At 43.2% G+C, this 144,179-nt stretch overlaps 2 protein-coding genes across 2 annotated transcripts; both read right to left on the reverse strand.

The window, feature by feature from the left end:
* Window positions 1-24,773: 24,773 nt before the first annotated feature.
* On the reverse strand, window positions 24,774-120,460 carry tafa4b (TAFA chemokine like family member 4b; the record flags this gene model as incomplete). Its single annotated transcript, XM_080727944.1, has 7 exons — window positions 24,774-24,800; window positions 24,892-25,020; window positions 33,734-33,918; window positions 49,217-49,274; window positions 62,259-62,383; window positions 105,833-105,988; window positions 120,346-120,460. 7 exons carry the CDS (start codon window positions 120,458-120,460, stop codon window positions 24,774-24,776), a joined length of 795 nt encoding a protein of 264 aa, XP_080584070.1.
* On the reverse strand, window positions 96,703-98,331 carry LOC308286314 (putative aminopeptidase W07G4.4; the record flags this gene model as incomplete). Its single annotated transcript, XM_080727314.1, has 1 exon — window positions 96,703-98,331. The coding sequence occupies one exon, from the start codon at window positions 98,329-98,331 to the stop codon at window positions 96,703-96,705; it is 1,629 nt and encodes a 542-aa protein (XP_080583440.1).
* Window positions 120,461-144,179: the final 23,719 nt, after the last annotated feature.

Here is a 144,179-nt window from a genome sequence, read left to right on the forward strand (position 1 = left end):
CGCTTCAGTTGGTGCCAGGGCCAACAATGACCAACAATGCAGACAAACCATAGAATATAGCTTGTAGTCCTATTATTTTTTGTATAAAATAATATTTGTATTATTATTATTAAGTATTATTGCAACTGTCACAAAAAAACACATTTTTGGACACTGCTCCTACAGATGTTGGCCTAATATCACGTAAAGCGCTACACAGTATCTCTAAAGTCATGTCATCAACATGGATCTGTCCCATTTCCCATATTCTCTCCTGATTGGCTACCATTGCCTTCTAAAGTTTGTGTATGCGAAACCACAGTAATCTTCCACTCCCTGCTTCTTACCAAGCATGCCAGATTTTCAAGTCATGTCAAGGCAGCCCAAAACTAATATTGCATTCAACAATGTCATGAGTTCTCGTATGAATGATAACCACAGAAACTAGATCGTTTTCCCTTTTGTAGCGAACACACCGAAGCAGCCTCCAAACAAGAATGAAAAAAAAAAAAAAAAAAAAAACGATTAGGGTGAAATGGCTGCAAAGACGCATGAGCGAGTTTCACTATATTATTCACACAGACACACACACACACACGCACGCACGCACGCACACACACCAAAACAAATAAGTAAATCACACTATGAAATTGGAAAGTAGGAGAGGCCAAGCTGGTAAGAATACCAGTTTCCGAGTGTGAAGGATGTACAATATGTGTTGCACGTGGGGCATTGTGGCTGAGTTGTTTTGTGCCCTGCCAGTTATAATAGAGTCGTTGACTGTCCTGCTGACAGTGTACCTCACTAGCCAGCCTGGCTCGCCGGGGGAATATTTACCTTTGGTTGGTGGAGACAGATCCGCAACATCAGTCAAGCATAGCCATAGGTCTAACATTTATCCTGGGCAAACACTGTCTGGAGCCTGACTTGTACTGTATGACTTGTACTGTATGTCGTCGCACGACAGTGTCGCGTGTTGATAACAGCCGATCTACAAGCTCACGCGTGCGTCGTGGGCGCAACGTGATGGGGTTTGTAGATCAGCATGTTTCCGGTGCATGACACCACCGTACGACGGAGCATCAATTGTATAGGCATGAGGTGTATCTAGTGGATGAAAAAGCAATATATATTGTCGTTGTCGGGTGGAAACCTCGTATCTCCAAGTTTCAAATTTGTACTTTCTTTCGCAAAGTAAAGCCCTGCTTCATTATATAAGGCCGTCGCACACAAGTAGTGAAAACAGCAGATCTACAAGCACACAACGCCCCGCGATGCGAGGCGTTGTGTGCTTGTAGATACGCTGTTTTCACTAGTTTAAATCATTTTTAAAAGGATAAACGCAAAACAAACGGATTTGGACATACAAGGCTTTCACCCGACAACGACCTGTCTGACGGAGAGACTGGGATCTAATCCCGACTCAGTCTGTTGCCCCCGATTGCACCTGAAGATAATACGCAGGACGTGCCTGCAGACACACAATGAAAAGTCAGCTGAACTGCAGGGCCACACTTTGCTTACTGCAGTGGAGAGCCACGCTGTGCTCCTACATGAGCTGAAATAGCAATACAAGCATTAATACGCAGCTCAAATGTCGCAGTATTTGTCCACAAGTAGAGGCTCCAAATGCAAACTCCACAGAGAGAGAGAGAGAGAGAGAGAGGGTGTAAAGGCTCAACAAACAAACAGTCCTCTACAAGTCTCCCAAATTGCTTATTTATTCTGCAGGCATAGTAGATAGATAGATACCTTTATTATCCCAAGGGGGGAAATCAGTTGCCCAGAGGCAGCACAGCAGTATAAGGTTATTTACAAAGTTACAGAGTACAGTAAGAGCAAGGTACGTCAAGAAAGGGAACGAATAATACCGTGTATATATATATATACATAAAGTGTCCTAAGGCACAATTATCAATATGTACTATATTGATAGTGCCCCAAAATCAAAGTGACCATAACAGTCAATGCTAGTTAGTGCAACAAGTATCTCACCATCATGTCAAACACAGCAAAAATACTCAAAGCTACTAACACAACCTAATAGTGCAGAGTGTCCAAAGGTCAGTGCGATATAAAAACAACTAGAAAAAGAAAGAAACAAGAGAGGGTGACGCAGCAAGACGCACAAGAGCACCCTCCCTGGAAGGTCCTTAAAGGTCAGAGTCAGTGCAACTAAAGTTCCAGTAAGAAAGGCTACCGTCGTCCTAGGTTAGGAAGGTAGTCCTCTTCAATTGACCGTTGTGTGTCTCGTTGTACAGCTTGAGAGCAGCCGGTACAAAAGACTTTCCTAGTCTCTCGCATCTCCGTCCTGGGTAGGCAAAACGGTCATTTCCTATCTTACTCCAGTAACTGAAGATCTCAAGATGGAGGGGGTGAGAGGAGTTCTTTAAGATGGAGTCTAGCTTCTTAGCCGTTCGCAGTTGAATAGTAGGTTATACTGCCAACATGTAAAAAATGTTTATAAAAATGCATCACAATACTGCTTTAGTTTCTCCGATGATTCATTCAGGTGAATATTTGGCGACAATAGAAGAACATTTAGCAAAAATAGCAGATCTACAAGCTCAGAATGTATCACAAAGCTACTTGCCGTGGGCTTGTTGCTATTTTCACTATTTGATGTACAATGAATGAAGTATATACTGTAGGGATTAAATGGTTAAAAATCCCTACCTACCTACTTTCATATAGTAAATATAATAGAGAAATTATAAAGTACACAAATGAAAGTGGCCGGGGGTCAACTTGTCCCTTACTGGCCTTGCATTGTGGAAATGTTTAGTTTTTTTATAGATTTTTTACACCATTATAATGTTCTCGTTTTGATCATTAGACCCAATCACTGAATATCGGTAGGCCTACGTCTCCAGCTTCACGATATGAATGATACTGATTTACTACGAGACTGTGGCATTTTATGAGTTCAGTAGTTTACAATCTAGGCATTTAGCAGACGTTCTTAATTCAGCGCAACTGTGGTTCTCAAAACCTTTATTTTGACCATCATAAACATCATAACATAACTACGGCCATATACCCTACCCTGATTGGTCGAGGACTGGCTGGCCACCTCTAAAAACCAAATCTAGCTATGCTCGTAACACGGGCCATGGTGGAAGTCCTTATATATGGACAGCACACATTCTAGTGAGGAGAATGAATGGAAAATGTACCAATTATATTTTTATTTGAATGAAATACAATCACTGAATATACCTTTAAGCGGTTAAACCAACATCAGTTCATCCCAAACATTATGTTCCCACGGAGCCTCAGCGACCGCCAAGGACTCCTTACATCACAAACACACAGCTCTTTCCCCCCCCCCCTTCCCTCTGAGGATTTACCCAAGGACATGTCTTCCTGCATGTTGACATGTGTCTCGGCCGTGGAGAGCAGAGCAGACAGCCTGAGCTCTTGGGACTTGGAAGCATTTACTGTGCGGTCGGCTCTTCCATCGCAGACAGGTAAAGGTGTGCGTCAGTAATGATAAGCAAGGGCGTCACAAGGGGTAGGAAAGTGGGACTGAGTTACTAGGGCCCACGGTGGTGGAGGGGCCTTAGTTATTTTATACTTTAGCTATCGAAAAATAGCAGATATACAAGCTCACAGCGCGGCACCGAGTGCCGCGCTGCGAGCTTGTAGATCTGCTATTTTTGAAAAGTCGTGAAAATGCGTGCAAATCTTTGAATGTATGTATTTGTTGAGTGAACATTTGTAACTAAAATTTTGCCTCTGGGGGGGTCCCTGGAACTCGATATTTTGAGATGGGGTTCCGTGGCCAAATACATATCATTTTGGGGGTCCTTCACATGAAAAGGTTTGAGCTCCACTGACATAGAAACATAGGTTTTTCAAAAAAACCTCAGAAGGAGTTGAAATATTCAAAGATTTTCATGATTTTTGAAAAATAGCAGAGCTCGGTGCTGTGCTGTGAGCTTGTATATCTGCTATTTTTCAATAGTTAAAGCACAGGGGCCCCACAGTGAATCCTTGTACCCAGGGCCCAGAATTTGGTCTGACGCCCCTGATGATAAGAAGCACATACAGTAGCTGATGACCTCCCCTGTGGACACTTGATGCTATTGCATCACCTAATGAGCAGTAATAGTTCCCCTGACCAACGGCCAGCAGTTTCCAGGGTGCACTGCAAACTGCCATGCTTATACAACAGTCAATTAACACATCGGATGCCCACGTGGATGCTATTGTCTTAATTTGCTGGTGCCCATGGCAACGCGTCATTTTACCTACCGGCGAGAGTACTGGCGAGAAAAGTAATCCGAGTAAATGTAATCCGAGTATGTCCTGTTTATTTCGCGAAAATCTTTTCTTTCAGTCAGGACCGTTTTTTATCATTTCTAAGCCACAGTGTTTGTGTTACGGCATGTAGAATAGGCTGCCGTTTTGAGAAAAAAATGAAAAAAGGAAGAGAATCCGGAGAAAACAGCATTTTTGTGCAGCCGCTAAACAGGAAGTCAACGAGACACACAGCACGTCCGGGTGACGTAATTGCACGCTGCATGTTGGGAAATGGAGTTTGTTTCATCACCGCGGTAGCCAAGTGCAGTAGCTACAGTACAGCATAGTTTACTGTACAACGCGTCAAACGCGTTGTGGGCCTCCAGCGACATCAAAGAAATTGACTTGTAGACACCACGTGGGCATCCCCGATGTGTTAAGAACCTGGTCGCTTTGAGGTTTAGATTCCAAGCTGGATAATGGAATGGCAGAATTCATGTGTGTTACCAACTATAAAGATAATTAACATTACAGATACGGCTACAACTCCTAACTACTATAATGAACTCATTACCGTGTACATCCAATGGGGGATACATATAATATGATACTTACTGTACTAAGACCACTTATAGTGAAGATGCTAAAGGCATAGGGTATATGTTTTAACGTATTTATGTTTTAGTTTATATTTCCAAAACATCAGCATGGTAATATGTACTACCACGCTGATGTTTTGGATCAGTGGGTCAAACACACAAATGGAAATTAGTCAAGTCAAGTCAATTTGTTCTACTGTATATAGCAGGGGTCTTCAAAGTTGTACAGGCCGAGGACCCCTTAGCTGAGATGAAGCAGACAAGCACTATTGGATCCATGTTAAATGTGTCTTTTCAGACATTTCACAACCTATACCCCGGTACTTGGTCTGTTCTTTTTTCCTCATACACACCAAACCTCTTCACAGAAAATAGCTGACGTGTCTGTGACGTTGTGAGCTTATAGATCGTCTATTTTCGGCTAATGTTCCAGACAGAATCCTGATATACAGTATCTTAACTCTTAGGTCATCTGTTAATTAACACAATGTTTGGCAACAGTAAGTAGCCTAAAATAAATCATAAGATAAAAAAATATATAGTAATTACAACTTAACTCTTCCCACGCTTTGAACGTTAACGTTCGCCCCATTTTTTACAGAACCTCGATGCCAATACGGCGCTCGTTCGGTTCGTTCGTCTGATGACTGTAAGCTGATGAGGGGTCGCGCGGCCGTCTACTGTAAACACATTTTCCGCGGTGATGGTGTAAAAAATCCATTATGCGTTAGATCAACGGAGAACAATTCACTTCCTTGTTGATTTCCTCCGGCTGTAAGGCTCTGTGGCCAGTGACTGGTCTTCTTCTTCTTCAACACATAACAGGCAAATTCACATTCATTCTCGCATGACGCCGCCCTCTGCTGCCTGGCAGACCAAAGTGCACTATTGCACAACCAAAAAAAATAAAAATAAATAAATAAATGTCTGTCTGTCTATCTACTATAACGTCGCAAAGGTAAGCCGCTTTTTGATGGCGCCAGACCCAATAAATAAATAAATAATCTGGCAGTAGGAGAGTTAATATGACATACTGCTCAGCTTTGAACCAAGAGCTCAGCCAATAGGCCTAAATGAAAATAAAAAAAAAAAAAAATAAGAACATTTCTATTCAGTTTGAGTTATCTATTTTGTTCTTCATTACCTCATTTTCACCGCATTTTAAGGTCTGTATTAATCACAGAGATTAATTGAATGATCAAAAAAGTTAATTGACATATTAATCTAATCATTAGTTTGCAGCCATACTTTGTTGTCTCCTAGGACTTCAGGACAAAAAATAAATAAAGTTAATGAACCCTTTAATTAATTGAATGGAAATACCTTCGCTGCAAAACAAAGGCAATATAATTCACTGGGCTGTTTGGAGTAAACAAGGCTGTTATCAACCCCGAATGGTTCATGGTCCATTCAGACATCCTGTTCATTTCACACATCCAATAATAATTTAACTCTCAAATACCTGGAACGCGCCCGAGTCGCGTTAGATTTGAACCACTTTAACCATTATTTTATGCTTTAACTACTGAAAAACAGCAGATATACAAGCTCACAGCGCGGCACCGAGTGCCGCGCTGCGAGCTTGTAGATCTGCTATTTTTGAAAAATCGTGAAAATGAGTGGAAGTCTTTGAATATCTTTGACCCGATCTTTGACCCGACTACTAAATCCTTCCTCTAGTCTAAATCAGTGGTTCTCAAACTTTTTCAGGTCAAGGACCCCCAAAATTACAGGTATTTAGCCACGGACCCCCATCTCAAAATAATGTTGTTCCAGGGACCCCCCAGAAGCAAATATTTGAGTTACAAATGTTCGCTTTTAAATAGATATATTCAAAGACTTGCAAAGAAAAATCATGATTTTTCAAAAATAGCAGATCTACAAGCTCGCAGCGCGGCACTTGGTAAGTGCAGCGCTGTGAGCTTGTATATCTGCTATTTTTCAATTGTTAAAGCAGTCAATAATCCTAGGCCCTAAATGGGTTAAATTAACTTGGTATAATAATGTGGTGCAATAACAAATTAGGCGTTTAGCAGACACTCTTATCCAGAGCGACTTACAAGTGCACGATCAGAGAGAATGGCATGAACCCTCGTCAACAACAAAGGGCAGGGTAAATGGTGCTGTAAGTTGAGTACAAAGAAAAACAATGGAGTGCCGCAAAGTAAAGTTAACAGGTCAAAACTAGCATGTGTCTAAATAACATGCTACTGTCTAAATCAGGGGTCTTCGACGTTTTCAGACCAAGGACCCTTAGTTGAGAGAGAGAGAGATGAAGCAGGAACCCCACAACGTTTTCATAGATTCCATATAGTTTCATCGTTTGACAGCACAATCATCTGTGTATTTTGGATTCATGTCAATTTGTGTTTTCAGATATTTAACCACTTGAACTGTCAATACTTAATAAAGTTGACCTTGCTTTCACTCGGTACTCGGTCTGCTCTTTTCCCCCCTCTACAAAACCTCTTTGCCGAAGATAGCAGCTTGATAGAGCTTGTAGATCTGCTATTTTTGGCTACAGTTCTCCGAATATGGACACTAGGGTTCAAGTTGTTAATATAAAAAGGACTGGAAGATTTGGAGGACCCCCTGTAGTAACTCTGGGGACCCCCTAGGGGTCCAGGACCCCCTGACCCTTGGTCTAAATTACATTCTTAGCATTATTTTGTGCAATTTTTTACAATGTTGAGGTTATTTTACTTGAGTATTCTCCATTCTTGATACTTTCACACTTCACTACATCTCAGATGGCAAATATTGTACTTTTTACTCAACTTAACAATTATTTGACAGCTTTATTGTCCCTTTGCAGATTGAGATTAATGTATACGAAAACATACATTAACTGATACATTGCGATGAGGTTGGCATTGGCACCTTTCTGGTGCCAATGCCCTTGTTCTTTTATTCTCAAATGAAATCTGAATGTAGGATTTTGAATGCCAGACATTGCTACTCAGCACCCCTGTGGCTCCGCTGACACACAGGGCCAGGGTTGCAGAGGGTTCAAAGTCATCTATCGTAGAGAGCTTGGCAAGATGTTACAAGCCAGATCACAGATGGACATGCTGTCACGACAGAGGCTCTCTCCTGTGTGAGGGGATGAATGATGTATCCTGTGTGCATGGATTCACAACAAGTGTGCGGTCACAGCAGGGACGTGCTGCTGGCCATTGGGAAAAGCGGGACAACTCCCGAACGGCCGGTTCATTCCCGGCCGGTCCAGGCCGGCCATTAAGAAAAAATAAAATAAAATAAAATGTCTGCCTTTGTTCCACTTTGGGGGCTGGGCGGCCAACAAAGTAAATCGTCACTGTCGGGCAGAAACCTTGTATCTCCAAGTTTCAAATTTGTAAATTTTTTCGCAAAGCAAAGCCCTCGCACAAAAGTAGTGAAAACAGCAGATCTACAAGCACACAACGCCTCGCGGTGCGAGGCGTTGTGTGCTTGTAGATCGGCTGTTTTCACTAGTTTAAATCATTTTTAAAATGATAAATACAAAACAAACGGTTTTGGACATACAAGGTTTCCACCCGACAACGACGAAATATAACTCATGTAATTGGCCCACTAATCTTTGAGTAGCAGCAGCAGCAGCAGCGCTATAGAGAGAGATCTCTCTATAGCGCGCAATGAGGGCCTCTCCAACTCTTTTTCCCGTGCTGAATCAGGGGCCCAGCATGTCCCTGGGTCACGCCCAGCTCAGAGCAGTGGTGGAAGAAGTACTCGCATTTTCTACTTGAAGTAAAAGAATCAATATTGCATTGTAGAAGAAGTACTCTGTTACAAGAAGAAGTCCAGAATTCAAAATGTACTTGAGTAAAAGTACAAAAGTATTGGCATCAAAATGTACTTAAAGTACAAAAAGTAAAAGTTCAAAATGTTTCAAAATAGCATACGTAGATTCTAAGATTGGATATTTTCAAACAGCCATGGTATAAAGTAGGGCTAAAGTGGTTTATGTATGTTTTAACATATTCTAATGTATATCAGCAAAGTAACTAGTAACTATAGTTTTCAAATAAATATAGTGGAGTAAAAGTACAATATTTGGATCCCAGATGTAGTGGATCAAGTGGTTAATATAAAAAAGGAGAAAAAAAAACGTTCTTTCACACAAAGATTTGGAGGACTCTGATGACCCCCTAGGGATCCGGGACCCCCTGTTGAAGACCCCTGTATTAGAGTGTCCAGGGGGGTGCATTTGTATCGTACATCAGGGCTGAACGGATGTACTTGTACCCCAAGCCGCCTCACGTAACAGTAAGAGGAGTTAGGCCGGCTTTACACTGCAGTCAAATCCAGCCCAAATCCGATTTGGTTCTCAAATCTGATCTTTTGGCCCGACTTTTCACACTGCATTCGCAAGTGACACAGATCTGATCTGTGCGTTCTGACTGATTTTAACAGCGTCAGCCAAAAGCTGCCCTTCGTCTACATATCTGCTTTGGTTACCGTGGTAACAACGTCGGCATCATGACGTCACGTCACAACGTTGACGCTAGTTGATCACATGTTCAGGAAATGCGACATAACAGACAAGCAACAACAAAAACCTTTTCTCTCCTTTTCTTCTTTCTTGTGTTTCGCTCTTCTCTCTGGTTGTATCTATTTAGCTCACGTGTTTTCTCTCTCCTCTCTTGTTTTTCTCATGTGCTCAGCGTGCTATGCGCTGTAATCAAATAGTAAATAATCGCGCTCTGTAATGACGTCGGGGCTCCGCGCTCGGGTTGCGCAGCACAAGTGACGCTTGGCCAGTTTGATGTGGCTTGCATGTGACCTGCATATAACTCTATGGGGTGGATGTGGTTGCTGCTTTCAGACTGAGTCAGATGTCCTCAGATCCGATATGGATCGGATTTGAAACTACCTCTGGATGTGGTTTTTCAAAATCGGATTTCATGTGACATGAATGTGACCTGTCTGGATTTAGACTATTTAAAAAAAATCGGATTCCACTTTTGAAGTGACTCAGATCTGATTCAGGCTAGATTTCAGTGGCAGTGTAAAGCCGGCCTTAAGGCTCCTGCCCTATGGGCCAAATGGCTCGGCAAGGCTTACATATAGGGAGTCTAAAGAGGTGAGTTTTCAGACTGCGGCAAGGAATGGGCAGTGAGTCTGCAGACCTGATCCTGTATACATTTTATCACAACAAAGGCCCGCGCAGTGTGAAGGACGACTTCCCTAATTGCCTGAATGGTGGCTCTTCCGAATTAAGCCGTTTTTTTTCCTGTTTTAATAGAAAGCCTCCCACTGTAATGATATCGTTTTCCCCCCGCGCAGAGACAAGTTCTCCAGCGCCGTCGTCTCCCATTACAGCAGCGCTGATTGTATCAACTCAGTAATAACCTATTAGCCAGTGATTGTGTTCTCAACGCTCGCCTTTGTTGCATTAAGTGCATTAATTATTGCCAATGTAATTATCGGGCCATTGTTCCTTTGTGATTATAGACTGTCGCTAATGGATGTTTTAAGAACCCGTCTCCCGCCGCGACCTCCTCCAAAAAGCCAATTGATTCCTTTGTCTTCCACTAAACTCTTTATCTGAAACCCTCGATGTTGTTGGGGACACCACAAACATTCTCATCCCCCCCTCCACCCCCCCCCCCCCCCCCACTCCCCTTCCACCCAGCCTGTGGAGCTGTGTGGTGACAACAGCCTCCATTATCTTGTCGCCACACAGCTCACGTCTCTCTCGCTCGCACATTGGTTGATCCCAGTAATCCAAGCCAGGCTGCCTCCCATCAGGCCGCAGCAGCGTGACAGCCAGTCTTGTCTAACCGCTCCCTCACAGTGGTTCACCGCCCACACCACAAAGGTTAATTGAGGATGTTCCCACTCAGCGGATAGACAAGAGGTCGGGGAGAGTACGGAGCAGCGATATGGCGTTCTGCGGGCTTCTTTAATTTAATAACGTTTGTTATCATTAATCTGCTGTCTGCGTGTTGAAATGCCCTCGGGATTGCGGGTCTGATCCCGGGGCTGAGCCACCTGTTGATATCGTCGTTGTCGGGTGGAAACCTTGTATGTCCAAAACCGTTAGTTTTGTATTTATCATTTTAAAAATGATCTAAACTAGTGAAAACAGCCGATCTACAAGCACACAACGCCTCGCACCGCGAGGCGTTGTGTGCTTGTAGATCGGCTGTTTTCACTACTTTTGAGCGAAGGCCTTGTGTGATGAAGCAGTGCTTTACTTTGAAACTTGGAGATACGAGGTTTCTGCCCGACATTGATGATATACAGGGCTTTCTGGGAAGGAAGACAGTCTAATCTTAGCAGGGTAATAGCCCGCTGAGCACCCTTCAACCACTTGAACCCCGGCATAGTCTTGGCTTGTCATAATAACAGGAGATGTGGGGAAAATATCTGATTTTAAAGGCTGCAAACTTGCACAGTAGATCGGCTATTTTTTGCAAAGACATCTGGTGCAGAGGGGTAGACTGCAGTCGATGAAGTAAATAGGTTTTAAGTGGTTAACTGTCTGGTTTCACTGAAGTCTTTCTCTATGTGTGTGCAGCTCTCAGTTAATGAGTCCTGCTGCAGTCGGTTAGAGACATGAAGCAGATGCTTAATTCTCGATTTCTCCTTTCCTCCGCGGATTGGCTGACTTTGGAACGCTGCTTCCAAACTGAAGTGACAGTTGGTGTATGGGTCTTTCGGTAAGGTGTTTAATATAAGGTCATGACTCCTGAACCGGATCTGGGAGTTTGATGTCATGCAATCTCATAGGCTATAACCACTATTCCAGATCCTTTAGCTTGCACTGTCAGGGGGTCCCCCCAGCTTGCACAGTCAGGGGGTCCCCCAGCAAAATTACTTATCACAATCCTTTTAACCACTTTAACCATAATGTTATACTTTGGATAGTTTTTTTCCCAATGGCCGTGTCCCTCCCGAATAAGGACCTCTCTACCACCCCCCGTTGTTCTTGTTAGTTAGTTTTTATTCTACTGATTTTTAAAGACTCTAATGATGTTTTACGTATATCATAGCTTTTATTATGGGTTATATCATGTCTTGAGTGTCTTGTGTTAAGTGTGTTTTTATCTGTGCTGTAACACCACAACAAATTCCTGTGTGTCCTTGTCCTGTGTGCATTTGGCAATAAAGTGTTTCTGATTTCTGATTTCGGATATTAAAAAATAGCAGATATACAAGCAGATGGGGGTCCACAGGGCAAATACACATCAATTTTGGGCGTCCTTGACACAAAAAGGTTTGAGAACCACTGCACTAAGGTGTCTCTCCCACTCCCACCCCCAAGATGACCCCTGAGCACACGCACATGCACACACACACACACACACACACACACACACACACACACACACACACACACACACACACGCACACGCACACGCACACGCACACACGCATGCACACACACACGCACGTGCACACGGTGGGCTTGGGCACTGCTATAGCCCTGGAGCAGGGGTCTTCAACAGGGGGTCCGGGACCCCTAGAGGGGCCTCAGAGTTACTACAGGGGGTCCTCCAAATCTTTGTGTGATAGAAACTTGTTTCCCCCCCCCCCCCTTTTTTATATTAACCATTTGATCCCTTTATAGCGTCCATGTTCGGAGAACTTTAGCCAAAAATAGCAGATCTACGAGCTTGTAGATTGGCTATTTTTGGCAAAGAGCTTTGGTGTAGAGGGGGAAAAGAGCAGACTAAGTACAGAGTGAAAGGTCAAGTTTATTAATTAATGACGGTTCAAGTGGTTAAATGTCTGAAAACACACATTAACATGAATCCAAAATACACTGACGATTGTGCCGTCAAACAATGAACCTATATGGAATCTATGAACAGATCGTTGGGGTCCCTGCTTCATCTCTCTCTCAACTAAGGGGTTCCTTGGCCTGAAAACGTTGAAGACCCCTGCGGCCTGGAGGGTTGAGGAGGAGGACAGCCCCCCGTGCCCTTGGCCATGTAGCTCCTAAAGACACTCACAGGTCAGCGTGGTGGGAGGACCAGAAGGCCCACAGATGGAGCCCCGCTCCGCTCCGGCCCAGAGCTGTCACATCAGCCAGCAGCCTGCGCTGACCTCTGCAACGCTATCGCCCCGGAGGAGGGCTTCACAGTCACTCTCTGAACACACACATAAATAGCCATATCGTCGTTGTCGGGTGGAAACCTTGTATGTCCAAAAGCGTTCGTTTTGTGTTTATCGTTTAAAAAATGAACTAAACTAGTGAAAACAGCCGATCTACAAGCACACAACGCCTCGCGGTGCGAGGCGTTGTGTGCTTGTAGATCTGCTGTTTTCACTAGTTTTGTGCGACGGCCTTGTATGATGAAGCAGGGCTTTACTTAGCGAAAAAACGTATAAATTTGAAACTTGGAGATACAAGGTTTCTGCCCGACAGTGACGATATGCAACTCAAACATAATATACTGTACATACATACACAAGGGCACACCGGGACACACGCACACACACGCACACACACACACACACACACACACACACAAACACACACACATGCACACGCGTGCGCGCGCACGCACACACACACACACACACACACACACACACACACACACACACACACACACACACACACACGCATATCGATTACATACATTTTGACGATCTACAAGCTCACAATGACCGTTGTGGGCTTGTAGATCAGCTATTTTCAAAAACAAATTTATACATTTGAAAACATGAAATGGGAGACTCTGCATAATGACTACTTTTACTTTTGGTACTTTAGGTACATCTTGATGCCAATTTTATTCAAGACTGTGGAAACCTTGTATCTCCAAGTTTCAAATGTGTACGTTCTTTCGCAAAGTAAAGCCCTGCTTCATCGTACAAGGCCGTCGCACAAAAGTAGTGAAAACAGCAGATCTACAAGCACACAACGCCTCGCACCACTAGTTTTGTTGAATTTTAAATGATAAATACAAAACGAACGCGAATGGTTTTGGACATACAAGGTTTTCACCCGACAACGACCACATCCATTCCTAATGCATGCTGGGTGGGTTAACAGGGGTCTTGCATGGCAGTCAGCAGTACAGGGTATAAGCAGAGGTCTGCTGAGCATGGCTGTCAGGAGTGACCCCCAGGCAGCCTGGCATGGTGGGAGAGAGAGAGAGAGAGAGCAGGTGGTCAGGGGTCTGGAGACCACCATTAAAGATGCTCTCTCTCTCTCTCTCTCTCTCTCTCTCTCTCTCTCTCTCTCTCTCTCTCTCTCGCTCTCTCTCTCTCTCTCTCTCTCTCAGGGACGTGCTGGCCATTGGGAAAAGCGGGACAACTCCCGAACGGCCGGTTCATTCCCGTTCAAATAAAATGTCGGCCTTCGTTCCATTTTGGGGGCTGGGCGGCCAACAAAGTAAATCTTCACTGTCGGGCAGAAACCTTGTATCTCCAAGTTTCAAATTTGTACATTTTTTCGCAAAGCAAAGCCCTGCTTCATCATACAAGGCCGTCGCACAAAAGTAGTGAAAACAGCAGATCTACAAGCACACAACGCCTCGCGGTGCGTGCTTGTATAGATCGGCTGTTTTCACTAGTTTAAATCATTTTTAAAATGATAAATACAAAACAAACGGTTTTGGACATACACGGTTTCCACCCGACAACGACGAGAAATATAACTCATGTAATTGGCCCACTGGCTTGTCACTTGTCATGATCTGAAATGGTAAATCTTTGAGTAGCAGCAGCGCTATAGAGACATCTCTCTCTCTATAGCGCGCAATGAGGGCCTCTCCAACTCTTTTTCCCGGGCTGAATCAGGGGCCCAGCACGTCCCTGCTCTCTCTCTCTCAGAATGTCATGGCCAAGGGTCTCAGCCAAGAGGAATACATTTGGCCTTGAAGATCGGCGGCTGGTGCAAGAGATAAGACGTATTCATTAACCGCACATGAGTGTAATTAATTATGCATGACCGACGACGCAAAGCGAGGTGTTTAAGGTCATCTTTTCGTGACGTCAAGACTCTGAGGATAAATAAACAGAAGACATATGGTAATTGTTCCCACCAGGGAAGGAATTTCATGAAGGCCGTGGCCGCCGTTGCCCCTCAGTTTGGCCTTGTGCCCCTCAAACCAGTGGCATGACCGGAGGCCACAGTGGCCTTAATGCCCCAGCTGACTGTACCACTTTCTCCTCTGTCTCTATCTGGTCAATATGTAGACAGTATAGACACCAGTGTCTCTTTTCACGTATAGACACCAGTGTCTCTTTCTTTTCACGTAGACACCAGTGTCTCTTTCTTTTCACATAGATACCAGTGTCTTTTGTTGAGATTCTGAAATCTTAACTTGAAACCAATCCAGGGACTTTGATTGGCGCAGGGCTGAGCATGGATCAGATTGTAAATACCATCATGTATCTATTTCACGGCAGATTAGGTTATCATCCCTAACCCTTAAATCCAACAAATTCTTTCAATGGACTAAAATTGTGTTTTATTTGATGTCCTTCCTGCCTTGGCATTTGGCCTTTGTGCCCTCAAAAATGGACAACACCAAAGGCCAAAAGGCCAAGTGGCCTTGCCCCTATGATGAAATTTCAGGCCTGATTGAAGACTTTATTAGAAGTTTGCATAGAAAAAAGTACAGTTTCATGACGGTACAGTTCACTGGTGCAAGGTCAACTAAAAGGGGATCCTAGAAAAGACTAAGCTTATTTCCATAGGAAACCATTGAAGTATCTCATATAACAATGAATGACAGACGGATAGAACACAGTACTTTGCAGTAGATATAGTAAAAAAAAAGAATCCCACAGTATATGTGATTTCCTCATATTAAAACAAAGGGATTGAGGATCAAAATCTGTGACTTTTGCCTTTAACACCGTAAACAGCTTATAATAACTTATAATAACCAATATTGTGGCCAGACAACGTCAACAAAGATAATGCTTAAAAGATAAACATAATTATGTGGGGAGGGGGGAATAAAGTAAGATAGTTCTGTGCACACTGCACAAGACATTTGGCACAGATTGTGCCAGTAGTGGTTTGTGAGATAAGCTCCAGACACAGAAAGTTGTTTCAAACTAGCCGCTGGTAAATCAGCGGCTGGCCTTTATTTATCCATCTGTTTCCGCGAGAATTTACTGTAGCATTATGTGTGGGACACTTCCGGTTAACAGCAGACATACAAGCTCACGTCGCGTCACAGATGCAACCGTTGTGAGCTTGTAGATCTTCCTCGGTTGCGAGGCCGGAAACTGCCGCACTTCTGCGCAATGCACGATGGGACGTGGGAAAGTTGTGGATACTTTTACAGAGACAGACAGGAAACAGAGAGAGAGAGAGAGATGGGTAGAGATGTGCAGCAAAGATTGTCGGGTCGGGACTAGGGTTGCAGCGGTTACTTTACTTGCACACCGATAACACCGTTAAATAAAAAGAAAACGCATTCGCTGCTCTCATGCCCCGAGGAGCGCAGTAGAGATGTGACGTTCGCCAACGATTCCGCTCTTTTGAACAGCTCTTTTAAATGAACGATGGGATTCGGTTCTCATTCGCGGGTGGCCGGGAGCTGTTCCTTGTGTGGGAGTGTCGAGAACAGATCCAGAATCAACGGATCATCCACGGGGCGAGGCACAGCCCACTCGCAGGGCACGTTCCAGGAAACTAGTTGTGGCTTTATAATGTCACAGCGCACAGTAGGCGGAAAAACAACGATTAGCCAAACAACAAACGCAGGGCTGTTGTAACACTAACAGTGTTGTTGCTTTTTTACAAAGCTGAATTTTTAATATGGTCGGATCGTTGTTGTTGTTGTTGTAGCTTGAGGTAGCATTGGCTGCTACTGAGTGCTCACAAGACGAGAAGACACGCAATGGTGGTTGAAACGGTGTTACCGATAACCGTGGTGTTGACACAGACTATATTTTCAGTGTTAAGAATCTCATACCGTTGCAACCCTAGTCGGGACTCGAACCCATGATTCTCTGTCAGGCATTGTACTGTACCTATGCCATCGGTCTGGGCCCGGTATAGCTTTGAGAAATCTTAACTCATGGTGCACAGGCACATGGCAATTAAAAAGGAAAAATAAGAAGAGGAGAGGAGAGGAGAGGAGAGGAGAGGAGAGGAGAGGAGAGGAGAGGAGAGGAGAGGACATGACATATTGGCCAAGAGGAATACAGTGTAGTGGGCCTAACACCCATCAACGTCACCCAGCCAGCCAAGTGAACCAATGCAACAGTCATTCTGTCAAAACCTTCAACAGCTGCCTGTCAAGAACATATACAGTATATATAGATTCACATCTGCCTTCAATTCTATAGCCAAAAACAGTGCTACTGTATACCTGTGTGTGCTGGGCTCATGGCCAGCGTCTCACACATCCCCACACATCTCGTTCAGATATAGCGTCAATCTGCTTATCGTCGTTGTCGGGTGGAAACCATGTATGTCCAAGACCGTTCGTTTTGTATTTATCATTTTAAAAATGAACAAAACTAGTGAAAACAGCAGATCTACAAGCACACAACGCCTCGCACCGCGAGGCGTTGTGTGCTTGTAGATCGGCTGTTTTCACTACTTTTGTGCGACAGCCTTGAATGATGAAGCAGGGCTTTGCTTGTGAAAAAACATACAAACTTGAAACTTGGAAATACAAGGTTTCTGCCCGACAGCGACGTTATGCTGCTGTTGTTCACACATAGCCACCATCATGGCAGCACACACACACGCACACGCACACACACACACACACACACACACACACACACACACACACACACACACACGCACACGCACACGCACAAAAAACAGCTGTCAAAACAACAGAAGTGCATTCTCTTGCATGATAGCACTAATCACGTTTGCATTACTTTGCGCACACACTCCTTGGATGGCAACTCACAATAACCTCCAGCCCTGATTTCTCACATGGCCCTCTTCTAGCGCCACCATGAGGTAAATTTTTGATAATGCTTAATAATGCGTTCCCAGTCTAAATGGGTTAAACCCCCTCCCCCTATGAAGAACGTTCATGGGGGGCACGCAGTGAATCCTTGTACCCAGGGCACCAGAATTTGGTTGTGACACCCCAGCTCCTGGCTTATATCAATCTTGCTCGATTTTTTATCGTATCCAACATTGCAGTCTTGTAAACAAACACACAAAGTCATTCACAGCTAAAAAGACCACAGAAGAATGTTTCTGAAAACATTTGAAGTGAGAAATCGACAATGCCATAACCGAATATTGATTTCCCGTTTTTTTCCCCCGACCCTGTTGCACTGGGACTTTCTGGGTAACACAACAACGTCTGGGTCTAATCACCCTGTCTGGGTTTATTTCTCCATAATGACCTGCATCCATTGCATAACATAATCAATTTGCATTTAGTGAAGCAGTTTTTGTAAATAAGCCAACTACACTGTGAAAATTCCTTAACCGGTCTAAATAGTGGCTACTGTAACATGACATTGTCTGCTCCCAACTATGGGCATTATTGGCTACTCGCCAGAGGGAGGCAACACAATGCGTTGTGAGCTTGTAGATCGGCTATAATTATGGCCATAATTGTACAATGAACTGAATAAAGGGTTTAATTGAACTGGGGCTTATAGTGCGAGGCAACTGAAATTGGTGCCTGCGTTGTTTGCTTTAGACGTGATTTTCCTAATTTCATGGGGGGGGGGGGACTGATTATGAATTGATCTGAGGGCCAATTAGGATGTGAATGATGTTTACTGAATGTTGAGTACAGCATGGCTAGTGCGTGTGGAAGACTGAGCCGTGTAATTTTCTTGTGAGATAATTTGAACGCTGATAATTTGAGTGGTAATTTGAGGATGAGATGTTGAGCGTGTGTACTAAAAGCATGCACTAAAGCTGGAGAAGGTACTGTGTAGAGGCTATGAGTACATAGCTCTCAACGCGAGGCGTTGAGAGCTTGTAGATCTGCTATTTTTGGCAAATACGTGTGGTGTAGAGGTTAAAAAAAGAGCAGACCAAGTACAGAGTGAAAGGTCAATTGAACTAAAAACACAAATCCAACACAGACTGATGACAGTGCTGTCAAACTAGTCTATGAGTCTATCTATGAAATCGATGAAAGTCTGCATCACACATTTATACAACATGTAGAGGGGGTCCCTGCTTCATCTCTCTCTCAGCTAAGTGGTCTTTGGCCTGACAAAGTTGAAGACCCCTGTGCTAGGTTGATATACTTCATGTGATCCTGTGTAACTATGTGGTACAGGGGATAGATTGTGTCTCATCTCATCTCACGTATGGTTGAAGACCACTTGGCCATTCATTGTTGGTCCAGTAAAGGCCCATTCCCACTGGGCCAGATAAAAGATAAAAAAAATCTCTTTCTCCAGATAAAAAAAATCTCTTTCTCCATTCAAGTGGATGGTAAGATACAGATAAAAATATCTGTAATATATATGTAATAATATACAGTAATATCTGTAATAATATATCTATCTGTCACAGATATATATATATATATTTTGTATCTGTGACAGATTTTTTTTTTTATCTGTATCTTACCATCCACTTGAAAGAGAAAGAGATTTTCTTATCTCCGGACAGTATTTCTACATTGCAGTATTGATACTTTTACTCAAGTAAAAACGACTACTTTTTCTACCCCTGGTGCAGACTAGGCAGTTTGAACATGTCTTGTTTGTTTCTCTCCTCCAGCAGTGTGCCTGAGCACTGCTTTGTGCTCGGTGGCTGCCATTAAGGTGAGAGGCTTTTACACTCCGCTTGGATTGCTCAGCGCTGTGTTAAACTAAAGGTGCATGGCTTGATTTTGCCCCGTAGTGCCCTTTTTACTTTGCTCTGTTGACTTTACATCGTTGGTGCCAAGAGTAGTGGGTTGAAGTGTGTGATTCAGGAACTGCCTTCTCTAAGCCTGCAGCAACAGGGATAGAAAATCTTCTAAATGTTGCCTGTTACTACAAAGCATATAATTTACATCCCTCGATTTTGTAACCTATTTTTCACCCCGTGCCGATAGCCTAAACTGTAATCCTGGGCTCTGCTCTCCCTCTGCCAACCTGGGGAGAGACCCGAACTGATGCTTCCTTCAGTGCATGAGGAGTGAGCAGGCCCCTTCTGTTCACCTGACCGGGGGGAGCTTCCCCGGTTGGAATGTAGCACGTGGAAGGAACACGTTATTCCAACCAGTTCCTTTCCCCTCCATCAGGCACCCCGACTGGCCAGGGAGAGGCAGTATACGTATAGAGACCAGGGTTACTGCATGTTTTTGTGAGGGTATCTACCCTAGGAAACACGGGGAAACATGCAAAGTCCACACAGAAAGGCCCTTTTGCCAACCCCACCTATAGGGTTCTGTTGTTCTTCCATTGCTTTATTTGAAATTGTATCAATAAAAAAGGCTTGTCTTTCTAATTATGTCACTCGACTATCTTCTAATTGTAGCCAGATAGGCTTGGCAAGACTATGACATCTTGGCACTGTAGCTCAAGAACTCAATATACATGTATTTGTCACATACTGTAGATGTACAAGTACTGTACATACACTGTAAAACATATTTGGAGGATGCTCCATAGCACACAAATAAAACATAGCATAAATAAACAATGAGAATAACCATGTACGCTACCTTTCTCATCACATTTGCGGTCATATCAATCATCATTTAGTGCTAGCCTGTTGGGCCATGAGTCGCCAGCTGTGAGCTCGACTGAACTCAAAGTACCTGTACATTTACCAGCATCACGGATAGCACGAACCATGCACCTCCTACACCCTCTCCCTGCCCACCTCAAATGTGTTTGCGTTCCCATAGAGGCTCCATCACATTGAAGACCAGCTGAAATGAAAGACATGTTTTTCACACAACCATGGTCATAATGGAGACATTGTTAACAGTAGATAACAATAGACAATAATAATAGAAATACATCTATTTGTGTGTATCAAAAGTCCCTAAAAGTCCAATCTTAATTACTCACAAAGACAAGAGGCACACTTTAAATAAAATACATTAGATTTAGAATGCACCTTTGAGTAGAATAGTTGTATCTTTAAGTAAGAGTATCTCTACGAGACCGAGCAGAGTGTCCTCTTTTTGGGGATTCAGAATGTTCCATGTTGTCATCCTAATGCTGACTCCCTGGCCATCATCAACTCGGTAGTGGTTTTTACAGACATGAACAACTTAAAGGTTGCATACCTGTGTGTGTGTGTGTGTGTGTGTGTGTGTGTGTGTGTGTGTGTGTGTGTGTGTGTGTGTGTGTGTGTGTGTGTGTGTGTGTGTGTGTGTGTGTGTGTGTGTGTGTGTGTGTGTGTGTGTGTTTCATATTCAGACATGTTCATTTGAATGAAAGTGTATTTTAGGACAATGCAATTACCGAGCAGCACATAAACAAGAAGAGGTTTACAAATAAGCCTAATGCGTCTGCCACCTCACTGCCCACACTGTTACTTATGTAGCCTATTAGTAGTAGGGCTGTGTATATGAGATGATGTTCCTCGGCCAAACATTTGCTTTCCTATCCTCTCTCTGACGTCTTGCTTAGCAGGTTCATTATCGAGGAATTGGACCTTGAGGCTGTTGTGTCGCCCAAACGAGCCCAACGGTAAACACATCTTTATTGTTTTCAGCAGGAAAACATCCATTAATGTTTGTACACAAATGTAATGACCGGAGATGCATTATATTAATGCACAACAGGCTTTCAGTGCTCTAGTTCTTGTCACCTTGAAAAAAAGAAAACACATTGCCATACATTGCCAACAGCAGCCCTACTATAGCATACAGCGAATATCATACAAATATTATTTTAATACTGCAAAGACCTTTGCTGTCCTATTTTGTGAAATGTAATACCTTTCATACCTGTTATATGATATATTAAGTTATAGGGGTGTAACGATATAGTAACTGTATCGAAATATCGTTTTTAACTTAAAAAATCGAAGTATATCGAAATGAAAACAGCTAAAATCGAATCGTATCGTTTTATTTTGTATCGTATCGAATCGGCAGTGCAAAGAATCGATTGTATCGATACTACCTACTTGTGCATTGTATTTAGCATTTTTAAGAAGAACAATTTAAAAGGAAGGGTTTAATTACTTTTCCTTTCCATATAGCTACACTGGTCTATCGATAAAGATGTGTAATCTCTGTGTTCATGTCAAGGTGCAGGTTTGTCAATATACAATGACCATGTATTTGGCAGAGAATCACTGTGTTTACTTATTTATATCCATAATAATAAATGTTTCCCTTAAAAACCTGCAACATCCACACCTTTCAAAAAGTTTTAATTTCTTTGCTAAATAGTTACTATATCGATTTTAAATCATTGAATCGAATCGTATCGTATCGCCATGAATGAACCAATATCGTCCATGTATCGTATCGTCAACCATGTATCGTGATATGTATCGAATCGCTTTTAAAATGTACCGTTACACCTCTACTAAGTTATGAATACCTTTGTACCTCAGATATAGTTTAGTATGAGAAACGCACATCACATCAGTGTCTCCAGCCGTCCGTCCGATGTCATAACAACGTTCTCAAAAGACAGCCCCATGTTGATTATAGTTTTTATTAGGAAATTAAATTAAAAGTCAAAATATCCCAGAGGATAGCACCAAGCATCAACACTGAAAACACTTATTTCCAAAGTGGTCCTCGGTGGAAACAAACAATACATGGAAATAAACACATTTTATGCAAAACAAACTAATTATAAGATCTAAACCCAATTCTTCAGATTTCATCACGCAGAAAGATAACCATCTCCCCATAACTTTTTGTTTAAAATATATTCTTTGGTTTGTATGGGCAGGTTGGATATGGAGCGAGAGAGAGCTCAATCTTGCTCTTACTGTACAGTAGGCCTACTGTACTTAAACAGAATGTTGCATGACATAATGCTTTCTTTTGTGTTGCAATTAGCCAGTAGCTATGCCCCTCCCCTAAAAGCTTTTGTCCAATGCTAGCTTAGCAACCGGCAGCTTGCCAAGGCTGTTGCCAAGGCAAACCTTGGCAAGCAGGAAGTTATTCTAAGCTAGCATTGGACAAAAGCTTTTTGGGAGGGGCATAGCTACTGGCTAATTAAGTCGGCTTCTTGGGCATCTTTGTGAATTACTGTATATCAAAATGAGGTTTCAGTTGTTTAACTCGATCTTCAGCCGGTAATAATCTAAATTGTGTCATTTCTACCGGGCTTGTTTTCTTTCTTGATCAAGCCCAGACAGCTTTGATGGGCACAAATTGGATTCATCTCCCATAAACTGTCTGAATACACAGGACTTGGAGATGCAGCTGATTGAGCTGACGTATTCAACACTGTGGGTGAGCTGCAGAAACAGCTGTAAACCAGAGTGGTGTGTGATCACAGAACCTGGATTTTCACCTGCGGGCCATCTTTGTCAGAGATATTCAGCAGCATCAAGAATGCTTCATTAATTGGCTCTGTTGACTATTACAGTGGTTCTTAACCTTTTCAGGCCGCGACCCCCCCAAAATTATCATAATATTTGAACTGGGGAACCCCCAAGATTGTCATATTTGAACTGGGGACGCCCCAAAGTAATCAGATTTGAAGTTCTGGGAACCAAACCTCCCTACCCTGACAAGTACTTGAAAGGAGTTAAGACATATTACATTTTTGACTCGGTTCCGCAGATAAATATTGTGAAAATAGCCAAGCTCACATAACGCCTCTCAACGCAATCACGTTGTGATCAGCTATTTTCACAATTTGTGCCTCTTTCTTATATTATTTGGCAATTTGGCCTATGTTTGACTAGTTTTCATAGTAGGCCTATAGTTTGTTGATTACTTTTGATGCAGTAATGGTCTTACTCTTTTTTCATTTTGTTGCTTTCTTCTTTTCTTTTTTTAGGTATTAAAAAGGACTTAATAAACTACTGTAACACTGGAAATGATATCCCAACTCTGTCAACAAGTTGATAGCAGTGGTTGTTTTTGTTGTAAAGTTTAAGTTGTTCTGGTGGCAGCAATATATGACATGACCTAATGTACTGTAGCCTGTATCCAATAAAATCCAATAAGTCCAATAAAAGGGTCTTCTTGGTTGTTTTGGGGGGGTTTCCTTCTGTGTTTCTGTAACTTTTTGGCTTTGTTTTGTTACTGCTCACAGTGCTCAGAGCCTTTATTCCAGGGGTTCCCAAACGTTTTGGTCTCAGGGCACCTCATAAATATATATATTTTTCATCCGAGGCACCCCTACATTATAATTTTTCACTCCCAGCACCTTATATTTATAGCATATCGTCGGGTGGAACCTTGTATGTCCAAAACCGTTCGTTTTGTATTTATCATCTATAAAATGTACTAAACTAGTGAAAACAGCCGATCTACCAAGCACACAACGCCTCGCGATGCTTGGCGCTGTGTGCTTGATCGGCTGTTTTCACTAGATTCGTGCGACAGTCTTGTATGATGAATCAGGGCTTTGCTTTACCAAAAGACATACACATTTGAAACTTGGAGATAATGAGGTTTCTGCCCGACAGTGACGATATTTTAGTGATTATGTTGCGAGGAAAACGTTGAGATAATCGCCATTTTGGTTAGAAGTGACTGAAAATAACTTTGTACTTCAAGTCTAAAATGATACTAAATATGTCCAAATAAATTCCAAATATTATCAAATTATCTCGCAGCACCCCTGCAGTCTGCCGTCACGGCACCCCAGGGTGCCCCGTCACCCACTTTGAAAACCCCTGCTTTATTATTCAATAGGTACAGTGGAAAGAGACAGGACATAGAGAGAGAGAGAGAGAGAGAGAGAGAGAGAGAGAGAGAGAGAGAGAGAGAGAAGCCGAGTGACATGTTGCAAAAATAATGGTCCGGCCAGCCAGAAATCAAAGCGGGGACTCACTACTGTCAGGCACTGAAGCCCATGTGGCGTGCACCTCTACCGACTGCCCCAGATGTTTCAGTAACTTCACCGATAAGGTGGACAGGCAGAGTCAGTAACATCGACCTATGAGCAGCGCACCGGGCCTGTTCCCTGCGGGGGAGAAGAAAAACCCCCACTAAGACAAGGTTCTGACCAGGAACCCACGGGAGAAAAGCAAAAAAAGAGGATTCCTGTGGAACACCTGGAGAAGAGAGATGGAGGCAGAGGCCAAGATGAAAAGCAGCATGATCAGGTGGAATAAGAGCTTGAGAGAGGACTTGCCCAGGATAGGGTGTGCGATGGGGCCTGCGTTCCCTCCGGAGCCACGAGCCTGTCACACGAGTTGAAGAAGAGGTTACACCGAGTACGCTGGCGAGCTTATGGGATTTCTGCAGACAAAGTAGTATTTCTCGAAGTCAGGAGCGATCGTAAAAATTCAAATTTTCGTAGTAGATGACTTTAATTTGCATGATAATGTTACCTATACTTTACCGTGTGCATGCGGGTGGGTGTGTGTGTGTGTGTGTGTGTGCGTGTGTGTGTGTGTGTGTGTGTGTGTGTGTGTGTGTGTGTGTGTGTGTGTGTGTGTGTGTGTGTGTGTGTGTGTGAGAGAGAGAGAAAGAGAGAGAGAGAGAGACATAGATAGAGAGAGGAGAGAGAGAGGGACGGATGGTTTTTGGCAGCCCTAACTTTATGACTTTGTACTAAAGAAAGCTGCTTTGTTTAGCACTGCACAATCCTGTAATGCACAGTATCTTAGCGACTTTAAAATCATGAGTGGAGTTGCTTGACACCAGAGGCGTCAATTGGGTATGGCAAGCCATGGCAGCTGCCATACCTTGGCTACAGGGGAAAATAATAAAATGTACTGTAATCGTGCCTGTTGCTAAGGTATGGCAACATGACTGGTGTCTTGCACGCGCGCGAGGGCGCGCGTGCAAGACACCAGTCATGTTGCCATACCTTAGATTCTTCTGAACTGACGCCGCTGCTTGACACGCTACACTTTCAAAGTAGCCTCTCCAACAGCGTGTTATATAAGGTTTTTCTACGTAGTGGGACTCATAGCATAGTCATAATTGAAGCTGCGGAATCTAAGGGAGGCGGCTGGTCCTTTCTTAGATCTCGGGAGCACATTCTGATCCTGAGCAAACCAGACACGGCAATCCCCCTCACAACAGCGGTGAGACTGCTTTTTGAAAATGAAGAGCTACAGTATGTGTATGTAATGTACTAGCATTACAGCCAGCACAGCTCAATGTGATGCTTGTCGCTTCCCGGTGACAGGGGGGCCGACTCTCATGACAGGGGACCAGGGGTGTCGCACCGAATCCTGGGCCCTGGGCACAAGGATTCACTGCGGGCCCCCCATGAGCTTATTTTGTGCTTTAACTATTGAAAGATAGCAGATATACAGGCTCACAGCGCGGCACTCGGTGCTGCGCTGTGAGCTTGTAGATCTGCTATTTTTGAAAAATCGTGAAAATGTGAATATTTCAAATCCTTCTAAGGTTTTTTTTTAATGTTTCTATGTCAGTGGTGCTCAAACCTTTTCATGTGAAGGACCCCCAAAATTATATATTTGGCCACGGACCCCCCATCTCAAAATATTTAGTTCCATGGACCCCCCAGAAGAAAAAATCGAGTTACAAATGTTCGCTTAAAAATACACATATTCAAAGATTTGCACACATTTTCACGACTTTTCAAAAATAGCAGATCTACAAGCTCGCAGCGCGGCACTCGGTGCCGCGCTGTGAGCTTGTATATCTGCTATTTTTCAATAGGTAAAGTATAAAATAATTCCAGGCCCCTCCACCTATGGGCCCTAGTAACTCAGTCCCACTTTTCCCCCCCTTGTGACGCCCCTGCGGGGGACTGTGATCTGCCGTCGGAGCAGACCTGATGCAGACAGAACCTGGCAGGAAGGTTTGACAGGACACTCGGGCATGACACGAGTCTTTATCGAATATGGAAGAACTGGACGATGATCTGATATGCTGTCACATACCGCCCGATGTGTCCTCCTGATCGGCAGTGACAGACTGACTGGCGAGCCTGAGAAATGCCATGTCGGCAAAAAAGCTTGTTTCAGAGAGTCTGTGGGAGAAATGGAGAGAAAGATATAGGGTGGGAGGAGAGACAGGACCAGGTATTAACAGGACTGATAGAATAGAAATGTATGATATGCTTTTGTTTTAAACATGTTTGTATTTTAGTTTTTTTTAATGTAGCCTACGATGCTGTATCAATGTTTGCTTGCATATTCAGCTGTGTAGTCAGGGAATTTTAATGAAACCCTGGGAATAAATTCCTTACCAAACAATTTCTTCACCAATGTGTTCGTAAAGGTGTCTAGTAACATATCTAACAAAGATTGAAATTCAACATCCCTAGGAAAATATTTGACAGCTAGGGTAATTCTGGGTCTCATTCACTTACTATACACTGTACTATAAGAGAAAAAATCACCCCCATATGCTTAGGGGTCTAACTAGGTGTTTTTAATTATTCTGAATCCATTGCAAGCATTTACGAAAAACATTCATTGGGCCAAAATCAGATGCAAAAAAAACTATGGTTTAGTGATGAGTCATCACTTTTCACAAGGTGTATGGGGTCCATTTTTGGCCCAATGAATGTTTTTCGTGCAAAAAAAAATGCTTGCAATGGATTCAGAATAATTAAAAACACCTAGTTAGACCCCTCACATCCCACTTAAAGCATATTTTTGGGAGTGATTTTTTCCCTTATAGTACAGAGTATAGTAAGTGAATGAGACCCAGAATTACCCTAGCTGTCAAACATTTTGCTAGGGATGTTGAATTTCAATCTTTGTTAGATATGTTACTAGACAACTTTACGAACACATTGGTGAAGAAATTGTTTGGTAAGGAATGTATTCCCAGATTTGACAGATATTCTGCTAATTTTCCCTGACTATGTGGGTCAGGCAGCCTAAAGGTGTCGTGAGGTCGCACCTACAGTGTATATGGGAAGAGCCTGGTCAATCAGGCTTCCTGATGTGTGTAGACTTCTTCCTGTGCTTTGAGAAGTGTGATTTCCTATTTCCTGTCATTGCTTGTCAGATGACAGCTGTCTGTCAGAGGTGTCATTTTTAGGACGGTCCACCTCTATGGACCTATATTCTATTTAAAGTCAATGTATTCATTATGTTAGACACAGTAACCTGGCTGTCGTGCGGCGAGGTGGGACGGGTCCCAGCTCTCTCGTACATGCTTTTGCTATGCTGTTTGCCATTCTTGGATTATGCTGTTATTGCCTTCTAAAATAAACGCTTGGACATCTACTGTACACATCATCGTTCAGGAATCATATTCTTATTAGATATAGTTAATGTTTTAGAGTGAAATTCTTATTTATCAAGGACCAGTAACCAAAACAAAGGCTTGGTGGCTCGGTGGTTAGCCCTCACAGCTAGAAGGTCCTGGGTTCGATTCCTGCCAGGGGACGCTGTGGGCGTGTTCCCTCCTCCGCGTCATCAGCGCCCACACCATAGGTGGGGTCGGCGATAGGGCATTTCTGTGTGGAGTTTGCATGTAGATACCCTCACAAAAACATCCTGGTCTGTATACTGCCTCCCCCTGGCCAGCCGGGGCGCCTGATGGAGGGGAAAGGAACTGGTTGGAATAACGTGTTCCTTCCACGTGCTACGTCCAAACCGGGGAAATCACCACTGTCAGGTGAAAAGAAGCAACTTGGACTCCTCATGCATAGAAGGAAGCATGAGGTCAGTAGGTTGTCTCCCCAGGCACGGCAGAGGGAGAGCAGAGCCCAGGATTCCAATTGGCACTGGGTGAAAATGGGTTACAAAAAAAAACAAAAAAACAAAGGCTGACACATAAATGTTTTAATCAATGTGTGGAAGTGAGAGAAACAGTGATCAGGACAGGCATTTATGTAGTAAATACAAATGTCCATTTCAGTGGAAAACACAATCAATAAATGCCCTTTTAAAACGGACACACGTTCCATGGGAACTTGTTAATGCATCTGAAATTACTTTCCCTCTTTGCCTACCCCCCTCCCCCCACCCTCCCGTCCTCCCTCTCAACCGTCCTCGACGCGACAATATGTCACGCAGGCGGATATAATTGCAATAATGCAATTTGGTTCGGAGGTGGATTGAGAGAATAATTGGACTCAACCCCAAAGAAGCAGCGGGCTAATGATTCAGCATGGCCACTGGCTATTGTGCGAAGCGAGGGACGCTTTCAAACGCCGCTGCAGCTAATTTCCTCTGATGAGGGTCTTAGCGCGGTGTCTTTGTGTCAGCACAGAGGACCGGCGTACTAGCGACCATGAAGAGGCCAGGCTTCATGATGGAAACCCACCCACCCACCCACCCAGTGCCAAAACAAACACACATCTCCGGTCTGAGAGAAGCCGCCCACTGTTGTTCTGATGCCACTCCGCATTACAAAAACAAGCCACGTTTTGAACTGCAGGATGAGACAGGGTCACTCACATCCCAGGGGAAACGACGTGAAGGAACGTTGCAAGAAGATGCATCTCTATTCCACTTGAGCTTTCTTCAGACACATAAGATCTACACCAGGGGTCTTCAACGTTTTCAGGCCAAGGACCCCTTAGTTGAGAGATAGACGAAGCAGGGACCCCCGCAACATTTTCAGAGATTCCGTATAGTTTCATCCTTTGACAGCACAATGATCAGGGTATTCTGGATTCATGTCAATTTGTGTTTTCAGATATTTAACCACTTGAACCGTCAATACAAGTAATAAACTTGACCTTTCACTCTGTACTTAGTCTGCTCTTTTTCCCCTCAACACCAAAGCTCTTGGCCAAAAATAGCCGATCTACAAGCTCACAACGCCTCGCGCTGAGCTCGTAGATCTGCTATTTTTGGCTAAAGTTCTCAGAATATGGACATATAGGGTTCAAGTGGTTAATATAAAAAAGGAGAAAAAAAAGTTTCTATCACACAAAGATTTGGAGGACCCCCTGTACTAACTCTGAGGGTCCCGGACCCCCTGTTGAAGACCCCTGATCTACACTACAGGGAACCAAAGAGAACACTTTCCAAGATAAGGAAACCATTTACATCAGGATTAGCAAATAGCAATTTATTATCTGTGGCAAGTGCATGACTGCTGCAAAATTGCGAGGAATTTTGTGTGCAATTTACAAATGGTCAGTGTAAGAAAAACTGTCAGACCATCGCACCTGTACTTTCTCTGCCGGAAAAAAAACAAAATAAGACTTCAAGCCGTTTTCTGCTGTGAAACAACCCCAGATAAGCGTGAGTCTCTGCAGACATGGTCAGTATGAAAGTAGAGAGTTACTGGCTTTCAACAGAGGCTCTGTGTGCACATGTGTGTGTGTGTGCGTGCGTGCGTGCGTGCGTGCGTGCGTGCATGCGTGCGTGGGTGCGTGCGTGCGTATGTGCGTGCGTGCGTGCGTGCGTGCGTGCATGCCCATATATAGGCCTACAGTACTGTTATATTTTTCACAAGCACAGAGCAGGGCTTCGAGAACTGACGAACTACGCTATCAGCTCATTTTGTCAGCCCTGCAGCAAGGAGAAGAAAGGGAAGAATTCCTCAACGTGTACCATAGTATACTGTATATATATATTTAATGTATAGGCCTACATGAAGCTACTGTGTGTGTGTGTGTGTGTGTGTGTGTGTGTGTGTGTGTGTGTGTGTGTGTGTGTGTGTGTGTGTGTGTGTGTGTGTGTGTGTGTGTGTGTGCGTGCGTGCGTCATTAATGAATTATATCCAGGTAAAATGCTAGAAACTCAGCAGCTTACAGTGCATCAGTTGTTGTCTGATGATGTTTGGAGCTTGGGGGGCACGGGATGGAATGCTCTAAAAACAGGGGTCTTCAACAGGGGGTCCGGGACCCCTAGGGGTACTACAGGGGGTCCTCCAAATCGTTTTTCTCATTTTTTATATTAACCACTTGAACCCTAGTGTCCATATTCTGAGAACTTTAGCCAAAAATAGCAGATCTACAATATTCCATATTCTGAGAACTTTAGCCAAAAATAGCAGGCGTTGTGAGCTTGTAGATCGTCTATTTTCGGCAAAGAGCTTTGGGTGTAGAGGGGAAAAAGAGCAGACTAAGTACAGTGTGAAAGGTCAAGTTTATTAAGTATTGACGGTTCAAGTGGTTAAATATCTGAAAACATGAATTGACATGAACCCAAAATACACTGATGATTGTGCTGTCAAACGATGAAACTATTATATATGGAATCTATGAACAGGTTGTGGGGGTCCCTGCTTCATCTCTCTCTCAACTAAGGGGTCCTTGACCTGAAAACGTTGAAGACCCCTGTTCTAAAATGCCCTTCTTACTGAGGGCTTCTCTCTCTCTCTCTCTCTCTCTCTCTCTCTCTCTCTCTCTCTCTCTCTCTCTCTCTCTCTCTCTCTCTCTCTCTTCTCAACTGCCTCTCTTTCTCCGTTGCTCATTTGTCTTTTGTGTTCTTTCTGTCCCTATGTTTGCATGTCTTTTTTTTATCCCCTTCTGTGCCGTTTCCTGACTCTCATCTCTATTACCCCCTCCCTCCCTCCCTCTCTATCTCTTTCTCTCCCTCTCTCTCTCTCTCTCTCTCTCTCTCTCTCTCTCTCTCTCTCTCTCTCTCTCTGGCCATCTGTTCCTTTGTTTCCCTCTCTGGTGTTGTGCCCGCTATGTTGGCATGGGTGGCAAGGAGGCATCCGTGCCATTTCAATAGAAAGGGAGGATGAAAGGAGAGAGCGCTGCTAACGGACGAGAAGAAAGAAAGGCAGCAGAGGAAAAGGAGGGACAGACAGTAGAAAGGTGTGCAGACACCAGCGTGTGTGTGTGTGTGTGTGTGTGTGTGTGTGTGTGTGTGTGTGTGTGTGTGTGTGTGTGTGTGTGTGTGTGTGTGTGTGTGTGTGTGTGTGTGTGTGTGTGTGTGCGCGCGCGCAGGGGTGTCGCACCAAATTCTGGGCCCCGGGTACAAGGATTCACTCACATTTTGTGCTTTTACTATTGAAAAATAGCAGATATACAAGCTCGCAGCGCGGCACCGAGTGCCGCGCTGTGAGCTTGTAGATCTGCTATTTTTTTTTTTAAATCGTGAACATTTTCATTGTTCTTTGAAAAACCTATATTTATATGTCAGTAGTGGTGCTCAAACTTTTTCATGTGAAGGACCCCCATAATGATATGTATTTGGCCACGGACCCCCATCTCAAACTATTTAGTTCCAGGGACCCCCCCCCCCCCCCCATGAGCAAAATCTGAGTTACAAATGTTCGCTTAAAAAAATACATACATTCAAATATTTGCACACATTTTAAAAATAGCAGATCTACAATCTCGCGGCGCGGGCACTCGGTGCCACGCTGTGAGCTTGTATATCTGCTATTTTTCAATATAATTAAGGCCCCTCCACCTTGGGCCCTAGTAACTCAGTCCCACTCCCTCCCCCCCCCCTTGTGACACCCCTGTGTGTGTGTGTGTGTGTGTGTGTGTGTGTGTGTGTGTGTGTGTGTGTGAGAGAGAGAGAGAGAGACAGAGGGGGTGGGGGGGCTGCTAAATGAAAGAGACAAGCTCTTATAAAAGGTTATCACCAGAAAAGCGTTGCTCTCTCAGTCTCTCCCTCCGCTCTCACTCTCTCTCTCTAACACTCTCTCTCTCTCTCTCTCTCTCTGTCTCTCTCTCTCTCTCTCTCCCTCTCTCTCTCCTGGCCAGAATCAATGCTTCAAAATCCCCCAAAGCCAGATCGTCTTTACCTCCCATCAATTATTCAACACGCCTCTTTTGTACAACCGTTCCTGTTTACAAGGCCTGCAGTGCCTGACCTGGCCGATGGTAAATGTTTGCGTGGCTGCTGAACCAAGCCCCCCCCCCCTCCTCCAATCCCCCTACCCACCGGGAGAGTGTTTTTTGCAGGTCTTTCAGTCCCAGTGTATCAAAAAGGCAACTGGGTTATAAGGCAGCGGAAGCTTGTGATTGGCTGCACGGAGGTGATGAAAGTCAGGGGGACGGAGATACACGTAAATCTAACCTTAACCCTAACCTCAGTAAAACTAATGCTGGTGAATGCTAACCTGGTGAAATGCTAACCTGCCGACACTGGTGAATGCTAACCTGGTGAATGTCAAAACTGGTCGGACCAACGGTGCTTAACCCAGTTACACTCGGACTGAAAGACCTTTCAAAAAACACTCTCCCGAAAGTAAATAGGCCTAGGTACATTTACTCAAGTACTGTTAAGTACAACGTTGAGGTACTTTTACTTTACTTTACAATTTTCACTTCTCCATTAGACCTACATCTAGAGGCCATATTGTGCTTTTACTCCACTACAATAATTAGTTACTTTGTAGATTGTGATTATAATTACGAAACATACATTAACCACTTCAGCCGAAAATTTCGAATTTTGGGCTTTCACTTCTAACAGAGTATTTCTACATTGCAGTATTGATACTTTTACTTAAAGCTATACTGTGTAAGATGCTCAACTAGTGGTCACTAGCCCTATAGCAAACCGCGGTCGAAACCGCGTCTTTCGGCCGTTTTTCGTACCTTCACACCCCCGCGTCTGCCTCCACGTCGCCGAGAGCTATCTTTAGAGGGGTCCCTGGTTCCTGTGCGTTCAGGCATTCCGGAGAAACGGACTACTTCACCCTGCCTGGTAGGCGAGATTACCTTTTGAGTATAGAGACACACGGGCGACTACAAATATGGCGACCCCACTTCAAGATGCGCTGTGATTGGCCGGCAGTGTATAACCCTCGCTGTGATTGGCCGGTAGTAATTTTTCCGCGAAAACCGGTCCCCGGTAGGGATCATAGAAAACATATAAAGAGAAGGCTTTAGAAGCTGAAAATAACGGAGTGGGGGGTTCTAAAACTTTAGCGATTTAACAGTTAGGACAATTTTAAGATTTGTTTTATAAAAAAAGTTACATGGTACAACTTTAAGTAAATCATGCGAGTGCTTTTTCCACCACTGTGTGCATGTGCATGTGCATGTGCATGTGCATGTGCATGTGCATGTGCATGTGCCCAGCTGCCCACCCATGCATCTGTCAGTGCTGGCACAGAGACGGGCGTAGGGTAGGGGCGGCCTGCCCTGAGGTTGAACAGGATGAAGCTGGTTGGGACAACATGCCGTTGACAGGCCGTCTGTGTGGAGGTCTCGGACTCTCTGTGAGGGGGTGGCTGGATCCCGCCGTTCCGTGGCCAGCACAGCAAGAGCCGCTCTGACACGCAGTGAGAACGGAGGAGGCTCTGAGATTGTAGCCCACTCTTGATCAGCATCATCCACACCTACCGTAGTATAGTTATAGACTGGGTAAATGAATGCAGAGTAGGGCATTCACAAATAGTGATTTTTAGTATTCGAATTATTCGACCTCAAAGTTTTCGAATAGTCGAATATTTGACAGAACTGGTCAAACTGTCAATATTAAAGGAGCTATAGTCAACTTTTTCATTGTAGGGCCGACAATTTGTTTACATCCTAGTCTGTAGACTAGAATGTAAACAAAGTGTCGGTCTGACAATGGCCAAAATGTTTATTTTATCATTATTTTACGCTTTTTGTGGTCATTTTTTGAATAGAAACACATATATGAAGCTTATTTTTTTATAAAATATTTTCGAAACATTTTTATTTTAGAATCCGTTTTTCAAGAAAAAAGTTGACTATTATAGCTCCTTTAAGTAAGCAAGAGGCCAACATTGTGAAAATAGCCGATCTACATGCTCACAACACCTCGCAACGCTGCTATTTTCACGATATTTATCTGCGGAACCGAGTCACATTAAAGGACAACTTTAGTTTTTTACAACAAGGGTTCATATTTTAGATTGTGATTAAATAATATAAAAGATGAGTGTTAAATTGATTTCATTTACTTCTTTCTATTGTTTTAGAGGTTCTTATTTCAGTGGTTGGGGGCATGCGTATAAGTGGCTAAATATGTAATTTTACACAGAATAAGCCCATTCCCAAGATACAACGCAACCTTTCATGGTTGGATGTGATTTATGGGGGCTAGAAGTGTTACTGTAAATAGCAATAAAGAAACTGCTGTCTAAAAAACATGTTTAGCCACTTGTACGCATGCCCCCATGCGTACGCATGCCCGACATTTTAGCACGGTAAACACGATAAAACAATAGAACGAAGCAAATGAAAACATTTTAACACTCACTTTTTCTTGTCCCTAATCTAAAATATGAACCCTTGTTGTAAAAAAACAAAGTTGTCCTTTAAATGCAATACCTACAATTCCAAGTGCTTGTCAGGGTGGGGTCCCCAGTTCAAATATGTTTATTTTGGGGTCACAGCCTAAAAAGGTTTGAGAACCCCTGGTATAGAGCATTAACAAATTCATCCACCTGGGGCATTGACAACTCATTCTTATGACTTCCTATCAAGCCAAGCTTTATAAACTATATATTTTTAAAAAAGAAAACAATAAAATAAGCAATTATTCGACTTCGGTGAACAACGTCGAATAGTGACTAATATTTGGTGAATGCCCTAATACAGAGGACACATTTCACCTAAAATGGAATGTTTTTGTGATCCAGAACTTTTCTGGAAACACAGTACAGTGACAATGTTTCCTCAGGCTCTGGTGATTGGGTTGCGAATATATGAAAAACACACACCCCAAGGAGTGGGGGACCTATTTTATTATTGCGACCGTAGGTCATCACATTCCGTCCTTGTCCCTTGTATGCCCATTGTATGCCCATATATGGAGATCCCTGATCTACATACGGTATATGTCTATACTGTAGCTGACCTATGACATCACATTGTTGTGAAACACATTCCGACCTTGTCTCTTGTATGCCCATATATGGAGATCCCTGATGTCGTCAATATTAAGCCCATAGCTTGGAATGCCCATATATGGACATTTTGTGTGAGTCTCATGTGGTCTATAACATAAGACATCTATGATGTCAGACGTCATTCATATCCATATTTGGGAAAATATTTTGTCCACATTTTGCGTGGTGACCACCAGACACTGCCCAAATTTGGAGATGACTGACATCACTGATACGTCTGGGTTCTTCACCATTACTTGAGATTCACTCTCATAAGTTCACTCTCGTCGTTGTCGGGTGAAAACCCTGTATATCCAAAAAACGTTCGTTTTGCATTTATCATCAGATTCACTACACCTTCGTTCTGTTCGGGTCATTTTGACCCGGTGGATATTTGGTTTAAAAAAAACAACACTAATATAAATTTTAACTTAACAAATCATCATGATACATTGACTTTGACTCAATACCAAACAATTCATATGATATATTTGGTAAATGTTTGCATTTCTGCTTTGCTATATCACATTAAACACTGAAAGAGCTAGGCGTTTTTACTGATTTAGCTGAAATCCATGTAAAAAAAACTACTTCATTTAATACTGGGCAATATTGCTCATGCTTATAGGAAGGGGGGGAGGGTTCGGAATGGGGCTTCGGAAGGGGGTTGTTAGAAGTGGGGGTGACTGTGTTTCTGTATTTTGGCATAATACTGTGTATTTCTGTGCTTCCGGGTCAAAATGACCCGAACAGCACTTAAGGTTCAAAAAATATGAGGGGGGTGTAGCATGGGTGTAGTGCAAAAATATTTTTTTTACATGTTCATCTCAGAAGAATCTTTAAGGCCAGTGAGTTTCAGGTGGAAACATTTTTAACTTCTACCTTTTTTTTCCAAATGAAAATGTAAAACGGGTCAAAATGACCCGAACAGCACTTAAGGGTTAAAAAAAATATTTATAGTAGTGAAAACAGCCTAACTGCAAGCACACAACGCCTCGCAGTGCGAGGCGTTGTATGCTTGTAGATCTGCTGTTTTCACTATTGTGCGACCGCCTTGTATGATGAAGCAGGGATTTACGAAAGAACGTACAAATTTGAAACTTGGAGATACAAGGTCTCTGCTCGACAACGACAATATACATTGCACACCCCCCCGGGCAAGGACTAGTTATTATTAATTAACCTTTTATAATTTTGTATGTATTTTTTATTGTTTTATTTCTTTTACAAATAAAGTTGCTTCTTTCCTTTTCTTTTTGTAAAGGGACTTCGGGCACTCAGAAAAGCACTATATAAATCTGAGCTGTTATTATTATCATCATCATCAAGTATCAACACCCCCTATTACCAATCGCTGTCCGTTTCTCGACGGAGGCCATTAAATCATCGCTACAACAAACTTCTGCAACTTGAACAAAGCCAGCCTGTTTGTGTGCGTATAGTGATTGTAGAAAGTGGTAAATATCAGCGGCGGTGGAACTAATGGTTTTTCTCTTCCTTTGATCCTGGGCTGTTTCTGTCTCATCGCTCCGCTCCGTGCCTCAACCTGCCAGGGAAATTTATGAGGACAGCGCTCCTCCACCCCTTCTACCAGACAGGAGACATTTCTCAAGAAAACAAACCATTAAGCTCGTTAGACCGGGCACGCATTATTGCGTGTTGTTATTTTGTGCTTTAACTATTGAAAAATGGCAGATTCAAGCTCACAGCGCGGCACTCGGTGCCGCGCTGCGAGAGTGCCGCGCTGCGAGCTTGTAGATCTGCTATTTTTGAAAAATCGTGAAATTTTAATTTTGACCCGATTCTATAAGTGTCTTTTGAATTCCTTCTAAGGTTTTTTTTGAAAAACCTATGTTTCTATGTCAGTGGTTCTCAAACTTTTTCATGTCAAGGACCCCAAAATGATATGTATTTGGCCACGGACCCTCATCTCAAAATATTTAGTCCAGGGACCACCCAGAAGCAAATTTTGAGTCACAAACGTTCGCTTTTAAAATACATATAGTCAAAGATTTGCACACATTTTCACGACTTTTTCAAAAATAGCAGATCTACAAGCTCGCAGCGCGGCACTCGGTGCCGCGCTGTGAGCTCGTATATCTGCTATTTTTCAATAGCTAAAGCATTCAATAATTCTAGGCCTAAATGGGTTAATTTGGCAAATAAGGGAAGAAAAGCACATTAATTATGAATAATGCATGTGCACTTTAGTTCGCCCGGGTGTCGTCGGCGCCGGCGTAAACACCGAAATGCTTGCAAACGCGGTTTTCTGTATTTAGTAAACGTCGGTAGGCAGCGTGCCTGCCTGCCAGTCAGTCAGATGTATCTGTCGCATGTTGTTCTGCCCTGGTTCCTCTCTACTTTCTCTAGTTTTCCCCCGTGTTTTTCCTCATTTCTGCTGTTACTGTATATGTTTGACTGTGATAGAGTGTGACAGTAAAGTAAATCCCATTCCCCGCTAAATCAGAAACGGGCTTTAAATAGCACTCTTTAGTGCATTGTAGTGTATGAGTGTGTGCTGTGGTGCCACAGGCCACGCTGCCGCGTGCTCTAGCTTCAATAGCGAAACTGCGGCAGACAATGTGCGAGTCACTCATTATCCCGCTGTGATGTGCTTTTGTAATCCCACAGCTCAGCTAAATTAAAACGGGGGAAACTGTCTTGTATTTGTACACTATACATTATGTATCGTGTGATAGGCTATACATGCGCGCATGTTCGTTGCCAATGTGTTTGGAGTGAAGGACTGCTGCTAGCTAGGTTTCATGCTGCCTTGCGCAGTGTTATGCATTAATTTGTGCATGTTTGCGTGTCGTAACACGAATAGACCAACAAAACATAACTTATAGGCAAAACATAGTTACAAATTATTACATCGCCTGCTTGGTTAGTTATTAACCCACCCCCTCTCCCCCCCAAAAAAACACACACATGCACGCACGCACACACACACACACACACACACACACACACACACACACACACACACACACACACACACACACACACACACACACACACACACACACACACACACACAAACACACACACACAGTATTCATAAAGTAAAGCCTTCATGCTGTTGCTGCATCAATCCCATTGGCCACACTGCCAGTAGCCAGTTGATTTTTGTTTTCTTTTTAGTTATTCTGCTCCTTGTTTTCATTATTCACACCACTACCCTGCCAAACACACACACACACACACACACACACACACACACACACACACACACACACACACACACACACACACACACACACACACACACACAGGGGCGTCACAAGGGGGGGGGGGGGGGACGTTACTAGGGCCCAAGGTGGAGGGGCCTTAATTATTTTACAATTTAGCTATTGAAAAATAGCAGATATACAAGCTTGTAGATCTACTATTTTTGAAAAGTCGTGAAAATGTGTGCAAATCTTTGAATATATGTACTTTTTAAGTGAACATTTGTAACGTGCTACACGCTCGCAGTGTGAGCTTGTATATCTGCTATTTGTCAATAGTTAAAGCATAAAATGTGAGTTCAATCCTTGTACCCAGGGCCCAGAATTTGGTGCGACACCCCTGCAAACACACACCCACACCCTAACCCCACAAGCACTGTTTTCTTTTTTTTTTCTTTTTTTTTATCAGTAGCGTTCACATTGGCGTCGACTCTGGCGCTGCCAAGACTGCCAGGCTGAAGGCGCGGGCTACGGACATGCTAATGTAGCCTGTTAGTCTAACAAAGGCTCAGGTCACTGGAGCCTCCAGCGGCTAATTGCTTCCAGGAGATAAGTGGGTTTGACGACGCAGCAAAGAGCGGCTCGGCGAGAGGAGGCGGCCAGGGAGAAGACATTAACCCATTTAGGGCCTAGAATTATTGAACGCTTTGACCATTGAAAAACAGCAGATATACAAGATCTTGTAGATCTGCTTTTGTAACTCAAATTTCTGCTTCTGGAAGAGTCCCTGGAACAACATAGATGGGGGTCTGCGGGCCAAATACCGTAAATATAATTTTGGGGGTCCTTGACATGAAAAAAGTTTGAGAACCACTGATTTAGAGATAGGATTTAGAAGTCGGGTCAAAGATCGGGTCAAAGATATTCAAAGGCTTGCACACATTTTCACGATTTTTCAAAAATAGCAGATCTACAAGCTCGCAGCGCGGCACTCGGTGCCGCGCTGTGAGCTTGTATATCGGCTATTTTTCAATAGTTAAAGCATAAAATAATGGTTAAAGCGGTTCAAATCTATAGCGCGACTCGGGCGCGTTCCGGGCCTTTGAGAGTTAATGAATCCCCAGTCACTCCACCGTCAATATCGGCCTGACGCAGGCATGCCGCAAAATGAATATTAAAGACATTTTTGATTGTTTGCTGCTTTTTCCCTCGCTATGGGTTTCATTGAATTCTAATGGCCCGTGCTGTGGTGTTTCTGTCACATATATTCTATGGGGGGTAAGGGAGCGCGGCTAATGTAATTAATCCACACCATCACCTGAAGGCTATAACCAGCTGTGGTGGTAGCCAATAAAAATCACGTGGGCCGCGTGTTTGAGCAATTCTAATAGGCCCCTGCAGAGTACACAATGAAGAGGCCTGAATACGGTATATTATATTATGTGTCTGGAAAGAGGATTAATGGTGAGAAATGCGGAGGTGAAAAGTAGGCTTATAAGCAGTATAAGTGGACGGTCCCTAGCTCTGCATACTGATGGAGAGAACCCAAACAGGATTAGAGGGTATTTTGAGGGTGTTTATATGCACAATGTAAAATGATGACTGTTTACTTCTAGCCTGGAACCAGACCAATCCGGTTGGGCAAAAAAACTTGCCCTTGCATGGCGAATATGGGTCTGGCCCTGCTCAATTGTGAATCCATTTCCTCTCCCCCAAAACATGGGGGACCAATCAGGGCCCAGCATTGGTCTGCTCTAACCAATCGTGTCCAGATTGGTTAGAGCAACTCACCCTTCAGAAATGAAAACTCTGCTCGCAAGTCCAGACTAATAAGCAACGCCAGGCTAGTTAACTTCATTCTGAGTGTGTAATTTTTTTTTTTAAATAAACCATCATGGGGTCAATGTTTACACGGTTAAATAACACTTTTTTTGCTGAGACAATATTGTGACAATAGAGTCAAATATATATTGTGTATCAAGGTTTTAAAGGGGTTTAAGCACTTAAAGATGGGGGCCATGACGCACAATAGTAATGATACTCTGTTGCGCATTGTTGGTCTTGAGCATATTAAACCGCTAACCAGAGGCGGAGATCGGCTCAAAAAATTAAACAAGAGAGAAACATTTTGGATCCACTCCCTGCACTGTGTCCTCCAGGTCTGAATGAGGATATAGACTTTATGTGTTTTCTTTAGTACATTCTTTTGCAGTGATACATTTCATGGTGTTGTCACTATATTACTGCTTTAAGTGTATATATTTTGTTTTGTTATATATTTTTTCTTTCTCTTTATTTAGCCTCATTGCTTAATTGATTCATTCCAGTTTCTGTTGTTCCTATGTAATTACCTTTTGTGCTGCTCACACACACACACACGTGTGCAATTTTGGGTGTCTGTCCTTGAGTGCTGATTGACTAGGTGTCTGCAACTCTGCTAGTCTCTGTATATAAGGACTTCTGTTTGTCTGTTTGCCTCATATATGCCCTGATGAAGACCCAGAGAGGTCGAAACATGTTGGCTTTTATTATTATGAAATAAAGTACCCAGTTTTTACGCCCGCTCTCCTCCTTTTTTAAACTTTTTTGAGTGCTCGGATCTGTCCTTTTTTGTTCAATGCTGATGATGTATCAGACTTTTCGCCAATGGCTATAATCACCCACTGACAGGCATTAGATCATCGCCAGTGTCAGGCAGCGGAGCCCTCCTCCTCCCCCGCCATGGCGAGGCCATCGTCATCATCATCACCATCGCACTTGGGTACAAGGATTCACTGCGGGCCCCCCATGAATGTTCTTCATAAGGGGACCAGGGAACGCATGATTACGCATTATTGTGTGCTTTATATTGAAAAAATGTGTGGAGGACCCCCAAAATGATATGTATTTGGCCACGGACCCACATCTCAAAATATCTAGTTCCAGGGACCCCCCAGAAGCAAAGTTTGAGTTAAAAACGTTCGCTTAGAAAAATATTCAAAGATTTGCGCACATTTTCACGACTTTTCAAAAATAGCAGATCTACGAGCTCGCAGCGCGGCACTCGGTGCCGCGCTGTGAGCTTGTAGATCTGCTATTTTTCAATAGCTAAAGTATAAAATAATTAAGGCCCCCTCCACCTTGGGCCCTAGTAACTCAGTCCCACTTTCCCCCCCCCGCGCTTCGTCGCTCCACCTCCCACTTGTTCCTCTGAAGGTTATATTGTTCACATCGAACTTGATCACATCGCGCCCACGGTTTCTGGGCTGGGCCGCAGGCTAACGCAGATTGGGCTTGACAAAAGATGACAGTGCATGCCAAAGTTGCCGTCTTTCATTCCCTTTTATTTCACCCCGCCCCCGCCCCCACCCCTCCAGGAAGTGATCGTGCATGTGCTGCTGAGGATGGTGATGGACTATTTGAGGCGCTTGGTTTTGACGATGCAAGTGGCCTCTTGGGAGCCACCCAGGCTCCGCACATAAACAATGGGATGCTTAAAATACTCTTCACACACTCCCACTCTCTCTCTCTCTCTCTCGCACACTATATCTTTACCTCTTTATCTCTCTCTCTCTCTCCCTCGCCTGTTTGTTCTTCTGTTTAGCTCATCAGTCTTGTGCTTTCTCTCTCTCTCTTTCTCGATGTCATTAGCATATCATTTCTACCATGCTGTTGTTTGTTGCTCTTGTTGAGTCTTGCTCCCTGCTACTGCTCCGTGCTGATAGAAGTCAACCTATCACAAACACGGGTCTGACATTTCGTGATCGAAATGAAAGTCCTAAAATGTAAAACAAAAGTTGTGTCTGCATTTTTGTTGGCTCCTTATCTTCTTGTCCCAGGTTATTTCAAGGTTGCTTGATCAGCCTCTTCTAAGGAAAAAATGTAAACATAAACAAAACAATTACAGGTCAATTTCTACATGACCCATTCATTTAAAAATGTCATATTTTAGTTTGCTTTCGACTGCACCACGGTACTTTAAATTAATACATACAGTCATGATGGTTCCATACTTGTTTTGGTAGATATCAAATACTGGATTTCAAATGATTTGAAAGAAGCAAAATTCTCCTTGGCCCAGATCACTTACATTCTAGTCAAACACGTTGCCTAACCTTTGAGAACCACATAAACAATATCTTGCCCCCTCCCGAGTTTCCCGAGTTATTACCGTTGTTAGAGGCCGCCAGGGCCCGAGTTTCCCTAGTTGGCAGCCATTTTGAAGAAAAAAAAAAGAAAATAATCAAAAATATTTTTTGGACCTCCAAAAATATAGTAGGCATGATCGCAAGCGCGAAATTGTATGTTTAACCCTCATACCAACCACATATTTCAAACATGGCAGCCATGTTTGTTTACATATGAAGAACACATTATAGCCTCTTATCTCCTGAATGCCTGAACGGATTTCCAAGCTGATTTTTATCTGTTTGAAAGCTGTGAAAAGCATGCACATGCGTAGTGCATGATCTGTGCATGATCTGTGCACGATCCGTGCACCAGCGTGCATGCTATTTTTTATCCATCTTAGATCATTGTTTGCGCTTGGAACTGGAACTAGTCACGGCTGAATCTTGAACATCATCAAGTAGGAATTGTGAGCTCGATCTACCTACGGCCTTCAAAATAAGAGAGTTGCCGCGGACGGAGAAAGCGACCGCCACCCTGGACAATTAACCCTTTCATGTCTGTGGCACGAAATCGATTTAAATATGGGTTGATATTGATGGAGGAACAGTAAGGAGATGCTGCATACCTCAGAGGCCTGGGGTCATTTACTGAGGAGTTCATCCATTCAGGGCTTAAAAAACTAAAAGTACAATCTCATTTAATAAGAAAAAAGATCTTTACTTTGGTGCCATAATTATACTGTATGTTGATGCCAGAATGTTTATAGTATAACTTTGAATACAGGCCTATATTGCGTTTTTACTAACTGTACTACAAAGAGCAACATCTGAATACTTCCACTAATGGTACAAAGGAATAAGCCCTATTCACGGCCCGCCCACTCAGCATCCCCCCGGTGCTTAAGTCACATTTTGAAGGGGAAAAACTACTAATATCCCATAGAGTTAACACAGAAATGGCAAATTTAATGCAATTTCCGAATAGTACAGTATAAAATACGCATAGCATGAACAAGAACACACGATAGTAAAAGGCACAAAGCATTATAATTTACTTCACCGTTCGAAATAATGATTTGTTGGCTTTAAGTCCAGCAATTTCTGTGATATTTTACATTTCTAAACCGATGTCAGCACCAGGAAGTTGCTGAGAAATTTGCTGAGTGGGCGGGCCGTGAATAGGGCGAAAGTTGGAAGAAACAAATGAGACACAGATTTAAGTTAAAATGTTGCCTCGGCAATTCCGTCGGAAGCGACCGGTTGGAAAGGAGGTGCGCAAAGCATTTGGTAGTTGTAGTAGTATACCATGAGGTGCGCTCACCACTGGCATCACCAGGAATGCTGGTCCCTCATTGGCTGTTGATGATGACGTTGACAGAAATGCTGATCCCTGATTGGGCTACGGGCTTAAACACACACAGCTACCTACATACATATATGCATACGCAGCCGGATGCAGTACTAGCACGCTCTGCTGGCGCAAGTAGCAACCACTGTAGCAGTTGTCAGAGTTGTTGGTTGTCACAAGTCAGTTTCTGCCGCAAAGACTTGACCTACACGTGACATCATGCCTACGTCACACGTAGACCCACTAACCTATATAAGTGCTGACACACAGTAGGACTGAGTTCTCTTGCAGGTTGAAACATAGAAACTACTGTGTGAAATGTTTCGTTGGACGGTGCACCTAAAAGGGCTTCCAGAGATACCGTATGATGCTGCTGTAGCAGTGAACCACAAAGTGTACTGCTTCAGAGGGGACTTCATCAAGTCCGAGCGTCGGACTGAGGTGCATGTCTTCAACACAGTGTCTTTATGCTGGACCAGGTTGCCCCCAGAGACACCTGGAAGAGGACAACGTCCCCTTGAGGTTCATCCCATGCCCACCAGCCGCACAGCTGTGCTGATCGACCCTTTCATCTACATCTGGGGGGGAGTTACTGACACATGGAACTACAGCAAGGTGCTTTATGCATTTGATGTCGACGCCCATAAAATGCTCACACCCAGGGTTTCTGGGACTGCTCCAGAAGGGGGTTACAGCCACTCTGCCTGTGTCTTTGGTAACGTCATGTTTATCTATGGAGGATACAACAATCTGACTGGCCTCACTAATGATATCTACAAGTTGGACACCACCACGATGGTCTGGTCTTTAATTAACACCAGAGGAACTCCTCCACCTGCTTCATACCGGCACTCTGCCACCATCATCGGTTCAAAGATGTATGTATTTGGGGGCTGGGGGAACGAGGGCTACTACGACACCCTCAGTGTGTTTGACACAGAGACCAACTGCTGGCTGAAAACACCGCCTTCTACAAGGCTTTGCCCAGAAGGACGCTGGGGTCATTCAGCCTTTACCTACAACGGAGAGCTGTACATATTTGGTGGCAGGAAGAACTATAACAAGGACTTCCATGATCTGTGGAAATTCAGTCCAGCGACCTTCACCTGGAAGAAGGTTGAGGCCAAAGGGAATGTTCCAAGTTTAAGAACTTATCACAACCTTTGGAGGTGCATGGTTTGCTGTTGCATGGTGGGAGATCATATCGTCTTCTTTGGAGGAGATAAATCATACGGAACAGCCAATGATGAACTGAACATCTTAGACTTGAGTCCTAGTCTGAAGACGTTATGCAAGCTGGCAGTTATTCAGTACGGTCTGGAGCGGTCTGGACTCCCACACAACATCAGGTGGGAACTGGTAGCCATTACAACCAACAGCCCACAAAAACTGGGAAAACAAAAGAAGAAAAAGAAGTTCAAAGTAAAACTTAACAACAAATAGAGCAGTTAACAACTCTCAACATGGATTTCCCTGGTGACGGCATCAATATGACCCTTAGTATTTTGCCTTGGTAGATTCATGAATGTGCTCAAATCCTCCAGGTGATTTTTTTTTTCTTTTCAGAATCATATGTCATAGTTTCGAATGAATGTAATATAAGAAACAAAGAAAAAGAAAGGCAAATATATTTACTGTAGTATTGAGCAAATGCAGGAAGGGGTCAGACAAAGTTAACAGGTTTTGGATAACAATCATATTGATTGATTGATTGAGGTATTAGAAGTTTATTACCAGTTTCAAGCGGCTGCCGCCTGTGTTTTTTATTTTTTTCAGGGCGGATTTAAAGGATGTTAGGGATTGACACTCCTTTAAGTCATGACGTCAACACATTTGGTGCGACGCTCTCTGATTGGTTAGGGAAATTCTACAGTGATCATAACACGATCGCCCAGGTTTTTTTCTCCCAATCGCCAAAAGAAGTCTGGGTTTCCGAGGCTAGCGTTTTTTTTTGTTTTTTTTTTGCCGAATTTCGGGAGCACAAGAAAAAAAAAGAACTCAAAAAAAATGTAATACCTCTAAAATTACAAATTAAACATTGGCCAAATTTTCAAATATTAGAGGCAGAAGTTGTGAAAATAGCTGATCTATATCTGCTATTTTCACAATAGAACCGTGTTATACAAAATGCAATGCCTCAACTCTGTGCGTCAGGGTGGGGGCGGGGTGGGGGGTCCCCAGTTAAAATATGATTGTTTTGGAGGTCGCGGCCTGAAAAGGTTGAGAACCTCTGCTTTAGACCACAAAGTGTAGAAGCACACAACGAACGCTGCTGCTGCAAGTGTGAATCCAGGCCATGATCCACATTCTATCATTATATTAGCATAAGATTCATATAAAACCAGATCAAAGCTCTGCTGTGCTAAACAACCACATCCAACCAAGCATAACCCGGGACTAGGATTATGAAGGATATCCAATCCAACGCATACCCATGCTCTTTTCTTTTTTTTTGTTTTTACCGCATAGCTTAAAGGTCTCAATAATACAAAATAAACGATTTAAATGTAACAGGAAAACATGCAGATGGGTCCCTTTGGCCATTGGTTCTCAACCTGTGGGACTGGACCCCCAGGGCGGTCCCCTGATTATTTTGGGGGGTCCCCAAATGATCAGTTTAATGTGCAAAATTGTTTTCTCACTCAACAGTAAACAAACCAACATAAAGTGTAAGTGTATAGAGGGTGTCTGCACATTTCTAAAGTGACAATTTAAGGACATTTTAATTCCTCTAAAAATGACAAATTAAACATTGGCCAAATTGTCAAATATTGTGGAAAATAGCCAATCTGCATGCTCACAACGCCTCGAAGCGTTGTGAGCTTGTAGATCTGCTATTTTCACAATAGAACCGTGTTATACAAAATGTATTGCCTCAACTCTTAGAGCTCGTCAGGGTGGGGGGGTCCCCAGTTCAAATAGGATTATTTTGGGGGTCGCGGCAAGGATAGATGGTATATCTAGTTAATTCAGTTTAATCCAATCTAGAAGTGAAGCCCCTCAGAGATGAGGTGGGTTTTTAATTTAGACACATTAGGGTTTGGGTTAGGTTTAGGCATATTTTTACTGAGGTTAGGTTTAGGTTAAGGCATAGTATTTTCACCAGGTTAACATGACCAGATTCACCGAAGGTCGCAGTATACCATGAGAATGGTATGGAGATTTCTGATGTCATCAATCCCAGGCCGGAAACGTTAAAGGTGATACACCATGCATTTAAAAAGTATTTATGTCAGGCTAAATTACCACTCAAAATAGAGAGCCTCTCTCATTTTTGAATGGCTCTCAGAGCATTTCAGCTGCAGTACCCCCCCCCCCCCCCCCCCCCCCAAAAAAAATATTTTTGAAAAAAAAAAACTTTTAGATTTTTTTTTAATTTTGAGGTCAAGACGAGTCTGGGTAATGTGCAGGCTGAAGAGGAAAGGGATGTAGTAGCCCATTTGATCAATCACCAGCTACTGTGTCTCAATCAGAAGTGGAAGCAATTGAGTGTGACTCTTGCTCAATCTGGATTGGATAAGGAACAACAGGAAATAAAGACAAATTTGCAGACTACCAAGGAACTACCTGTCAGTGATTCACATTCTGAGGAGGAACTCAAAAGAGCTGAGATGGAATTTATCCACTTCTATCAGAGGAAGAGGATTCCTGATGACTTCAACACCATTCTTCAAAAGGGAGAACACATGAACAGGACTAGCCACATCCACAGCACAACTCATGGCTTACTGGAAGGAGTTTGCAAACTACTCCGGAAAGAAGAGGACGGATCAAGACAAAGACCCAATCTTCACCGGCTGTCTATACTGGAGGCAGAAGACCCGTGACGGCTGCAGTTGAGCTGACCTTTGAACTTCATAGACTTTACACAGACATTGTCACATACAACAAGACTTTGATTATTACCTGACTTGACTCATTGAGTGATGGACAATATCACTTATTAGGCTAACTTTTATTTTTTGGCCTAAAGAAGAAAGAAGACTGTTTTATAGTTTTTCTTGATGTCTCCTACATAATGTTAATATTGTAATTATTGAGTCCCATAATTAGGGGCCGGAATGTAGGCGCCATAATGTGATTCTTTGGATTTTATTATTGATGTGGAGGTATGCACATTTGAGTGACAGATTGGGCACTACACTGTTAGCAGGTGGTGGGCGTGGGCACCGGAGCTGGGGCGCTGCCACACTAATAACTAACATGGCTTTCACCTGGGCTCAGGAATAGTTGGGAATCTGGATGGAGAGGGGGTGAGCTTGGAAAGGATATTTTCTGTTGACCGCTGAAAACGCTACTTTAACACAATAACATCCACGTAGTTTAACGTTTGCTGGGACTGTTGTAACTATCGTGTGTGTAAGAATAAACGGTCAAACGCATGGATTGGAGTGGACCTGAGTTCTTTGTGCGTGCGCGTCATACATTGTAACTTCCATGCTTAGCTCCTCGCGGCCTTTTAAAGACATGCTTCTAATATTGCCGCAATAGCATCTATGGCAGGGGTTCCCAAACTTTTTTGTCTCAGGTCACCCCATAAATATTTGTTTTAATCCGAAGCACCCCTACATTATAATTTTCACCGACGCTCCGTTTTACGTTGTCGAAAGAGCGAGATTTCCCCTATCCAGGATCAGATGATTTGAGCAACCTCAGGCTTGTTAAATCAGTGTCCTTTTAAAAAATCACCTACTAAAACATATGGGCCTATTAGTCGTAGGTCGCAGTTTACTATCAGAACCGTCACGGCTTGTCCGTATCTGGCCGTATGGGTAACGTCTGACACTGTGGTTCCCCTGACACATCACTGTGATAGTGATGTCAGATACTCAGAGCAGAGATCTCCATATATGGGCTTAAAAGGGATTGTATCCCAGATGATGCCCTGTTAGGAGAACCCCACTAACAGAATCCATATGTGGCCAAGACAGATGGCACTTTTCGCCACTATAGCCGTCTTACTGGTTGTTATTGAATATGATTGATTCCCCTAAAGTTTTCTTTCTCATACGTTATTGTAATTATTGTGTTGCTTATTTTCTTCAGTTATGTGCAACCCGTTCACACCCCCACTGGGTCTCACCCTTGACGCGCTTTGGACTCGCTTTCGGCGTCATGCCTGAAACGCTCTGGGATGCTTTCTAGTAGTAGCGCAGGGAGAGTGTTAGTTAGTGTGCATGCGCCAACACATGTTGACTCGAATATGTATCTCCCCTGAGTGGGAGGCGAACCCAGACCTTAGTGATAGTGGTCACCTTGCTCTACTTACTGAGCCCCCTTTTTTATGTTATCTTTGTCAACGTGGATACTGGGGAACTAATATTTACTATTCTGTCCATAACAGCACATTACTCGGTAGCGGCGCTGAGTCGGCTCATGCGACGTTCGCACCGCTCGCCACGGCGACTTGCCCGCTGCTGCTCGCTTGGCGGTGTCTCGCGGGGCTCATCGTCGGCTGAGACAGCACGCCTCCATTGCGGTTACTTTGGCGTGAGCAGTAGCGTCGGGTGGCTGGGAAACCCAAGCTAGTGTTTTCAAATCCCACTCTGGGAATCACTTTTCAGCAGTGGTTCCCACACCTTTTTGTCTCAGGGCCCCCCCATAAATATTTTTTTAATCCGAGGCACATTATAATTTTCACTCCCAGCACCTTATATTTATAGCATATCGTCGTTATCGGGTGGAAACCTTGTATGTCGTTTTGTCATCTATAAAATGTACTAAACTAGTGAAAACAGCAGATCTACAAGCACACAACGCCTCGCGATGTGCTTGTAGATCTGCTGTTTTCACTAGTTTTGTGTGACAGTCTTGTATGATGAAGCAGGGTTTTGCTTTACCAAAAGACGTACACATTTGAAACTTGGAGGTGCGAGGTTTCTGCCCGACAGTGACAATATTATAGTGATTATGTTGCGAGGAAAACGTTGAGATAATAGCCGATTTGGTTAAAACTGACTGAAAACAACTTTGTACTTCAAGTTTAAAATGATACTAAATATTTTTCCAAGTGTCCAAATAAATTCCAAACATTATCAAATTATCTCGCGGCACCCCTGGACTGCCGTCACGGCACCGCAGGGTGCCCCGTCACCCACTTTGAAAACCCCTGCACTAGAGGGTGCAATTGCATGACTATGTGTCCGGGGCCGGACGCATTGGGCATACCCGAGGCGTCCCCCACTTGAAGCAGTGAGGGACTTTAGTCAGGCATCCGACACCTTGGGGTGAGAACGTGTTGTTATATGTAAGCACCTTTGCTATCATGCCTTGAGTCAGAGTTGGAAGCTGCAGCATCAGACCATGGCCACGAGGTAGCAGCACTGGGCAAATTGTCCTCAAATATTGATTTCTGCTGCAGAGAGCCATGTAGGACGACAAGAGCATCTACTGAACTCCAAACCTCTGGGGGGAGGGGGGGACAGGTTAGGTGGGGTGGAAAAGAGAGAAAGACAGGGCGAAGAAAGGGAAACGTGCACAGCCGCTCTGTGCCGTGAGACATCTTGACTAATGTTGCCCAGTAAAATCCTCATTGTTAATTTATCCCTGGGAGTGTTTTAGACTCAGATTCAGCACAGTCAAAATGTGTCAGTGTGACTTTCTCCACCCTATAAGTACCCGTCCGCGTCACGTTGTGAGAACTCGGCTATAATATTTCCGGGACGCGACGCCGTCACATATGACGAAGTCTAAAATCAGGCTTTACCGGCCGGCTCCCCCCCCGCGCGCAAAATCCTTTCCATCTTAAAAAAAAGTGGACCATTGTTGCTATGTGGGATAACGGGGCAGTGCGGTGTGACTGTGGCCCTGACTGCGGCAGCAGCGGCACCACTGCACCGTGCTGGGCCTAAAAATATTCCGTGTCAGTGGTCCCCGGAGAAGCCACGCAGTGCTATCCAGGCCTCCTCAGTAATGAGAGAATGGAGCTGCCTGCCACCGGTAGCCCCCGCTGTCCCCCCCCGTGCGCAGGGGTGTCGCACCAAATTCTGGGCCCTGGGTACAAGGATTCACTCACATTTTGTGCTTTAACTATTGAAAAATAGCAGATATACAAGCTCACAGCGCGGCACCGAGTGCCGCGCTGCGAGCTTGTAGATCTGCTATTTTTGAAAAATCGTGTACATTTAGTGAAAAATATTTGAATATTTCAAATCCTTCCAAGTTTTTTTTTTTTTTTTTTTAACTATGTTTCTATGTCAGTGGTGCTCAAACTTTTTCATGTCAAGAACCCCCAAAATTATATTGTATTTGGCCACGGACCCCCATTTCAAAATATTTAGTTCCAGGGACCCCCCCCCCCCAGAAGCAAAATTTTAGTTACAAATGTTTGCTTAAAAAATACATTATATTCCAAGATTTGCACACATTTTCACGACTTTTCAAAAACAGCAGATCTACATGCTTGCAGCGCGGCACTCGGTGCCGCGCTGTGAGCTTGTATATCTGCTATTTTTCAATAGCTAAAGTATAAAATAATGAAGGCCCCTCCACCTTGGGCCCTAGTAACTCAGTCCCACTTTACCCCCCCTTGTGACGCCCCTGCCCGTATACCGCTCCCTCCGGCTCAGAGCTCGGGCGCCGGAGCGAGCAGAGAGAGGAGGCAGCAAACTGGGCTCCCGTAGATTTATCATATCTCACAAAGCAGCGTGACTGAAGCAACGATGCAGCGCTGTTTGCGTGTGTGTGTGTGTGTGTGTGTGTGTGTTGGGTGGGGGGGGTAGGGGGGGTGGACACTGGGCGGAGGGGGGAGGAGGAGGGGGGGCCTCCACGGGCCTGGCCCCCGGGCGCGCTGACCCAACACACTCGCGTATCAGAGAGACAGACCGAGACAGTTGGAGAAAGACTTGCGGCGGGGATGATGTATGTATTGTACAGTACGTACAGTATGGTGTGAGTGTGTGTGTGTGTGTGTGTGTGTGTGTGTGTGTGTGTGTGTGTGTGTGTGTGTGTGTGTGTGTGAGAGAGAGAGAGAGAGAGAGAAATGAGTGCACGAGAGCAATGAGCTGCAGCGTGGTTCAGATAGTGGAGAGTAGCAGTGGTGTAAAGTAACTAAGTACATTTCCTCAAGTACTGTACTTAAGTACAATTGTACTTTACTTGAGTATTTCCAATTTCCAATACTTTTACTTCTACTCCACTACATCTCGGATCCAAATATTGTACTTTTACTCCACTACAATTATTTGAACACTTTAGTTACTAGTTACTTTGCAGATATACATTATAATATTATACAACACACATTAACCACTTTAGCACTATTTTAAGCCGTGGCTATTTGAAAATAGACAATCTACAAGCTCACAATGTGTCGCATCGCGACACGTTGTGAGCTTGTAGATTGTCTATTTTCAAACATTTTGTACTTTTACTTTTGTTACTTTAAGTACATTTTGATGCCAACGCTTTCATACTTTTACTCAAGTACATTTAGAATTCCGGACCTTTTACTTGTAAGGGTGCCCTCACACCAAAGTAGCCTACCTATGAGAGTGGAATCCGCGTTCCGCCAATGCATTTCAATGAGAGTGAAGCGGTTTCATGCCAGCAGAGGATTTCTGCAAAAAACGCTCCCTTATCATTGAAATGCATTGGCGGAACGCGGATTCCACTCTCATAGGTATTTTGGTCCGAGGGCACCCTAACAGAGTATTTCTACATTGCAGTATCGATACTTTTACTTGAGTAAAACATTTGGGTACTTTTATCCACCACTGAGCTAGAGTACTGTATGCTATTGTTTGAGAGAGAGAGAGAGAGAGAGAGAGAGAGGAGGGAATGGACAGAGATAATTGAGAGATACAAAGCCGTTTTTGGGGCCACTGTTCCATTGTTGTCAGCGCCGTAATGATCGAGCCCTGTGGGGGGGGAGGGTCGGGGGAAAAAAAACATGTTGGCAAAAGGTTGAACCGCCATTATCTGTGGCAATTATTTCCCTATTTCTCAGCGATGCGCTAGGAGTTTCTGGAAGCAATCAATTGGCAGCGTGAGAGCTCAGAGGAACCTAATTAAGGTAACGGGAGACCTCTGTGTATGCAATTCCGCCTTGTATTTACACTGCCACTTTTCTTTCTTTTCTCCAGACGGAAACGGAACCGGCGGAGAGAATGCAACGCTGGGTGAGAAAGAACAACAGCAAAAAAACAACATCTACCTGAACATGTACAATCAGGGGCGTCACAAGGGGGGGGGGGGAGTGGGATTGATTTACTAGGGTCCAAGGTGGAGGGGCCTTAATTATTACTTTAGCTACTGAAAAATAGTATATCTACAAGCTCCGAGTGCCGCGCTGCGAGCTTGTAGATCTGCTATTTTTGGAAAGTCGTGAAAAAGTGTGCAAATCTATGAATACATGTATTTTTTAAGCAAACATTTGTAACTAAAACTTTGCTTCTGGGAGGGTCCCTGGAACTAAATGTTTTGAGATGGGGGGTCCGTGGCAAAATACATATCATATTGGAGGTCCTTCACATGAAAGTTTGAGCACCACTGACCAAAAAAAATCTAGATTTTTCAAAAATAGCAGATCTACAAGCTCGCAGCGCTGCACTCGGTGCTGCGCTGCGAACTTGTACAGTATATCTGCTGTTTTTCAATAATTAAAGCAAAAATTATGCGTAATAATGCGTCTAAAGGGGTTAAACACCCTCCCCCTATGAAGAACATTCATGGGGGGCCCGCAGTGAATCCTTGTACCCAGGGCCCAGAATTTGGTGTGACACCCCTGTGTACAATGATGTTGAATCACAGCGTAAAAAAAACACAACGCGTCCTCTGTGTCATAACATTTTATGGGCCTTCTTTTTTAACAGTTAACATAAGAGATGTCACAGACAGAATATAATAGATCAAAGATATATAACCTCCGAGGCTGAGCTTAGAAATATGTGTGGGCAGAGAAATCAGACAGAGAGGGATCACACTTTGCTAGCTTCATGGTCACAGACTGTACCAAGCAGTATGTAGGCATGGCTCTATCACCGGGAGCCGGTTCTTAACCGAGAACTACAAAGGAACAATGTAGTCCATGGGCCATACGAGATGTCGGTATCGGAAAGGTGGCAAAGGGCTATTATGCATTTTTGAAAAGCTCTATGTATGATAACCCTTTCTGAGACACAGCTAAGTTGGTGTTATCAGCCGCTAGAGTTGGTGTCCCTTAGCATTACAGGAAAAAAAAGCAAAAAAAGAATCTTCTTTAAGTAGCATATGAGGGGTCAAACTAGCTGGGTTTTTTCATGATTCTGAATCCATTGCAAGCATCTGTTTGGCACAAAAAAACACTAAAAAACAGCCCCACAAGACTATGGTTTAGTTATGAAAAGTGATGAGTCATCACTTTTCACACTTTTGTGGGGGCCGTTTTAGCCCAATGAATGTTTTTTATGCAAAACAGATGTTTGCAATGGATTTAGAATCATGAAAAACCCCTAGTTTGACCCCTCATGTTACTTAAAGCAGATACATTTTTTGCTTTTTTTCCCTGTAATGTAAAGTTAATGGGACACCAACTCTAGTGGCTGATAACACCAATTTAGTTGCGTGGGTTATCATACCACAATATAATCTACAGATATAGAGCTTTTCAAAAATGCATGGTAACCTTTGCCACCTTTCCGATACCGACATCTCGTATGGCCCATGGACTAAATGGGGCAAAGATAATATATATTTCCTACTTCAAGAGGCAGACAGCTTACAAAATATCCTGCTCGCCTTGGATTTCATGTGATGTCCACACAGCGAAAGACGAGAGGTATCTAGAAAAACAAAAACATTCCCAAAATGGTTTCAACTAGTGCAAATATCTTACATGAATTTTTAATATGTTGTTATGATCCTACGCTTTGCAATCCTAATTAGAACTGCAAAATGACTCTCGGAAAATGGTCCGTGATGGTCGACGTGACCCACTAGAGTAATTCAACGCTAATTTCCCATTTGCTACTAAATTGTGCCCGCTATCGTTCACATTCATTTTTCCCCCAGATCGTGAAAAGACAGTAATTCCCAAACACAGCAGCAAAGCGCTACAGATTGATAACAGGTTTGGGCACATGTCCAAGAGCGCTGCGAACACAGTTTTTACTTTTCCAATCTCACACTCATCCGCAAAGGATTTCTGCTGAAATGACATTTGAAAGACCCGGCCATTTGCTGGAGTTGTCTCAATACACACTATCCATTATTGGCTCTGGGGGAGTCTGTAATTGTAGTCTTTGCGCGTGTGTGCGTGTATGCATGTGTGTGTGTGTGTGTGTGTGTGTGTGTGTGTGTGTGTGTGTGTGTGTGTGTGTGTGTGTGTGTGTGTGTGTGTGTGTGTGTGTGTGTGTGTGAATGTGTGTGCGCGAGCGCAAGTGTGTGCGTTGTCCAGATGCATCCTGGGCATCCATCGTTGTCACGGTCCATGGGTCTTAAAGAGGCAGCGATATGCCTTCTGCTCGTCTCCGTCCATCCAAGTGCATTAGTTTGTCCCTCTCAGTGCATTTGATCCCGTTGCCTTTGGATGGACAGGCTGACAGATTTCCTTTCCATTGATACCTGGACTTGAACTGTTGAGATAATGGGTTGTTGCGTGTCATCCGTTTCCTTTCACACATCATGGAGTCCCAGTGCAGTGAATTTCAGTTTGCCAGCGTTGGCTCAGCGACTCTCTTGCTATCGTGTGACCTAGAAAGGAAAGGAAGAGAAGAGGGGTGAACCAGTGACACAGAAACATGTAATTATACCTGCAGTGACGGCGTGGCCCGCTTCACACTCAGTGGCGTCAGTTCAGAAAAAGCTAAGGTATGGCAACATGACTGGTGTCGTGCGCGTGCAAGACACCAGTCATGTTGCCATACCTTAGCAACAGGCATGATACATTTATTTTAAGAAGTACTGTACACATTTTCCCCCCGTTTCTACGGTTTCTTGGGCAGCCTGGAACGTTGTTCAAGTGCAGCTAAACTTGGCATGTTAGTAAGCGTGCCACAATTAACAGTAATGAATTGCACCTGTGCAGCTGACCTGCGGAACCTGGGAATATACCATTCTGTCAAGATGGGGAGAATACAAGTGTGGAGAATATAGACCTAATTATAATACCTTGTTAAAGTGACCATTTTGCATTTGTAGTTAGTTTACTGTAATGTAACAACATAATAACCAGAACGGATAGACAAAGAGATATTCATGGATTTATATTTAAAAGTAACTTTTATTTTCATAAATGCCCCTGCCATACCCAATTGACGCCCCGTTCACACTTGATGTGTATGTTTTACACTGTTCTACGCGGGGGAAGATCTGGAGCATCAACTCTTTATCATTTCCATTCTCTGAATGAAATTAACACTTCTACTGTAACAGATCTACTGTATGTAAACACTGTAATGAGTTGGTTACACTTCTGGCTCTGCTTGTTGAAACTCAAGCGCAGCATTTCTGTGGTTTAGAGATGCTCCGATTGCGATTTTTGTGGCCGATACGATCACCGATAAACTGGAATCAGCATCTGACATTGTATACTAAGTATAAACATTAGGAGATTGCAGGCTGAGGTCGTTTAGTATCCAATTCAACTTGTAGGAGTTGAAGCTGAGGTTACATTCAGTCCCACAGATAAATATTGTGAAAATAGCTGATCTAGCTTGTAGATCGGCAAAGCCGATAGAGGCAAAACCGAGACCGATCAAAGCCGGTAGAGGCATTATCGTCCGATCGCGATCACTCACCGGTCAATCGGCACATCTCTACTGTGTTTTCGACGTTATCGTGAGGTCTTAAAGTTATACAGGGTTATTGTTTAGCTACGCGCAAGCATCCCACAGTATATCAACATCGGTGATGAGAATATAATGACTTTTGACCCGACAGCCCGAACTATGAATCGGCAGGGGGAGAAAAAAACAACCACAGTTAAAGGCCCAAAGCACAAAGACAGAAACTCTATTGTTGCTCGCTGAACAGCCTTCCAGTATAGCGGTCAGTCAACAACACATGCGCCCACACAGTGTAGGAGGGAACGGCGAACACAAAGACACAACATCGACATCTTGAGTAAGAGACTGTGGAAGGAAGGGAATGGAGGTCATGGATAGGAAGACTGAAGACGGACGAAGGAGGGTGGATGGAGGACAAAGAGACAGGGGCGTCACAAGGGGGGAAAAAGTGGGACTGAGTTACCAGGGCCCAAGGCGGAGGGAGGGGCCTTAATTATTTTATGCTTTGACCATTAAAAAATAGCAGATATACAAGCTCACAGCGCGGCACTCGTGCCGCGCTGCAAGCTTGTAGATCTGCTATTTTTAAAAAGTCATGAAAATCTGTGCAAAATTGAATATATGTATTTTTTAAGCTAACTTTTTTAACTAAAATTTTGCTACGGGGGGGGGGGCTCGGAACTATATTTTGAGACCGGGGTCCGTGGCCAAATACATATCATTTTGGGGGTCCTTACGTTTTAAAAAAAACATAAAAGGATTTGAAATATTACAAAAAATTCGGTGCCGCACTGCGAGCTCGTAGATCTGCAAATCGTGCTCGTATATGCTATTTTTCAATAGTTAAAGCACAAAATAACGCGTAACAATGCGTTCCCAGTCTAAATGGGTTAAACCCCCTCCTCCCCCTATGAAGAACATTCTTGGGGGGCCCGCAGTGAATCCTTGTACCCAGGGCCCAGAATTTGGTGCGAGACCGTGCGACACCCCTGCAAAGAGAGCGAGCGAGAGGCTGGTTGCCCGGGAGTGAACCGTTTCACTGCAGCTATCTTCAGTGACATCTGCCACCATGTCTCCTAGTAACCGCTCCTCGGCCCCACCGGTGCCGAAGCAAATGCACAATTAATGTCCAGTGATGCAGTCAGCCATCGGCCCCTCGCTCCCCTAACAGCTGATCAGCCAGACAGACCAGGATGGGAGCAGGGGCGTCACAAAGGGGGGGGGGACTGAAAGTGGGACTGAGTTACCAGGGCCCAAGGTGAAGGGGCCTTCATTATTGCCAGACCCATGAAATGGGTAGGGCCTACATAAGCAAATGTCTGTCGGTCCGGGTTTTCTATATAAAGGGTATATATGATGATGACATGATGATGACATGCCTACAAAAGGCATGATGTCATAAATGATGATGACAGACAGGGGGTCTGGCACAACCAGGTTGACCTGGTCTAGTTTTATATACTTTAGCTATTGAAAAATAGCAGATATACAAGCTTGTAGATCTGCTATTTCTTTTGAAAAGTGGTGAAAATGTGTGCAAATCTTTATGTTGTTTTTTAAGCGAACATTTGTAACTCAAGTTTTGCTTCTGGGGGGCTCCCTGGAACTAAATATTTTGAGATGGGGGTCCGTTGCGAAATACATATCATTTTGGGGGTCCTTCACATGAAGAATTTGGGAGCACCACTGACATAGAAACATATGTTTTTCTAAAAACCTTAGAAGGATTTGAAATATTCACAAATTTTCACGATTTTTCTAAAACAGCAGATCTACAAGCATGTATATCTGCTATTTTTCAATAGTTAAAGCACAAAATAATGTGTTCCCAGTCTAAATGGGTTAAACCCCCTCCTCCCCCTATGAAGAACATTCATGGGGGGCCCGCAGTGAACCCTTGTACCCAGGGCCCAGTATTTGGTGCGACACCCCTGGATGGGAGAGAGAAAGAGAGAGAGACAGAGGGGAAGAGCTACAGAGAGAAACTGTGAGAAAGAGGTCGAGGCAGAGCAAGGCGCTACAGGGCCAGGATGACTCCACCTATGGCTCCCGGTGTTGTTGTTTTGCTCCTGGGTCATTAATTCCGGTCTTTTTTTTTTACACCGGCGGCGCCTCTTGTTTCCTCCCGTCTTATCCTCGCTCTCCAATTTAATTACGACTCTTAATTGTGAGCCTCGGCGGAAGGCCCCGGCCATAATGCATTCTAATGAACGCCACAGATGTTCTGCTGTTATGCCATCTCTCGGAGCAATTACTCTCCCGCCCCGCAAACCGTTTCTCTTTTTCTACGTCTCACCTGTAAGTAAACCGCACCTGCTCCTTCCCCACTACATCAGTGGCGTCAGTTCAGAAAAAGCTAAGGTATGGCAACATGACTGGTGTCTTGCACGCGCGACACCAGTCATGTTGCCATACCTTAGCAACAGGTATGATACATTTATTTTAAGAATACATTTTTATGTATTATGTGTTTCTATGGTTTCTTGGGCTGGATATGGCAGCCTGGAACGGTTTTTCAAGTGCAGCTAAACTTGGCATGTTAGTAAACGTGCCACAATTAACAATAATGCATTGCACCTGTGCAGCTGACCTGCGGAACCTGGGAATATACCATATTGTCAAGATGAGGAGAATACAAGTGTGGAGAATATAATTATAATACCTTGTTAAAGTGACCATGTTGTGAAATTTCGCATTTGTAGTTATTTTACTGTAATTTAACAACATAATAACCAGCGCAGATAGACAAAGAGACATTCATGGATTTATATTTAAAAGTAACTTTTATTTTCCCCCCTGGACGGAGGGTATGGCAGCCGCATACCCCTGCCATACCCAATTGACGTCCCTGCACTACATGCTCTCTCTCTCTCTTTCTCTCTCTCTCTCTCTCTCTCTCTCTCTCTCTCTCTCTCTCTCTTTTGTGTGCCCGTGCCGTCAGTCTCGCAAATTAACTTTCACACTCTGATGGCGTACAAAAGACCATGCAGGACCTACATCGGAATCCATTTATCACGTCTGAACGGCGGCAATTAGATAGCATGTTTGTTTGCGAGACTGTATGGCCCGCCACGCGGCCATGCAATCACGGTTTTGGTTGTGCGTTGCACCATGGTTCCCAGAGCGGCTTCTTTGTTCGTTTTTAATCAACCATACGCTCTTTCCCTCCTCACCTGTTGGTCTTTCACAGCACATGAACAAAGCGAGGCTTCACTCGGGGGCCTCGCGAGTTGAACAGTTGCTTTGTTTTTCCAAAGCAGTTTCATTGATGTTTAAAAGTAAAGCTCTCGTGCTCCACTCGCTTGTGTGTAGGCGTCGTAAAAAGACGAATATCCTCCTGCCATTTGGTAAGTGAGCTTCTGTTTCCGTGTCCCCATCAAAAAAAGCAAGAACAACCTTCATTAAGTTTGTTTACACAAACTGGAGGGGGGGGGGGAGGACAAAAACGGCATGAATAATTTCAGTTGGAGATCAAGGTTAATTCAGAACATCAAATGTTGGTCCAACTGGAACATGTTCAAAAGAACAGAGAACACTTATTTATTTTCTTTGCGTTTTCTTTCTTTCTGGACACCGTGTTTGTGAAGAGGGTCTTTGATGTGAACGCTGATAGGGTTGGGTTCTTTGTTGTTACGTTCAATTTGCAGACGGCCTTGCGTCAAATTAGAAATGGCTCTATGGCTCTACATGTATATCAAAGACAGAGCTTAATTGTCATTGGCTAGATTGAAAGGCACAGGAAATACAAGAGGAAATGCTCTTGTTTTGATGTTATCTCTCTCGTTGCAATCAATTACATCTCTTTGAAGGTCCCTGATGCCATGGTCTCCATAGACTTTCATGTAATTCATAGTGCACGGATCATGCACAACCCATGCCTAGATCATGCACCACGTGTGTGCACGCTCACAGCTTTCAAACAAAAAAATCCGCTTGGAAATCCGTTCAGGCATTCATGAGATAGCAGCCATTATGTTTTCTTCAAACATGGCTGCCATGTTTGAAAGATGGGGTTGGTATGGGGGTTAAACATTCAATTTCACGATCGCGATCATGCCTAATACATTTTTTGAGGTCCAAAAAACATTTTTGAAAAAAAAAAGATTTTGAAAAAAAAGAAAAAGAAACGGCCCAAACTCGGGAAACTCGGGGTTGGCACAGGTAGGGTACATATACAAACTCGGGGAAACTCGGGGTTGGCACAGGTAGGGTACATATACAAACTCGGGGAAACTCGGGGTTGGCACAGGTAGGGTACATATACAAACTCGGGGAAACTCGGGGTTGGCACAGGTAGGGTACATATACAAACTCGGGGAAACTCGGGGTTGGCACAGGTAGGGTACATATACAAACTCGGGAAACTCAGGGTTGGCACAGGTAGGGTACAATACAAACTCGGGAAACTCGGGGTTAATTCCACTGCAACCAGCATCTCTGAATAATAATAATCCTAATTCCTATATAATGTTGGATCATTCTCTTCTTGACAATAAGCAATCCTAGTGTTTGAATTCTGTATACAAGCACACATGGAGCAAAAATAATGATAGAAAAAATACAAAGGATCTTTTCTTTTTCAACTTCGACTTTCCCTGGTGGGAGTCGAGTTGTGTAATGAAGTCGACTGAGTCGACTTGGCGACTTTTTGGTTAATGCCCTAGTATGCATGCACACACGCATGCGCACGCACGTGCGCGCACTAACTGATTTTTAGTAATCTAATTATTCGACCTCAAAGTATTCGAATAGTCGAATATTCAACAGGACTGGCCAAACTGTCAAATATTAAGTAAGCAAGAGGCAAACATTGTGAAAATAGCCGATCTACATGCTCACATGTGGAGCATGTAGATCTGCTATTTTCACAATATTTATCTGTGGAACCGAGTTACATTAAATGTAATACCTAGAATTCCAAGTGCTTGTCAGGGTGGGGTCCCCAGTTCAAATATGTTTATTTTGGGGGTCATGGCCTAAAAAGGTTTGAGAACCCCTGGTATAGAGCATTAACAAATTCAACAACTTATTCTTATGACTTCCTATCTAGCCAAGCTTTATAAACTATATATTTTTTAAAGAGAAAACAATAAAAATAAAAAAAACATGCGAATATTTGACTTCAGTGAACAACGTCGAATAGTGACTTTGATATCCGAATGTTCGAATATTTGGTGAATGCCCTAACGCGCACGCACATGTGCACACGCACGCACGCACGCACGCACGCACGCACGCACGCACGCACGCACGCACGCACGCACGCACGCACGCACGCACGCACGCACGCACGCACGCACGCACGCACACACACACACACACACACACACACACACACACACACACACACACACACACACACACACACACACACACACACACACACACACACACACACACACACACGCAGTGCCCTCTCACCTTGGTGGTCTTGACCTTGTTGCCAGTGCTGCAGGACCAGCCGGTCAGGTCGGGGAGGACCTTGCACTCCTCACCGTCCATGCACGGGTGCATCTGACACCACCACTTCTGGGCCACGATGGAGGCTGCAAGCAGTCACAGGAATAGACAAGAGAACATAGTTCACTACTTAAAGGGGAATCTCAGCCAAAAAAGCTCTAAAAGTACTTATTTGGTCTGCCAAAAGATGGTCCAGGTGTTCTTTTTTGTCAAAAGATGCAGCATACAGATGTGCCATTTCAAAACATTCTGCCATTGGCAAGACAGTAGATTTCCAGTGGATTGGCAGAACATTGAGCTTGTAGATCAGCTATTTTCGCTATTTTTATGACCTTCTTTGACTTTGAAGTTTAAATCTACCTATGAAGGTGGATTCTGCTTTTAAAAGGGGATGGAGTGGTTTCTTGTCATTTGCGAGTTTCTGCAAAAATACACTCTATTCTCCTTGAAAAATTAGAAACAAAACAGGGAAAGAAAAGCTCACAACGCGTCACAGACGCGTTGTGAGCTTGGAGGTTGTCTATTTTCGATCTTTGATTTCTAAACAGAGAGGGCAATTCATTCAACATAAGATGCTGCATTCAAGTTCAGGAGAGTTTGGACAAGGCAATTCTCTTGAATGCTGCCTTCAGGTATGGCATGGAAAGAGGGGCATTTGCATTTCTTTCACCACAGTAAAAACTGCATTCATGGTCTGGAGAGGGCACTTTTTTACAGACGGATAAAAGGGCAGGGGCTCAAGCCCCCTTTGATGTCTATGTGCACGTGCCTGGACCAACTATTCAGCAAATGCACAATTCTTATGGATTTGTAAGTTAGATTTGCCTCAGTTGCAATATAACAGCTCTGAGAACATGTCATTTCTATTCCCTCTAAATTGTACATACTGTACAATATATTTCTCATGCCAATAAAGTCCTCTGACTTGAATTGACGGCGGTATGCGATCAATACACAGATGCAGTGCATGTATTCACACGAGATTGAACGCCACTGTCTTTCCTCTGCTTCTTTTCAACGTTCATTCGCTGCTATTCGGTCGAATTATCGACGTCCCAAAGCAATGCCTCCGAGAGGCCTTTTTACTCGCCTCTTAACAGTCATACTTTAAAAGCCTATCCTGCAAGCATTGTGAAAATGAAGTCGTTTCAATGTCAAACACTCAGCCAGTGTGAGGGCCCTCTGCGCTGATCCAATGATTGATAGCGCTCTGAATCAGATGACTGTGAAAAAGTGTCCCCAGCTCCCAACGGTGTGTGTGTGTGTGTGTGTGTGTGTGTGTGTGTGTGTGTGTGTGTGTGTGTGTGTGTGTGTGTGTGTGTGTGTGTGTGTGTGTGTGTGTGTGTGTGTGTGTGTGTGCGTGCATGCGTCTACATATACATGCGTGTGAATAACTGTCAGTTTATCACATAATGAGAGGAAGTGTTATGTTGTTACCAATTAAAGCGTCAAACTGTATTTTACTTCACACATGCAGTCTTGCAATATTAATGGAAGAGGGAATCATGTTGTGTGTTTAAATCTGCTTTCAAGGTGAGCAGTTACATGTAAAAAAAAAACTACTTACTATACATCAGACTATAAGACATGGATACAATACAACAGGGGTCTTCAACGTTTTCAGGCCAAGGACCCCTTAGTTGAGAGAGAGGTGAAGCAGGGACCGCCACAACCTGTTCATAGATTCCATATAGTTTCATCGTTTGACAGCACAATAGTCAGTGTATTTTGGATTCATGTCAATGTGTGTTTTCAGATATTTAACCACTTGAACTGTCAATACTTATAAAACCTGACCTTCCATTCTGTACTTAGCGCTCTGTAACTTTGTATATGGGAGAGGGAAAATAGCGCAATCCTCCCACTCAGGACAAGGTGGTACTGCAGCTGAAAATGCTCTGAAAGCCAGGCAGAAATGACAGGTGCTCTGTATTCAGGAGTGGTAATTTAGCCTCAAACCTTTTGAAAAACGTTTTTGGGACACAAACAATGTTATATATTTTTTTTGTTAATGCATGGTGTAGAACCTTTAAGCAAATAAAACTGACCATAGACTCGAAGCACCAGCAGAAGTGGGTCAGGTCCCATTACGGTAAGCAGGCTATCTGATCAAATTTGGAATACGTGGATCCAAAATGGAGCCAACTCAGGCCACGCCAGAACATAACCGTGGAGGAGAGTGGCTTCTTCAGTATGGCACTCGTCACAGAATGGGGATTTGGTGTAACTTTGTTTTCACGTAATGAAGTCTGTGGATAAATTGAAATTGAACAAGACAAGAGCCTAGAGCTGCCGGAGCATTTGTGTATTGTTCTCTAGAGGCCTATCCCAAAGATCCCCATATATCTATCTCCGTACTCAGCTCTTGTTCCCAGCATGTCGTAAGGCCCTGCACAGAGGGTGAGCCTCTGAATAAGTTATGGAGTGGAGATGAACACGTGTCCGGCCCTGCGTCAGTGGACGGAGTGGATTTTTAAACATAATCTCCAAAGTGCAAGGATCTGAAGGAGTCGTTCTGTAGGGCAGGGGTCTTCAACAGGGGGTCCGGGACCCTTTGGGGGTCCTCAGAGTTACTACAGGGGGTCCTCCAAATATTCCAATCCTTTTTATATTAACAACCTGAACCCTAGTGTCCATATTCTGAGAACTGTAGCCAAAAATAGCAGATCTACAAGCTAACAACGCCTCGCAAAGAGGTTTGGTTTAGAGGGGGAAAAGAGCAGACTAAGTACAGAGTGAAAGGTAAAGTGTATTAAGTATTGGAAGTGGTTAAATATCTGAAAACACAAATTGACATGAATCCAAAATACACTGATGATTGTGCTGTCAAACAATTAAACAATGGAAGCTATGAACAGGTTGTGGGGGTCCCTGCTTCATCTCTCTCTCAACTAAGGGGGCCTTGGCCTGAAAACATTGGGAGATCACACTTAACCTGGAGATGAATAAAGGAGCCAACACTACGTCAACATGTCTCCAAAAGTTTAATTACATGAAAACTTTACTAACTAGTTACTTTTTAGGCTTTGATCCCAAGGCTGGCATGTTTCGAGCTAAATCTGCAATCGTGTGGTGGCCGCCATGACACTTTCATGTCAACACACTGTCACGTGACTAGATGGGGTAAACGTTGAAGAAAGTAAAGTGAAAAAAAGAAAAAACGGGTTAGGCTCAAATTCCCGCCCGGCCCTTCAAAATAAGAGCAGAGGCCTATGGAGGAAGCGGCGCGGCAGAAAGGAAAATTCATCCCTTCAAAGTAAGAGTGAGTCCTTTTTCCATCACTGAACATTATAATGTGACTAGATCACATCCCACTTGGATAAAAGTGGAAAGCGAGGACTGCGTTTCTTTGTGAGATCAAATGTACTGAGCTATTAGCCTTCATTGCGACTGCAGGGAGCAGTTTAGTGTGAAAACCTGCAGCAGTTATGTCACGCTGTTACTCTAAGTGTCACGCTGTTACTCTAAGCTGTTACTCTTGCCTGTCCCACTGCTGTTACTCTAAGCTGTTATTATTGCCTGTCACACTGTAATGCCACTCTCTCTCACAAACACACACACACACACACACACACATTCACACACAGGGATCAGTTTAGTGTGAAAACCTGCAGCAGTTGTGTCACGCTGTTACTCTAAGTTGTTACTCTTGCCTGTCACACTAATGCTTGCCTTAGTGTGCTTGCCATCAATTAACGTCTGCCCCCACCATGTCTCATATGCATATGTAGCCTATATACCGGTATGTTGACATGTTTCTTTTTTGCAATTTTTGTTAAACTTATTAGGTAAGTCTAAATAGTCAAATTAGCAGCTACTCGACCTTAGGGAGTGTTACTTGTGTTGTTTTCATTTTGTTGATTTCTTGTATCCCCCTTCCCCCTCTACCATAATATAACAGGCCTTGCCAGGCCGCAGTTGTAAATAAGAAATTGTTCTTAATCTTGCCTCGCCTAATTACAAACCAAATGCAGATAATTGATAAACCAATCTTTAATAACAACAGCACAACATAATTCATCATTCCGTACAGACCTAGAGGCGTACAGTGATTCATAAACTTGTTTAAATTTGTGATTAATGAAAAATGTTATTAGTTTGTCTAGCTTCAACCTGTAGGATCAAACATTCTGCAAAAAGAAAAGATCAACAACACATTGTGAGCTGGTAGATCTTCTAATTTTGATGAAGACATTTGTCATAGAGGGATATACCAGTAAGACTCCCTAATCGGGAGATAAGCGACGGTCAGGTCACATGTATACACCGCTTTGCGTGATTTTAGGGCAACATCTGTAGGAGCAGTGTCCAAAAATGTGTTTTGCAAGAATCGGCCTCATGGTGGCGCTAGAAGAGGGCCATGTGAGAATTGAGGGGTGGAGGTTGTGGTTTGGCAGCCAAGGAGTGTGTGTGTGCAAAGTTTGTCATGGATAGGGGCAACGGTGGCGGAGATATGAGTAGGGCGAAAGTGTGACGTGACGGACAGGAGGAGGGACTGACAGGCGGTGGAGGTTTTGATAGTAACTGCGACCTGACGGTCGCAATAATGTGACTAGATCACACTGTTACACTGAACATTATAATGTGACTACTGTAGATCACACTTACGTTACACATCCCACTTGGATCAAACTGTAAAACGAGGACTGCGTTTCTTGTGAGATCAATGTACTGAGCTTAGCCTTCATGTTGTTGTTTTCATTTTGTTGATTTCTTGTATCCCCTTCCCCCTCTACCATAATATAACAGGCCTTGCCAGGCCGCAGTTGTAAATAAGAAATTGTTCTTAATCTTGCCTCGCCTAATTACAAACCAAATGCAGATAATTGATAAACCAATCTTTAATAACAACAGCACAACATAATTCATCATTCCGTACAGACCTAGAGGCGTACAGTGATTCATAAACTTGTTTAAATTTGTGATTAATGAAAAATGTTATTAGTTTGTCTAGCTTCAACCTGTAGGATCAAACATTCTGCAAAAAGAAAAGATCAACAACACATTGTGAGCTGGTAGATCTTCTAATTTTGATGAAGACATTTGTCATAGAGGGATATACCAGTAAGACTCCCTAATCGGGAGATAAGCGACGGTCAGGTCACATGTATACACCGCTTTGCGTGATTTTAGGGCAACATCTGTAGGAGCAGTGTCCAAAAATGTGTTTTGCAAGAATCGGCCTCATGGTGGCGCTAGAAGAGGGCCATGTGAGAATTGAGGGGTGGAGGTTGTGGTTTGGCAGCCAAGGAGTGTGTGTGTGCAAAGTTTGTCATGGATAGGGGCAACGGTGGCGGAGATATGAGTAGGGCGAAAGTGTGACGTGACGGACAGGAGGAGGGACTGACAGGCGGTGGAGGTTTTGATAGTAACTGCGACCTGACGGTCGCAATAATGTGACTAGATCACACTGTTACACTGAACATTATAATGTGACTACTGTAGATCACACTTACGTTACACATCCCACTTGGATCAAACTGTAAAACGAGGACTGCGTTTCTTGTGAGATCAATGTACTGAGCTTAGCCTTCATGTTGTTGTTTTCATTTTGTTGATTTCTTGTATCCCCTTCCCCCTCTACCATAATATAACAGGCCTTGCCAGGCCGCAGTTGTAAATAAGAAATTGTTCTTAATCTTGCCTCGCCTAATTACAAACAAAATGCAGATAATTGATAAACCAATCTATAATAACAACAGCACAACATAATCCATCATTCTGTACAGACCTAGAGGCGTACAGTGATTCATAAACTTGTTTAAATTTGTGATTAATGAAAAATGTTCTTAGTTTGTCTAGCTTCTACCTGTAGGATCTATGTTCCAGTATATTTAATAATGATAGATGATTTACAGTATACAGTAAGACTTAGACCAGATGGCATAGTAATAATAATGAACCCTAGCGTTGCTATTTTGCTTCAAACATTCTGCAAAAAGAAAAGATCTACAAGATCTACAAGCTCACAACGCGAAGCAATGCAACACATTGTGAGCTGGTAGATCTTCTATTTTTGACAAAGACGTTTGGTCGTAAAGGGATATACAAATAGACCCCTGAGGTTAAAGGTGTTGAACAGTGGTGGACAAAGTACACACATTCTTTACTCAAGTAAAAGTATCAATACTGCAATGTAGAAAGTGTACTTAAAGTACAAAAGTATTGGTATTAAAATGTACTTAAAGTACCCAAAGTAGAAAGTACTCATTATGCAGTATGTCCCATTTTACAATTTTTCAAATGTATTTTAATACCAATACTTTTGTACTTTAAGTACACTTTCTACATTGCAGTATTGATACTTTTACAGTACCCAAAGTAGAAAGTACTCATTATGCAGTATGTCCCATTTTACATTTTTTCAAGTGTATGAAATCTTTTGAAAACAGCAGTGCGGTGCGAGGCGTTGTGTGCTTGTAGATCGGCTGTTTTCACTAGTTTAAATCATTTTTAAAATGACAAATGCAAAACGAACGGTTTTGGACATACAAGATTTTCAGCCGACAACGACGATATCTGAACTGTCGCTGGAGTAGCGGGAACGCCACCGTCGCACCCTGCAATGTTGTGGCCCTCGGCTTGGTACCCTAGACATAATTCGGCCCTTGGGGAAAACTAATTGGGGAACCCTGCTTTACACCACTGGCGTTGAAGAATAATTAGAGTCTAGTTTTATCCACGTCTAATGAAGTAGCTCAAACACTGGCCCAAAAGACCTGTAATGTGAAAGAAGTGTACAAAGCACACACACCAGTCAAGGCTTCCTGATCGTTTAACCTGAAGTCTAGACAGACAGGAAAAAGCCGCGCTGCGAGCTTGTAGATCTGTTATTTTTTTAAAGCAAATCTTTGAATATAAGTATTTTTTTAAGCGAACATTTGTAACTAAAATTTTGTTCCTGGGGGGTCCCTGGAACTACATATTTTGAGATGGGGATCCGTGGCCAAATACATATCATTTTGGGGGTTCTTCACATGAAAAAGTTTGAGCACAACTGAAACATATGTTTTTCAAAAAACCTTAGAAGGGTTTGAAATATTCAAAGACTTGCACACATTTTCACGATTAAAAAAAAAAATAGCAGGTCTACAAGCTGTGAGCTTGTATATCTGCTATTTTTCAATAGTTAAAGCACAAAATAATGCGTAATAATGCGTTCCCAGTCTAAATGGGTAAAACCCACTCCCCCTGTGAAGAACATTCATGGGGGGGGCCCGCAGTGAATCCTTGTACCCAGATGTTGGTGCAAACAACCCTGGATAAATCACTGGATTCCACATGCAGCGTTTCTTCAACTTGGATAAGCCTCTGGGAAACGGCAGCCGTTTACATCGCAGCGTCCTCGAGAAGATATCCCGTTTCTGTTGGAGACGCGTATTGTCTCCAACAAAAGGGAGCGGAGGATGTGGGGGGAATCGGCCTTCAAAATGGGCTTTCAAAAAGAATTATGCATAAAGAACACGGACAAATCCTCTCAAGCATGGTGTAAGGATAAGAACCCTGTCTGAGAGACAGAGACGCAGAGAGAGGGAGGACGTGATAATGACTGGGGGATCCAACGAGGAAACATCTCAGACGTATGGAAATGAGCAGCGTTGGGAACAGAGAAAGAGAGAAATGACATGAAAGTGATGACCACTAGAGAGAGAGAGAGAGAATACAAAGGCAAGGCAGAGAGTAATTCATATACCGGGAAAATAGGCAGTGCGGATAAAGAATAACAGATGTCTATATTGTTAAACTCTATGACTATTTATTTTCACTTAATTTTATTCTTATTCTCACCGATCTACTCTTACCTCTAGGCTGCCTATCAGTGTTGATTTCGTCGACTAAAACTATGACGAAAAATGTTTGTCGACTGCGTTTGTTTCACTGACGAAAACTAAAGAAAAACCTAATAAAAACTACGCTGTGATGACTAAAACTAAGACTGAATATTTTGACAATTTCGTCAACAAAATAAAAACTAGACTAAAACATTAGGGAGGGACTAGTGGAGAAGAGAGTAATTTTATGTTTGGTTGCTCTCGGGTGTTGCGTGCTGAAAATAGCAGATCTATAAGCTCACAACGCGTCGAAGCAAACAAGTTTAAAATCAGTCATTACGATGCCATCAAGGCTTGCCAAAATACATTTCAGTTGACTAAATCAACTAAATCAACTGTAGATTTAGTCGCCTAAAATCTTATGATATTTAGTCGACTAAAATCAGACTAAAACTAAAACTTTTCAGGTGACTAAATTATGACTAAAACTAAATTACATTTTATTCAAAAGACTATGACTAAAACTAAATCAAAATTTGCTGTCAAAAACAACACTGCTGCCTATTCTGTGTGTCACGTTTACCGTTGTTACTGCTATGACTATGATGACCAATGACGGTTTATCTTTATATTATGTTGTCTTGTCTTTCCTCGTGTCTTGCCTATCATACAGTAACTACAGTAACTGTAATCCCTGTATTACAAATATCAAAAGTAGTCAATCTACAAGCTCACAACTTAACATTACATTTTTGTTTATTTTTTAGAAAGGTTTGGCTGACTAAATCTAACGCTGTTTAAAAAATAAAATAGAACAAACCCATGGGCCCAAACCCAGAAGGACTAAATGCCTTTGAGCAACAAGCTGTCCTACTTATTATTATTCAAAACGATCCAAATCCATGAAGATTCAAAGAAAGAAGCGATACAAGACAAGCAGGATACCAGTTAGTTGTACCGTTTGTGTATGATATGAACACCCACATGGAGATGCATACAGGGAGAAAGTACTTTCCTTATAGATGTCGGATTTGAGCTTAAGGAGTCAGAATACTGGCCCCACTTATTCTCCAGACGGTGGAGAATTACCTTAATACCTTCTCTCTGAAACCACCGTTAAGTTGGATGAGAGCAAGGGAGGATACAAGCTCACAGTGCGGCACTGAGTGCCGCGCTGCAAGCTTGTATATCTGCTATTTTTGAAAGGTCGTGAAAATGTGTGCAAATCTTTGAATATGTGTATTTTTTAAGCGAACATTTGTAACTCAAACTTTGCTTCTGGGGGGTCCCTAACTAAATATTTTGAGATGGGGGTCAGTGGCCAAATACATATCATTTTGGCAGTCCTTGACATGAAAAAGTTTGAGCACCACTGACATAGAAACAGGATTTGAATTATTCAAAGACTTGCACAAATTTCAAGATTTTTCAAAAACAGCAGATCTACAAGCTCACAGTGCAGCACTCGGCGCCACGCTGTGAGCTTGTAGATCTACTATTTTTCAATAGTTAAAGCACAAAAACATTATGCGTTCCCAGTCTAAATGGGTTAAACCCCCTCCCCCTATGAAGAACATTCATGGGGGGCCCCGCAGTGAATCCTTGTACCCAGGGCCCAGGATTTGGTGCGACCGCCCCCTGACCCCGGTCAACAAAGCTGACATGGTTTGAGAGTTTAAAGACGTGGGAACGACAAGAAGGGAGCTACGAATGGAAGAATGTGCCGAGTCACCACAATAAATTACCCAGAGGCGCCGTGGGAGCATAGCGGCCAACACACTGTTATGATGCACGGTCCCTGTGGCAGTAAGTGGTTCTAAAAACCAATGGCTGTGTAATGCTCGTTAATGTGGCCATTATGGCGTCAACGACGGTGCTTTGCACTGCGAGCATGTTATTTAGAGCTAATGAGCATGGCTTGTGAGTGCCATTACAGAGTTGTGAGCGCGCCACACAGCTTTGCTTTGCTGCTGAGGGGCGGCTCTCGCGTGACACCCCACTACCTTGTCTGTTGTGGCGAAACATTTTCAGCCACGGGGTAATGACTTGTGGTGTCATGCAAAAGTCAAAAGGCTGTTGGATGAGAGGGCCGTTGATGAAGACACAGTGGTCAACAGCAAGGCACTCACCTCTGGAGCTTACCCTGCTATACTGGCTGTTTGCTTTAATTGTTTACCAGAGTGCCATTACAAACGTGGAGTCCTGCTGGACATGAGCCTGCTATTAAGTCTGGGGAAATCTCGCTCTTTCGACAAGTCATTCTTTCGACTATGAGTGTCGGCAGGTTAGCTACTCACTCGCGTCACGGTTACTGAGGATATAATTATGGTCAGGGTTTGGGTTAGGTTTAGGCATAGAGGTTAACATTCACCCGTGTCGAAAGAATGAACCGTCGAACTGATGCTATGTCGCAATATCGACACGCTCCCAAGGTTGCAAACTTGCAATGCTTCGAAAACCAAATAATAACTTAAAATAGGTATATATATGTTCGGAACTCAGTCATTATAGAGGTGAGTGAATGCTGCGTTCATGATTTGAGGCATTTTGTTCAAAGCGTACCACTCCAAACATTAGATGCCAATCTTAGCCAATCAGGATGGAATATGAATAATTTGAAAGATCTTCATTGTAGAGATAATGTGTACCAATTTGTGTAATGTTTGGAAAGATCGGACGGATGGACGGACGGACGGACGGACGGACGGACGGACAAACGGACGGATGGACTGACAGGGGGACAGGGTGGAAAACATTGTCTCACCTTCGGCCTGCTGGATACAATAATAAATATACAAATAGCAATGCATGAAGCAGGGCAGATTAGATTTTACACAATTCAGCCAGGAACACTCGTAGACGTAACTTTTTTTTTGCAATTAGAATACAGTTCAACTGACCACTGATGACTCCGCTCTTAAGATGCTCCAGGAACTCACCAAGGAGCATGCTAAGCTAAACCAGGAAGCGTAATGCAGACCCCCCCCCCCCCCCCCCCCCCCCCCCATGGGTATACAAGAGCAGTCCCAAAGCAAGACATTGGATTTGAGTGTAACCTTTGAGCCATGTGAAATTCTGGATGAAAACGGTGGAAGCTGGGTGATGCGGTGGAGGAAAAGCTTTGCCGGCAGCAGCAGCAGCAGCATGTGAGACAATGTGTAGGAGGGAGCCATGTTTAAACAACTGCCTGGTTGGGAAAATGAATGCACTGCGATTGGTGTGTAGATATGTGGGGCTGATTAGAGATGCTGATACAACGGAGGCATTTGACTCTCAGGTCCTGCATGAGCTATTTACAGCAATGCTTCATTTTGCTTCAGTTTTATTCAAGCGATAGGCCATTATCTCTAGTATTATAACAATGTGTGCACTGTGTGTGATTTAGGACTTACATGATACAGAGTTTAACATGCTACTAATTGTCAGACTTACTTCTAATAATTTTTTGTGTGGTGCTAACCGCTCCTACGTCTATCTTTGTGTGTATGTCCATGTCCATGTATGGAGATAACTAAGGTCACGGACAGAACGGAGATAGGCACGTACGTCATGTTTGCAGGTGCGATTTTTACTCCCTGAACTGCAAACGTGAAAGCCTGCATAAACGTTTCACCTCACTTTTACCTATAATTGAGTTGTGACAACAAAGTTGATTGATTGATTGATTGATTGATTGATGATTGATTGATTGATTGATTGAAGTGTGCTATGGACGCTGTAAGGACATGGCTTAAAGCTATACTGTGTAAGTTGCTAAACTAGTGGTCAGTAGTGGTATTGCTTTTTTCTGCCGTTTTTCGCCCGGAGTCGTCGCGGACCACCGCCACGGACCACCGGAGCGGTGCCGCAAACCACCGCGACCGATACGAATCCGTGGAGGGGTAGAACCATGGTAGAACGTAATTTTCTGGCCAGGATTTGGGGATTAAGAGGTTAAGAATCCTTCACCATGGTAAACACTGTAGCTGAGCGAGGCTACTTCCTGAAGACACGGCAGATACGCTGTGATTGGCCGGTAGTGTATCATGTGTGTATGATCAGCGATGTGATTGGCCAACGTATACACAACGTATACAGAAGATGCAGATGACGTTATTTTAACCGCGAAAACCGGACCCTGGCCAGGATCATAGAAAACATATAAAGAGAAGGCTTTAGAAGCTGAAAATAACTGAGTGGGTGTTCTAAAACTTTAGTGAATTAACAGTTAGGACAATTTTAAGATTTGTTTTATAAAAAAAGTTACATGGTATAACTTTAAGTTTCATTTAGAACAATTGGTCAAGATTTACTGTGATATTTATAACACCTGCATTATGATGGGTGGGTCGAAAGATTCAAGGACCCCTCTCATCCAGCCATTGCACTCGTTCCTTCAGGGAAAAGGTTACAAAGTATTAAGACCAGAACTGTTCGTTTTCCGAGACCACATGGGCCCTAAACTCCTCATCATCAGTTCAGGACATGAACACAACTTAACTGTGTCCGCTAGTGGGGGTTTCATTATGCACCAGAGTCTTGTGTTTTATTTATTTTGTTAGAGTATTTTTATATGTTTATGCCGGTGTGTATTTGTATTGTCTTGTCTTGTCTTGTTTTGTCTACCCTGAGCTAAAATCACAATCAATGTTTCATTGAAATGGTTATAAAAGATTGAATTACATGGGGTTGCAACACACCGATTCAGGGGTGTCCCACCAAATTCAGGGCCCTGGGTAGTGGGTACAAGGATTCAACTCACATTTTGTGCTCTAACTATTGAAATATAGCAGATATTCAAGCTCACAGCACGGCACCGAGTGCCGCGCTGCGAGCTTGTAGAGCTGCTATTTTTGAAAAATCGTGAAAATGTGTGCAAATCTTTGAATATTTCAAATCCTTCTAAGGTATTTTTTAAAAACCTATGTTTCTATGTTAGTGGTGTTCAAACTTTTTAATGTCAAAGACCCCCGAAATGATACGTATTTGGCCACGGACCTCCATCTCAAAATATTTAGTTCCAGGGACCCCCCCAGAAGAAGCAAAATTCGAGTTACAGATGTTCGCTTAAAAAAATACATATATTCAAAGATTTGCTTACATTTTCATGACTTTTCAAAAATAGCAGCTCTACAAGCTCGCAGCTTGTATTGAGCTTGTATATCTGCTATTTTTCAATAGCTAAAGTATAACATAATTAAGGCCCCTCCACTTTGGGCCCTAGTAACTCAGTCCCACTCCTCCCCCCGCCCCCCTTGTGACACCCCTGCACCGATTCATTTCCACCCAAGACCTTCTCTCCTCTGTTTCTGCAACACTTTCACCTCAACCTTTCCCTGCGCCAACCAGGACAGAATACATGAGGAGCCCGGGGTGGCCCGGCTCTGCACTCTCCACTCTTTTGACCTTCGTATAGTTTTGCAAGAAACTTGTGCACATTATAAAGAAGCTATTTCTTCCTACTTTTTTTAGGGGCTGAGCGAGCTGTCTAGAAGAGTGATTTACAGGGGCTAATGAATCTCTCGCAAAGCACTGGACCGATGGCCGCCAAATGTCTTGTGCACACACAGGCAGTGTCGGCCGAATAATGTAAATCCATGCACATTTTTTTCGTTGAAATATTTAACCTTTGAAAACTTTTTTAACAAGGGTAATACTGAAGTCAATGGAGAGGCAAATAACATATGGTCTCTGTCGGATGGAAACCTAATGTCCTAATGTGTTGCTTTTCAGGATTCAATATTCAAAAGTAGGGAAAGTAACAGATGGACAAGCTCCCGCGATTCGAGGTGCGGATCTGTTACTTTTGATGCTTTTATGTGACGCTGTAGTTTGTATATCAAGTAGGGCAGGGGTCTTCAACAGGGGGTCCGGGACCCCAAGGGGGTCCTCAGAGTTACTACAGGGGGTCCTCCAAATCTTCCATTCCTTATTAAAAACTTGAACCCTAGTGTCCATATTCTAAGAACTGTAGCCAAAAATAGCAGATCTACAAGCTCACAACGCCTACAAGCTCACAACGCCTTGCGCTGCGAGGCGTTGTGAACTTGTAGATCGGCTATTTTCGGCAAAGAGGTTTGGTGTAGAGCAGGGGTTCCCAAACTTTTTTGTCTCAGGGCACCCCATAAATATTTTTTTAATCCGAGGCACCCCTACATTATAATTTTCACTCCCAGCACCTTATATTTATAGCATATCGTCGTTGTCGGGTGGAAACCTTGTATGTCCAAAACCGTTTGTTTTGTATTTATCATCTTTAAAATGTACTAAAGTAGTGAAAACAGCAGATCTACAAGCACACCGCGAGGCGTTGTGTGCTTGTAGATCGGCTGTTTTCACTAGTTTTGTGCGACAGTCTTGTATGATGAAGCAGGGCTTTGCTTTACCAAAAGACATACACATTTGAAACTTGGAGATACGAGGTTTCTGCCCGACAGTGATTATGTTGTGAGGAAAACGTTGAGATAATAGACATTTTGGTTATAGAACTGACTGAAAATAACTTTGTACTTCAAGTATAAAAGGATACTAAATATTTTTTCAAGTGTCCAAATAAATTCCAAATATTATCAAATGATCTCGCGGCACCCCTGGACTGCCGTCACGGCACCCCAGGGTGCCCCGTCACCCACTTTGAAAACCCCTGGTGTAGAGGACAGGGTAAAAGGTCAGGTTTATTAGGTAATGACGGCTCAAGTGGTTCAATATTTGAAAACACAAATTGACATGAATCCAAAATACACTGATGATTGTGCTGTCAAACGATGAAACCCTATATGGAATCTATGAGAAGGTTGTGGGGGTCCCTGCTTCATCTCTCTCTCAACTAAGGGGTCCTTGGCCTGAAAACGTTGAAGACCCCTGAAGTATAGGGCATTAGTTTACGACAAAACTAAAAGTGAGAACATGGAGATAAGAGCTTTCTGCCCGACAGCGACGATATGACGTCACAGTGGCATCATGTCATTGTGTTAACATGACGTCTGAGATCTACATGGAAGCAGCAGCCACTAACCATCTTCTTTCTTTTCTTAACAAATTTAGAACGGGTACACATTATTGTGTATCATTATTTAATGCTTTAACTATTGAAAAATAGCAGATATACAAGCTCACAGCGCGGCACCGAGTGCCGCGCTGCGAGCTTGTAGATCTGCTATTTTAGAAAAATCATGAAAATTTGAATTTTGACCTGATTCTATAAGTGTCTTTTGAATCCTTCTAAGATTTTTTGAAAAACCTATGTTTCTATGTCAGCAATCTGGCCAGCCATCGTCAAAGAAAAGGTCCTTTTCACTTAACTGGAGCTCAGTTATTCTGTTCTTGAGAGACTACTATGTCAGTGGTTCTCAAACCTTTTCATGTGAAGGACCCCCAAAATGATATTTATTTGGCCACGGACCCCCATCTCAAAACATTTAGTTCCAGGGACCACCCAGAAGCAAAATTTGAGTTACAAACGTTCGCTTTGAAAATACATATATTCAAAGATTTGCACACATTTTCACGACTTTTTCAAAAATAGCAGATCTACAAGCTCGCAGCGCGGCGCTGTGAGCTTGTATATCTGCTATTTTTCAATAGTTAAAGCATTCAATAATTCTAGGCCCTAAATGGGTTAAACAGAACTGGGTACTTTCTACACCATCACACCTTTTCATCAGCAGACGATGTGCAAAAAGTGAATTATCAAATGAACATGTCTTTCTCCAGGATCAGGTGATAAAAACACACCTCTCAGTCTTTCCTGCTCGTTATGAATCTCGTTATCGCCCCTTCGTCTATATTCACGAAAGGTACAGTAATAACATGGATGCACGTTGTATTTGCAACTGAAGAATATCATGAAACAGATATGCATGATGTGCTCTCGCTCAAAACCAGTAGTTTTGGCAGCGCTGAGGGCAAACGGCTAGATAGACGGTCCTCCAACCTGGCTGTCTTTTCCTTTAGGGTCCTCTAGCCGATTAGACCACAATAGAGACGGAGGCTGTTATTCCCCCAGGTCCTTGTCAGGTCCCTGGGGGTCCTTTAACCCATTTAGGCCTAGAAATAGCAGATATACAAGCTCACAGCGCGGCACCGAGTGCCGCGCTGCGAGCTTGTAGATCTGCTATTTTTGAAAAAGTCGTGAAAATGTGTGCAAATCTTTGAATATATTGTATTTTCAAAGCGAACGTTTGTAACTCAAAGTTTGCTTCTGGGTGGTTCCTGGAACTAGATATTTTGAGATGGGGGTCCGTGGACAAATAAACATCGGTTTGCGGGTCCTTGACATGAAAAGGTTTGAGAACCACTGACACAGTAGTCTCTCAAGAACAAACTAACTGAGCTCCAGTTAAGTGAAAAGGACCTTTTCTTTGACGATGGCTGGCCAGATTGCTGACATAGAAACATGGGTTTTTCAAAAAACCTTAGAAGGATTCAAAAGACACTTATAGAATCGGGTTTAAAATTCTAATTTTCACGATTTTTCAAAAATAGCAGATCTACAAGCTCGCAGCGCGGCACTCGGTGCCGCGCTGTGAGCTTGTATATCTGCTATTTTTCAATAGTTGAAGCATAAAATAATAATACGCAATCATGTGTACCCCGTTCTAAATGGGCTAAATAAGGTCTGTGGAGGCTCAGGGCTTTCAGGCTGCTCGTGGCTCGCGTCTCTTCTCTCCACTGAGCATAACGTGTCAATCTGACACCAACCTGACAAGTGCCACTCACTTACAAAGCCTTCTGAAGGTAAAAGAGAGATATATATAATAAAAAAACATGTCTAATTTTGTTCCTGTGAATGTCTGTATACACAGGAACACAGGGTTTTAATCCCATAGCTGCTGCGGTTTGTAATGGTACCCAGCGAGATTCTTCTTGTAATGTTTCTGACATCAAGTGGACGGAGCTGGAACTGCAGCTGTGCTCCATGCCCATGCTATAGGCTGTTCTGCCACATCTATGGCCTTGCATGTATGTAGACAGTAGTATTATTCATGAATGATCCTGCAACTACTGCAGCAGTGTAAAGTAACTATGTACTCAAGTACTGCACTTAAAAGTGTACCTTTGAGGATTCTTTCCTTTGGAGTGTTTCCAATTTTTCACACGTCGCCTTGTTATTGGTGAAACAACAATTGGACAGCCAGCAGGAAGGTATTGCCAGGTATTAGGCAGGTGCTGTTCGCAAACAAACAACAGAACACAACACAAACACCATTCGCTTCAAACAATAACTGTTTGTATAGCCTTGTTTTGTGTTGGCAAGAATGTTTCTATCGACGGTATTGGAACAAAAAATGGCAGAGCAATCCCACACGAAAGCAAAGTTGTGTCGGGAAGCATAGTTTCCTATGTGGATATTCTGTTGTTTCACTCAAATGGCACATTGTGTCCAGTGGGGCAGGTGTCAGGATTTAACATGAAGCAACACAGAACTAAAAGTTCCTATGATTGGCTGCTAGTTGCACTGTTCTGGTACCAGAAGCAACAGAAGGAACATAGGTTCCATTCTATTCCCCCGAACTTTTACATTTGAATTTCTTACCTTAATAAACATTTTCATAAGTACTTCATGGTTCCTGGCTGTCGCTAGTTTAAAGCCTCGTTTCAATCACCATGATATGCGTTTTGTGAAAATATAGTCCAATTTATGTTATAATTGATGTTAAAGCAGGCTAGCAGGGTATGCTGTGGGAGGGGCTTGTGATCATAGGCTTGTGATGGTTCTTCTTCGTGTGCTTTATTTGGGAAGCTCAACACCACATTCTCCCAAGAATCCCTGCGGTTGCGTGTGACCGTTGGCAGCCAAAAGCATTCGAGATGGTACCATTTCTACAAATGAACATTGATTTCTACAATGATGGCGGCACCCGTACAAGGGACAAAAAAGCGTCACTTTCGCAGCATAGAAACCAATGGCTTAACGCCGTCCATATGTTTTACAGTCTATGATTGTGTCTCATGCACCGCATGAACACAGTGTCAGTTAGATCCATTCCACCCCCAGGATACATTACATAAATAATATTTCAACCAAACTAAGACCACATGAGAAACCACATTCGCACTTAATATGTATATGGTCTGCTATTTTAACCCATTTAGAACAGGTACACTATATTGTGTATCATTATTTTATGCTTTAACTATTGAAAAATAGCAGATATACAAGCTCACAGCGCGGCGGGTGCCGCGCTGCGAGCTGGTAGATCTGCTAGTTTGAAAAATCGTGAAAATTTGAATTTTGACCCGATTCTATAACTGTCTTTTGAATCCCTCTAAGGTTTTTTGAAAAACCTATGTTTCTATGTCAGCAATCTGGCCAGCCATCGTCAAAGAAAAGGTCCTTTTCACTTAACTGGAGCTCAGTTAGTCTGTTCTTGAGAGACTACGATGTCAGTGGTTCTCAAACCTTTTCATGTGTAGGACCCCCAAAATTATATTTGTTTGGCCACGGACCCGCATCTCAACATATTTAGTTCCAGGGACCCCCCAGAAGCAAAATTTGAGTTACAAACGTTCGCTTTGAAAATACAAATATTCAAAGATTTGCACACATTTTCACAACTTTTTCAAAAATAGCAGATCTACAAGCTCGCAGTGAGCTTGTATATCTGCTATTTTTCACTGGTTAAAGCATTCAATAATTCTAGGCCTAAATGGGTTTTAACAACCGACCCCGGCAATTATATCAATTGTTAAAATGAGATGTGACCCCACACTCCCATGACTGAGCTCCGAACAGAATGGAGGCGAAGCTGGACGTCACAACTGGCAGTTCCAGTACAATGTGTGCACTCAGCCGTGGGTCTTTTAGAGTGTTTTCACATCAATACTTTACAAAGTCCCTCACAATAACAGAGGCATGCAAACAGAGTCGGGAAGTTTATGCGCGTACTTCGAAAAAAGGCAATGCATTATTTGTTGCGCGTGTGTGTGTGTGTGTGTGTGTGTGTGTGTGTGTGTGTGTGTGTGTGTGTGTGTGTGTGTGTGTGTGTGTGTGTGTGTGTGTGTGTGTGTGTGTGTGTGAGTGTATGCATGTGTGCACACACCCTTGTGGCCTTGCTGCCGGGTCATGATACTGCTTTAAAACGGAATATATCGTCGTTGTCGGGTGGAAATCTGTACGTTCTTTCACAATGCAAAGCCCTGTTTCATCGTACAAGGCCGTCGCACAGAAGTAGTGAAAACAGCAGATCTACAAGCACGCAACGCCTCGCGGTGCGAGGCATTGTGAGCTTGTAGATCGGCTGTTTTTACTAGTTTAATTTCTTTTTTAATGAAAATGCAAACCGAACGGTTTTGGACATACAAGGTTTTCATCCGACAACGACGATATCGTCTCTGTCGGGTGGAAACCTCATACAGTATGTCCAAAACTGTTACAGGTTTCAGGATTCAGATTCAAAAACAGCAAAAGCAGCAGATCTACAAGCTCGAAACGCGTCGCTTTCAGAAGGTGCTACTTTTGAAGCTTTTGTGTGACACTGTATGATCAAAAAGTAAAAATTACGTTAAGATACTGTATGGAGATAAGAGGTTTCTGTCCGACAGCAACACATCGTTGTCGGGTGGAAACCTCGTATCTCTGAGTTACACATTTGTATGTTCTTTCGCAAAGTAAAGCCCTGCTTTATCATACAAGGCCGTCGCACAAAAGTAGTGAAAACAGCCGATCTACAAGCACACAACGCCTCGCGGTGCGAGGCGTTGTGTGCTTGTAGATCGGCTGTTTTCACTAGTTCAAATCATTTTTAAAATGATAAATGCAAAACGAACATGCAGTTTTGGACATACAAGGTTTTCACCCGACAACGACGAACAATATGCAGCTCTCACATACACACACGTGCGCGTACGCACGCACGAGCGCAAACAAACAAGAGATAGAAGTGGTCGGCGGCGCGGCCCCCGAGGTATGAAGACCCCCAAGGCATTGTAACCGTTCCACTCAGTGGTCTCAGCGTACAGGAAACGGCAGGGGAGACGCATCCATCTATTTCCAGAATGATTTACTAACACACTGTATCTGTGTTGTTCTCCAGCTCGCAACATGCACTTCCACGCGCACCCAGGTACTGTCGCTGTCAGGCAGAAACCTCTTATCTCCGTATTTCTTTTACTTTTGGTGTTTTTTGGTAAATTATTAACACCGTAATTGAGACGCTGTAGTGTAGGGCTGGGTAACTTTGATGATGGAGAGGGCCACTATATTTTCACACTCACTCCAGAGGGGCCACATTGCATATACAGTCAAAAATAGCAAAAATGGACGATCTACATGCTCAAGCAAGTCGAGCTGAATTATTGTTCATCTATTTTTCAAATGGAATCCTGAAAAATAACATTTCCATTTAATTTCAAATGCATTTATAACTTCATGAACTTAAATAAAAACACATTGGACATAAAAAAAACCTCGTACTAGTCATTACGCTACTAATATAGACTGAAGTAATTAAAGTGGGTCTTTTTCTGTACGTTCGGAATTGTAACAGCTGAAATCAATAATACGGTATATCAGTATTCTGATATTAACCTGCGGTGGGGGCCGCATGTGGCCCCCGGGCCGCCAGTTGCCCATGTATGCTGTAGTGTGATCGAGTCCATGCTCAAATCCCCTCAGCCCTATACCTGCAGATCCGCAAGCTCGAAATGCGCTTCGAGCTTTTTGATTGATTGATTGAAGACTTTATTAGAAGTTTGCATAGGAAAAGGTACTGTTTCAAATACAAAGAGGGGTCAGGGGAGATTAGGGCTGGGCTATGTTTGTTTTTACCAGCGAACGGCTGCTGCCTGTAAGTGGTTTTTCAGGGCGATTTTAAAGGATGCTATTGATCCACACTCCTTTAAGGCCTTCGGTAAGGCGTTCCACATTTTTGTGGTATAGCAGAAGAACGAGTTTGACCCTTTGTTTGTAGATCTGCTACTTTTGCTATTTCTTTTATTTTTTTATTTGAATGCTGAAAAGTAACAGTTTTGCACATGCTAGGTTTCCACCCGACAGAGGCGATATGCATGACAAAGAAAATGCCGAGGCAAAAACCGCAACCGAAAGAAAAATGACAGAAATTGATTGCACACGGACACAGTAGTGCACCATTGTGCACATATTTTGTGTGCTGCACACACATGTGCATTCATACGCATAAATGCACAGCCAAACACACACATTTATTTAAAGACATAAAAGAGCAGCGCCGTGACAATGTGACAAAATTATGACAAATGTATCACGTTGAAGAGGGGGTCGACATCACATAAAAACAACAGCAGGTTGGCATGCGATGGAAAAAAATGAAAAAAATAAAATAAAACGTAAACTAGATCTTCCCCGCTCAATAACGGAACACTGTGTCTGTCCCTCAAATCTACCACCCTGCGCTACAAAACAAACCCACTCACCCCGCGTTTATATTAGGTTACCTTCGTCTCGCTCACTGCCAAAGCCGGAGAGCAAATGGATTTCGACTCCCGCTGATGCACAGGGCGGCGGTCATGTCTTTGATAAGGGTTAATGTTTGATTTTTTCTCTCCTGCGGAGGATTCCATGACAGCCACCAGTGATGGAAAAAGTACTCACATTTTGTCCTTAAGTAAAAGTATCAATACTGCAATGTAGATGTACTCCGTTACAAGTAAAAGTCCGGAATTCAAAATGTACTTGAGTAAAAGTATGAAAGTATTGGCCTTCAAAAAGTACTTAAAGTACCAAATGTGAAAGTACAAAATGTTTGAAAATAGCAGATCAACAAGCTCACAACGCGTCGCATCGGCTATTTTCAAACAGTCTATGTTTAAAATAGGGCTAAAGTGATTTATGTATTTTTTATAATATTACAATTTATATCTGAAAAGTAACTAGTAACTAAAGTTTTCCAATAAATGTAGCGGAGTAAAAGTACAATATTTGGATCTGAGATGTAGTGGAGTAGAAGTAAAAGTATTGTAAATTGGAAATACTCAAGTAAAGTACAAATAACTCAAAAGTGTACAGTACTTGAATAAAAGTACTTAGTTACTTTACACCTCTGACAGCCACCACCCGATTCTCAGCCTTCGGTCCAATGAACAATTGGATACATCATGCAAACCTACAGTTAGCCTACATGTTAACTCTTATACTGCTTTGAACGTTCCTGTTCGCCCCAATCCTCCAGGGACCTCTGTGCCAATACGCCCGTTCGTTCGTTTGATGTTTTTTATGGATTATGATAAAAGTCGTCCTTGCGCAACTTTTGAATGCATAATTGGTCGTCTGTGTCATTTTGAGGACAGCCGGAAACCTTTCATAAAAAAAAAAGTAAACAGACTGTCCTGGCTCCGCCTGCCCAGAGCGACTAGCTGCCAGGGGCGTCAATTGGGTATGGCAGGGGTATGCAGCTGCCATACCTTGACAGGGGGAAATAATAAAAATGTACTTTTCATCGTGCCTGTTGCTAAGGTATGGCAACATGACTGGTGTCTTCACCAGACACCAGTCATGTTGCCATACCTTAGCTTGTTCTGAACTGACGCCACTGCTAGCTGCTAGCAGCATTGAGGGACTATATTGTTTTATGCATCGGGCTGTTAGTAGAGAAAGAGAGAGAGAAACGTTGGTAAAAGCGATCATTTTGTCGGAAATCAGTTGTTTTATAGTATTAGTAGTATAGTAATTGTAGTAGGTAGTAGTATTTAGCAGTACTAGAATATTGAGATGTATTAGGCCAACTCAGCCTCAACTTGCTGGTATCATTCCGCCGAAGTGCGACCCAACCCCCCCTGACCGATAGAAATAAACTTTGTTAGAATTAGGATTACACAACCTACCCGTGTTGGTGACCCAGGACCAGCGCCCATGGTGGTGGTGGTCGTGATGATGACGATGATGATGATGATAATGATGATGAAGAAGAGAAAAAGATCACTGTAGCCATTGTTATTGAAGATAAAAAGATTGAAGAACGTAGGACGTCATCCGCTCCCGACCGGATCAAAAGCCCGAAATTGGAAGCGATCCCAGACTAAGATGGTGCCAGTCGCGAAGAACCGGGGTCCAAAAATGGATCAAGAGCCTCGTGATATTGTGGAAACCGATCCCGACGGAGCTCGACCCCCGTGTAGGATGGATCCCCCCGCCCGGGGGCTCACATCGCCGCAGCAGCAGAGACCCATGTACCGCCGCGAAAAGACGGACAAACTGGGCGATTTGGCCAATGAAGAATGGCTTCCGCGTAGAGACCCCTCGGAGAACAGAGGCCACGATTCTACTGTCCAAAGTAAGACTTCCAATCCAGTGCATGTATGTATTGTATAGTTGTATACTGTATATAGTTGTATACTGTGTGATAACAGAGCATCCGTGTGGAACTGGAAGCCTGGGATGGGGGGATGGTCAGTGGGTAACGGTTTTCCATTGCGACGTGTTGCCACTCCGACATTGGGATCCGGTCTAGAGCCCGCCTACTGCATCCGGCTATTTACACGTACACATACATGCAAGAAATGTTTCCGTATCCGGACCGGATCAGTAACTTGATCCAAGCAGTTAGGATCCACGTGCTTTGTTTGTTTTTGTCGCTACTCAGGACACACGTGGAGTTCCTATCACGCGCGTGCACGTACCGCGTGTAGTGTACGTGCACTGCACAGCCTACTAAGATTATTTGATGGGAATTTAGGATTTATTGGCTTAGTTTGTGTGTGCGTGCGTACGATGCGTGTGTGTGTGAGAGAGAGGGAGAGGTTTCTTTTTATCGTCATCATCATCATCATCATCAGTAGCTGATGATGTAGCTTTTCAGTTCAATTCAAAGGAGCTTTATTGGCATGAGAAAACATACGTTTACATTGCCAAAGCAAGTGTTACAAATAAAAACTGTTGAAAATGGGGAACATAGTTGGAGGGAGTACAGCTTTGTGTAAACAGAGCTATGTTGCATTGTGACATTTTATATAGGTATACAGGGTATAAAGGGAATTTCACTGTGACAGTAAATGCATGGTAACTATTTACTATAACTGCATTTTATGTTATATATGAACTTATTGTAAGTCATTTGCTAAATGTCAAAATTGTAAATTGATTTGTTTAGATATAAACTATTTGATATTTTCCTGGCTATGATTTTAGATGATGAGTCGACGATGATGATGAGCCTACTTCTTCATTTCCACATCGTGGTCGTCCAAGGACAAGGATAGGTAAAGAAAAAACAAACTTTTTTCTGTAAATCAGACTTAGCACCATGCACATGCTCACATAGACATCAAAGGGGGCTTGAGCCCCTGCCCTTTTATCCATCTGTAAAAAGTGCCCTCTCCAGACCATGAATGCTGTTTTTACATAATTACTATATATATATATATATATATATATATATATATATATATATATATATTTGTGTGGTAAGCAGGAAGTGCATAGAATGTTAGAGAGGCAGGGGTTGACATTTCTAAAACGGCCTTTTGATGAAAATAGTAGGCCCCCAACCTCCACGCATTCTGCTGTGACGCGTTGTGAGCTTGAAGGTGTACTATTTTTCATGTATTTTATAGTAATTATGTATTTGTATAATTTACAGATCGACCATGGGCTCGTGTACGAGTCACACAAGGATGTGTGTGTGTGTGTGTGTGTGTGTGTGTGTGTGTGTGTGTGTGTGAGAGAGAGGGCGTCACGCATTCTGCTGTGACGCGTTGTGAGCTTGAAGGTGTACTATTTTTCATGTATTTTATAGTAATTATGTATTTGTATAATTTACAGATCGACCATGGGCTCGTGTACGAGTTCAGCAGACCCGGTGGAGCCCTTCCGGAGGAGCCTGGCTGGAGTGAAACAGAATGGAGCCCCAGGCCCTGTGCAGGCTGAATGACACACACGCACGCACGCACGCACGCACGCACGCACGCACACACACATATACACTCTGTAGACATGTAGTGTCACAGTGAGATAAAGAGAACCCTGAAAGCTGAAGCAGGATTCAGGCTGAAGCTCATGTCACTGTGTCAATGTTCTGCACTGCTCTTACTACTGCTCTTACTTCTCTTACACACTAAAAGTGTGTAAAAAGACACTTTTTCTTGTTTTTATTTTTTTGAATTTGTTTGTAAACAACCACTGATCATAGGTGTGATGTTACTGAAGCCAACAATAAAAGGCTAAAGAGAGATTTCTGCCTGAAAATGTATTCTTCACAAAAATGCATTTTTCTCAGCTTTATGTTCTCAAAGAGCTGTTTTTAGGCCACATTCTGCAGCTTCTAGCTAATGAACAGAACAAGATAAAAGCTCGAAATCTTTTTCTGTTGCAAAGTAGACATTCTATTCTACGTTGCCATATAATTGTTGTCTTTATAGTCGAAACCAAATTTCTCCAGTAGGCCTTCAAAGATGAGCGACAATTCTCAATTTAGCTGGCAGTGGATGGAGCTTTTTGTTCAATTCTGTGGCAGTAAAAGAGTTAACTGTGGGCACACATGTGCACGTGCTAAAACAGTAAAATTGACACACCATTACCTGGCTGTCAGAGGTGTTAAACAAATGCAGAAACGTTGCAAGCCTTTTTTTTCTCCGATTTCTGGATCTGAGGTTGTTCAACCACTTACTGTACGTCATATTATTATCATATCATTTCGTGAAAATAACCGATCTACAAGCTCACAACGTGTGTCACACCGGGATGTGTTGTGACCTCATGGACCGGGAATCTTCGCTGTGTGTGAATTTTGGGGAGAAATGTTTCAAGTGTTTCGATATTTTTGTAAATGTTTAAAAAAAGTAAATAAATAGAACATGTGCATGCCCAAATATGGACACCAAGTTTTAAAGAGGTTAACAACATGAAGTAAGAAAGCATCTCTTCTTCAGCTCTTGTCAGTGTATGACGCATGTGAAACCTTCCATTCAGCAGTTTCATAATCTGTTATAAGAGCTACTATGGCCATGGCCTAGTTGAGGCCCTCAGACAGCATTGGACCCTGTCACATAATAGTTGCTGTGGGAAGAAATAGGCCTCAACTTTTTATCGTAATACCCTACTTTGTCGTACTTCAGTGTCAGACAAAAGAAGAGGAAGAAACACGACGCGTTCTGAGCTTTTTAAAATGTTGAATCCTGGGCGCTCGCTGGCCTAATGGTCCAGGCGAATACCACGTAGGCATTGCCACATAGGCATGGATGCCTGGCGGCATCGCCGGTTCGATTCCCGATCCGGACTAGCTTTGCCGCGTGTCACTCCCCATCTCTCCCCCAGTTTCCTGTCGGTCTACAACTGTCCTATCCAATAAAGGCATGAAAGCCTGTATAGAAAGTCGATGGGAGCCCAACTTGATGTGGATAATTCTATGGGTAATTTTCAAAATAAAGTTTGGTATCCAAGGCTAAAATCCATCGTTAGGTCCTAAAGAAGCCTCAAAAAAGGTTTGGTGCTTTTATCTGCTTCGTTTCGATAATTTTGTTAAGCAAACCCACTAATATGGGGTTTCCACCCGACAGCGACATTTGCAACACAAGAGGATTGTGGAAGTGGAAGAGAGAGAGAGAAAAAGAAAAAGAGAAAAACATCAGGACTGCGTTAATACCAACAACACACAAAACGGAGAAACACTTCCCCCTGCAGAGCATTCTAATGAATAGCAGTGACCCGGTGACCTCTGCTTATTGGCTATTATCCATTCCGCCCCAGTAAGTCAGTCCTTTCCGCCCGCTGATGGAGTCAGCAGGGATTAACCCTGCCGGAGCGGAGCCTCCTCTGTTTACACTGAGAGCATCTCCATTCACAGCCCTGCCTGCCTGCCTGCCTGCCTGCCGCGAGCGCTCATTCTCAGGGAGAAAGGGAAAACACGGGAAGTGACCTTTGCGCCCACAAAACAAACAAAGCAAATAGCAGGAGGAAACAGAATTATTATTTAAACCCATTTAGAACGGGGTACACATTATTGTGTGTCGTTATTTTATGCTTTAACTATTGAAAAATAGCAGATAATACAAGCTCACAGCGCGGCACCGAGTGCCGCGCTGCGAGCTTGTAGATCTGCTATTTTTGAAAAAATGTGAAAATTATAATTTTGACCCGATTCTATAAGTGTCTTTTGAATCCTTCTAAGACTTTTTGAAAAACCTATGTTTCTATGTCGGCAATCTGGCCAGCCATCGTCAAAGAAAAGGTCCTTTTCACTTAACTGGAAGCTCAGTTAGTCTGTTCTTGAGAGACTACTATGTCAGTGGTTCTCAAACATTTTCATGTGAAGGACCCCCAAAATTATATTTATTTGGCCACCGACCCCGATCTCAAAATATTTAGTTCCAGGGACCACCCAGAAGCAAAATTTGAGTTACAAAGTCGTTCGCTTTGAAAATACATATAGTCAAAGACTTGCACACATTTTCACGACTTTTTCAAAAATAGCAGATCTACAAGCTTTTGTGAGCTTGTATATCTGCTATTTTTCACTGGTTAAAGCATTCAATAATTTGAGGCCTAAATGGGTTAACAAATTAAGCTGTGCCTGTGTATCTGTCTGCGTATGCTGTGTGGTGTGCACGTCCAAGATTCTCATTGTTACGTCCCATTATGGGAGTGGGACAAGAAATTATTGGGATTCGGCTCCCTTGACATCGCAGCAACAAAATGGAAAAAAGAAAAGCGATAAAATAACAATAGTATTGATTGAAAATAATAAAAGCACGTATTAAATTAAATATAATACAAGTGCAAAATGTGTGGTCATGCACTGTGTCTGTTGTATTTCTTCCTCTGCATTGTTCAAAAGAGCAGAAAAACAAAAGTAGAATATTTTATCTGAAAAGTTTCTTGCGCTCCTTTTGTGCCGGTCTCTCATTACAAAGCCAATCATTTTGTGTTGTTTATGGTTGCTTGATTCCATCATAATGAAGCCATTGTTCCTATCTAAGAACTCATTAAAGAGTTTAAACAACAAATCTTCTATTTATTGAGTGAAAATGTGGTTGAAATGAGATGGCAGGTAGGCTACGTGACTCAGCCATTTGAATGGGAAAGGCACCCTCTACTGGTCAGGGAGGAGAATAGCAGCACACCAGAGGCGGAGATGTAAGCCTTGCATTATTCAGTGCATATGAGAGATGTCTGAGTAAATTACATGAGTGCATCGTGAATTAAAAGCACCCCAAAAAGAAGTAAATAGATGTAAGCCCTTTAACCTTGGCGTCGATTAATTTGGCCATGTCATTATAGGGGAACAATTAACATACAGTATCTACAAATTAAACACTTAAAGAAAGAAAAAAGTCATTTTGGGGGTGAACTACTCCTTTAAGCCTTATTTACATTTTTAACATTTGATCTACAAGCTCACATTGCGTCAACGCATTGAGGGCTTGTAGATCTGCTATTTTCAAAAGATTTGTATACATTTTGAACACAATGAGTGCTTTATACTTTTGGTACTTTAAGTATATATGTGTGTGTGTGTGTGTGTGTGTGTGTGTGTGTGTGTGTGTGTGTGTGTGTGTGTGTGTGTGTGTGTGTGTGTGTGTGTGTGTGCGTGCGTGCGTGCGTGCGTGCGTGCATGTGTGTGTGTGTGCGTGTGCGTGCACGTGAACTGTATTTGGTCGACACACCTCAGCTGTAGAACGTGTGCTTCTGGTGGATTCTATACGCTTCCACTCAAATTCACTCCACTCGCTAGAGGTTAACAATACAACTGCGTTGGACGGGGCTGAACTCTGTGTGTGTGTGTGTGTGTGTGTGTGTGTGTGTGTGTGTGTGTGTGTGTGTGTGTGTGTGTGTGTGTGTGTGTGTGTGTGTGTGTGTGTGTGTGTGATGATAGGGGTTAGTGACATGCTATATTCCATGCTGACCAAAGAGTTCTTAGAGCTCGTAGATAAGCGTAACCAAGCCTCAACAAAATCCCCCCCATCTCTCTCTCTCTCTCTCTCTCTCTCTCTCTCTCTCTCTCTCTCTCTCTCTCTCTCTCCCCCAAATGATCAGAATACTGGGAAAAAAAAGAAAAAAAACACACACACGTACCGTGCAAACTACAAAAGATGCAATTCTGGGAAAATGCAAGTGTGGTTGTTGTGACACGAGTAAAGGCCCATTCCCACTGGGCCAGATAATCAGATAAAAATACGTCTCCATTCAAGTGGATAGATATTTTTATCTGTATCTTACCATCCACTTGAATGAAGACAGATATTTTTTTATCTGATTATCTGGCCCAGTGGGAATGGGCCTTCACACTTGCAAATCAATCACGTCTTACCACTTGAATTTTCCCCGTTCAAGTCAATGGGGAAACTTAAATCACTAATAAATGAATGGCCATATATGTAAATCTCTTTCAGTCTTTGTCCCCTTTATGCCCATATATGGAGATCCCTGATATAGCTTAGACTTAGCTTTTGTATTTTCCCATTCAAGACAACGGAGAAAGTGTATTCACTGATAAATCTCTTGCAAGCAGACGAGTCTCGGTGAAGCCGGGTCCATTTGACATTTTGGCCCAAGTGCGTGCCACCAAAACTATGGGAGGAGTAGCGTGGCTATGGCCCTCTACAGCCTAGATGATTTGTGTATTTTGAAATGTCTATAATTGTTCTACACTGCATTTTTCACTGTGGTGTATTTGGCACTGTATTATTATTCCTTTTGTGTTTCTTTTTCATATTTGTTATTCTTCTTCGGCAGTGTATTCGTTTATGTATGACTATATCTGGCCATTTGAATCAGAGATGTATTTACTGTGCATGGATGTAATGCATATCCTTCACCTGTGTGCGCTCCTTCTCGACCCAGTATTTTTCCATTATGCAAGGTCTGATTGAGTGTCACTCCCCGCAGATTGGCTCTGATGCCATCCGGTTGTTTATTGTCTCTACGAAACGTTGGTTTCGTATTCTGTGTCCTCCTAATAAATGTGCATCGGCAGCTAAGTGTGCGGCTTAACTTTTTTCATTGATAGGAGTTGCGTGGCAACATAAAGTTTCTGCGGAAAGATGGAAGAAGGAAGTCGTACAGGTAGTCTGGTTACCCTGTTAGAGCAACCACACTAAAATATGTACTGTACATGCAAATACACTCAGAGGTGTCGCACCAAATTCTGGACACAAGGATTCACTCACATTTTGTGCTTTAACTATAGAAAAATTGCAGATAGCCTATACAAGCTCACAGCGCTTCAACGAGTTCCCCACTGTGAGCTTGTAGATCTGCTATTTTTGAAAAATCGTGAAATTTAGTGCAAGCCTTTGAATATTTCAAATCCTTCTAACGTTTTTTGAAAAACCTGTTTCTATGTCAGTGGTGCTCAAACTTTTTCATGTGAAGGACCCCCAAAATTATTTGGCCATGGACCCCCATCTCCAGGGACCCCCCAGAAGGCAACATTTGAGTTACAAATGTTCGCCCCTCCACCTTGGGCCCTAGTAACTCAGTCCCACTCCCCCCCCCCCCCCCCCCCTGTGATGCCCCTGCATACACTAAAACAGACGGAGACTGCATGCTCACATATAAGATCCACACACAGCTAAATCCACGGAGCATTTCATTGTGTACACATGGCTGAGTGGGAAGATTGTCCTTGTAAAATGAGATTTGACACATAAATATCGACTTTGACCAAATTACATGATCTATTAACCACTTAAAAGGGGAAAAAAGTGAACTATGTCATTGATATACCTTTGGGTTGTTATGTGGAACTAGAAGCTCGGCCGCCCGTCTAGTCAGCGACCTGGCCAACTCGGGAACAATGTAAATAGGGAATGAATGCCCCGCCCTTTAATGCAAACCCCATTATACCTGTTGTCATAGGATCCGTTTTGACCATCTGTTTGCGTATGTCCATTTATGCCCATATATGGAGATATATGTCTGTCTATGTCCATTTTATGCCCATATATGGAGATCTCTGTAGGACCCGTATTGACAATCTGTTTGCCTGTGTCCATTTATGCTCATATATGGAGATATCTGTCTGTCTACGTCCATTTTTTGCCCATATATGGAGATCTCTGTAGGACCCGTTTTGATTATCTGTTTGCCTGTGTCCATTTATGCCCATATATGGAGTTATCTGTCTCTAAGCGTCCATTTTATGCCCATATATGGAGATCTCTGTAGGACCCGTATTGACCATCTGTTTGCCTGTGTCCATTTATGCTCATATGGAGATATATGTATATGTCTGTCTGCATCCATTTTATGCCCATATATGGAGATCTCTGTATTTGTTTGTCTGTGTCCCTTTATTCCCATTATGGAGATCTCTGTATCTGTCTGTGCCTCCGACTGTTTTGCAGACACCAAACTCCCCCTTTAATGCAAACCCCATTATACCTGTTTTGTGTTGACTCATGTAGTCTAATACATTTTTTGAGGTCCAAAAAACATTTTTGAAAAAAAAGATTTTTTGAAAAAAAAAAGGCCCAAACTCGGGAAACTCTGGGTTTGCACAGGTAGGGTACCAATACAAACTCGGGAAACTTGGCTAAAGGGATACTGTCACTTTAAAAAGTCATCTTAAAATATGAGTTAATATTTTATGATGTCATTATGGGAATGCGCAATTATAAGCCAATCAAATTAATTGACTGTTACTTAGACTACTTACTGTACTGGTCAGCTGTTGTTGGGGGGCGAGGGGCAGATTACACTGAGTTTCAGACTATTTCAGAGCGTTTTCAGAGAGACCACGTGACCTACTGTGTCATACTATTATAATTTTGGGGCGTGTCAGCGGGCCTTTAAAAAAAAAGGTTTCTAGGCTGAAATGGCACAGAATAGTAGGAATGACCCGTATACTGGATTTTGGGTCTTGCACTCCACTGAGAGAACCCATTGTTAAAGTGCAACCTATTTATTATAATATTTTTAAATCACATTAGAGCAGGGGTCTTCAACGTTTTCAGGCCAAGGACCCCTTAGCTGAGAGAGACATGAAGCAGGGACCCCCACTACATATTGTACCAGTAAGACTCCCTTATCGGGAGATAAGCAACCACCAGGTCGCATGTATACACACATTGGCCAGTTAAGCCTCTATCAGAGTCCAGGGTGAAGGGCTATTCACTTCACCGCGGTGTAGTTTTCTAGCTATCTCCTAAAAATACATAACAAAGCCTAGGTGATAGCTAGGAAACTACAACGCGGTGAAGTGAATAGCACTTCACCCTGGACTCTGATAGAGGCTTAGAGGCCCCCCAGACGAGATGCGATATTGCATGAGATCAGAACTCGGAGCCGGGGGTTGATCGGTGTTCATTTGAAACGACAGCGATCCTCTGTCTTGAATTCGGGCCCGGTATATCCCGCTGTGCCAGTGAAATATCTGATACCTTTTCAATCGAGCCAGATATCCTGGATTGACCACCCCTAGCGATCTCGGGCCAGGGTTGAGTGGGGAAAAAGTTTTATTTTATTTTTTCTGGCAGTTGATTGAATAAGAAACAAGGCTCCAGCCTCCACAGAAAGACGGTTCTCAAACTATGTGTCCCGACCCAACGTGGGGTCGCGGAAGGTGCCATGGGCTCGCACATTGCCGACCAAAAGAATAAAAAATAAATAATGAATATGTCTATAAAAGAAACGCTAAAAGTGAAGTTGTTGCGACCAGCGTGAAGCCAACGGACACGTTCCCAGCCTTTATACTGTGTATAACGTGTATTTGCCCTTCAACTATAAAATATATATTGTTTTTTTATGAGACATGCATTGTAATTAGGCTATGCTCCCAAATACATATTATTATCGTCTGTTCACATATTCAATGAGTCCCGCAGTGCAACACCAAACAAAACAAGAAAAAAGAAACTGCGTTTGAAATTGCCTACTTTCCAGTATAATTTCAGTTACTTTACATTGTGGAACATTTACCTGTAGGGTTCACTTGGTTCCATACACTGTCAAGTTGCACTAGGTCAATTTAGAGCCCTTAATACACGGGTGCCTCGCATATTGTGATTATCCCCACGTGTTGTCGTGGGGAAAGGCTTTTTGTGAGGTGATAGAATAACCTACACTCTGCGCAGCCAAAAAAAAAAGGGAGGAGGAGCTGGCTTGATATAATCTGAAGCAATCCCGTGTGCTCATTCACACAAATCCTTTACAATAATTGTAAAGGATTTGTACCCGATGACCCGAGAAAGTTTAATATTCTCGGAAGAGCTCCCGACGAGTCCCGAGGCCATAAAAATACCATTAACATAATCCGATCGTGTCGGGGTACCGTACAAACCCAAGACCGAGTCCGGGGCCGACCGAACGATTTTCCCGGGGGGTCATCCTGAAATCTGATCGGGATGAATCGGCCCCGGGATCTGCTCAGTGTGCACGGGGCTTTAAGTGGCATTGGTTCCTGGGTGTAGGAGGAAATGTGTGATACAGATTTTAATTGATTTCATAGATAGATTCATAAACTTGCACTGTCAGTCTGTTAGATTTGTTTTAATGTGTTTTTCTTTCAGACTTTTAACCACTTAAATCGTCGTTACTTACTAAACTTGACCTTTCACTCTGTATTCGTACTTGGTCTGTCTACACCAAACCTATTTTCCAAAAATAGCCAATCTACAAGCTCTCAACGACTCGCAACGTGAGGCGCTGAGCTGAGTGCTTGTAGATCTGCTATTTTTAGCTAAAGTTCTCCTCAGAATTGGGATGCGAGGGTTCAAGTTGTTAATTTTAATAGAATTATCCAATCACACCAAGTTTTGGCGGCCCCCCCTGTAGCAACTCTGAGGACCCCCTATGGGTCCCAGACCAACTGTTGAAGACCCCTGCATTAGGGTGTAATTTCTACAGAAATGGGAAATAGTGTTTTGATGAGAAAACCTAATTTCAAGCATAGAAAAGATAGGGATTTTTTTTTTGTATTTTTGTTCTTTATTTACCCAGGGCAGTAGCTGAGCAATAGTGCTCATTTTCAGCAACGCCCTGCACATACACACAGAAACACACATTTAAAACCACCACAACCACAGTCTAGTTTAGTTGATAAGTTGAATACCAAGGACCCCAACAGAAACAAGACAGCAAGGGCTTTTTGGTGTGTTGCTTTTAGACTGGGTGTTTGGACTGTACTTGTTTGTGCTTTACTACATTATTTTGTTACTTTTGACTGTACTTTTGCTGTATAAATGTTTGTCTAATAAAATATACAATCAGTCTAGTCTTCTACTGTTGGCCACTGAGCAGCTGCAGTTCAGTGCCTAGCTCAAGGACACTTAGTGGTACTCAGGGTGGTAGTCGGAGAGCCACAAGCACAAAAGCTCAAAGAGGGTTGAACCTGTGACGACATGACATCACAGGTCTTCTCAAACTTGGGCCCTGTGGCTCCCCCGCCTATGGTCCGGGGAATCAAACCGGCAACCTTCCGGCAACAAGGGCGCTCCTATAACTTTTAGGCCACCGCTGCCCATACAGTACAGTATATGTACGCTGACAGGAGGAGTCCGACTAGTTGTTGTTGTTGGAATAAAAGTAGAAGAAACGCTGCGTGGGTCCGTGAGTAGTACAATAGGCTGAAAACAGGTGCTCTTTGGAGAGGGTATAAGTAGATATTGAGGCAAAAAAGATTCTAGTTCCATTCCATTGTAACAGAAAACAGTGCACTGATAAAGTGGGGAACTAAGAAAAATCCAAGGCAGCTCCGTTCAGTTCAAGGTGGAAAACCAATTTTATTCAGCTCATGGCAGCATTAAAAGAAACGACTAACGCGTTTCAGCCTCGTTTGGCCTTCATCAGGGTCCGCTGAGTTGTTGTTGTTGTTGTGAGGAGACAGGATGTACTTGTTAGCCATGGCAAGGAGGGGAGCACCCGTGGGCACTCCGGGGAAAGGACCACTGGACCCGGCTATATCAATGTGGGAGTACGGCAGAGGGTTCTGAGAGTCCACGCCACACTTATCCAGACCAGAGGCCATGATGAGGAACGCGGCCGGGGCCTGGTGCCCTCGGGGCGTGGCAGTAGACGGCTGGTTGCCGCACTGGAGAACGTCCTCGTACTCCGACCTCCCTCTGTGGTGGTCGTAGTCCTCGCGCCTGATGCTGGACACTTCAAACATGTCCCCCAAGAGCTCTCCGGCTTTCTGCCAATGTGCTGCGGTTCCTTCGCGCCGGGCCGGGCCGTTATCCATGATGATAGAGTAGTTGGGTCCCATGGCGCGGATGGCGTGGCCGGTCAGAGTGGCGATGGTGACCAGCTGGGGGTTCACCTCGTGCGCGGCGCGCTCCTTCATCTCGCAGAGCAGGTCCACCATCACCATGCGTCCCTCTGCGTCCGTGTTGCCCACTCTCACCCGCTGCCCCGCGCGGGACACCACCAGCTCGTCGGCCACGTAGCAGTCTGGACCCACGCTGTTCCTCACCATGGCCATGGCGCCCACCACCTTCAGGTGCTTCGGCCTGAGCGTGGCCAGCATCTGGAAGAAACCGGCCACGGCGGCAGCTCCACACTTGTCCCTGTGCATCCCGGCCATGGCGCCCCCGGCCTTGATGTCCGCGCCGCCGGTGTCGTAGGTGATGCCCTTGCCCACCAGCATCAGAGTGGTGTCGATGGGAGCCTCGCCGCAGTACTCCAGGTTGATCACCCTGGCCTGGTGACGGGGCACGGTATTGGCGCAGCGGTTGACCGCGGCCAGACAGGGGTACTCCCTCTCCAGGTCCTGCACGTCTTGCAACACTTTCACCTGCACGGGGCTGTTGGCGAAGAGTTCCTGGACGTAGTCGGCCACGCGGGGAGCGGCCATGCGCTCGGGGTCGGAGCCGCCGATGTCGCGGCACACCAGCCTCCCGCTCTCCAGGGCCTGGGCCACGCCCACCACGTGTTTCCCCTCGGCCTCGTGTGTCACCCACAGGCCCAGGAGCGCCAACTTGTTGGGGCTGTCCTTCTTCCCGTCCTCCTCCCGCACCTCCAGGGGTGTGTAGAGCGCCTGGAGAGCGCCAAGGGCCGCCACCAGGGGGCTGTGCTTGTAGTGGGGCTCGTGAGCGGGACAGACCAGCAAGGGGCGCTGCATGCCCGCGTCCACGGCCCGCCTGATGGCGCGGCCCGCGGCGTCGGCGAAGCACCGGGCGTCGTCGTAGTCGCGGTTCACCGGGCCGGTGGAGGCGAACACCATCCGGTTACCGGGGAGGCCGGGTACGCACATCAGCGCCACCTCGTTTTCCTTGACGATGCTGTGGTCCAACGAGTAGTATTCCTTCAGCGGCACTTTGAGACATTCCAGCGGTGCGGGCAGCGAGGCCTGGCTGTGGGCCACCAAGACAACGCCGTCAAACGTCTGATCCTTAAAGTCAGTGGTCCACTGCATGGGCTGGATGTGAGCCATTGTTTATACTACTTTATTATGCTTCCTCACAAACAGAGTGGCGTCTTGCAACCGGTTCCACCTTATATACAGTATGCACATTACGCTGCCACTTGGTGACATCAGAGAGTATAATGTATGTTTCCATAGCAACCCAAACAATACACAACTGCACCGGCAACCGGACTATAGTACCTGTCCGACTTTCTTCTTCCATCCATTTACATATATGGGCATTTCAAGATATGGGCTTAACTCACCCACTGCATATGTCGAGTTTGACGAGCTATAGTTATGGGTCCACTCTGCTTATGACGAATATGACGAGTTATCAATTAGCTTTAATAACTATAAAACAAAAAAGTATGATCGCCGATTCGCCGTCCATAGCGCTCTATGGACCCGCCCTATTCACAAAAAACGGATCTGGATGTTCCAGAACGGAAATGGGGGGGCGGGACAACGACGCCTGTATCCTGTCTGCCGAAATGTCATCCGGTTCAATGTTGTGCAACACCAGCGTGGCGCTCCGTCGGTTTCGCTTTGAGCGATGGAAGGCTGTAGTGCTTTGTTGCTTACCGTGCCTGGATCGTATTGTGAATGCAATCGGTGAACCATCGCGCAATGGATTCGCGCGCGCGCCCACGTTAAAGGTAGGCAAAATCCTGGCGGTGTGGACCATTAGAAGGGTCTTAAAAATAGCGGTGGGTGAGTTAATATTGATGACATCAGGGATCTCCATATATGGGCATAAAAGGACAAGGATTGACACAGAGATCTCCATATATGGCCATTAATAGCGACCGTTTAGTATAAGAAACGGCACAGCTTGTCTCTGTCCATGTATGCCTTTTTTATGGTCTCTGGGTTTGCCGTGCTGACATCATGCTCTGACATCACTTTGATGTCAGGGGAACCACACTAACAGAATCCCTTTTATGCCCATATATGGAGATCCCTGATGTCATCAATATTAAGCCCATAACCAACAGGACTTCATATGAGAATGCCCATATATGGAGGCCACATCAGCCACATACCACACTAACAGAATCCATATATGGCCAAGACAGCCCATATCTATGTGGCTGGTTCTACAGACAGTGATCTCCATATATGGGCATAAAGGGGATAGTATGTATGATGTCAGCTGTCATAGACATCATAGGTCTCACAGCATATCTCCATCTCCATACACAGTACATGGATCTCCATATGTGGGTACCAGGGGTCTCCATACAGTATGGGCAACTGGTCCGATATACATCACTGGCCAGATGGCCAAGATAAGACATGCCGACCTGTCGCCCTTATAGTCCAGTCATTTTAGGCCAAAATTAGGCCAAACCTAGAACAAATTGCAATAGTAGCAAACTCAACTGATTTTGTATCCTCAATATGTCCTTAGTGAGGGAAAAAAAGTCCCAAGGAATCCCACCGGGGCAAAGTTTTGAAAACGACCTATCTACCTTCACTTACTATACACTACAATATAATGGAAAAAATGACTGAAAAAAAATCTGCTTTAAGTGGGATGTGAGGGGTCAAACTAGGGGTTTCTCATCATGCTGAATCCATTGCAGGCATTTGTTTTGCACAAAAAACATTCTGTGGGCTAGAAATGGCCTTAGAAAACAATACACGTATGGGTGCGTTTTCATGTTAGTCGGAGGCCTTAGGGTTTTTCTTTTCTCGTGCTAATCAGTCTAAAAGTTCAAAATTTTGCACAGATGTAGCTCAGGGCATGCTCTAATGATTTAGCTAGGGCGCCCGAGTCTGCGACCTTCGGGGTCGCCACAGCACCAACAAAACTCTGAAAAGTGATGACTCATTACTTTTCATCACTAAAGTCGATGGGAGCCCAACTTGATTTGGCCGCTGTGGCGACCCCGAATGTTGCAGACTCGGGCGCCCTAGCTAAATCATTAGAGCATGCCCTGGGCTACATCTGTGCAAAATTTTGAACTTTTAGACTGATTAGCACGAGAAAAAAAACCCTAAGGCCTCCGACTAACATGAAAACGCACCCATACGTGTATTGTTTTCTAAGGCCATTTCTAGCCCACAGAATGTTGTTTGTGCAAAACAAATGCCTGCAATGGATTCAGCATGATGACAAACCCCTAGTTAGACCCCTCACATCCCACTTAAAGCAGATTTTTTTCAGTCATTTTTTCCTTTATATTGTAGTGTATAGTAAGTGAAGGTAGATAGGTCGTTTTCAAAACTTTGCCCCGGTGGGATTCCTTGGGACTTTTTTTCCCTCACTAAGGACATAATGAGGATACAAAATCAGTTGAGTTTGCTACTATTGCAATTTGTTCTAGGTCTAACCCTAAAATGACTGGACTATTAGGCGTCTTACTGGTTTATTAGTGAGTTAGTTTTCCCCATTGACTTGAATGGGGAAAATTCAAACGGTAAGACGGAATTAATTTGCAAGTGTGACTCGCGTCACAGCAACCACACTTGCAATTTCCCATCTTTCTGGTCTGAAGAACGTCCTGATACTGCAGCCATAAACTCCATCACCATCAAGTCTAAATCAATGGAGCAATATGTATATTTTAGCTGTAGTGCTAGGCACTAGGGCATTAACGAAAAAGTCGACAAGTCGACTCAGTCGACTTTATTACAAAAGTCAACTCCCACCAGAGAAAGTCGAAAGTCGAATTTGAAAAAAGGAAAAAAAGATAATACTTTCTATTGTGAAAATAGCCGATCTACATGGTCACATGCGAGGCGTTGTGAGCATGTAGATCAGCTATTTTCACAATTTCTGCCTCTATATATTTGACAATTTGGACCATGTTTAATTTGCCATTTTAGAGGTATTAAAAAGTCCTTAAATTAGCACTTTAGAAATGTGAAGATACCCTCTATAGTCTATACACTTAAACTTTATGTTGGTTTGTTTACAGTTGAGTGAGAAAACAATGTTTCACATTAAGTTAATCACGTGGGGACCCCCTGGGGGGTCCCGACCGAGGTTGGGGGGTCGTGAGTGATGTGATGACGTCATCAAACGATAAAGTCGACTTCAACTCAACTTTTTTTCGAGTCGACTTGCAAAAATCACAAGTCGTTAATGCCCTACTAGGCACTCCAATACGTGTCTGTATGTCCATGTGTATAATTATGTGCGTCCCTGTATCCATATGTCCTTTTGTTCTTTTTGGACAATATCATGATGAGCTCATATTATGTACAGTGGGGAAAATGATACTGTCCTTGTGTATACTGTGTGTGTGTGTGTACGTCCCTATCCATAAGTCCCTTTTCTGATCAGACAATATAACGATATTATCTGGGAAATGTACTTGCATTAAAATAAGTTTCGATGCTGTTATCCCAGATTCAGATCTAAGCTTCTCTTCCCACACTGACAAGATAACGGGAAACAATGGGCCCGTTAAATCAAGCACTTTACGGCCAAATTACACCCATATTTTGATTAGTGTCTGATTCAGAAATATAAGCCAGCTTTAGTCACTTTATTTACACTATATTTACGACCAGATTGATGAATCGGGCCCAATCTTCCCACCTCTAAAGGCCCAACTACGACCTCAGAAAGCCCAACTAAGACCGGCGTTTATGAACCAAAAATATATATATATATTTTAAATCACCTAGAGACTACAGTAATGCACTTTTTACTGGCCTCCTGAAGAAAAAAAGAAAAGAAAAAACATCCATAACGTTGCGGCTCGGCTGTTAAGCAGAATCACCAGAGAGAGCGCATTATTCCAGTTTTATTACCCGGCTTGTTTAAATGCTTGATTCTGATTGGTTAGTTGCTGAAATCCGCGGTCTGTTATTTCTGGATAACAGACCGCTCCGCTCTATAACAGACTGCTGCTAATCAAAGACTCAGAGCACCTGCTGCACTCAAGCTGCACTGTGTGAATCTTGTGCTGTATCCAACATGTCAGCCATGTAAACAACCACACAGCGACATTTAGAACTAAACGTTGCTCTCAAGAATGTTTTTAAAAATATTTTAAGCGAGAAATAGACAATGTAGTATCAGAAAATGGATTCTATTTGATCAGCACTTCCTTGTTTTCAAGGGCGACCGTGTCGCGCTGGGAGGACGAGGACGCCCAGCGCGACACTTGTGGAACACTTCCAGCCGTCTGTAAACAAGGATATACTTTGTTTTGTTTTTAGTTTTGAGTCAAATTATTAATTTAATTCAGTAGCCGGGTAATAAGCAAGATAAATACTGGCTCCTTGGGGGTTGTCCATATACCGGTATAACATCCCTTCGAACTGATAACTCCCCTCAGCTAGCACCTCGGGGAGTTATCAGTCCGTCGGGATGTTATATATGGACAACCCCCGCGGAGCCAGTATTTATCCCTTACTGAGCTGCTTTGCACCGGCTTCCTGTATCATTTCAAATTGATTTCAAGGTCCTCGTCCTTACATACGTACAAAGCCCTTAATGGGCAAGGACCAGGCTACATGGCTAACTCCCCTGGCAGCTACATGCCCTGAGGAACACTGTGATCATCTGCCGCTGGTCAATAACAGCAGAAAGAAGATCAGGGATAGCTATTGTCAATGATGGAATTATTAAACTATATGGAACACAATACCTTTAGGGAATCCAACTCCTTAGATATTTTCAAAAAATCTTTTTACTTAGGCTTTGCACTTGGTCTCAGCTGCACGTTTGTATGTTTTTTGTTATCCCATTGTAAAGCATTTTGAGCTGCAATTCCTGTATGAAATGTGCTAAAAATTAAGTTTATTCTTATTTCACAAAAACATAATGTCCACTCATCCCTCCAACATTTTTATCTCATTGTAAAGCATTTTGAGCTGCAATTGCTGTATGAAATGTGTTAAAAATTACGTTTATTCTTATGTCACAAAAACGTGTCCAGTCATCCCTTCAAGATTAAAACATTATCTGTTTTTTTCCATGTCTGCCTCTTTACTTGTGTAAACATGAACCATATATATACCACATCGCCTCTAGACTTATGACAAAGTGCAACAACAGACCAGAAAATGATTTCTCTATTACCATCCGATAGGGCGCTCAAATAGCCCGGATAGACATGCATGTGGAACGCTCTACCAAATAAAACAGGCCTTTTAAATTGCGGTTTGGATTTCCAGCCTTGGGTTGAAGGCAGCCATGGTGGACGGCTGTAGCGTTCATATGACACAGGGGGATAAGGAGAGCAAGGAGACTCTGGTGACTGGGTCTTCCATTACCTGCATTAGTGGCTTTAACCTTTCATGTTATACGATCTCCTTGGGACAGGATGAGACTCATACTACTGGACTACCAGTAAGAGATCTATCTCACAATGTAACCCCTGTTTGACCAGGCAACATGACTATTAAGAACTGTTCTCTAATTTTTAATAAGTTATCTATAGTGGCGTTTCCATAAAGCCTCTTAATGCGCATTAAGCCTTTTGCGCTTATATATTTTTATGGAAACACTTTCGACACAAAATTCGACACTTCAAACGCTTGGAGGAGGTGGATTTTGAGGTTTTATCGAACAAACTAAATGCGCATTAGAGAATGGAAACGGGTCAGACAATAAATGCAAATAAATTATGACGCTCTGGGTCCATATCGTCCTCCAACTTAACACTTTCCCCTGCCGCTTAACATCCATTGTATAGCAATATAGCCCACAAAACAAACCTGTTGTTTGTTACACATAGAGTCAAGCCATCCGTGGCTAACCCTTCCTCATCACACAGTGTTGCATGCCAAAAGTGGCCGATCTAAAAGCTCACAGCAGCTCGCATCCGCGTCTCCGCGCTGCTTTGTGAGCTTGCAGATCGGCCACCTTCCAGAGGACGCTGAAACTTGCACTGTGCAGTGATTGAGTCACAGCAGTCGTGCAGTGGTCACGTCTCGGTTCGGTCTGAAAAAATCATCCCGATCAACTCATGCGACCGTCGCTAATTCGAATGACACCCACAAATGAAACAGGCTAAATTCGCTTTGTCTTAATGCGAATTTCTGATAATTTGCTTCCTATTTTCGAATAAGCTTATTGAAACATGGCTTATATCTGACTTCGTATGTCTGTATGTACGGTATGACCATGTATATATTTATGTATGAGTATGGCATAAACAGCTGCAACTGATTGCAATATGAAGCTACAACTAATTTCACTAATTTAAGCGAGAGGGAGAGAGGCGGCAGCAGCCTGCCTGATCTTTAATATTTGCCACACCTAGCTGGGTGTGAGGCGCAGTTTACTTCACACTGGGTGTGACAATAACTCTTCATAGCAATAGTTGAGCTGGAAATGCAAAATGTGAAAATGCAGTGCTAGACCCGTGTTAGGACCTGGTTCGGTTGGTCACTGATATAATTCCACGTCTGACTCCGAAAAGAAAAAAGAAAATCGCACCTTGCATGGTATCAAACACGACACACTGACGTGCATATCTCCTTATATGGGCTGTTCTGTCCGTGACATCAGCTGTGGTGATGTCGGTTTCTGAGTATACTTTCTATGACGTTAGTCTCGTGTCACGTTAGTGACACCAACGGACATCTCGTGTGCATATACACATATTGACATCAAAGGGGGCTTGAGCCCCTGCCCTTTTATCCTTCTGTAAAAAGTTCCCTCTCCAGACCATGAATGCAGTTTTTACTATGGTGAAAGAAATGCAAATGCCCTCTTTCCATGCCATACCTGAAGGCAGCATTCAAGAGAATTGCCTTGTCAAAACTCTCCTGAACTTGAAAGCAGCGTCTTATGTTGAAAGAATTGTCCTCTCTGTGTAGAAATCCATGCTGTTACGCCACATCTCCAGTACTGACTTGGTTATGCTTAGTTCAGTGTGGCATCAAGCACCGAAAATTGCCAACCTCCAAGCTCACAAAGCGCCGCAGCGTGAGCTTGGAGGTCGGCTATTTTCAAAATGTTTTCAACAAAAGGCCCTTTTAGGATTTTCAGCCCCTGCCTCTCTAACATTCTCTGCAGGTCCCTGATTATGTGTTATATCTGATAGAGTGGATACATTCACAACTCTCTCTCTCTCAGATGAATGTGCAGGGGCGTCTCAAGGGGTAGGAAAGTGGGACTGAGTTACTGGGGCCCAAGGTGGAGGGGCCCTAATAACTTTATCTATTGAAAAATAGCAGATCTACAAGCTCACAGCGCGGCACCGAGTGCCGCGCTGCGAGCTTGTAGATCTGCTATTTTTGAAAAGTTGTGAAAATGTGTGAAAATCTTTGAATATATGTATTATTTGCTTCTGGAGGTCCCTGGAACTAAATATTTTGAGATCGGGGTCCGTGGCCAAATACATATCATCTTGGGGGTCATTGACATAGGTTTCTTGCACACATTTTCACGATTTTTCAAAAATAGCAAGATCTACAAGCTTGCAGCGCGGCACTCGGTGCCGCGCTGTGAGCTTGTATATCTGCTATTTTTCAATAGTTATGGGAGGGGGCCCGCAGTGAATCCTTGTACCCAAGGCCCAGAATTTGGTGTGACGCCCCTGTGAGTGTGTCCTACCTTCCACGCAGGAGGGTCTGGCCCGGGTGGTCCCAGCAACCTGACCAGGGAAGCAGGAACACTTGACGGTCTGGGAGCGCTCCTCGATCTTGTTCTTGTTACAGCAGCGATGGTTGGCCACCACCTCACATGTCCCCTGCTTCACCTGGTATGAGACTGAGACATGCACGCACGCACACACGCGCACACACACACACACACACACACAGACACATGCACGCACACGCACACACACACAAATACAAAATGTGTTGTGAGCTTGTAGAAAGTCTATAGTATCTTCTTCTTACAACATAATATATAGGACTTATCGGCGGGGACCTGAGTCCCGAGGGTGTGGCGTGCCGTGTGGGAAGTCAGAGGTCGGATCGGAAGATCTCCAAAAAATATTGATAAATCCACAAATCCCCATACATGGAGTCATAAAATGGATGCAGACAGACAGATACAGATATCTCCATATATGAGCATAAATGGACACAGGCAAACAGATGGTTAATACGGGTCCTACAGAGATCTCCATACATGGGCATAAATGGACGCAGACAGACAGATAACTCCCTATATGGGCATAAATGGACACAGGCAAACAGATGGTCAAAACGGGTCCTACAGAGGTCTCCATATATGGGCATAAAATGGACGTAGACAGACATATCTCCATATATGGGCATAAATGGAGTCACGCAAACAAATGGTCAAAACAGATCCTATGACAACAGGTATAATGGGGTTTGCATTAAAGGGCGGGGCATTCATCACCTATTTACATTGTTCCCGAGTTGGCCAGGGTGCCGACTAGACGCTCGGCCGCCCTTTGGGCGGCCGAGCTTCTAGTATGACAAATTAGACTGGCGTCATAGACTGACATAGATATTTGGGCATGCCCGACACGGAACATACTGTATATGGGCATAAAGGGACACAAACAGTCAACAGGTATTGCATAATCAGGCGGGGCATGCATTTCCAACTTCCATCGTTCCAGAGTAGGTCTAGTTAGTCCTTCTGTAAATTCACAAAATATCTGTGTGCGCCAACCGACTTCACACTCAGCATGCAGGGAGGACCCGAGGGAGTGTGGCTGCCGTGTGACCGCCAATCTGACCAATATATCCAAATATAGGCATATGGAGATCTGGTTGTCCACAAACCTATCTACAGTAGTATATGAGTATGCCCATATACTGTATGGGCATATACTGATGACATCAGGGATTTCCATATGGTAATAGACAGATGCAGAGATATCCATATATTGGGCATAAAAAGGGAGACAGACAGACTGGTATAACGGCTAAAATTCCCAACTTTGGTATCATTACCGACTTAATATGTTCCCAAGTAGACCTGTACCCAACAGGCACCAGTCCGTCTAAACCCATAGAACTTACGGTAACACTCCCCTTCACTTGATGACCATACATGAAAGCTAGATAGCATTTTCTAGGTTTTAGAAAAGTGTTTTACTGATTAGGTGCGTGGTCCACCTATGTTATTGTTTTTCTGGATTGATATTCCGATGCATTTGTTGTAATGTTGTTGATGTACTGACATATTATCTTGCTTATTATCTTGCTTATTAGTTATTATATTGATGTATTTACCTGCTTATGGTAAGTTCCTTGGATTAAAACCATCTGCTAAATGCCTAAATTGTAAATTGTATCTGTTTAAACAATTCATGACCAAATGCTCATCGCATCATTCACCAGGGACATGCTGGGCCCCTGATTCAGCCCGGGAAAAAGAGTTGGATAGGCCCTCATTGCGCGCTATAGAGAGAGATCTCTCTCTATAGCGCTGCTGCTACTCAAAGATTTGTGACAAAGTGACAAGCCAGTAGGCCAATTACATGAGTTATATTTTGTCGTTGTCGGGTGGAAACCTTGTAGGCCTATGTCCAAAACTGTTTGTTTTGTATTTATCATTTTTAAAATGATTTAAACTAGTGAAAACAGCCGTTGTGTGCTTGTAGATCTGCTGTTTTCACTACTTTTGTGTGATGGCCTTGTATGATGAAGCAGGGCTTTGCATTGCGAAAAAAATTACAAATTTAAAACTTGGGGATACAAGGTTTCTGCCCGACAATGACGATTTACTTTGTTGGCCGCCCAGCCCCCAAAATGGAACAAAGGCCAACATTTTATTTATTTTTTCTTCCTAATGGCCGGCCTGGACCGGCCGGGAATGAACCGGCCGTTCGGGAGTTGTCCCGCTTTTCCCAATGGCCAGCACGTCCCTGTCATTCACTATTGCACGGACAACACACATTGCAGTTATAGAGTACATAGACTTTTCTTTTGCACCGCAAATGTTTCTCAGTACAGTGCGTCCATTCAATAACAACACAACCGTGCCCTCGGATTTAAAACCCACTGTCTGTCACTGTGTTAACTTAAATCCCACAAGCTGCAAAAGAAAACAATAAGCCGTTTATTTCTCTGATTTGACTCATAGTTCTTAGTCATAATAGAACGTAGGCTATGTATTCCAAGGAGAAATCATCCATATTTCATGAGGGCTTACGGGTGAGCCTTCACAGCTCAGCGCATTGTGATGCGCCGACATACACTTTATTGAATGAACTTAAACAACACGTTTACATATTCTGCCCTGGGAGAATGGTTTGAGTCAGCGAGTGTGTGTGCGTTGGTGTGTGCGTGGCACACGCGCATGGTGCGTCACGTGTCTTCAATCAGTATAATTGCTATTCAAACAATGCCTCAAACAAACGAATGACTCATAATCACCCTTGATTATCTTCTCTTCCCAAGGGCCTCGTGTTTGCTTAATTAGAACATACGTACTGATGGTAAACGCTGAGTGTTGTACAACAGTCTCCTTCTGACCTACGGAGTTAACTTAAAAGCAGTGCCGCTGTAGCTACAATTTAAAATCGTGGGTATTTAAACTCTTATTAGAGCATACACATGTAACCAAATAGACCTGTAAGGGGTTTTTTCTTCCTCAAAATGACTTTCAGCCATATCAGATTTATTTCATTATGAGCATGTCACTTGAATTGATGCTGAGCTCACTATAATCTTTTGTCCACCGGTGGAACTGTTACAAAGATCTAAATGATGGATATTTAGGAACCAAATGGAGCCTTACGGGTCTGCAACTCGTGCAGATGGAACCAAATCAACCCTTACAGGTCCATTTGGTTACATTTGTACACTCTCAGAGTTAAGGACGACTTTACAGTGTATAGGTTGGTGTCCCAGAGATGAAGAATTGGATCAAATGGGGGTCCGTGGCCTAAGGCATATCAAATTGGGGGTCCTTGAAATGAAAAAAGTTGAGAATCACCAAGACCAAATAATATCCTTGAACAAAAAAGCAACTAAGGGAAATATTCTGTATGAAACCACCCAGTGTTTGAATGAGCATGTCGTCCTTGTCGGTTGGAAACCTCATATTATGTCCAAAACAGATAATTCTCTGGATTCAAATTCAAAAATGCAAAAAGAGCAGATCTACAAGCTCAATTTTCGTTGTTCTTATATAATAATTATAAGTAATAAGACATTCATTTATGAAAAAAAGGACCACTGATTTAGTTCAAATATGGAGATAGGAGGTTTCTATACCCGTCAAGAGCGAAGTGTTCCTTCCTTCCTTGATCTTTCTGAACCCTGCAGACGAGCAGCAGTGTGTTCTTTCCAAACCTGGGTTGTGTGCACTTGAAAGTCCACTGTGTCCAATTCTTAAGCAAAGCTCGCCCTCCCGTTGACATTAACACCTAAATCCTGGCTGTTTTTTACAAGAGAGGAAATCCTTGGTTATATTGTACCGCCAGTCAGGATTTCATTTCATCTGACGTGACTTTGTCGACAACTCCCAAACTTTCCACGCTCGGCTTTGCAGACAGAGACAGACAAAATACGAGCACATGTGCAATGCTCAGACCAGGGGTGTGGCAGCAAATTCTGGGCCCTGGGTACAAGGATTCACTGCGGGCCCCCCATGAATGATCTTCATAGGGGGAGGGGGTTTAACTCATTTAGACCAGGAACACATTATTTTGTGCTTTGACTATTGAAAAATAGCAGATATACAAGCTCAGTGCCGCGCTGCAAGCTTGTAGATCTGCTTTTTTGAAAAATCATGAAGATTTGTGCAAATCTTTGAATATTTCAAATCCTTTTGAAAAACTTGTTTCTATATCAGTAGTGCTCAATTCTTTTCATGTGAAGGACCCCCAAAATGATATGTAGGGACCCGCCAGAAGCAAAATTTGAGTTACAAATGTTACAAAAAAATAGCCTATATTCAAAGATTTGCACACATTTTCACGACTTTTCAAAAATAGCAGATCTACAAGTTTGCAGTGCGGCACTCGGTGCCGCGCTGTGAGCTTGTAGATCTGCTATTTTTCAATAGCTAAAGTATAAAATAATTAAGGCCCCTCCACCTTGGGCCCTAGTAACTCAGTCCCACTTTTCCCCCCCTTGTGACGCCCCTTGCTCAGACGCACGCACGCCCGCACGCACGCAGCATCGCTGCAGGCCGTGCTCCCTCTCATCCTTTCTGATTTAAACTTTGTTTGTTCTCTCCTCCCCAAAGCTCCATCAATGATCCCTGGCTCTCTGTGTCATCATCCCTCCTCTTTCATTTCTCTCACTCGTCTGGCTGTGGCTCTCCCGAGGCCACAGGATCCGCTGGATTACCCCGTAACAAACACACAAACACAGACACGCGTGCGTGCACACACACGCACACAAACACTCTATGATCCAGCCATTATTTCCCTTTGGAATCAATAGTTGTGTGGCCGGCAACACAGCAATAATAATGGAAGAAGTGAGTGATAATGAAATAAAGTGGAAGCATCAATATGATTCAAAACCATGTCAGTGTCAAAGTGATGCTCGTCACAAAGATCAGGCTACGCTCTCACCATCTGTGTGCTGGATAAAGTTAACGCAATAATGTTCTTCTTTCCAGCTAAAAGTGCCGTGTGTGTGTGTGTGTGTGTGTGTGTGTGTGTGCGTGCGTGCGTGCGTGCGTGCGTGCGTGCGTGCGTGCGTGCGTGAGTGCGTGCGTGCGTGCGTGCGTGCGCGTAAGCTGTTTTGAAAGTGCAACTTTACTATGGCAGTACTTCGAACAAACTATGTTTGTACCCCTGGGAGAAATGTAGATTGTAAAACTACAGCGACATAGTAAAAATTGTTCAACTACTTTTTGTTTTTAAGGCCAATTTGAGAATGTGGGGTATATTAAATAGAATGCCAGCTAAAATGCGCATCTCAATTTAGTTTTACAAGCTTGTTTGATGTAAATAAAACATTGGGGTTCCTCCGGGTTTTTAAAGTAAAGAATCTGTATCCAACATCATAAATGTAAGCAAACATGGCCATGGTTGAGCCGGCAGATCGCCGTCGGTGGTGACGGGAGGGTTGTCCATGGTGACATGAGTGGTTGTGTGTTTATATGTGTGTGTGTGTGTGGTGTGTGTGTGTGTGTGTGTGTGTGTGTGTGTGTGTGTGTGTGTGTGTGTGTGTGTGCGTGCGTGCGTGCGTGCGTGCGTGCGTGCGTGCGTGCGTGCGTGTGTGCGTGCGTACATGCGTGTGTGCGTGTGTGCGTGTGTGCGTGCGTGCACTCGCCCTCTCTCTGTGTGCATGCGTGCATGCATGTGTGTGTGTGCAGGAATGCCCAGTGTTTTAGTCCCGGCGATATACAATCTCTTAAAATGTATTTTACAAGAGAGACCCGGCAAAGAAGCACATGGGTAGGCTACATACATATTTTATGTAGTAAACTACGAACTAAAAAAAGATATATATATATACTCTAGCTGTAAAACCTTCTAATACAATAAGGTGAAAGGGAGAGAGAGACAGACAGACAGACAGACAGACAGACAGACAGACAGACAGACAGACAGACAGACAGACAGAGAGAGAGACAGACACAAACAGATAGACAGAGTTCAAAGAGCAGCCTGCCTCCTGCTGGTAACCACAGGTCCTGCAGGTTTGCAGGTTCAACACATGAGTATTGTGAGTCTGTCTTGTCACTCATAGAGACAGTTCTTTACTTTCACAATACAATCCTAGCAGCACAGAACCCCGGTTTGTTCATGCTTTGAAACTCTTAGAATAATATAGTAAATGTACAAACAAGTGCTTTTCAAGACGAGTTTCTTAAAATTAATTAAACAAAATGAAAAAAAGGATCTGGCACAAATTTAGCAATGAGATAAAAACATTTAAAAAATGCATATTATGGAAAGACTTTATCTAACTTTTAAAGAAGTGCTATAGCCTTGAGTGTTAATTTAACGGCAGTTAAATGAAAGTGATTTGGATGGATTAAAGGGATCGTACCGTACACACAGGCCATCCCAGTCTGAGAGCTTCTGACAGCAAAGGTGTCGTTACCTTTACTTATATAAGCTGAGTCTCTGCCTCTGGCACCTGCCAGAGAGAAGCCCAGCAGACTGCAGCCAAGCTCGTTATTAGTTCAAGTCCATTTAAAGCAAAGCAAACAGAGGAGCAGTGTGGAGCAGCTAAAATGGAGGTGGCGTGGACCTTACCAAAACTAATTATAACACAGCTTTCTGTGAAGGAATGTCTTCACGGAAAAATTAATGACACTGTAAAAACTGTCACAATTTCACTGTGAGTGTGTGTGCTATAAGTCTAGCCTCTGGCCTTGTGAGTCCTTGCATGACTGTAAGCACGTACAGTGTATAAACTCAGCAAAGATATTTGGTGTAGTGGGAAACACGGAGGGGTGATTTAATATAGGTCTGTATGGGATCCCAGTCAACAAAGTATATAGATTTATGAAGTCTGTGATTCTAAACCCCAAAATAATTAGCAAAACACTAGATTTGAATGATAATATAATATTAATATTAAAAAAATAAAATTATGTCAATGTCAAAAACAAAAAATATTATCTTCGAAACCATCTGAAAAGTCATGCAGTTTTCATTGTGATACCGCTAAATAGCTTGAAGTATACTTCATTTAGTTCCACTGATCGGCCCACCCATCTGACTACTTAGCACGGCATGCCGAAAAGGCCAGGAAAAGGTTAACACTGGTTTAAGTGGTCCCACTCAACCTCCTCCACCGGTATACACGTGATAAGAGTGATAATCTTAATGTCTCAGTGTCGCGATTAACCCTGCCGATAAACCCTTCTTGTTCAAGGCTTTTTTATGGCCATCCGAGTGCAATAAAGCCATAGCCGAGGCCTGGATAAAAAAAAAACTTTTCAAGCATGTCATGCCTGGGTTTCCAGCAGCGGATGGAGGAGAGGTGAGGGGATGGGGGAAGGGGAGGAGAGCGGGCTGCCTGGGCTGGCACTACCTTGGACTGACGGGTTAGTCGGGCGATTGATGTATTCTGACAGACACGGGGCGCGCAGGAGCGCTGTGCAATTTATCAAAAAGCCATGTCTTTCCCCCTGTCAATAAGTGTGGCTGCTGTGAAGGGCCTGGACGTGTTGGCATATCTCTGTCAATGCAGAGGTGGCGGGGACAGCACCAACTCTATGGGGGAGAGGGGGGGGTGGCAATTTCAATACGACGAAGCTAATGAGCATTTAAAAAATGAGGTGATTTAGGACAGTGGTTACCAAACTTTTCAGGTCGGGACCCAAAAGAGAGATTAGAGCTTGTAGATCGGCTATTTTCACTGCTTCTTAAACATTTGTTTTCTAATTTATGTAATTTCTTAGATTTTTCTTTGATTTCTTCATGAAATATCTGAAGAAAAAAAAACATTTGATTTTTTTTTTTACGAAAATGTTTTCTACACGTCGCATAGAAAATAGCTCTGCGACACGTTGTGAGCTTGAAGGTCGGCTATTTTCGATGCTTGATTTCAACATAAGATGCTGCATTCAAGTTCAGGAGAGTTTGGACAAGGCAATTCTCTTGAAAGCTGCCTTCAGGTATGGCATGGAAAGAGGGCATTTGCATTTCTTTCACCATAGTAAAAACTGGATTCATGGTCTGGTGAGGGCACTTTTTACAGATGGATAAAAGGGCAGGGGCTCGAGCCCCCCTTGATGTCTATGTGTGCACGTGCCTGCTGTAATGTCTTCCGATGTCAGCATGTGGTCTGTCAAACACCACAGAGAAAAGGACCACCCGTGTTGCGGAGGGTGCCGACCGCGGTTACGAGCCGACTGAGCCGACTTCCTTCTTTTAACTTTGACCACGTGGAGTCACAATCAGTGAGAATGAACCCCTGCAGTACTCTCAATAGTTACAAGAGGTGCCACAATACTGAACTGTACCGGTATAACAAACCAAATGGCCCTGTACCGAACCGAACAGCCCATACCGAATGAACCGAATTTCTTTATTTTTTTGGGTGTGGCCACATAAAACATAATTTTAACTCTTTCTGTACACTTTTTTGGAGAACATCTTCCTCCTAGTATAATCATAATAACTGATTATCATGTTTTAGGGGGGAAACAAATGATTGCACCCCATCTTTAAAATTAACTGAACATTTTGGATTCTTTATTTTTTCATTTTCAATTTTTACTGTACCGAAACCGTACCGAAACCGCGAGCCAAAATCCGAGATACGAACCGAACCGTGGGCTGACTGAACCGTGGCACCCCTAATAGTTACTATCAATATTGTCTCTTTGCCCCCAGTTTCTGTGCTCTTGTCAATCCTCGCCTCTCTCAACTTACGGTCCCGCATGGGCCCTCGCCCCTCAATCTATAAAAAGTACAATATTTATTATTTGCCTCTGAGATGTAATGGACAGCAGTAGAAGTAAAAGTAAAAGTGGGCCTATTGAAAATGTAGTGTAAAATACTCAAATAAAGTAAAAAAGAAAAAAGACAGTACTTGAGTATATCGTCCAAAACTGTTACTTTTCAGGATTCAAATTCAAAAATATCAAAAGTAGCAGATCTGCCACGCACGCACGCACGCACGCACGCACGCACGCACGCACGCACGCACGCACGCACGCACGCACGCACACACGCACACACACACGCACACACACACACACACACACACACACACACACACACACTCTTATGTATTATTTACACATGCATGGCAAGCTTACAAACAAAATATAATAATTGAAATCGTCTCAAAAGTGTGTGATGCCCTGTCCTAATATAAATACAGACATAATGGGCGCTAAGCTAATTATGGTAATGGCAGCACTTAATATACAACATAAATGATGAATATCTTTAGGAATATTGTTAGCTACTGTATATGTAATATGTATTTATGCTTTCGCCACGGCCATAACTGCATGTTTAAACAGCGCTTGAATGTCATTATACATTTCAGCGACGGCCAAATTGGATCCACTAAGGGCGAGTCAGAATATGAATACCAAATTCAGAAATAGCCAAACTATCATTAACACACTGGCATAATATAATTCTCATGGATCAATATGAAGAAAGAAATGAAAGTGCACAGACTTCTGCGGTGAGGAAGCGAGATGAGAGGTATACGAGATACCCAGGGACATGTGTGCACGTGATGGTGCATGGGAAGATTAATAGAGCCTGGCATAGAGCTGCCTGGCATGGCTTGGAGAGGGGCGTTCGGTTATGATCTGATAATACATTCTGAGATGCAGTGGTGGAAAAAGTAAAACATTTTTTTTTTTTTACTTAAAGGAGTAGTTCACCCCCAAAATGACTTTTTTTCTATTGATTAGTTATGCCATGGAGACTAGAGTACAATAATATTTTTAGTTTTTTGTCGCATTCCTAAGACAAAAATGTGAAATGTACCCCCATTCGTTCCGGACGGGGACCCGTTTCGAAACAGGTCCCCATCCAGAATCAATGGGGGTAAATTTACTCGAATCAAATTTTTGTCTTAGGAATGTGACAAAAACCAAAAAATATTATTGAACTCTACTCTCCATGGCGTGACTAATCAACAGAAAAAAAAGTCATTTTGGGGGTGAACTACTCCTTTAAGTAAAAGTATCAATACTGCAATGCAGAAATACTCTGTTATAGTACGGAATTCAAAATGCACTTGAGTAAAAGTACTAAAGTATTGCTATCAAAATGTACTTAAAGTACCAAAAGTAGAAACTGATTGAGCAGAAAGTCCCATTTCACACGTTTTCAAATGTATAAAATGTATGAAGATTTTGCTTGAAAAAGAAAAATCACAATGCAAATGCTGAAGTGGTTAATGTATCTTTTGTAATAATAATCAGAATCTACAAAGTAGTAACTAAAGTTTTCAAAGAATTGTAGTGGACTAAAAGTATAATATTTCCCTCTGAGATGTAGTGGAAATACACAATACAGTAACGTAAAAAATAACTCCAAAGTGTATTTAAGTAGCCTAGTCCTTGAGTAAATGTACTTAATTTACTTTACACCACAGCTGAGATGTCTGTACGCTCACACTGAAACCAACTGCAGCAATATTTCAAATTATGTAAAAACCTTGATTGTTAACGACTTGATTGTTAACGACTATCCATATAGGCCTACTGTATGTAAAAGAATTTACAAGCTATACAAGATCTGGAATTTTTTAGAATTTTGGCCAGGGTTAAGGTAATTCGTCGGAAATTAATTTGTCTCCTTAAAAAATATAAAACTAATTAAAACTAAGTTGTTATTAAATTACCAGAGTGGTCGTTTACATTTCCCAGGACTTAAAACTTTGTAAAGCGTGGTTTTGTGATTCAGCGTGCCAAAATACAGTGTAACCAAATACATTTGTTAATGACTTATAAAATAATGTATGGGTTTTTGCCTCAAACATTTTTCCAGATTAAATGACTGCTGCAGATAGATAGAACCTATTATATTCCATGACTCATAGAATATATTTTAGCCCATGAGAACACTTCCAGGAAACAAGAATAGAAGAGCTACTATTTTATTCAACTGACAAGCATCAGTCAAAGCTTCTGAATGGTTAGAGATGACATTCATGTCTATCTTCCATTTTGTGTCTAATATAGAGTTTCTGAAAAATTACAAACGGTCTTTTGCATTTTTTGACCTCTGGAGCCACCATGTGGCAACATGCGGTACAGCGCTGCATTAATCAAAACCAACTCCTCATTGACCCACCCAGGAAATGTATAACAGAAAACACGTTTGGTACAAAACAGAGAGAAAGTAATATAGAAATCATGACATTTGGCCAATTATCCCATCCGGCTAGAACAGCTGTGTGTCGTGACATTCTTTCACAGGCAAGCGGAAACCTAATCTTACACCAATTAGTGGGAAATCCTCTGATGAAACGCTGCAATCAGTTTAGGAGAAAAGTCAGCTGGGCGTCTGAAACCGCAAGTGTGTGAAATTGGGGGGTTTAGGGAGATGGGGGGGGGGGGGGGGGGGGTTTAGGGAGATGGGGGGGGGGGGGGAGCAGCGTTTGGACTGGCACTGACCTTCACAACAAGCAGTGATGGAAAAACTACTCAAATGTTTGACTTAAGTAAAAGTATGAATAATGCAATATAGAAACACTCTGTTACAAGTAAAAGTCCTGAATTCAAAACATATTATAGTATCAAAAGTAAAAGTAAGCCTACTCGTTATGCAGAATGTCCCATTTCAAGTATTCAAATGTATAAAAATCTTTTTTGAATCTATTTTCTTTTTTTAGATTTGTTTTTGGGCTTTCATGCCTTTATTGACAGGACAGTAGACTGACAGGAAATGGGGGGAGAGGTGGGAAGTGACAAACGGCAAATGTCGTCCGGATGGGGAATCAAACCGGCAACACCACCAGGCATCCATGCCTATGTGGCAATGCCTGGTAATGTAGCCTATGTTTTGTAATAATAATCAATATACAAAGTAACTAGTAACTCCACTACAAATAATTGTAGTGGAGTAAAAGTACAATATTTGGAATCCGAGATGTAGTGGAGTAGAAGTAAAAGTATTGGAAATTGGAAATGCTCAAGTAAAGTACAAAAAAAAAATCTCAAAATTGTACTTAAAGGAGTACCCACCCCCAAAATGACTTTTTTTCTATTGATTAGTCATGGCATGGAGAGTAGAGTTCAATAATATTTTTAGTTTTTTGTCGCATTCCTAAGACAAAGATGTGATAACAATACATTTACCCCCATTCGTTCCGGATGGGGACCCGTTTCGAAACGGGTCCCGATCCGGAATCAATGGGGGTATCTTTACTCGAATCAAATTTTGACTTAGGAATGTGACAAAAACCAACTCTACTGTCCATGGCATGACTAATCAATAGAAAAAAAGTCATTTTGGGGGTGAACTACTCCTTTAAGTAGCCTACAGTACTTATAAGTAAATGTACTTATAGTTACTTTCCACCACTGGCTGGGACTGCAATTAGCGTCTCCCCCGCCATACGCGACGCGGTGGCCCCCGCACCCTGCCGTCTCCTCTCCCCGTCAGAGGGAAGCCAACACCATCACTCACCACGGAGACGCGGGCGCCCATGGCATTTGTGTGGCACGTAAAAGGTCACCTTGCGTCAGGAGGCATAAGCGCGGTCGGGGGGGAAGAGGTGCGGAACCCAGAAATAATTAAGGAAATTGTCATAATTAAGCGTGAGAAGGAGACGACGCGGTGGCACGAGAGGGCCTGTGAGACTGTGACTAAGCAGCAGCAGCTGTCCTCATAGCCAGCCAGGCAGGCAGCCACAGTCAAATATGAATATGAATAGGAATGAATTATTTTATTTTAGTGCCATCATGCCACATCCCTCGTGGGATTTTATATGACATGCCGTAATAACAATATTCAAAAGTATTTCTTTGGAATAATGTATTATGTCAGTGGTTCTCAACCTTTTCAGGCCCGTGACCCCCAAAATAATCATATTTTAACTGGGGACCCCGCAAACCTGACGAGCACTAAGAGTTGAGGCATTACATTTTGTATATCACAGTTCTATTGTGAAAAGAAAAGATCTACATGCTCAGCATGTAGATCGGCTATTTTCACAATTTCTGCCTCTAATATTTGACAATTTGGCCGATGTTTAATTTGTCATTTCAGAGGTATTAAAAAGTCCTTAAATTGTCACTTTAGAAATGTGATAATACACTTAAACGTTGTGTTGGTTTGTTTACTGTTGAGTGAGAATACAATGTTGCACATTAAGTTAATCATCTGGGGACCCCCAAAAATAATTTGGGGGTCCCGACCCACAGGTTGAGAACCAATGTATTATGTAACACTGTGTTGGTCTTTTTCTGGAGTTTTTCCCCCCTTCCTTTTTGTCTGGGACTGGGAGTGGTCACGCTGCCTTTTACTTCACAGCAAATTAAAAATAGACATTTCAATTTAGCTGGTGTGGGTCCTCAATTAATACTCTGGCGGATACGACTTTACCTTCATTTTTAATTCGGGGGAAGTGTAGCCTACAGCTCCTGGCAGACCTGTGGGAGGCACTGCGGAGCTTAACTTATCACAATAAAGACATGGCCTAATAGCTGCAAAGTTCTTGAGCCTACCTCTGTATAAATGGACTTCCGTACACCAGGGCTCTGCCCTATTTTTTCGCAGTAACCCTAAACCACTTTGAATCAAGCCAGCGCCCCGTGAGCATCCGCTCCGTTCCCTACCGGATGTCTCCGCATCAGCTCCCCCCGCCCCCCTCCCCCCGAAAAAGATCCGATCACTCCCGACTCTGATCTGTGTGTGTTGACAGCTGGTGACAGCTAAAGTGCCATTCGCTGTACAACCTTCATCATTCAAACTGGTGTGTGTGTGTGTGTGTGTGTGTGTGTGTGTTTGCAGGGGTGTCACACCAAATTCGGGGCCCTACGTACAAGGATTCACTGCATTATTTTGTGCTTTAACTATTGAAAAATAGCAGATCCACAAGCTCACAGCGCGGCACCGAGTGCCGCGCTGCGAGCTTGTAGATCTGCTAAAAAAAAGAAAATCGTGAAAATTTGCGCAAGTCTTTGAAGGTTTTTTGAAATGTCAGTGGTGCTCAAACTCTTTCATGTGAAGGACCCCCAAAATGATATGTACCGGTATTTGGCCACGGACCCCCATCTCAAAATATTTAGTTCCAGGGACCCCCCCAGAAGCAACATTTGAGTTAAAAGTTTTCGCTTAAAAAATACATAATATTCAAAGATTTGCACACATTTTCACAACTTAAAAAAAAAAATGCAAATCTACAAGCTCGCAGCGCGGCACTCAGTGCCGCACTGTGAGCTTGTATATCTGCTATTTTTAAATAGCTAAAGTATAAAATAATTAAGACCCCTCCACCTTGGGCCCTAGTAACTCAGTCCCACTCCCCCCCCCCCCCCCCCCTTTGTGACGCCTCTGTACGCAAGCCTCCCCCCAAAAAAGTCAGGGCTCGTCTAGATTGCACGTCTGTCAAACTGAGGGACGGAAAAAATTGTCCCCTGTCGTCAGAGACCAGCCACACCCACACCACCCACACCCACCCACAGCACCCACAGCACCCCGTCATGGGGACAGCTCAGGTAATAATAATGACAGGCTGGGGGAACATGTGTTGTATCTCGGGCAGTGACAGTGTAATTAACCTCTTCTGTACCTGTCTGTCCTCGATGGCTACGGCTGCCCGCCGACACCGGGTCAACGCAGAGCATCACCACGGCAACCACCAAGGTCACCTGCAGGGGCCGGGATGACCCCGCCCACAGCTTCATCCTGGGAGAGAGAGAGAGAGAGAGAGAGAGAGAGAGAGAGAGAGAGAGAGAGAGAGTGAGAGAGTGAGAGAGAGAGAGAGAGAGAGAGAGTGAGAGAGAGAGAGAGAGAGAGTGAGAGAGAGAGAGAGAGAGAGAGAGAGAGAGAGTGAGAGAGAGAGAGAGAGAGAGTGAGAGGGAGAGAAGAAGAATTAAGAGCGTTGCTGTCAGGCAGAAATTTCCATATTTTAACTTTTGGGTTTAACTACAGCGTCACACAAAAACAGCAGATCCACAAACTCGGAATGCGGGGCGAAGCGACACATTTTTGCAATTTTTTTATTTGAAACCTGAAAAGACATAATGAGATTTCCACTTGACAGAGATGGTATAACAGGTTACAGAAACACAGCCGAGAGCAGCAACGGTCAGCCCATCCATTGCCAGGCTGTCGAACCCAAGGGGAACTAATCAGGAATAGCAGCCTTTTCAGTTTTCACATTTTCAAGCTTTTCAGTGTTTTTAGTTATTACAGGCTGTGTGGGTAGCAACCGGGTAGAACCTTTATTGAAATAATGAATTGATAATGTGGGCATGTCATTGTAGGCAAAAAGGTTTTGTGCAAACAAGTAATCGATGGAATAATCGCTAGTGAAAATTATCATTTAGTTGCCGCCTAAAGCTTATACCAGCCTTTTTAAAGGAGTAGTTCACCCCCAACATGACTTTTTTTCTATTGATTACTCACGCCATGGAGACTTGAGTTCAAAAATATTTTTAGTTTTTTGTCGCATTCCTAAGACAAAAAAAAAATGATACAATAAATGTACCCCCATTGATTCCGGATGGGGACCCAAATCCATTCGGGTCCCCATCCGGAATCAATGGGGGTAAATGTACTAAAATATTTGTTTTGCCTTGGGAATGCGACAAATGGCACAAAAAAATTATTGAACTCAAGTCTCCATGGCGTGAGTAATCAATAGAAAAAAAGTAATTTTGAGGGTGAACTACTTCTTTAAGAGGTGGGTCCTTTGCCACTGTAACTTTGATAGGATTTCATTTATCAAGGCCATTATTTTGATATATTTTGTCCATTAATGAGATGTATCGGCCTAATCTTGAGGGGGCGGAGTGGGTAGAGAAGCCGTCTGCTAATCAGAAGGTCACTGAGCAAGACACTTAACCCCTTACTGCTCCCTGGGTTCTGTATTAATGGCACTTCCCCACTGCTCCAATAGTTATATAGGATTGGTTACATGCAGGGGACAAATGCCACATTGTGTGCAGATGTACAACAGGGTTCGCACACATCTTTACCAATTAATTTCCAAAACTTTTCCAAAACTTTTCCAGAATATTTAACCCGATTTCCAGGACTATATAACAATAATTCAGCTCAATAACGAGTCGCTTACTCCTATGTGCAATGCCCAAAGACAGGTAGTGTATGCCAGTGGTTCTCAACCTTTTTAGGCCGTGACCCCCGAAATAATCATATTTGAAGAGAGTTGAGGAATTTTGTATAACACAGTTTTAATGTGAAAATAGCCGATCTACAAGCTCACAACGCCTCGCAACGCGAGGCGTTGTGAGCATGTAGATCTGCTATTTTCACAATTTCTGCCTCTAATATTTGACAATTTGGCCAATGTTTAATTTGTCATTTCAGTATTAACAAAATCAATAACGAAAGACAATGCATAGTTATTTTTTCCAGGACCTTACAGGACCCTTGATCAATTCCAAAACCTTTCCAGTACTGGAAAAAAAAAATCTAATTTCAAAATATTTCCAGGAATTTCATGACCGTGGGAACCCTGGTACAATGACAAATACCTCAAAAACATACAGAGACAGTGTGTTTTACATGGGGTTTTAACTGTAGCTGTTTTTACTTACTGTATTATGGATTCATTCATGTATTATTTAGCATGTATAAATCTACAGAACAAGAGTGTATTTATGTATCGTGGCTGAGTTTACGATTGCATGATTTTATTATTATTGCGACCGTAGGTCACAGTTAACTATGAAAACCATCACATCTTGTCAGTAACGTCCGAGGGTAGCGCCTCAATGTCTATAGCTGACCTATGACATCACATTGTTGTGAGTGACATCACATTGTGACATCACATTCCATCCTTGGCCCTTGTATGCCCATATATGGATATCCCTGATGTCATCAATATTAAGCCCATAGCTTGGAATGCCCATATATGGACATATTGTGTGAGTCTCATAACATAAGGTCTATATAACATAAGACATCTATGATGTCAGAGATCAGTCATATCCATATTTGGGAAAATATTTTGTCAACATTTTGTCCAACTTGATCAACAAACAGCAACTCGAATCACACTTGCAAATGAATTCCGTCCTGTGCAAATTCCGTCCTACACGACCTCGCCCTAAACTGTTCGCCCTTAGGTGTCTTACTGGTTATTATTGTTGTAGTTGTTATTGAAGCATGATGCCTCAAAACATACTATGTCTCCCAATTACACAAGATTTACCACACTTCATCAAAATGCTATTCTGATATCCGAGTTCTGTTCTCACTTCGATATCATCTAGGTCCATTGTGCCATAATCCATAAGTAAATGCCATGTGCATAAATATATCGTCATTGTCGGGTGAAAACCTTGTATGTCAAAATCCGTTCGTTTTGCGGTTATCCTTTTAAAAATCATTTAAACTAGTGAAAACAGCCGATCTACAAGCACACAACGCCTCGCATTGCGAGGCGTTGTGTGCTTGTAGATCTGCTGTTTTCACTACTTGTGTGCGACGGCCTTGTATAATGAAGCAGGGCTTTAAGAAAGTACAAATTTGAAACTTGTAGATACGAGGTTTCCACCCAACAACGACGATATGCATGACATAAAGAGTGACAAAGAGGCTGGTGGTATGCTCCTCTTCTACCCCAGGTTTTGAACCTGGGTCTCCTGCGAAAGAGCTGCCATTTTAACCATTGAGCTAATAGAGCCTGTCTGCTTGCTCAGGGGATAAATTCAATCTTGACCTTCAGGTCAAAATTTGCGCCAAACCAGAAACCTCGACACAGGACCTAAATAGAAGAGCGGGAGACAAAATACAACCACCCCAACCGTATAAGTAATATTTTATTAACATACTCTACCATACAGCTTGGACAAGATTACATTTTATTAATTCAAATAAAGTTAGTTGCTGCTTTAATGTAGCTACAGTGCTTCAGGGCACTTTTTAGGCTCATTAGCATTGCATGATTAATTCTGCCCATGTTCGGGCAGTGCTGTGACGGTTGGGACAGCCAAATATGCAAATATAACAACATGTTAACTTGCAGCATCGGTTCATCTGGCAGAAGCAAAATAGATTGTACTTCACACTGCACGTCTGCTACAACACTCCTATTCGGTTCCGGTCATATACCTTTGTCAGTGCTCACATACAGCAGAATAACCCAAACTTTTGCTTGTTTGGAATGATTGGAATATTGAAGGTTATCTGCAGTAAAATAATGGCCCAATGGGATCAATTCACCTTTTATTTGCCGAGCTGCATATCCGGTACCACTTAAACCCTCTGTTGGTAAAACAAACATATAATATACGTATTTGATACAGTCTTTTTTTTCACTCTCTATCAAATGTCTTTGCCAAAAAAATAGCCGATCTACAGGCTCACAATGCGTCGCAACGCGACTTGTTGTGAGCTTGTAGATCGGCATTTTTTTTGGCAAATGTTCCGCCCCAGGGTAATGGATTTCGGTTATCGCGATAATATCGTAAATCGCGATTTCTTTGGTCACAATAATCGTGAAATGACATTTTTGTATCGTCCCATCCCTAATTGTAACTCTCACTATCTCAGCGGTTCTGACTAGTGCGCTAGTGAGCGTCTTCTCACCTGTCTATCCTCTGTCCCCTCCTGTCCGTCTTCCTCAGAGCAGCAGCACCTCTATGGGCAGCAGGAGGTACTGCGGGCCATGTCTGCATCCACTCGCTCTCAACCTCCTCCACCTCCTTCTCCTCCTCCTCTCTCCCGCGTCTCCTCCTCGTCCTCCTGCTCACTGCGTCTCCTCCTCTTCCTCGGCCTCACACAGACCACAGCCCCTGGGGATTCAGGTACAAAGGCAGTCGGTCAGAGGGCACGGTCGGCCCTGAAGGCTTGCAGTGGCCTCCAACAAACAGCCTTGCACGTAGGTCTACACACGTGCACGCACATGCGCGCACACACTAACTAACAAACACACACACACACACACACACACACACACACACACACACACACACACACACACACACAGAAGGAGTAGTGATGTGAAGACCTAGATTCTGTCAGATCCATTGTTTACAGTGGGTTCACCTACCCCTGGGCTGAACGGATCCTCACGCACGCACATGACGCGCACACTCGCTCACACACGCACACACACGCACAAGCACACACACACACACACACACACACACACACACACACACACACACACACACACACACACTTTACAGTTATAGTGGAAAACCTTGTCGCTTGAGTGACCTTCTGTAATCTTTCCGTACAGGAAGTGATGTCAGTGTGATGTCAGCGAGTTGTGACATCACTTCCTGTACGGGGCGGCTACACAAGACTAAGAAAGACCAAAAAAAGAGAAGGATACACAAGACTAAGAAAGACAAAAAAAGAGAAGAATAGGAGGAGGAGGATAAAGATACCAAAAGGAGAGAGAAGAATGAGGTACAATGTGCAGTCGGCAGTCTCAGAAAAGAAAATGTAACAAGGAGGTGGCAACCGCACGGACAGATAAAGTTATTAGGCCTGGATCCGACTTTAAGTCGACGCACAGGATTCCAGAAGTGTAGCGCTTATTCGCTCTTGTATCAAACCGGTACTCGAAACGTTCTTAGAATTTAACATATTTTCTAAAGTAAATATGGGGGCGGCTGTGTTAACACATTGGCCGCCATTTTAACATTGACTGTATGGCTCTCCTGCCATTTTGTTTAATAAAAAAATTGATATATTTTTTTTATATTGACATTTTTCCTAAATTCTGTATTTTTTCGACAATGTCATACAGAACCTCAAATGAAACAGGACAAACTCTAGTCTCACCGAAAAATAAAATAAATAAATAAAAAGCTTTTTTTTCTATAGTTGCAGCCATCTCAAAATAGCCATTTTTGACCAAAATCCAGCTATAATTGAAAGAACTGGAGATATTGACCTTTTTGTGATTGATGGCTTTTCGAGCGAATAACTCAGTTGATATTTGTATTTATGGCGTCAGGCACTTATCAGATAAGTGTACTAATGTAATTATGTAATAGGAATTATTTTTAGAATTTTCTGTTTAGAAAAATGCAGAGAAAAATATTTTTATATGCTATGTCTGACCAAAAACAGCAAGTTCACATTGATATACTATTACTGCTACAGTATTCTACAAGTCTGCTACAAGTCACTTGGGGGCGCTGTCTCTCTGTTTCTGTGTGTAAATGCTAGTTGCGCTCTGTAGGCCTACAGGTGCACACACACACATTGACATCAAAGGGGGCATGAGTCTTTACAACCAGTAAGACTCCCTAATCGGGAGATAAGCGACCGTTGGTCGCTTATCTCCACAAATATCACAACCTCCACCTCTCACGTCATACGGGTAGCCATAGTTACACCTGGAATGTTGAATCTCCATATATGGAGATAACCTACGCATCACACAAAGTCTGACCTCACCAGCCCATACTTGGGCATGGACGACTTATATCTCCATATACGGAGATGGCCATATATGGAGATACGATGACATCACAGAGTCCACAGCTGATGATGTGGCGTGATGTCATACAATACACAAACAAGCCCTATATAAAGGGGCAATTCTCACCAGGGAAGAGAGCATTGCCTGGAATGTTGAATCTCCATATATTGAGATAACCTACGCATCACACAAAGTCTGACCTCACCAGCCCATACTTGGGCATGGACGACTTATATCTCCATATACGGAGATGGCCATATATGGAGATACGATGACATCACAGAGTCCACAGCTGATGATGTGGCGTGATGTCATACAATAAACAAACAAGCCCTATATACTGATGCGATACGATGACATCACAGAGTCCACAGCTGATGATGTGGCGTGATGTCATACAATAAACAAACAAGCCCTATATACTGATGCGGAGATATGAGCAGGGCAAAGGTGTGACGTGTGACGTGTGACCGACCGACGGACGGCCGGTGGAGGTTTTCATAGTAAACTGCTCCCTGACGGTCGCAATAACACTTCTAGAATACACCTCTAGAATGGATTGCTATGACATTTGTTCAACAAGGTGATCAGCAATCTCTCAACACGTCGCTCTGCGACACTTTGAGAGCTTGTAGAGCTTGTAGATCTGCTATTTTCACATTCTAGCACATGTTAGAAAATGTCTCCCCCTGCCCCTAAAAAATCCTCTGCACTGCCCTGGCAAGAGCAGGGCAGACGCAGTTTGCTAACGAGGCGAGGCTGTAGTTGATCGATCGCTTGTTGGCTGTAGTTGATGCTTGTTTTGGTGGAGCGTGGGCCAGGGACCCCCACGCCCACCTGGTTCCCTAAGTGTTGGCTGGAGACCAGGGGACCCCCTTTGTGAGACCCCATCGACAGGGACCACTTGTCCCTGCAACTGGATCATGTGAACTTTATGTAACAAATGATCGGCTTATTGATTGATTTTACAATGTTATGTAACTCCGCACTGCTCTGGGAGGTCGGCGAAGCGTTGGACCCGCGGACCCCTTATTGGTTCCGTTAGAAAGGCGACCAGGGACCCCCACCTTTGCAAAGGCGATCATGGCTTGTTTGTGGACTAAAGTTTGTGGACTAAATACCATTACAAAACTAATATTATAGCCTGGATATATGGATTATAACCCAGGGTGTGGATTCAAATCAACCATCATCATTATCAGGTACGTTTTAGAAGCATTTATATGGCGAATTGGCGATAATTGTGTGTTTTGTGTCTTGAGAGAGAGAGAGAGAGAGAGAGGCAGATCTCACTGATAGCACTGTTTTTTTATGGGACTGAACACCATCAGGGGGTCCAACAGGGACCACTGAAACAGAGATATAGTGGTCCTGGAGGGAAGCACACACACACACACACACACACACACACACACACACACACACACACACACACACACACACACACACACACACACACACACACACACACACACACACACACACACACCTGTTCTCACACTTTTTTTTCTTCTCTTTTTTTTTCCGGCAGCCAGCCTTTTGAGCTCAAATGCGTCTTTTGCCAGTTCACTGTGGGTTATGGGGAGATTTATACATTTGTATTGCAATTTATACATTATTACAGTATTTTTTTCAAACACACTTACTTTGATGTGTGATATTTTAGGTTCCCTTTAAGATAAAAGGCTCAGACTTTGTAACAGGCTGTGGAAGAATGTAATTAAACATTACATTATATAAAAGCAAATTCTCGGGACTATCGGGCCTGGCGGGGAACGACATTGGGATTTTCTCGGGACTATCGGGGGAGGCGGGGAATGAGTTAAGAACGTTTCGTTGTCAAGCTCAACGTTGGGCATTTGGACCTATACATGGAGAAATGGAGAAAACCTGATTGGCCTAAACATGGAGATGTGGAGAACACTATATAAGGAGATAGTCCAGTCCATCATGTCATATGGGACAACCGTCATAGACAGTAGCCATTGTTAGGCCGGAGTCAATGGCTGTCTGTCTGACTATCTGTACAGGACAGTCACATGACATACTTTTTATGCCCATATATGAGTCATTCTGTACCACATCTCCATGTTTAGGCAAACTCCACACAGAAAGGCCCTATCGCCAACCCCAACTAGGGTGTGGGCGATAGGGCCTTTATGTGTGGAGTTTGCATGTTCTCCCCGTCTCCTAGGGTTGATACCCTCACAAAAACACGAACAAACTCCCCCCAGAATGACAACAACTAGAATCGTCAGAGAAACGCTGTGGTTGGCCAGATGGTCAAGAATTGGCGCGACCTTGCCCTTTAGGGCGAGGTCGCATGTCACCCTGAGGTCGCTTGTCATCCTCAGGTGTCTTACTAGTAGTTTACAGTTTACAGTTTAGGCATTTAGCAGACACTTTTAATCCAAAGCGACTTACAATAAGCAGGTAATACATCACTATAATAAGCAAGATAATATGTCAGTACATCAACAACAATACAACAAATGCATAGAATATCGATCTAGAAAAATAATAACATAGGTAGACCACGCACCTGATCAGTAAAAAACTTTTCTAAAACCTAAAAATGCTATCTAGCTTCATGTATGGTCATTGATGGTCATTGAGGGAAGGGGGAGTGTTACAGTAGTGCTATGGGTTTAGGTGGAGTCTGAAGAGGTGAGTCTTCAGACCACGGCAGAAGCTAGGGAGTAAGTCTGTAGTTCTAACACACACACACGCAAGCACGCACACGCCGCATCCTCTATTTTTGACACTTTCAAAATTGACTGTGTTGTATTACGATATTATTATGAATGATATTATGATCACACGACACACGGCCATGGCCAATTGCTTTGCATAATGCTAAAACATACTGTAAACGCTCACACATATTTCATTTGCATATAAATAGAACACGAAGAGACCGTTGGGTTGATGCTGCTGGCTCTGGGCCCACCTGGGACACACTGCACAACACATGAGGTCACTTAACATTAAAACACTCAATCCAGTTTGTACTGTAAGACTTTTTTTAAGCGACGCGTTGTGCGCTTGTAGATCTGCTTTCTTCACTAGTTTGGGTCACACTCACAGGCAAACGCTTAATCTCTCTTTTGGGTCTTTCTTGACCTGAAAAGTTTTGGAACCACTGATCTATATTACATCAGTACTGTTTCACAAACTGGTCTTGCACAGGTATAACGACTCTCAAACCCATTGAACAGCTACATATACATATACATGTATATAAGAGTGCACTTAAGGTATTCAATAGGAAACCCCACTCATATATCACCATTGTAATATTCTGCAGAGGTACCGTTTCTGGAGTTTCGCTAATTTTAAGGTATTTAAACAGGTCAGTATCATATATAAGACCCTAAATGGTCTATGCCCACCTCCCCTAAAGGAATTCATAAAAAGGAAGCCTGATAGAGGACTCAATACTAGGGCAATCACTAGAGGGGACTGCGAAGTACCGTACCGTGTAACAGCTTTTAGAAAAAAACACCCTTTCACCCTTCAGGGCTGTTCAATCTGGAATGACCTACCTCTAACTAACAATAAGAGACTGTTTGTCATTTCCATCCTTCAAGTACAATCTAAAAAATCACACCCGTGTGAAGTGGAGCTGTGTGTGTGTGTGTGTGTGTGTGTGTGTGTGTGTGTGTGTGTGTGTGTGTGTGTGTGTGTGTGTGTGTGTGTGTGTGTGTGTGTGTGTGTGGATCATGTGTACCGATTTTTGTGACATTTGAAGAAAATATGTAGGAAAAGGAGCAAAAAGTGTGTTTTGGAGAAAATTCAAGATGGCGGCAAATCTATCATGGCGCAAATGGGCGTGGCCTATATGGGGAGATGCGTCATGACCCAAGGAATCCAGGGAAAAAATATTTTTAATTTTCCGACCTACGGTTCAAGAGTTACAGGCCAAAACGTAAAGTGGGGTGTTATGGCGCCACCATGCGGCCAAATTACACAATTATTTTTTATTTAATCCTTGAAATCATTATGAACCTCCTCTCCAAGTCTTGAAACTCTAGCCCCTATGGTTTGCGAGAGACAAATAATTGAATGTGAGTTTTTGCGATTCCCATTATAAGTCAATGGGGAAAATTAATTCACTAATAAATTAATATCAATTAAACTATAGAACCTTTCTCTTAGAAAAGTAATAGCCCACGATTCCCGAGTAAGCCGTTCGATTTGACATATGGCGCGAGTGTGTGGTGGCAAAACTGTGGGACTAGTGGCGTGCCGAAGTTTAGGAAGTTCAGGCTACATACAGACACACACACAGACAGACAGACAGACAGACACACAGACAGACCCACACGGCCACGTATAGGGAGCCTGTGCTTCACACAGCTCCAAAAAAATGGTTAAAAAAAATGGTTAGTTGACAATCAAACCTGTGACCATGTATAGTCTTAACTCATTGCATGCCAGGCCCGATAGTCCCGAGATTATTTTAATGTCTTTCCCTGCCAGGCCCGATAGTCCCGAGAATTTCCGCCATTTTGAAAAAAAAAAAAAAAAAAAAAAAAAAAAATTGTTTTTCAAAAAAAATTTGGGACCCCAAAAAATGTAGTAGGCATGATAGAAATCGCGAAATTGCATGTTTAACCCCCATAGCAACCCCATCTATCAAACATGGCAGCCATCTTTGTTTACATTTTAGGAAAACATAATGGCTTGTATCTCATGAATGCCTGAACGGATTTCCATTCGGATTTTTTTGTTTGAAAGCTGTGAGCAATGTGGACACACGTGGTGCATTATCTAGGCATGGGTGTGCATGATCCGTGCACTATGAATTACATGGAAGTCTATGGAGACCAGAGGCACCATAGAGTACGAAGGTATTGTTAAATGGCGGGGAATGTGAGTACAGCTCATGTATGTATATTTTTAACTATCCTTTTTCTAATACTGTTGGTAGGCTAATATGTGTTGTTTTAGTTTTTTTGGTTACAGGAGAAATAGTATTTGTATGTATGTTTTTAAACGCCCTCTCCGAATGTAGGGTTACTGTTTGTTGGTATGTGTTGTTTTGTCTTCATGTGGGGACTACGGACGAAATTTAGCATTCTTGCTGTATTTACATTGCTTTTATGTAGTGTTCATTAATATGCATTGTCCCGTCTAAATAAACAAATGAAGTAAAGTAAAGTAAAGTATGCTATGACATATCTATGCCGTTTGACATTTTTGGGCAAGGTTTCAGCCCGATCATCGTCTTTGATTAATAAAATGTAAGTATAAAAAATAATATGTGGCCTACTGGCAGTGTGCACAAGGAATTGGCAGTGCAGCGGTTTGCCAGATTAGCCTTGGACAAACACGTGCACACAGACAGACACAGAGCGAGCCTTTTACAGATGGCTCCTACTGCAGAAGAGCCGTGCCGTATTACATCAAGGACAACTTTGTTCTTTTACAACAAGGGTTCATATTTTAGATTGTAATTAGAGAAAATAAATGATATGTGTTAACATGTTTTCATTTACTGCTTTCTATTGTTTTAGTGATTTTAGTATTTTGATTTCAGTGGGTGGGGGGCCTGGGGGCATGCGTACAAGTGGCTAAATATGTCTTTTTAGACACAATAAGCCGGTGATTTCTTTGTTACTATTTACACCAGCCCCCATAAGTCACATCTGCCCATGAAAGATTGCGGTGCATCTTGGGAATGGGCTTATTGTGTCTAAAAAGACATATTTAGCCACTTGCATGCAAATCAAAATAGTTAAAATCACTAAAACAATAGAAAGAAGTAAATGAAAACATTTTAACACTCATCATTTATTTTCTCTAATGACTATCTAAAATATGAACCCTTGTTGTAAAAAAAAACAAAGTTGTCTTTTCTTTTTTTCTTCTTTTTTAACAATATGTTTATTTAGTTTTTTGGACGAACAAGACAACATTTACTTGACAATAAAAAGGACTGCTTACAGACAAGACATGAAAATAAAAAGAAAAGGAGAAAGAATACAACACCATACAAAACCCAAACAAAATACCTGACATTGACACAACACATAAAAATATTAAATAATTGTGATACAAAGAGCACATACAAAGTTGTCTTTTAAGGGAGAAGGTGAATGTATAAAGCCAACCCAGACCCTGCACATCTCCTCATGTCTGCCAGACAGTGAGAAATAAAACCTAAGCAGACCCTGACCAAGCTGCCCAAAATGTCTATCAGTACCTCAAATAGGAACACAGAAGGTGCACACAAAATAATACTTAAAAACTCGAGTAACAAAAGGACTGCTGCATAGTAGAGCGCTCACATTCACACCGACAGACAGACAGACAGCAGGAGAACGGCTGAATAATAATACTAATAACGAATTTCATTACTTTACATTTGAACAATTCTCGAAGTGCTACAACAAACATTTGCATAAAAAGACATCACACCACAGTGGAAAAAGAAAACACAACCATTGTGTTTTTAGCATCAGATGCCACTCTCATCACCTGTGTCTATATGCTTCTCTCTCTCTCTATCTCTCTATCTCTCTCTCTCTCTCTCTCTCTCTCTCTCTCTCTCTCTCTCTCTCTCTCTCTCTCTCTCTCTCTCTCTCTCAATACTGCTGTGATTAAAGGGGTGGAAAACACACACATTTGTATGCTCATTATTCATACACACACAAACACACATTGTTTGTTAGGTAAAGTCAAACAGCATCACTAGACAGCAGGAGACTTTCTAATTACAGTTGAGTGACAGCTTGACTACATTTGCACATAATGTACACATAGCGTAGACACACACACACGCGCGCAGTCGCGCGCGCGCGCGCACACACACACACACACACACACACACACACACACACACACACACACACACACACACACACACACACTCACACTCTTAATGTCCCACCGAATGTATCAACATTGCTTTCTTTACAAAGAGACTGAATTTGCACAAGTCAAGATAACAGGTTTCAAATAAATAACATTATGATCTCCCCATTCCCCAAACTTTAATGTTATTTAAAGTATTCATAATAATTCATTCAGGTTGGTGCCACCCACCACTGACACCCTGAACAAACTAGTTCCTACTGCAAGAGGTCTTCAACAGGGGAACCCTAGGGGGTCACCAGAGTTACTACAGGGGGTCCTCCAAATCTTTGAGTGAGAAACTTTTTATCTTCTTTTTTTAAATTAACCACTTGAACCCTTGCGTTCAGAACTTTAGCTGAAAATAGCAGATCTACAAGCTCACATGCCTCTGCAAGCTTGTAGATTTTCTGCAAAGAGTTTTGGTGTAGAGGGGAAAAAGAGCAGACTAAGTACAGAGTGAAAGGTCAAGTTTATTAAGTTCAAGAGGTTAAATATCTGGTTAAATATCTGAAAACACAAATTGACATGAATCCAAAATACACTGATGACTGTGCTGTCAAACAATGAAACTATATGGAATCTATGAAAAGGTTGTGGGGGTCCCTGCTTCATCTCTCTCTCTCTCTCTCTCTCTCTCTCTCAACTAAGGGGTCCTTGGCCTGAAATCGTTGAAGACCCCTGAACTAGTCCCTACAGCACTAACATCAGCTCCACACACACACACACACACACACACACACACACACACACACACACACACACACACACACACACACACACACACACACACACACACACACACACACACACACACACACACACACACACACACACACACAGTCCATCACTGAGTGTAGCCTACTCTCCACGTCCATCAGTGTAACACCACTCCCCCCTAGTGGGCAAGCACGCCATAGCAGAGGTAGGGAACACAACAGATCAATGGGGAAAAGAAACACTGTCTTGATGCCGAAAATGCAGCCATGTATGTATGTATGTATGCTGTGACTGTCCGTTGCATATGAATTAAAGGTACCAGAAAGACTACTTACTTTCTCCCTTTATTAAAAAGAAACACTAAAAGACATGTTCCTATAGGAAGGCCAATTAGCCTAAGTTAAACTAGTCGAATGGCTGCGATATTATCTGTTGCTGCGTGTGTAGGCCTACCTACTTAATCTCACCCAATTATAATGCTTGGAGTCAGATATTGTCCTCTTCATATCCATTTGAAGGTTCAGGCAGAAAACCTGTGTTTAGTAACATATCTCCACTTTTCGACGAGTTGCACACGGACAAGGACAACATTCTCTCTTCTCTGTCAGTGACTGACTGGCCCGAGATGATTGCTGCACTGAACTGTCTGAACATAATGAAAGAAAGTTCCTTTGGGAAGCGCAATCGTTTAGGATGCTAGCTGGCACAAACCAGAGCCCTATATTGGAGAGTCGCGCCAACTCTGTTCACTTCATTGGGCCAGGTTCTGGTCTTCTACATGTAACCGGTGTAGTTTTTTTTTTTTTTTTTTTATCTCTCTGTGTTGTGTGAAGTAGTGACAGACCCAGAACTGTCTTTGGAGCCAACACTCCTTTTAATTCTGACTGAAACAGAGAAAATGCACGTCTCCAAGTTAGTGGCTTTAGTGCAGCTGCAGCATGGACAAGCATGGACTCCAGTCCAGCATCCTTTCTCATTCAATGCGGAAGTACAGAAAGAGGTGGAGGTGTGCCAGGGGCGTTATTTGGAATTGCACATGCGTTCTGGGCGGAGGCGCTGATTATTGTCCACGACATTGCAAGCGGCGCGAAGGCCAGCGGACCTTGGTCCTGCTCTTCGCCCCCGAGCGCCGCAGGCGCGAGTGGCCGCGAAGAGCGGGCCAGGGCCGCGAGTTACGAAGCCGTGGTGAATGCAATCGTTCTATTTATGCCCAGGCCGTAAGGCCTGGGCAAGCGCACGATAAACGCACCGCGCACCTCTGTGCGGTCCAAGCGGACAAAAAGGAGCGCTCCCTAGCGCCAGTTCAGCCAATCAAAAGCTTCCATGGGCGGGGTTTGCCCAGAAATCGTGTGCAATTCCAAATAACGCGTGGCAGGGCATTTATACAGGGGGCAGTAGGAGGGGACTTAAAGCAGTAGTTCACCCCCAAAATGACTTTTTTTCTATTGATTAGATATGCCATGGAGATTTGAGTTAAATTATACTTTTTGTTTTTTGTCGCATTCCTAAGACAAAAATGTGATTACAATGAATTTACGCCCATTGATTCCGGATGGGGACCCAAATGCCTTCGGGTCCGCATCCGGAATCAATGCCGGTAAATTTACTAAAATCAATGTTTTGTCTTAAGAATGCGACAAATACAAAAAGATATTATTGAACTCAAGTCTCTATGGCGTGAGTAATCAATAGAACATTTTTCATTTTTGGGGTGAACTCCTTTAAAGGAGCTGTGACCACTAATACACTATATACATAATGGAGAATAGTTAGGTATAAGCACTTATTTGTGTAATAATTTGTGTAATTATACCGACTTCTAATGGCAATTAGAGAGTGACAATTAAGCGCAAACCACTGTCATTCAATGTTATATGAGTTTAAAAAAAAAGGATCTCAATGTAAATAAGACATGTTCTTTCCTGAGCTTCTCCTTTAGTTGACTGTATTAAACTGTACTTTTTCCTAAGCTAACTTCTCATAAATACTTCAATCAATCAAAGTCGATGAGGGAAAGGTGACATTTCGAGTTCCATGAACCACGTGACCGGCACTGTTTCTGACCCTGCATTGTCAGACCTCTCTAATACAAGGCTTTGGCACAAAGGCATGGGGTACACAAATTGACAGGTGTGATTAATTACCCCACAACAATTGCAACGCAGCTGTCAATTTGTGTTCCCCGTAGCCTATGTTTGTGCAACCTAAACTGTTCCCAAAGGAAGTTTTTCAGATGTTCAGTCCAACAGTCATTTCAGGTCGGCCCTCAGTAGCTGACATAGAATGGTGCAACAATTGCAAATAGATTTCCGCAAGTTCACACACAAAATGCAGCATAAGAGGCTGTGCATGAAGCTCTAGTAGTAGTTACCTGGCTGGTCCTCAAGGACCTGGATTCAAATCTGACACCCAAAGTTGTCTCACGTCTCTCCTCTTTCTCTGCCCTGGCCTGGCCTGGGTTGATCCTGTCTCTCTACACTGACCTATCTGAATTTAAAAAATCACACCCGTGTGAAGTGGAGCTGTGTGTGTGTGTGTGTGTGTGTGTGTGTGTGTGTGTGTGTGTGTGTGTGTGTGTGTGTGTGTGTGTGTGTGTGTGTGTGTGTGTGTGTGTGGATCATGTGTACCGATTTTTGTGACATTTGAAGAAAATATGTAGGAAAAGGAGCAAAAAGTGTGTTTTGGAGAAAATTCAAGATGGCGGAAAATCTATCATGGCGCAAATGGGCGTGGCCTATATGGGGAGATGCGTCATGACCCAAGGAATCCAGGGAAAAAATATTTTTAATTTTCCGACCTACGGTTCAAGAGTTACAGGCCAAAACGTAAAGTGGGGTGTTATGGCGCGATTTGACATATGGCGCGAGTGTGTGGTGGCAAAACTGTGGGACTAGTAGCGTGCCGAAGTTTAGGAAGTTCAGGCTACATACAGACACACAGACAGACACACAGACAGACACACAGACAGACCCACACGGCCACGTATAGGGAGCCTGTGCTTCACACAGCTCCAAAAATAGCATGAAATGCAACCAAACATGCACATGCACACACGCTGTGCTTGTGCAATCCGTTTGCCTTAGTTTCTATCCTATCCGTTTGACCTTTCTATCATAAATAGTCACAGTAGTATGACAAAATTGTGTCTGTCAATAACTGACCCATGTTGCACCATATGTCAGATCTATATGACTTTCTATGGCCTTGAGTTGTGATTTGGTCAGGGACGTGCAGAGAATGTTAGAGAGGCAGGGGCTGAAAATTCTAAAAGGGCCTTTTGGTTAAAATATCGAAAATAGCAGACCTCCAAGCTCACAACGCGCCACGCTGCGACGCGTTGTGAGCTTGGAGGTCGGCTATTTTTGGAGAGTTCAGGAGAGTTTGGACAACGCAATTCTCTTGAATGCTGCCTTCAGGTATGGCATGGAAAGAGGTAATTTGCATTTCTTTCACCACAGTAAAAACTGCATTCATGGTCTAGGGGGGGGCACTTTTTACAGACAGATAAAAGGGCAGGGGCTCAAGCCCCCTTTGATGTCTGTGTGCAAGTGCCTGGATTTGATGATGATATGAGTGTATTGAAGCATTGCAGACAGTTATACATACATACAATATACATACATAGGCTACATACATACTGTACATACATACATACATACATACATACATACATACATACTAGGGCATTCACGAATAGTGATGTTTTAGTATTCGAATTATTCGACCTCAAAGTATTCGAATAGTCGAATATTCGACAGGACTGGCCAAACTGTCAAATATTAAGTAAGCAAGAGGCGAACATTGTGAAAATAGCAGATCTACATGCTCACAACGCCTCGCGTTGCGAGGCGTTGTGAGCATGTAGATCTGCTATTTTACTGATACCGCTGGGGAAACAAATCGCAAAATAGCATCAACTGGCCGCGTTCCAGAGCCCTGCTTCTGTTTGGTCTCATACTGCCATAAAAGCTTGACTGTGCCGTCCCTTGATGGGCCATTATTTGGTTTGTAAAATCTGAAATACATGCACAACCAGGGGCGTCACAAGGGGGGGAAAAGTGGAACTGAGTTACTATAGGGCCCAAGGTGGAGGGTCCTTCATTATTTTATACTTTAGCTATTGCAAAATAGCAGATCTACAAGCTCACAGCGTGGCACCGAGTGCTTGTAGTTGTGCTATTTTTTGAAAAAAGTCATGAAAATGTGTGCAAATCTTTGAATATATGTATTTTTTTAAGCGAACATTTGTAACTCAAATGTTTCTACTGGGGGGTCCCTGGAACGAAATATTTTGAGATGGGAAACATAGGTTTTTCAAAAAACCTTAGAAGGATTTGAAATATTCAAAGACTTGCGCAAATCTTGCACTCGGTGCCGCGCTGTGAGCTTGTATATCTGCTAGTTTTCAATAGTTAAAGCACAAAATAACGTCTAATTGGGTTAAACCCCCTCCCCCTATGAAGAACAATCATGTGGGGCCCGCAGTGAATCCTTGTACCCAGGGCCCAGAATTTGGTGCGACACCCCTGTGCACAACACGGGCTGTTGGGATGAACGCAATGTTAACTTGTAATGGGAAATAAAAGGGTATTCTGGGTAAACGGGGATAGCTGAACATCGCTGGCCCGTTTGTCAATGCTTTTTCATGGCAAGTAGCCAAGGCTTAAAGTTGTTAGATAAGTTCCTAGATGATATCATGCATTATAGCTTGTATATCATTTATATATATTTCATCACCACATAATCATTGGCATATCAAAGCATTGACATGAGCAACTCATAATATTTTTATCTTGCTGATGATCGGTCAACCCGAACCTTGCTTTCTGCAACTGCAGCTGTTATGTGAGCTACGAGAGAGAGGAGTGCAAGGAAGACTGCAAACTCACATATCCACGTTGGCAAGAAAGGTAGCTTACAGTACTGTATATGTGTGATCATAGCAAGATTTGTTGCAAGGATTAAAAAATAAATAAAGTCACCGACGGAGTGTGGAAATCTATAAATAATGCTAACTTGTCAACAGTGGTTTAAATGTGTGTTAATAGGTAATGGTTAGGACAACTTCGTTTTTTTACAACAAGGGTTCATATTTTAGATTATATGAGTGAAAATATGAGTGTTAAAATGTTTTAATTTACTGCTTTCCATTGTTTTAGCGATTTTAGTATTTTGGTTTCTGTGGGTGGGGGCATGCGTACAAGTGGCTAAATATGTCTTTTTAGACACAATGAGCTGGAAATTTCTTTGTTACTATTTACACCACCCATGAAATATTGCGGTGCATCTTGGGAATGGGCTTATTTTGTCTAAAAATACATAATTAGCCACTTGCATGGGCATGCATGCAAATCAAAATCGTTAAAATCACTAAAACGTGGAAAGAAGTAAATGAAAATATATTGTACTCAGCTTAAGGGTTGCCATGAGTTCATGTTTCAACAATAGGGTCTAAGTCAGTCAATCAGGCCGGCTCCTGCATGGGACCACAAAAATGACACATGAAATGAAAATATATATATGGCTAAATATATCTGTAAGCAGCAATTTGTGTGGTAAAAGCATTCTGAACATTGGGATATGCTGTAGATGTCTCTGATTTGATGCAAATGCAGAGGTAGAAAGAGATTTGTGCTGGGAACAGAGCTGGATGAACTAATAATAATTATGTGGGTGGCTATACATAACTGCGTGCGTGTGTGCGTGCGTGCGTGCGTGCGTGCGTGCGTGCGTGCGTGCGTGTGTGCGTCCGTGCGTGTGTGTGATTTACCGGTAATAGTAAACCAAATAAATATTAGACAGTCAAAAACATATTGTGTTGAATTGTTTTAGATTCAAACTAAAAGGTACAGTATGTTGGTACTGTTAAGGAGTTTAGTTTAGTGCAATGTAGTCACTCTGACCTTATCACATACTGTATGACCGTGTCCAATATGCAGAACATTAAATGAGTGAAAGTGTTTTCTTGTCTTATTTTTTCCACTGATTTTTCCAGGCAATTCAGAATCACTAACTGATCGTGTGCGTCAGGTTTCATAAATATCATACCACCCTCCCCACACACACACACACACACACTCACTATGACTCATATGTCACCACCTAAAATTGTTAATTTCTAAAAATACACACACACACACACACACACACACACACACACACACACACACACACACACACACACACACACACACACACACACACACACACACACACACACACACACACTCGAGCACACACACACACACACACACACACACACACACACACACACACACACACTTTGACATTCAGACTCCAGAGAAGCTTTTGAGAACAATTTGGTCCAGCTTCGTCGAAAAAAAACCTAGGAATAATGCCAAAGCTGGTTTTGCAGACATCACGTTACCAAAAAGAAGGAAAAAAAAGAAGAAAAAAAAGAAAAACAATTTTGGCAGAAATGGGTGTGGCCTATATGAAGAGATCTGTCTGCTGGAGTCCAGGAATTTGTGCACGTAAGGTTTTGGAATGTGTGACGCACAACTGGGGAGTTACTGGCCAACATGTAACAGTCGTGTCATAGTGGCATCAACTAATAGGTGATGGGTGGAATATTGTTAGAATTCTTTGTACGTACAAAACCTGAAAAGCTATTTCTATTTTCAGTGTTTGAGCTCCAGACGCAGAAGAAGAGGATGAGGAAGAAGAAGGATGAGATGATGAGAGACAGCGAGCTGGAGAGAGGTGGATACTGTATGTGGAGCGATCATGAGAGCTTTTGTTTTCAGCACAGTTGAATGGATGAACAGAGACAAGCAGGCACGTGCACACATAGACATCAAAGGGGGCTTGAGCCCCTGCCCTTTTACCTGTCTGTAAAAAGTGCCCTCTCTCCAGACTATGAATGCAGTTTTCACTATGGTGAAAGAAAAGCAAATGCCCCCCTTTCCGTGCAATAACTGAAGGCAGCGTTCAAGAGAATTGCCTTGTCCAAACTCTCCTGAGCTTGAATGCAGCATCTTATGTTGAACGAATTGCCCTCTCTGTGTAGAAATTCATGTCATTACGCCACATCTCCAGTATTGACTTGATTATGCTTAGTTCAGTGTGGTATCAAGTACTGGGTATCGGCTATTTTCGATATTTCCGCCAAAAGGCCCTTTTAGAAATGTCAGCCCCTGCCTCCCTAACATTCTCTGCATGTCCCTGAAGACAAGGATCACTCACTCTAAAGCCTGATTTACACTTCTTTTAACGGGATGCAGCGTGTACGTTGTGAGCTTGGAGATCGGCTGTTTCCGCTATTCGTCGTATAATACGACAAAGTAAACACAGTGGAGCTTAAGTGGTTAAGCATGAAAGCATTGATTGATCGCGTGTCGTTCCCGTATTAATCAGCATGTCGTGTTTGCACTGTACAGCCTGTACACAGATAGGCTTTACAAGAGACAAACACTGTAAGGAAAGGGAATGCATTTGAATATAAATGAACGCAGGCGCAGCATGACTCCGTCCTAAATATATGCAAGGGACGGTACTGTACGGAATGCAAAATCACATATGATAAATGAGCATGCCTCGCATGTGCTTCTGTATTTATGGATTTGGTGTTTGTGGGGTAGTTTAGTATACTGTATTCGTGTGTCCGTGTGTGTGTGCCTGCGTGTGTCGTTGTGTGTGTGTGTGTGTGTGTGTGGGTGGGTTCACTGGGTTGGTGGGTGCACACACACACACACCCAGGCAGTGCGTGCAGGTACAGTATAGGTGGAAGTATGTGCGGTGCATGTGCGAGGAGCGCAGAGCCATTAGGAATGCTGCGCGGCAGACCATTTCCTATTCTCTTTCTAAAGGTGGGGCCGCGGTGTGCATTTTTATCAGCTTTGTTCTCTGACATACTCATTAAAAAGAGCACAACGCGTGCGTGCGTGCGTGCGTGCGTGCGTGCGTGCGTGTGTGTGTGTGTGTGTGTGTGTGTGCGGTCTCCAGATGCACCTAATTCTTCAGGACTTCAGGGACAATGCCCCATCACTCACAACGACGTTGTCCTCCATACAGTAGGTCTCACTTTCTCCTCTCTCTCTCTCTCTCTCTCTCTCTCTCTCTCTCTCACACACACAGGCATGTGCACACATAGACATCAAAGGGGGCTTGAGCCCCTGCCCTTTTATCCGTCTGTAAAAAAGTGCCCTACCCAGACCACGAATGCAGTTTTTACTATGGTGAAAAAAATGTAAATGCCCTCTCTTTTCATGCCATACCTGAAGGCAGCATTCAAGAGAATTGCCTTGTCCAAACTCTCCTGAACTTGAATGCAGCATCTTATGTTGAAAGAATTGCCCTTTTTGTGTAGAAATCCATGCCGTTACGCCACATCTCCAGTACTGCCTTGATTATGCTACCGAAAATAGCGACGCGTTGTGAGTTTGGAGGTCGGCTATTTTCGATATTTCTACCAAAAGGCCCTTTTAAAAATGTCAACCCCTGCCTCTCTAATATTCTCTGCACGTCCCTGCTCACACACGCACACATGCACGCACGCACGCACGCACGCACGCACGCACACACACACACACACACACACACACACACACACACACACAATTATGTCCCCGCACAGAGTATCACGGACACACAGGCACAGCATAAACACGACACAAACATCTTTAAGGAGGGAGTCCATTCATTATAATGTGTTTACCTACTGTACGTACATTAGTGCATACTGTACTTCTCCACATGAAAACCCTCATTTATGAATCACATGTCAGTATTCCTGGGGCATTGAATTGAACAGAGGCGAACACACAGGGCTCAGCTGGTCATCACAGCTGTGGGACTACATCATACCGGTACATTCTGAGAGTTTGTCTGCACCAAGGGCACACGCGCACGCACGCAAGCATGCACGGCTGCACGCACGCACACACACACACGCGCACGCACGCACGCACGCACGCACGCACGCACGCACGCACGCACGCACGCACGCACGCACACACACACACACACACACACACACACACACACACACACACACGCACACACACACATACACTCACACACACACATACATAGTATTAACATAGTCTTACATTTGAGAACATAACATTTTATAACAGCAATTTTATAATTTATAATTTTTGAGGGGAATTTCTAACCACAACCTGGGTGTGCAATAAGTATAATTCAGGCATAGGTCCAACTCTAACCCCAAAATGAATCATCTCCTAATTGTAAACCTATAACGATTTAACCATAAAACGACCATTTCTCTTGTGAGGTCCAGGAACACTATTGTCAAACCATATTCTCAAACCATACTTGACCCTCACATAGTAATACAATATAAGCACACACACATACAGACAGACACAAACACGCACGCGTGCATGCATGCACGCACGCACAGCCTAGGTATATCAACTCCACTCCTCATCTCCTGTACCACTCACTCTACCCCCCTCCCCCCCCCTCCCCCCCCCCCCTCCCCCCCCCCCCTCCCCCCCCCCCCCTCCCCCCCGTCCCCATCCCCGTCCCCCCCGTCCCCTTGCAGGCTTAAGGGGAGATGGGGTTGATGGCGTTGTGTCTTGCAGTAATCAAACTGGAGTGACACAGGGTCTCATTGACATGCAGCGAGACAAATCCTACCAAATACGTCTGTCTGTGTGCACTGCATCCATCCAAAGACCACCTGACAGCGGACTGGGACCACACACACACACACACACACACACACACACACACACACACACACACACACACACACACACACACACACACACACACACACACACACAATAAAAGAAAAGCACCTTATATGCAGAATCAGACTTCAGGCATCGGCAAAATGATGCATAAATTCATGCGCACTTCGATCTCTAACACAGCATTGTCTGAGAATAAACATAGCACAAAACAACGCTACAAGAATTGTGGGGTTATGGAAGCAGCGTTGTCTTTCTAACTGGCAGCCTATAAAAAGGTTGTCCATATGTTCAGGGGTGTCGCACCAAATTCTGGGCCCTGGGTACAAGGATTCACTGTGGGGCCCCTGTGCTGTAACAATTGAAAAATAGCAGATATACAAGCTCACAGCGCGGCACCGAGTGCCGCGCTGCGAGCTTGTAGATCTGCTATTTTTGAAAAATCATAAAAATCTTTGAATGTTTCAAATTCTTCTAAGGTCTTTTGAAAAAACCTATGTTTCTATGTCAATGGTGCTCAAACCTTTTCATATATATTTGGCCACCGACCCGCATCTCAAAATATTTAGTTCCAGGGACCCCCCCGCCAGAAGCAAAATTTTAGTTACAAATGTTGGCTTAAAAAAATACATATATTCAAAGATTTGCACACATTTTCAAGACTTTTCAAAAATAGCTAAATAGCTATACAATAATTAAGGGCCCTCCACCTTGGGCCCTGGTAACTCA

The sequence above is a fragment of the Nannobrachium achirus genome (assembly GCF_963921795.1).
Source record: "Nannobrachium achirus genome assembly, chromosome: 6".
NCBI lineage: Eukaryota > Metazoa > Chordata > Actinopteri > Myctophiformes > Myctophidae > Nannobrachium > Nannobrachium achirus.